This window comes from Centruroides vittatus, unplaced genomic scaffold, assembly GCF_030686945.1.
Source record: "Centruroides vittatus isolate TY-2023 unplaced genomic scaffold, ASM3068694v2 contig_193, whole genome shotgun sequence".
Lineage (NCBI taxonomy): Eukaryota > Metazoa > Arthropoda > Arachnida > Scorpiones > Buthidae > Centruroides > Centruroides vittatus.
Genome location: NW_027121185.1, coordinates 366,593 through 481,196, shown reverse-complemented (window position 1 = coordinate 481,196; position 114,604 = coordinate 366,593). Strand labels below are relative to the sequence as shown.

The window sequence follows — 114,604 nt, the reverse complement described above, 5'->3', positions numbered from 1 at the left end:
ATCCGAACAATAAGAATTCCCAATCGATTCGCATAATCGATGATCTACTGTATAGTCAAGTAGCTTTACGTGAAGGTGGTTCCACAAATTTGATATTTGCTGATTACTGAATAATTGCTTTTTGCCAAAGTGTTTGTGTTTGTTGTGGTAAGCATATATGTATATTTTTATTCTTAACAATTTCCACTCCTATTATCTAATTGATGCTTATAAATTTTGGAGTGGAAAAGAATATTCACAAGGCATACACACACTGCTTTTATTTTTGTGGCGATGCAAAGTTAACAACAGATACTCGGTACATATAATATGGTCGTTTGGCAAGTATCGGTTCGCCAGGAAAATTACAAACATTTGTCCGAGGTTCATTTCCTTCGATTTGGCATAACATACCAGCAAGCGGAAAACGGTGAATAATGAACATCTGTCAAGCAAAGTCACGAGTAAATCATCCAGACTTCTTGGCAGTAGCCAAATTATTTGCTCAATATTCTGCAAATATCAAACCTGCAGAGCCACCTTGAAATCTAAGTCCAATTAATTATACTTGACTGTAAAGCATAATTTTAAAATATTTTAACATGACTAAGGAAATTTTATAGGCTAACATGACTCTCAAAATCATAATCAAACAAGAAAAGGAAATAATTCCAACCGTTCACTGTATCACAAGTCTGAAGTTGTCGGAACTTTATACGAGACACAACAAGACAGATAAACAGCCTGCATCGTGATAAATTTGAAAGAGACAAACACCACACAAGCAAGCAGATGTGAGCAATAGCTATCAACAAGTTTCCTAGCAGATAATCTACACACTGATAAGTTATATTATTTCCACTCCAATAAATGCCTTAGAACTAACGAGTTTGGTCCATATCAAGAGTTGACGGTACATTCTAATTAGTTCGTGGAAAACTATTAAGTCAATTTTTGTATTTTCGGAAACAGAAAATCAATTTATAGTTTAATTTATGACAGCTTCCTTATTCAGTTTTCCAAAAATCAATTAAAGTTATAAAAATGATGATCCAATATATTACCATTCTTCCTACATACTATAAAGGAAATACATTAAAAAATGACAGAAAAACTATGACGTTTCTATGACTTGTTAATTCTATAATATAGAATTGAATATAATTCTAGAAATAAAATTGATGTTAACATTATATGAAAGTGATTTAGATTTAGATTTCGGAAAATGTAAATATTTTAAGCAGTGATAATCCTTGAATGGTAATTGCTTATCTTATGGGTTGGAATTCTAATTAAGCCCCACTTAGCCTGGACGTAAGGAGTGAAAGAATTTCAGGGGGCACAAAATTTCAAAATAATAACAACAACAATAAAATAATTTTATGCAGAAACAATTCATAAGCTTTTAATTTACACTAATTCCTTTAAGTAGGACAAAATAAGACATATCAGTTTACTAGTTTTAATAAATGAATATATTTAGCACTTAATGGCAGTACTGATGACGGGTTTTCAACAGCAATGCCCATTGCCTCCTTTTTGGGCTACAGTTTCAAAAAATTGCAGACCCATAAATTTTCACTGTCTGTCCTTCCTTAATCTCGAGAATGAAATTAGATAGACGAAAGCCGAAACCAGATACGAAAAGATTAGGAGAAGGAGGAGGAGGAGACCCAATTAACTATATACGAACTTCCGACGCAAACCAGAAGTCACCTTATTTCAATTCAAAAATTTCCCCCAGAAAGGTGTTAGATGACTGATACGACTCTATTGCTAACAGTAAAAGTATGATGTACAGGGGCAAGACACTACTAAGCTGCAATTTTTAATCATATTCTTAAAATTTATTTGATTTAAAATATATGCTCTCCACCTAATCAAATAAATTTTAAAAAGATGATTAAAAATTGCAGCCCGGCATTGCGACAATGTTGCAATAAACAATTGCTCATTGATATTTAAAAATCTGCAAAAACACAATTATTGTGTTATTAAAATAATAAAATAGAATAATTTGGTACAAACATGGGGCTGTTAGTTTGGAGAACTAATTATGCTTAACATCAATTTTAAGCAATTATAATTTTTTAAACTCTCTGAAAGTAAATTTACTTTTTCTGAAACAGAAACAAAGCATAATGTAATTAATACAAGCATCAAGCCACAATCGAGTTACCTTATGTTTCGCAGTAATATTGTTTTGAGGAAATAACATAATTTTTCATAATTTTTTTATGAGTTTCAAATTCTTGAATAAAGGTACAAATTAAATATATATTTAATCTCAAATTAAATACTGTACCTTTATTCAAAAATATATAAGAACCTGCTTAATGCTACCTCGATTAATGCTAATTCGATATAACACAGTCTATTCGAAGCCTAAAACGAAAGCTCAAAATTTATGCCGATTGAAATTATCGTGGCATTTTGTTGATTCGTATATAATACGATTACAGTAGGGCACTGATTATCCGAAACAATTCGGGACTGAGGTTGTTCGGATAACCAATTATGTACGAAAAAATATATTAACCTATCCCATGTTGAAATTCGTTCAAATCCTGGCGCGTCCTTAAGTACCCTCTCGTGGTCGTGCCAGTGCTGCTAGCTAAAACACACACACCAACAAAAATAATATTGGAGTAGCCCAAGACATAGCCAAATATTGCAGTGCCACAGCACTAGCAGAAATTTAAATTTGCCGACTGGAACGCTTTTGGTTAACCGATGTTTTGGTCGATCGAAATTCGGATAATCGATGCTCTACTGTATTTACAAACACCAACCAATCAGCAAAAGGTGACAATTCATCATAGTACTGTACTTTCCTTAAATCTATGTTTGTTTTGTGCAATTTTGGAAAAAATGTAACATTGTGGATGCCACAGAAATATCAACTTCGCTTGGCAAGAATTGACTGATAACTGCATGAACGAAGTGTGAAAGAAGTTATGGCCGAAGGTATCCAAGAATTCTCAATGAAAAGAGCCTATCGCTATATCGTTAGGTTGATCAAATTGTCAACCTAATCGATACAGCAGGACTAGATGTAGGCGAGCACGATATTGAGGAGTTACTGCAAATTTCTAGTGAGAGCCTTACCAACGACGACCTTCAAGAACTGGCAGTACCAGGAAATCATATAGAACTGGAAAACAGTGATTCTGAAAACAAAGAACCCAAAGAATTTTCTACAGATTTCCTTAGTAGAAGTTTGGTAACAATAACCGAAATCATTGATCAAACTGTAGCGAATGATCCAGATTTTGAAAGGCGTGCAAAAGCAAGACGAGGCATTTTTGATGCGATCTCCTGCTACCGAACATTTGCTTAAGGAAAGAAAGAAAAAAGCAACAAATGAAACTATACGACTTTATTGCAAAAAACAAGAATTTCAGAAAAGCCAGGACCTTCACCACAAAAAATGAACTTTACATTTCTGTGTTTAATATATATTATGATGAAAATTAATATAAAAATAACTTAAAATTAAAGTAAAATCTGTTTATATTTGGTCGCGCATTTCCCTTTTCCTATTTACTCTATGTTAAAATGGCCTCGTTTAATGCTGTTTTGTTTAGCACTTTGTCATCTAGGAACGCATCCCCTGTGTTAAGCAGGGTCTTACTGTATTTTGTTAAGTTGTTGCAAATGAAACGGGCAATTTTTACTCCTGACTTTGAACATTTATTATAATCTGTCTATAAAAAGAATCGATTTGGGTATTAACCAACAAGCATCGGCCATCAATTGCTTAATTGTGGCAAGTTACTTCCGGTTTTCTTCTTCATTCGTTAAATGCATCGCTGCCATTATGAACAATGAAAGCTTTATGTTCTGGTATTGGAATACGAGGAAGTTCACTATAGTAGTAGTTAAACACACAATTCTTTAGTTATGTTAATATTTTATAGCGTTCATTAATTAATGGAAAAGTCATTTTGCCATCTAGTGAGAGAAAATAAAATAAAATTTCACTTAATATGTCAGGCAAAATGTGTAAGTACTGACATTATTACAGAATGTGCTTACTGGTTTAACTGAATCATCATCATGCATGACGTTGCTCTCAAGTTGTTCTTTCCATAGACAGACTATAATTTAATTTAAAACTTACATATTCAATCAAAATTGTCTCCACTGACATTAATACACGTTTCCCAATGCAATGGAAATGCATTAATGCCTGGTAGCCTGCTCACTCACAGAACCCTTGCCAAAACTTTTATTTGTATTTTGGGTTGCTTTGCCTGCATTATGTCCCTGCTTATAATTAGAAAGGAAAATTATTTAATTTCCTTTTTTTCCATGCCGTCGGGAAAAGTACTCCTAAACATGTGGAACTCTGAATATAAATGAGATTACATTTTTAATTTGCATATTATATCTGCACTCTTCCAATTGCAAACATACAGCACTGTTTGGGAAAAAGTTGAACTACAAGACCAGAAAGTTTAATTTTAAAAAACGGCCATTTCATTCGCAACAACCGAACAGATTATATTCTCTGAAAAATACAAATTCTTAGTCAGATATGTAGTAAAAACATTAATAAATTATTTCTCAAGCAAAGGAAATGCTAGTTTATAAATATTTTCGAAGACTGATACCCTTGTTTTGAAGCATCAGACTGTATAAATATAACAGCGTGAAGAATAAATACGAGCTGTTCTCGGCTTTTGGGCTTTCATCTTTCAGCCAACGTGTTCATTTGTAGATAATTTGATACTTTTAGCTTGATTTTTCAATTCCAAATTAGCATTTTTATATATTTTCAGCCAGTAAATCTAGTTGTGTGGGTAGAAAGCATCAGTGCATGATACCTGCCTTAAAAGATTTTATCTTTTTAGTTCTGTAGAAACAGAAATGCCTATGGTAATATACAGGTTGATTGCTCCAGTTTTTGGACTTTCAACTTTCAAACAAATTAACCCGAAATGCATTTAATTATAATGAAAATTGATAAAGTTTCAGATAGTGAAATAAAAGCAATAGCTGGTGTATTCAAGAAGCGCTAGCTATTGCTTTTATCGGTGCGAGAATTAGCTCTTGCCAAATGCATTAGTTACTCGTATGATCACTAAATTCGAGTTGCATGGGACCTAGATATTATTCTAAGAAAATGCACAAAACATTAGCTGTCATTTATTTTCACATACACTCATTGTCTACTGCCACTCACAGATCAAATATTAGCAGTGGGAAGGCATCCAGTCATATAAACAAGACGTTTTCGGAATGTCTGGCCAAATTTCACAGGCTTAGAGAGGGAAAAGCCCAAATAAACAAGTTAAGGGCCTCTCTTTTTATCTGAAGCTTAATTTGCAAATTATTAAGCATCAAAGCGTAATGAAGTGATTTGTTTTTTAAGTCTAAGTATTAAATTGATTCATCAATCACAATTTTTTAATTAATCCCTTTTAATTAATGAATCCAATCAAGAATACCTTTGCAGCTGTTCATCAGTGTCTTAGATAAATGAGGAGACTTTCAATAATCACCACTGATAGAAGAAGAGCAAGACCATACAAAATTAATGAATACAGAGAAACAATTATTGCTAGAATTGATGAGGATAGTAGTAGAAACAAATGGCTAAAACAATAAGTGCCACTTCGTAAATGCAAGTTATGCAGAAAATTTTACAATTATTATTATTGAACTTCAAACAGATGAACTGTAAAGTCAGTTTTTCTTCCACACTTGCATATTTTGTGATCTACGTGTAAATCATAATAGGCAGGTAAACTAGCTCGTTTGCAAAGCCACCTACCTAGATATATAGTCTGTTTGCTGTAACTTTGTGCATGAAACAAAGAAGTAAAGTGCCAACCTAATCAACGTACGTTATAAAAATTACCTTCTTCGTTACCTGTCTCGTTGTAGAAGCAAATGCAGTGTCCTAATAAAAATGCAAACATCCGTTAATTATTATAAATTTAATCCCAGAGACAATTGTTAAGAGTACTGCTTTTTCAAACTATTTCTTACAGAAGAGGGCATGAAGTTATACAGCTAGTTCACTTTTGTACCCTCAGATGATGGGCTTAATTGCAACGAGAAAGAAGGAAGACAATTTAAAAGCCTCGTAAAATGTTTCAATTTTAAGTAAATTATTAAAACTGTTAATAATTCGGTGTATGACAGAGTAATAACTTGTGGAAAATGTATTGATTCACATATTTACTTTATCAATCTGTATTTATGTACACCAAATTACATCACTCTCATTGACTCAATGACCAACACAAAATGTGTGAATGGAAACAGACCTGTTATTGAAAAATTAAACAGTACAATTGAAAGAAAGAGCATTTTGCCTGGTAAAGCAGCTTTAATACAGCTGGTTAAGCAAACCAATGATATATATTGTTTTATTTGAAATGATGTCATTGGATTGCTTATCCAGTTGTATTAAAGATGCTTTACCACACAATTCATCCAAAATGTCATATACTTCACCAGATAAATTTAAAATCTCAACTAAATATTCACACCCCAAAAGATGTAAACATTTCACAAGGTATTGAGTGAATGCCTCGTGGAATGTTGCAATAAATACCTTTTTGTTTTTAATCTTTTACATCTTATGGAAAAAATTTATGTATAAACATGAGAATTTAGCCACAAATTTTCCAAAATTTACTGCAAAATGGGCATGAAAGAAAACATTTTTGGACCTGGGACAATGAAAAATCTAGCCACCCTCAGTCTTATTTATAAATATGTACCAGTGCTGTATTTTGTAACAGTTGTAATATATTTCAACTTGTAATATCGTACAACGTACACAACAAATGTGTTTTCAAAACTGACTGATATGACTCGTGGTTTACTTAAGTTGACTCACATTTACAAACCCAGACTCAAAATTTTTAGGTTAGCGTATGCTCTGTATTCATTATTGCTACTTAGAACCTGAACATTTTTACTTATTTTGCCCAATTTTACAGAAAACATGTTCAAGAATGTAAAATAAATGAGTAATTTACCTTCGTAAAGTAATCTAACTTCAGAATTAATATAGGCTATTGTGTTTTTGTAATAAAATGAAGTTAAACTGTGCAGAGACAATTAAAATGACAAATATTTGTGTATACGTAATGCTCGTATCTCGTAAATAAAATATACACCAAAGGATACACAAAGAACCATGCCATAAAAAATATTCCTATGCCAAGCAGGACCAAGGTCAGGTGCGGATACACGGCCGGATTGACCGGACTCACGTATCTATTCATCATCTCGATATCCATCTGAAATGACAAAAAAAATAATTTAATGTCATAAAATTGGGATCAAACAAAAATTTTTTAAATAAATTGACACAAATTAATATTTCCATATCTTTTGCAGATAACTTCAGCCAAAACTCGAATGATTATCCTATAAACAGGCTGAAAACAGCTGAATTAGTGTTATAAAAATGAATATGTATAGCATGTTTATGTATATTTTTAAACTGAATGCCAATCTTATTATTAAAAGGAATATATTCAATATTGCTAATCTCCTTTAGCAAATGAATTTGGATTAGTACCACTCCTTTACTTTAAGTCAACAAAAAAAAATTCTAGTACAATTTGTCTACACTTTACTCAATAAAATACTAAACAAATGGAGTTGTTGAACATAAGAATTTATGACAAAATTAAAGATATTATAAAATATAAAATTTGCTAGAAAATAAATGAAGTTACATCCTTTAATAGACTGTAGATGACAAATTTTTTCTGTTTTGGCCAGCTGTACGCAGTTCTGGCCAGAAAAGCAAATTCTAACTTAAAAATATAATAACCACATATTCAAATCTGTCCAATGAAACAAACTTTTATTGTTAACTGTTCACATAGTTAACAATAAAAGTTTGTTTCATTTGTGATTATATTTTTAAGTTAAATTTGTTTTCTGGCCAGAACTGGTACTACACTGGCCAAAACTGGTACATCTACCCTACATGACAAATTTTTTCTCTTTCCATCTGTCTTTCTTACGAATGCTTTTGATGCTGTAAAAGGCGTCGTCCTCGGATAGAATCAGAATTGTACCGATTTTGAACAAAATTTTAAATTGAAATGAGAACGGTATTGGCCATTTGGAACTTTATAACATTTAGAACAAGAAACATTTTAAAACTAAAATTTGAAAAACGCGTAATGAGGCTAATATGGATGTTTTAATCGCTTCTATTAATCCAGACTCCGGGCAAATTCAGAATAGCAGGGTTGCAAGGCGACAGCAACTCGGTGAAAAGGGCTTCCTAAACGTACACTAGGTCCTCTTCATCATAGCGCCTGAACATCACCATGCGGTCCCAAACCAGAGTGTGTTGGTGTTGCAATACCATCCTGGATAGCTTGGTGTCACACCTTCCAACCGCAACAGAATGTTGGTGCTCAGCGATGCGGCTAGAGAGCACTCTAGTGGTCGCCTCTATATAATGGGTGTGTACACCAGACACTGGGTTTTTCAATGGAACGGAGTAAACGCCCAACTTTTCCAAGATCAAAAATGCATCCCTATCATTACATAAAAGTCTCCTCTTGGGCGTGGGAAATGAGTAAAAGCAATGCATTTTGCCTAAATATGTGCCAAATGTGGGCTGTGAGGCGGCCACAAAATGGTACGGAAGGACGAACTACTGTCCAGTCCTTTGAGTTGTATAAGGTAGTTGCGGGATAAAGGGACCTTTTAACTTAGGTTAGGATGTGATTATACTTGGAAGGGCCATAACCTGCCACACATACTGCCGAGCAGATGGTGTCAAGCTCAGATTTGGTAAAGGCCTGCCTGGAAGGTAATAGAAAGGCCCTTCTAATTGACGAGGCTATGGCCTCATTAATGTACTGTTGTGGCTGGAAGGACATGGCAGGGATTATAAGGGGATGTTATCAAACTTGTGGAACATGGAGAATACCAAGTCTCTCTGGGATTTGGAGATGTCCAGATCTATAAATGTGATTTTTCCCCTAATTTCTTTCTCCAAGGTGAAGTTGCTAGATGGGTATAGGTTCACAAGGAAATGCGCTAATACTAGAAAAGAATCCTCCGTGTCCTGCCACGCCAAAAGAACATTGTCTACGTACCTCAAATACACCAATGGGTAAGTTATTGTGAGGGGGAAGCTAAAGAAATTTGCATGTGGAACACAGGCTCTTTAGATTCCCCTATACAATAACTTATCCATTGGTGTATTTGAAGTATGTGGACAATATTCTTTTGATGTGGCAGGACACAGAGGATTCTTTTCTAGTATTAGTGCATTTCCTTGCAAACGTATACCCATCTAGCAACTTCACCTTGGAGAAAGAAATTAGGGGAAAAATCACATTTATAGATCTGGACATCTCCAAATCCCAGGGAGACTTGGTATTCTCCATGTTCCACAAGTTTGGTAACATCCCCCCCTATAATCCCTGCCAAGTACTTCCAGCCACAACAGTACATATAGAGCAAATGAAAAGTAATGCCTTTTTGTGTGAATTTTCTCTCCAACCGGTAATTGGTGATTAATTAATTACTTCTCTCTGCTAGGTAGGTTTTGATTGTAAGGGATTTCTGTATATTGTTTACTTATATCTATTTGGAATTTATAATTAATTGAGTATTTTGCATATTTCTTAGGTTACATCCTACATAGTAGCGTCTGGTGCCTGCAGGCACAAATGCACCACCAAGCAAAGCAGACAAACCAATAAAAGCGAATGTGCATGTTCAGAGTAACTGTATTTAACATGCAGCAACCATCCGTCGACACTTCTACATGTGCATCAAGAAGCAGCTACCACGCAAGTGTGATCACCACTTCCACTGCTTGCACTTCCAAACAAGATGGCCGACTTTGTTGAGTCAATAATATCATAATAATTCCAAAGACCAATTTTATGAAATTCAAAAATCAAGAGATACCACAACAGACACCTCGTCAATAAGGAGTGGAATAATGTTGCGACGAGGCTATATATATAAGCAGTAAATACTGTATTTTATTACTATATAAATTTGATAATTAAAACCCATGGGATCAGTATATTCAATAACCACAAAAAATAAAAAATTATTCTCAGTTAAAAACATGTAAAAAAATAGAAGCTGAAAACATGTAAAAGATACCGTATCAACTAAATAAAAGTGGAAAAGAAGCCATGTGATTGGTTAATAACACAATCTCGTGTTCAACACTTCTAAAGAAAATCTAGTACAACACGGTTTCACAACAAATGAAGTAAAAAATACTCGATATACTTCGGTCGAGGACGATACAAGTCAAAAAAGGCAAACAAATGACAAGAAACAAATTAAACTTTCATTATTACCAACGCTTTTATTCTATAAATGATACACTCCAAATGCATTTCGCCTCTCTAGTAGGCCTCATCAGTGGATACATCAAGTTAGTAATCGCTGTTCTTGTTTTACATCCAGCAACTTTTCATGAGGCATCTATCATATTAAGAAGGATGAAATTGGTGTGGTTCTTGCATTGTAGTGAATTTGATTGTAGCATAAATAGGAAAAATACTAAAATATTATATAAAATAGAAAATTGTATTGAAAGAAGAATCATTGAACATTTTTGTATCACCGCGTATACAAATGTACTTAATTCAAATACCGGGATGAACGCTGATGCATCCAAAAGTTGCTGGATATAAAACAAGAACAGCAATTGCTAACTTGATGTATCCACTGATGAGGCCTACTAGTAAGGCGAAATGCATTTGGAGTATATCATTTATAGAATAAAAGCATTGGTAATAATGAAAATTTAATTTGTTTCTTGTCATTTGTTTGCCTTTTTTGGCTTGTATCATCTTCGAAGTCGGAAGTAGATCGAGTATTTTTTACTTGTTTTAAACTGAGAATAATTTTTTATTTTTAGTGTATTTTATTACTTTTATATAACCACTTTGTAAACAATACAAGCCCACTCTGGACAGAGGTTGCTGGCAAACTGGAAGCAGATACAAAGATTCTTTCTCGGTAGCTGGATGCTGCCACGTAGGATGCACCTTCAGCAATTATTTATTATACATCTATTGCATTGTCTAGAACAATATAAAGTCTGTAAGCACAATAACAATTAATCATATTCTCGACAAGAACATGCTTGAACTAAATTGTAAACATGCATAAAATAAAAGTGAAAATTCAAATACAGCACATTAAATTTTTATATAATTCAAAAATATGTCTGACTGAAGTGGAGCGTTAATGGGTAGCTTTCATTTGTTGTACAAGTGCCTCTCTACTTATGCCATTTGGGCTTCAGAGATTAGTTGATTTGGTCAAATACTTTATTTTAAAATAAAATATAACTATAACAGGAATCAGCACTTCCATTATTGTTATGCCACGTTTCAAACATTAGAATGCATCATTAAATATACAATTTTCATTTATATCAGAACTAACTCTAGAATATTATGTCTAAAAAAGTTACATAAGTTCAGAATATTTAATAATTTATCCAAATACATTCTCTTTGATAACAGAAAACAACTCTGTGATTTTCATAAAACATGTAAATCATGAAAAATAGATATTTATAGAAGTTTAAATCATTACTTATTCCAGAAGAAACATTTCAAACTTAATAATTTATGTTAAGTACAGACTGTATAGATGAAAGCAATATAGTGTATTTACCTACATTTCAAGTAGCTAAAACAAAAATATCTGAGCTTATAAATGACTATCTTTACTTATTTAAATTGTTTATTTATCATTTTTTAAATAGGTATCTACTAAATGACAAGATTTTATCTCTACAGATAGGACACAATTATTTGTAAATTTGTATGTTTTATTATAGATGACAGTTACTTATAAATGCACTAGAGTGAAGTTGGCTCCACACATTTGATATTCATCAATTGCCGAACAATTGCCTTTCACCGAAGTGTTTGCTACGTAAGCACGTATATTTATGCACGATCATTTGCTGAGCAGCAGTTCATCGTAGGAATTGTCCGAGATTTGTTTCCTTTCATTCGGTACAAATATACCAACAAGAAATGGGAATAGAAACATAACCAAATGATTGCCTTCAATAATCGGGCTATAACTCCGTTAATTTAATAATTGATACTAGGTAATTTGCTACTAGAGGTAGATGTTAGGTGCCACCTCTTAACTAAATTAATAAGTTATTAAATAATTTAGAACCATCCGGAATAAGTAAGACAAAACCTTTCACACTTTGTTTCTAGCAGTTTTAATCCATAAGAACAAACGTTTTTGGCCATTTGTGAAAAATTTGAAGGTGTGAAAAATTTTGTCTTACTTACTTTAAGTAGTTCTAGCTTTTCGAGCATGAAGCCATCCAGAAGAAAAGAACCAACCCAGGCGGGTTGGTTCTTTTCTTCTGGATTGGCCGGGGTTTGAACACTTGACCTCCACTTGCCATGCAATTATTTAGTATTAATCATTAAATTGATGAACCTATAGCCTGATTATTTAATGCAATCATTTGGTTACATTTCTACATACATATCAGGTTTTGCGATGTTTAATATACCGTACATTCCCACAGATAAGATGAGGTATAAATTTTCATCAAAGTTTTATAGTTTTAGCATATATCTCTCCAATAAGACGACCCCCAAACTATCAATGGCCTATGAATTTAGTTTAGATCATCTGGATAATAATACTGTACACATATACAGAATTATGTCCTATTCGTAATTTTTTGAATGAAGAAATTTTATTTTCTTGCATCTGGCAGCACTGCCCTGTGATTGTTGCAAACATTTGCACTGATAAATATAAATATAGGGGATACTATAGATTACCACCTATGGAATTTCGGGTCTTTAAGTATATATCTGAACTCAGGAGACCGAGACGAGTTCAACGATACCCTACTTTTGGACTGGAGACGAAAAATAATAAAGTTATCATACTTTTTTCCAGCAATCGCGTGATGATAGGGAGTCGCGTCGCTCTCTCCGCTAAGTCGGCCTCGCTATTGCGATCAGGAGTTGCGTTGCTTGCCGTTAAAATTGCCTTTAGTAGACATTTCCCCCTTTTTTACTTTGTTCAAGAACTACCGTGAATCAATAACTAGTCACGTTTAGCACGTGGCGGCCTGCCGGCGGCGCCCCTCCGGGAGGTCAGTCGGGAGCACGAAGAGTGGGAACAGCCGCCATGTTCGCTGCCATAAGTAACATTAACCGAAATGGCGATCACGCGATGATCGGAAGTCGCGTCGCTCTCTCCGCTCTCATATCGCGTGTTAACCCTACTGGAGACGACTGTAGTCCAACGTCATGGTTTGCAGACTTTACCACAAGATGGCAGTACTAGCAACTATGGTGCCGTCTTCATGAAAGCATTAAAAAAGTATGGTAACTTAAAAAGTATGATAACTTTTTTATTTTTCATCTCCGGTCCAAAAATAGGGTACCGTTGAACTTGTCTCGGTCCCGAGTTCAAATATATAATCAAAGTCCTAAAATTCCATAGGTGGTAATCTATAGTACACCCTAAATATATAAATATTTATATAAATTGAATGTTTCTCTTAATAACCAAGAGAAAACATTAGAAATTATCGTATATTTTTGAGTGCTTTTGGCCTGTCCTGTAAGGTATATGGGAAACTTTAGTAAATATATATCATAGGGATTACTCCTGGCCTATGATCTGTTTTGCTTGTATAGGAATGGTCTATAACCCTCCCAAGATACAGTGAGTGGTAAAATCATAAAAATTATAAATTTACAATCTTAACATTTCAAAATTACATACAAAAATCATCGCAAATTAAATAAATTAGTTTAATTATGACGACGAGATGCATGAGTTTAATCAAAATGATGATGAAGTTTAAATATAATCAATTTCATGGCATCTAGTGATGAGATGATGCCACGTGTACTTATACAAAAATTTGAATTTTTCGTTCGGTTAATGACTTTTACATATTTTATGCTTAAAAATGATTAATATATCAAATATCTCGATTAAATTCGCACGCTTACCATCAATGGTGAAGCCATTTTTTCTTTAATTTTGCAAAAACCTCCTTCTAGTCAGCTTCCTCGACTTCTACTTCCACATCCGCTACTAGATGGCGGTTTTAAATATTTTAAATTCATAAATTTCTTATCAGTTATAATTAATTTTAATATTAATCTAATTTTATTAACTTCTATAACCAGCGTAATAATAAAATAATACTATTATTACAATTCGTTTCAATCTTTTGTTTCCCGGTCCGATAATGACATAACGCATTTTCCCCATCGATAATCTTGAATTCTTAAAAACTGACTTTGATAATTGATAAAAATAATATTAATATTAATAACTTTAATAAAATTAATATTTATCGATTAGTAATTAATTTTTGTAAATCACAAATTAAACCATTTCGTGTTTCATTACTGTTCGTCAGATGGCAGGAGTAACCTGAATAAGGTCTTCAAAGTAAAATAAAAATAATTAAAAAAAAAAAAAAACAGTTTGAACTGAATCAAATTTATTTTTTCCTTTATAAATATTTTTAAAGCATAAATGAATAATATTCATAAATAAAACTTCAATCTAAAATAAATGTAATAATTAATAAATTTTAAAAATCTTATGTGACGTCATATTACCTTAGCAATAGCTTAGTTTTAATAAATTACTTAGTTGCTACGGAAAATCAAAATGGCCACTTTTGAGATTTGAAAAAATTTAATTGAAATTTGTATATAAAATGTTACTGTATTAAAAATTTTGTTATTAAATTAGAATATATTACTTTTTGAATTAATTTCTAATTAAATTTAAACGAAAAACGTTATTTTTCTTTTATATATTTTTGTTTTACTATATTCCTGTTAGGCCTAACCATAATTTCATGAATTTTTTTTTAAATTACAGATTAATGAAACATCAAAAAGAAGTGATGAATGATCTTCAAGTAAGCATATTTTATTTTCATATAAACAAAGAACATGACATTTGACAGATCAAAATTTAAAAATATGGTATAAACATTTTCATATTTCTCAAAAAGTATTAAGACTTTTAAATAGCAACTAATCTGATTACATATATCTATAAAAATTAATAACTGTTTTAGTTTCCATTACTAAGAGAACACAGACAAACTATATATTTGTAGACATATATAGAAGACAGATATACAATAGACTCTCAATATAGTGAATGATGTAGATCAGTTCACTATATCAAGAGTACACTATAGCCTACATACAGGATGTTACAAATACAGTGAATCTGTCCCATAACTTGGGAACGACTAAAGATAGGATGATCAGACTAATTATGGCCAAACGTGGGGCAAGGAAATTATGGGGATTCTAAAATTCAAAATCTAAAGTAGGGTCAAAACGATGCCATCGGAAAGTATTTGAAAACCTAAACAATGTTTACGTTGGGGTTACAAACAATAGTAAATTTCGATAATTTGTGCCATTGTAAAGTAAACATAAATATGTAAGTCATGAAAGGTGGAGAAGCAAGCATTGTAAACACGGTGCAACAGTGCTATACTGTTAAAGATGGCCATACTGACAACACATGCACATGGCTGTAATATGCCGTTATGGAAGGTAACAGTGGTAACATGTCATGGTGTAACATACACGTTTAAAATAATGTCCACCCTCCCGAACCTTCTAATGAAGTATTGAGTGTCTGCTTGCACATATCGTAATTTCGGAAATTGATGCTGTGTCTATAACTAATTAAACCAATATTGAGATCAAAATTTTAGTTTAGTACAGCCCGACTGGGAGTAATTTGAGCAAAGAGCTATAAGCACATGTACTGGCAACAGTTGGTCTTGTTTATACGTTGCTTGCCTGCTTGTCGGCTTTTCCTGACTTACACGTTTATATTATCTTTTCTCATATTTTCCGGTAGCACCATTTTTGACCTAAGGATTTTGGCGATAAATCTCCCCATAGAACCCAATAATAAGGGGATCCCAAAACATACACTCACCAACTTTTGGACATATATAGCTCGATTGCACTTTGTTTATCCGTAATTAGTCCGATCCTCCTAACTTCGGTTATTTCAAAGTTATAGGAGTGGCTCGCTTATTTGTAACACGTTTATATACAGGAAATATATAGATATAGATTGGCTATGTATCAATGTAAGTTCTGTACATAAAGGTAGAATTTTGTACACCAGAGTTCATTATGTACAAAATTCTAATCATTAAGTACGTTATGTGAAGTTTTTCTTCCAATTTTTCATACGGAAAGTACAGAAAAATTCATAAAATTAGAAAAAAAATGTAGAGTATTGATAGGAATATGCTATTATATATTCAAACCTATAAGCCGAATAGATAAATCATGCTTAATAATAAATTTGATAAGCACGTCTATCTGTTGAGGGAGCAAAATAAATGTTGATAGTAGCAAAACATAATTGTCTGAAAGTAAAAAAGATAGTAAATTTGAAACTTCATATCATTATTTTTGTTTTTGTTAGTTATTTAATGTGGAATTTGTTAAAAACGTCCATAACACGTACCAAAAATAAAAATAAAAATCCATTTAAAAACTCGATATTTTTCACTTCTAATTGATATTCTCACTAATTACAATGAACAATCACATTATATATCCACTTTCATGCTTAATTTGTAATTATTTATGCTAAAGAAATAGATAAATGTTAATATAGAGCCTATATACACACTTCAGTTTATAAATTCTACCGTATTTATATGCTTATACATAAAAATTATCGAGAAAATTGCGTATTTCTTTCATATAAAATAAATTTAGAAGAGGTGAGGTTCAATAATATTAAATTATTGATATATTATTGTTGAATATTATTATTCTAATTGTCAAGATTTAATTCTTAATTATCTTTGCACAGATTTTTAACTTTAACTTTAATCTTAGTTAATTAAAACATGTTTAATTAGGAATTTTTGACATTGCTCAATAGACTTAGTGCCTTATCTACAGTTATTTTTTAAAATATTAACAGTTTTTATTGTTCCAATAGTAGTATTTCAGATTGAAACACTATTAGGTTATTGGTTACTCTGTATAGAAACAATGAATCAGGCAATCACGTGGGAAATTTAGATATAATTAAAATCGAAATCGTCTGTTGTAGAATACATTAGACAACTTCAAAAGGAAATTGTAACATGTCGACTATATACGAGAAAGTACTAGAAAGTGAACGTGTAGGGAATACCCTAAATAATGAAGATATAGAAGAAGCAGTACAAAACATTAGGGATATTTACAAGAACATTCGTAATACAAGATGTCTACCTGCCATCAATTACAATGAATCACGATTCAGATGCGCTTACGTCTATTACTTTGCAGGTTGTCACACTTCGTCCCTCGTAAGTGAGTTGTCCAAATTCAGTTACCAACATAATAATAAATACCAAGAGATGATGCTATATTGTAGATCTTCTCTGAACGTTTGCAGTTTGGGTGGAGGACCCGGTTGTGATTTGGTTGGTTTGCTGTACGCTAGATATTTTAGTGGTGGTATCGTCTACACCAGCGAGATACGTTGTACAGTGGTAGATTTGTTCGGTGGTTGGGGGGAATCACTGGAACACGTACGTCAGAGCTTCTTGAATACCATAGGAAGTGTGTATCAGAAAATGAAGGTCTTCGAATTCAATCTTCTTGAATCTAACCTATGCAATCCGCAGGTTGAACCGGGTGTAAAGAAAGCTATAAGAGAGGCACACATCATAACTATGGTTAAATTCGTGTCCATAATCCCCTCCAAGAAGTACGAAAATATGAAATGTCTAAAGGTAAATTGCCTGATTTTTAATTTAATTAGATTTATTCCTCTGTAGTAATTAATTATTATTATTATTATTCCGTAGAGAATCTTTACTTTTATGAAGAGAAGATCATTTATAATTTACTTGGATAATCTTCAAGGTGATTTATATGATAAAGTTGTGGAGGAAGCTGAAAATTGTGGACTGAATATGATATGGAGATCGCAGAGTTACAGAAGTCCTGAGGAGGAAAAAATAGTGTTTAGCAGCAACACCCTGAAGGTGAAAGCTTTGAAGCAAACGGCAATCGACGTAGTTGTGTGGCAGAAGACATGATTGACACTTTTATTATTTTCATATAAACACAATTTACTGTTTAATGTACCCTTCGTAACCATGATTATACGTCAGCCTTTTACGATTGGAAGCACTATCGCTTTGTACACGGGACATGCAATCAGTGTTGCCAAGTCCTTAACAAGTTTTCCCCTATTTTCCCACTGGATTAAGCCAACGTCCCCAAGATTTTCCGTTATTTGATAATATAATCTTATGAGACGTAGGTTATATGCAACGCGCGACTGTATTTTTCTAGAATGTTTTAATTTTGGTTACAATGTAGAAACACATAATTTTTTTATGAATTTTAACATTTATTATTCATTGTTTTAACATTAACATGGCTCCGAATTTAATAAAATATTAATAATATTGTTCTGTTTTATTTTTTTCTAATTACACAACACTGAACACTGTGCTCCCCCTAAGAAATATGCGATTCCTGGCCAAAACCTTTTGGTCACTGAAATCCCTGCCATCTATGATCTAATGGTGGATCTATCATATCACGTGCTCCCAGACACGCCCTTCTGTCATATTTGTTTCTGACATCCAAACAAAATAAAAAAACAAAACTGAAAAAATACAAATAACTAAAATCAAAAAAAGTAAATCCTAAACAGAACAATCAACAACTGCAGATAAAATGGGAACAATAAATAATTAATCATTATTAAAACACAGGCACGTGCTTTTACGTACAGTACATTCGAATATAAAATAATCCACATTCGATTACACTCATAGTGAGCGCCAGAGAAATGAGATGGACTGAGGCCAAATAAAAAAATATACATGTCTCCACCCTCGCCGAAAGTCGTAAAAATATAAATAAAATCGATAAAACAAAGAAAACACTTTTTTTGCCATTTTTTTTAACATAAAAGTCTTAAATTTTTGGACCCTTTATATTCAAAGCCAGAGTAAAATTGCCCTACTGTCCTGTTAGGTCCGCTTTCTTATATCTACATTCAAACCTCGATGTACCGTTCATCGAAATATGGCGCTAGACCGAAGTAATTCAAATAGCAAGGCCTTTACATAAGTTTGAGATATGAGTTTTCAAAGCCTCACAATCTCGTTTATAATATATCTCATAAAGCACTCGTGCTTTACGAGATGGCGCTATATAGAGGTTTGACTGTAGGTTAAATATATATATTCGAATACACCCATAGACATTCGTAAGCACTCATAGGTATGTACTGTACAGAAATAAGATGTATTTATACACGTACAGAGGAGCCTTAATATAGTGATCGCCGAATATAGTTAATAATTGGTCGGTGTTTATTTATTATTTTTGCTTTAGCTCAGTTCTTTGAGAGTTCATTGTACTGTACTGTACCTCTACTTGTATATTCAGGAGTCTCACGATTATTTATAATAAATTACCAAAAATTTAATTATACGGAAGCATGATCTATGATATTATTAATTGATAGTGATTATACCAATTATCAATCATTCTATTCTTTCTCAAATACACAAAAACACACGAAGAGGGTCTTCCAATAACAATAAAACCGGGAATAATGGCGCCCAGAAGAATTAGAATAACATCGTGAGTAATTAAGCACCCCGACGCAAATATTCATGCCTTATAAGTGTTTCTATTATGGACGATGAATGGCGTATGAAATCACGTCTCCACTCGTTACAAAAGGGTGTGCCATAAGGCCAGGCGTAGGAAGCGATGTAACATATAGGCCTAACACTCTCCCTATTGTGAAAATTAACTATTAATTTATAATTATGTTGATTTAATAAATTAAATCCAAAAAAATTTTGAAATTTACTGTATTTATAAGTAAAATTTCATTTTTTTTTTTCTTTCTTTATTTAGAAAGTGCATCACCCAAAACCTGATGAAGATTAATTAATGGATTATTTAAAGCAAGAGTAAAAGTAACTTTTTAAATATCCTTGAAGGGTGTCCCAAAAGTCAGTTCACCGTTAAAAAACCCGAATTTTTTAATCTTTATCAAATATACACCTTAAGTAGTACAAGCTCAGTAGGTTTTGTTACTAAGCTCAAAGTTGAACACGCTTAACTGACTTTCGGGCACCTGTATAAGCTGAACACCAATTAACTTTAAACTAGCAAACTTAACACTTTACGAAGAAATAAAGGCCAAACTTTGTAATTATATGTGAATATTTCGTGTTAGAAAGTAGACAGACACTTGATTTATCGACATAAAACTAGAACAACAAACTACAACGTCATTCTCCACCCCACAACAGAGAATTTATTGCATACTTATCAGTTTTGCATGCTCACTTATGAGCTTCGACATGAAAATTTTCATGGTATAAGCCGGTTTTTTTTCCTCTTTTAATTAAGGGGTACTTTCCTCTTGTAAATGAAACCTAACACGTCAAACACCCACCTTCTCTTCCATTTTATAAATCCACACTCAAGTAGAGGGTTATTTACTACCTGACATTATGAATGTTTTATATACCTGTCACTGCAAATTTATAAGGATAAAATAATGTTGTCCATGTCTGTTGCGTTAATGTTAATGTGTATATATAAAGATATATATATAATATTATATATATATATATATAATTAATCTACGATCTATAATTCAAGTAACACGGAAAAGATGAAAGCACTGGCATTAATTACTCTCCGTGACTCGTAAAATGTGCATTGTTCGAAGTGTTAACTGCCTGAAAAGCTGGGTTTAGTGCTGGATAACACTTAATTTACGAGGCAATTACATCAGGGGTATAAATTTTCAACATGGATCTGTATCTAGAGAGACTGATCGTTACAAGAAGGTAGAATTTTTCCCCCCGCTTTGATAATTGTAAATTTGTCAAAAAATCAGTGTAATTTGATTAGATTCTCGTGTCATCTTCAATGTAATCTAATTGAAGCGTTGTTGTTTCCAAGAAAAATGCTTTTCTTTCTGGTTCTTTTCTTTACGGAAGCTAGAATTCCTAAGGGGTTTTGTCTTAAATTTTTAAAATTTCAGATAAATTATCTGTACTGTACATATCACTAGTTTACTTAGCTCCTTTCATCTAATAGAAGATTCTCTTGTAACAATTGACAATACTTTCTCTTCCCGTGCCACAGAATTATCCTTTTCATGAATACAATGAGCTTATTTTGTGTAGATAAACAATAATAGGCATGGTCATTCCCTCCACTTTCTGGAAAAATCACCAGCCAGCTGCACTCGAGAGAAAAAGTCAACAACAGAACTGTCATCTCCCCTCGAGCTCCTAAAAAGTGAGCAAAATAACTGTCATCTCTCTCATTTCTCGGAGTAGAAATCAACAGGATAAATGCATTCCTGCTAATACTCTCACACATAAAAAAGATGTACGATACAATACTATACCACGAGCAGGAGACGGACGTATCGTCGTGTGAACATCCTATTGAATTATTATTCGGAAATATAAGCTTGAAACTTTAACTAACGATAATGAATCGCATATCAACTGCTGTTTCAAACAGAAAAGCATCATTAATGTCTGTGGATTCAAACCAACACAGTTTATCCGCAGAGTATAGAAGATTTTTAAGAAGACGCTATTTAAAACTAACTTTATTGATGATTTCACAGAGATAACTGCAGAATTTAGTGTAAATTAATGATTAAAAAAATACAAAACAAATTATAAATCCAGTACAGTTTATCATATCTGTTGTGTTAAAAAGGTTCAAATGTGGACTAACAGGTAAACTCACTTTTATATACACTCTCGATATAACGAATACGATAAACCGAAGATGATATTAGACAACTACAGGACGAATAGAAAGTTTGATAAGTGATACAAAGATTCCACAATGTGTTTAAATATGAGGAAAACAAACACCATACTTCCCATCATAACACTTGAGTAACACGTGTTGAGGTTATCACGTGGTAGGAAGTGGAGTTTGTACACGTGACAACCTGAACACATTTAAAAACGTGTTTCAGACTAACGAAACCCTTAACAAGCAATGAAATTGTTTATATATTTAATTATACTGTATATTTGTGTTCATTAACGTTACAGCAATGCTGAATAGGAGTACAGTTAAGATCAGTCTGTCAGTATCAAATGAAAGTGCAGTTTTAACGAAAATATTTTCATTGGGTAAACATTTTTTTTTTTTTTTTTTTTTTTTTGAGCGAACAGACCTATGGAAGTGGGGTTTTGGTGGCGGTAAAACTGATCATGCCCAGACGGTAAAATTTGGAAGTTAACACCCTATCTCGGAAACCATGAAAGAAACAGAAAAAGTAAATTATAAGTTTCAGATCTTGGTTGCTTGTTGTTCTCTATTATATGTATTTTCTTAGCATAATGTTGCCGTTGAGAACATATCACACAGGGAACACTTTCAGAGGAAAAGGTTAGTTTATTGGTGTGAATTGGCGGATATGCATTTCGGGCGTAACGCCCCTCTTCAGTCCTGAGATAGTGACTGTTAAACCGACATGACTCGTAGGAAGGTATACACGTAGTTAAAAAAGAAAAAATGAGAGCCAAAACTCTTTTGCTCCACTTATATAACATATCAGGATAGTATAACATGTTCTGTAGGGTTTGCTGTGAAATAATTCTGATGAGATGTACAGAGAACACAGATACGATCTGAGAGGTTAAAATGAAGTGAGTCAATAACCAACCACCAATAAACCAACCTTTTCCTCTGAAAGTGTTCCCTGTGTAATATGTTCTCAACGGCAACATTGTGCTAAGAAAATAAATAGAAGTTTCAGAGTTTCATCGAATTAGTAAAGAACATGACATTTCATAGAAACGAATGATGCAAAGGTTGGAAATTAACACAGAATGTTATAAACAGCTGAGCATATATAAAGCATAGAGTTTTATTATGTGGGCACGATACCGTTGCTCTTCCTGTCTTGGTGGAAGGTCTCCGGAAAGAAGAATTTGTGATGGCCTCGAGCTTAGTAAAGAGGGACAAACGACTACTCTTCTTAACGAACCAATTTGTCGACTCGATGTAAAGATGTTACCCTATGCCAGGGATGGCGAACCTTTTTGAAGTCCATGTGCCATATTGTAAGCATACTTAGCTTTAAAGATGTTAATGCGTGCCAAAGTCGTAGACTTCGAAAATGATATTTAAAGAAATTAACGAATACGCTTTAATTCGAATAAATGTAAAAAATCTGATTGAAAAAAGGATGATCAGGTGATAAACAAAAAAGATGATTGAAAAGGACAGAAATCATATGATACATTACTTGCCAGATGATTTCTCTGACGTGCCACTTTGGGCACGCGTGCCATAGGTTTGCCACCCCCTGCCCTATGCAATTGACGATTTACATTTTCTACTGTAACTGGAAAAATGGTTTTGGTTTTTCTTCTGTGTTACGACCTATTTCTGACACGAGTCCTGGATTTTTCTCTATTATATCGCTAACAGTTCATTGGAGCATTCTTACTAGTTTCACAAAGGTAACACCCATCAGCAGAGTACGTTGTATTCGGAATGCTTCAAGTGGATGAGTCAAGTGGATGCTTCAAGGACGAGTGGCACTGCTAATGGCATTCTTCGTAGAACGAGCAATTATTTATTGTGATATGGTCAGAATGCCGAGATGCAATTTTTAATCATATTTTAAAAATTTATTTAATTTAAAATATATGCTCTCCACCTCAAATTAGTATTACCTTGCCCCTGTGCATCGTACTTCTCTTGTTAAATTACGGCGCCAAAACTATAACAGCGCCATTCTCTCTCTCCAAAAGTACCCGCCGAAACTCTCAGTGCCTCCTGCCAAAAACGTCCTTTTTAGAGACAACAGAATGAATGAAGCCGAACAAGTAGACTTCTAATGGTATAATAATACAGTAGAGTGTCTGTAATCCGACATAAATGGGACCGGTGGTGTCGGATTACCGGATTTTGTGTGTACTTACGTACTGTACAATAAAAAATTCACTTGGTTCACGATTGTGACTGTTTTGCCCATCGCAAGTGCAACAACAACTAGCGACTGACAATACACATGTACTGTAAAGGTAAAGAAGTTTCACAAAGTACAAATAATTTTGAATAAATGCAAGGTGATATTTCAATAGATTATGGTGTTACAAAGTAAGGCTTTTTATCCTCGTCAAACAGAACCTTAAAAAATTGGTATTGGTTGGTATACGGAACACGTAGGCGATCTGCAGAGGGGGACGCATTCCATGAGGACTTTTCAGGGGTAACTGGCTCCTATTCAAGACGTTACAGACGTGGAGAAAACCCGAAAATCTCCACGTGGCCAGTAGGCGCGAACCCACGACTGAACTCTCAGTGTTCAGGGAACGAAACCGCTTGGCCACTGGTGGACAAAATTATTTGATAACTCAACATTTCTGTATTTTTAGGTCATTTTTGATTTGGTTTGTGTATGAGCGAGGAAAGAATATAATCCACGTCTTTCACAGCTTTTACCTTCAGTGAAAATTGTACCGGTGGATTTATCGAAATGGTTTCAAGAGAAGCAGAAAACCACGGTTTAGCACCGGTTTTTCTACGTAAATCATGTCAGCATGTAGAAGAGAACTTCAATTTTTCTAAATACGAAGTACCCGAAGAATCATTGGAAGTGACTTCAGTAATTATGGTCGTCTGGAAGAATTATTAAAATTTTATTTCTAATTTCTCTCTAGCTTCAAACGTAAAAACAAATAATTAATTTGGGCATTCGCAAATTAAACTGAAATTGTTCAATTGAAATTAGTTAAAAATGGAATCAGATTTAAAAACAAAAATGCGAAATTTATACCAAAAATGAAATCTTCGAAAGCTATACCGAAAATGTACAGTAAAATTCAAGTTTAACTTTTTATATAAGAGATTTAATGTTTTTATTTAAAAAGTATTTAGAATATTTCAAATAGTACTTATACAGGGTAAAGTTCAAAAGAATAACGTACAGTACTTCAATATGTGAAGTAGCCTTTACAATAAGTAGTCTGTTGAAGCTTTCGGCGTAATACTCACCCTATGAGTATAACCTTTATCCCCTGGCTCTCAAATGTAACACGAATCCACCAGTGTCTGAGTGGATAAAACCATTGAACATGGGTCGTGGGTTTGCTTCTGGTTAACGGGTTGGCCAAGTGGAGTTTTCCGGGTTTTTCTTCGCGTTTGTAACACCTAAATAGGGGCCAGTGTCCTTCCTGGAGGCACCGCTAGGCAGATCGTAACCAAATAAACCAAACCGAACGAAAAGTAACACTTGCAAATAAATGAAAATTACAAATTTCTTTGTTGCTTTCTAGTGGTTCTGAGTTCGATTACCTTTCTATTCTCTATGAGAGAAAAAAAAAAAAACATCATGAGATATGGCTGCACATGACATAGTTAAGATGCGTACGATTAACATTCGGGACAAATGAATATTAATTTTTCGGTGACAAAATTCTTAATTTCCACTTGGCAATTTTGAATACTGACAAAAACAATAGCATGTGGCCATAAAAATTGTTGACAGAAATTGCTTTATTTTTCATTTTCACTCTCCCTTCCTAAGAAGGGCCTTTTTAATCATACCCATAATGGATTCGGCCAGACCCACAATGGAGGCAGTTGGGCCTCTACACGTCCGGGACAGACTACCCAAAAAAATTCATAAGGTTGCTCTCCCGGAATAGATCCTGGATCACTCAGAGCGATGGGAATCCTACAAGAATTACTAATTTGCATTATAATGGATACATATGATTTACGAGTGCATACAGCTCTAGTCTATTGTACCACGACTTGTCTTGCAAATATAGTACAGTACAAGTTGATGGACTTCCACTAAATTTAGTGGGAACTGAAGTTTGAACTAGTGAAAAGCGTGTCTATGAATCGGCAACAGTTCTGGTAATGCCCGAGAATTGACTGGTGTGGGATAACTGGACGTGTCTTAAATAGCGAACGGCCGGATTACCGAGATTGCACTGTATTCGCATCTTTGTCGATGCATTAAACATTTTTGTTAAGTGTTAAACTGTCACTTAACAGAAGAAAACTTAGCAATTACAAAAAAATCAAACATACAAACTCATTGTTAAACTAAGCCGTGAATTAATTCATTCAATAAATAAGCTTGCGTGAAAAATAATTTCGCGAGTTACGGGTTTCAAAACCGAATCAACGTACTGTACGTATCAGAATAAATTTTATCGAAACCAAACCGAAAACGGTTTAAATTCCGCTTATTTTTTTAATCGAATTCAATAATCTCAAAATCGCACATGATAACATTGTTTACGGTCGATTGTGACTTATAAATCACGTGATGAAATTAAGAATAAATTGGATACGGTTTTGATTTTGTAAATACTTTAGACGCTAATAGACAGTGGATGCTATCAAAATGTACGAAGAGGTACTGGACAAAGAGAAAGAAGAGTTCAACGTGAGTAAAGCTGAAATAGAGAGGGCTTTGTTTGAAATTAGAAATGTTTACAGAATAATACCCTGCAAGAAATACCTACCTGGTATCGATTACAATCGATCATCGTACAGATGTGCCTATATATATTATTTTGGTTATTACCACACCGCCATGGTAGAATACCTGTTGCTCAAGTTCAAGAATGAGAAAAGAATCCAAGTTTAACGAGATGATGGCGTACAAGAACTTCACCATGAACATTTGTAGTTTGGGCGGAGGTCCGGGATTCGATTTAATTGGGCTTCTAAAAGCCAGATCGTACTTTGTACGGATGTGCATGATAAAACTGAAATGTACTGTGATTGATCTGTGTAGTGGTTGGGAAATCTCCCTACGCCACGTGCGTCAGCAGCTTTTTAAGTGGCTTAGGAAGTACTAACAACAGTTTTCGGGTTTTCGACTTTGATCTGGTGGAGGCTAATCTGTGTAAGCCTCTAGGATCAAACGTGAAGCAAATCATCGCTGAGGCTGACGTCGTCAACATGGTCAAGTTTGTATCGGCAGTACCCTTTGATGGCAAGCGTAATATGGAATATTTACACGTAAGTCATCGTATCGAAACTGTAGAGTTACTTTAATTAAGTAAGAACTTATCTTTGCGCATTCTTATTGCAGAGAATATTTGCTTTGATGAAGAAAAAAGCGTATGTATTCTATGTAGATAATATCAACGGTGAATTTTACAAGAGGGTGACTAAAGTAGCGGAAAAATGTTCTTTGAAACTCGTGTGGAACTCTGAACATAGGAAATTGGCAGTGCAAAGACCCACTTTTATCCATCACAATTTTAAAAGCAAAACTATGAAAGGTACTTCAGTAGTTGCAGCAGTATGGCAGAAGATTGACAATTCTTTATGATGGTTGGTTTATTGAGGGTACGTTTCTGATCTTAAATTATTTCTGTTGATAATGCTTATGTAAATAATCATCTTTCTCCTACGGCTGCTTCATTCTATCGCTCTGGGGACCCAGAATTTAATCCTGGCAAGCAAAACCAGGACTTTTTCATATGTGGTATGTCTCGGGTACGTTAATCCTGTTCTTTCAACATTTAACTGTCACAGTTTTGGGCCTGCCCGAACCTATGAGAGATGGAAAAATGTCCTTGTGATGCCAGAGAGCGGAAACAATCTAAAATAAACTTGCTACATAAGATTATGTTCAAACTGAAGCTACTTTTTTATCATTATTTTTATTGTAATAGAAATAAGATTGCCTCATATTTACCACTTTGCTAAATCTGTACGTTATATAGTTAAATAAAATATTTTGAGGTATTAATAATTACCATGTTATATCTGGGAGAATAACAATGAAGATTAAATATGCTTTCATCCAATTATAATAACTGATTGAGCATTAAAAATTATGTAAATTAAAATTGTACAGTATATATAACAATAATGAAATACCATATACGGTGGTCTAATTCAATTCGTTCCTAAAGGGCATTCAAGTTCCAAAGCAATTCTTTCCATAAGGAATAAGGTAAAGTGAATTAATATATTCCCAAACCCGAAAAATGCCCATTTTAATTCTAAAAATATCATAGTATACGCTAAATTAACACAAGTAAATGCCCTAATTAATGCATAAAAACAACGAGCAATTATTTATTGTGACATCGTAAAAATGCTGGCCTGAAATTTTTAATCATATTTTTAATTCATTTCATTTAAAATATATGCTCTCCACCTCAAATTAGTAGTGGTTTGCCACTGTGCATCATACTTCTCCTGTTAAATTTTTAAAAAAACCAATAAGACAGAATAGCATAAAGTTAAAATTGTGTGGGACGCCATCCGTTGCGGGTTTTTAAAAGAATTTTTAAAGTCAAAAGGCTTAAGTTTGCACATACACGCAAAATTAAGCCTTTTGACTTTTATAAAGTATTTAAAAAAAACCTAAGCTAATATGAAATTTTTTAAAAGTTGTAAAAGCAATAAAAATAAAAGTTTCATTACCCGAGATATGACATACACGATCCCTTTATATCTCCACCTCGACTTAGTCTGCAAAATTTAATACTATCAATGCTGCATATATAGAAATAACCCTGCCAAGTTTCAAAACTTTTGGTTCATCCAGTCATCCAGCCTCGAGATAGATGCAAAGTAGACACAGTGGCGTAGCGAGGGGGGGTGAAGGGGGTCCATCATGCACCGGGCGCCACTCGCTCAAATGGTCTCCAAGACAAACTATATGTGTTTCTGGGGGGAGGGGCTCTAATAAAGTGTCGTGCCCCGGGCGCCAGTTATGTTCGCTACGCCACTGAGTAGACGTACAAATTTAATAAATGGTTTAATTTTCCAATTTCCCCGTTGGATGGAGCCATAATCGTAATATATGTCGATGAATGACTCTCCCAAAAAATGGAAATATTTTTAAAATTAATTTGCACGTTTGGCATTACAATTTGCTCCTTTTCTCATGACCGGTCAGTGGGGCCGAGTTGATAAAAACCTCTTAACACTGGTAGTGGTCGTGGGTTCGGGCCCCACCAACGTGGAGTTTTCCGGGTTTTTTCACGTTTCTAACACTTAATATGAGCCAGTTTCCTTCCGGAATTGGCCTCCCCGGAGGACTTTCTATGTATGTAGATCTAGGTCTATTTTTCAGACAAAAAAAGGCTCAGTTGCTTAAATCATATCAAATTAATTTTGGGCCTATATTAATTAGTGGCATACTGTGGTCTTTACTGTGATCGCTTGTATGTGTGCTCTCTTATATCCATATTAATTACATTTATGCCCAATTTATGCTCACTACTCACGATATACTATTAGCGAATATCTGGTATCATATGACCCATGACGTCACAGACGACAATTACTTTATAAATCTTAAATGTTACGCTACTGTTTTCGTACTAAAGGTGTTCCTGTTTTAATTACTTATTTATTTAATTTTTCATTTCTTGTTTCCAGAAGTTACGCGTTATAATTCTAGAAACGAAAACATAGTTATAAACAATTTTATCGAGAAGATAAATCGTAGTAAATGCAAATAATTAATCCTATATGTAAGTTAGGGGATGTCCATTAATGGGCATTAATGGGCGGTTTCAAAAGTGCATCACTGTACACGTAATTAAACGAGGGTTTGCATGAAGTACGTCATTATAAACGTAAACGAGGTTTACAAGAAGTATATCATTGTACACATCAAAGATGGCAACGTAGACGATTAACAAACAGAATTTTAATTCAGTTAGACGTAACAAAAACGGAACTTAGTTTACAGTTTTTATTCCCTTTTGCATCCTGCGTTATCAGCAACTACAATTGATGAGTCATATTAAACGACGTAACATTTTCCTCTTGTTTTTAACGATTTTGCTATATTTTAATACTTTAAAAAATATACAGTCTGGTAGCGTAACATATTTTATACACGTCACGAGCTTTTCCTAAATTTCTGTATGCGTAACTTCACTAAAATGGACTCTTCAATAATCATAAGTGACCTCGAAGCTTAACTGGATGTATTGAACTTTATAACACGCTTGTTTCGGTTTCAGTTTGTTTATAGACGTATTGATAAGCGGATAAAGTTGTTACTCATATAGCACTTGAAGTCAGTTTCGACAACACATAACATGGAGGAACAGTCTCTAGTGAATTTGTACGAATCCGTGATGAACAAAGAATATGCAGGCTTGAACTGGGTGGATATTGTCTTGTCTATGAACGAAATACGTACTGCTTACAGGAAAATAGACAGCAGCGCTCCTATATCGACTATCGACTACAATTCGAACAGCTACCGCTTCGCGTATATATACTTGTACGCCGTGTGCCATACCGCAACCATGCAAGAAATGATGAAGATGCTGGAATCTAACCAAATGTCACGTTCTTGCAGATGATGGAATTTGGCAAGGATCTAAATGTGTGCTGTTTGGGTGGAGGGCCAGGCTGCGAAATGATCGGATTTCTATGCGGTTTAAATAGAAGTTTATGCTCTACGCTGTTTTCTAAACAGCGAAACATCTGTTTCACCATATTAGATACCTGTTCCGGATGGAGCATTTCCTTGAAACACGTGCTGGAAGCCTTTCTGAAAAGTGACCTGGGCCAGAATTACACCTCCAATTTCACTTGCAACTTCGAACAGGCAAATCTATGCTCCTTCTTGCATGCGGACGCGTTATATCCCATAATGAATGCCAATATTGTTACTATGGTTAAGTTCGTTTCTGTAGTGTCACACTACTATAAGAATAACAATTATTACTTGCAGGTAGGTAGCCGTTTCACACTAAACTTATTAAGTGCCATGATATACAGTACATTTAGAGATATTGATCCGTTTCAGGTGATACTGAAGCTAATGAAACCGGGTTCGTTTCTACTATTTTTGGATAACAGAACGGGTGGGTTCTTCGAGATAGTTTCAGAAATAGCAAGTGAGAATGATCTAGTGTTGCTGTATAGATGTAATGCCGTATATCAGCATAACGGAGATATTCAATTCCAAAAATATATATTCACGCCCGATCCTTTAAGGATATCAAAAGTCACATTTGCGGTCTGGAAGAAGAAGGAAATTAATACATGCGTTTGCCTATAAGTCACAGCTGATTTTTTTAATTTGAAAATTTAAATTTTAAAAAGCTTGCCTGTAATTGGATAGCTTTAAATAATTTTTTTTTATTGTCCAATCAAATGCGACTATTTCTCTTTTCGTTTTTTAAACTGTTCGATTATTGGCGTAATTTAAAAATCCTTTTCAGTTTATTAGTTGAATTTGAAATTTAACACGTTAAGATAACGATTATTGATACGTTTGTAAAATTTTAACTTTTTTATTTGATTATTATAATTGTAAATAAAGGAAAAATTAGTGTTATTCAAATTTAAACTTTGTTATATCCGTGAAATTTTTCTTAAATATTCATAAATAGATATTTTTATTTCTTATCTTAGCATTCTCTCAGAACCTCAGCGTGACAGTCAGACAAACAGATAACCAAAGATTTAAACGTTCTTATCTATATGAAATGTCAAATATTATCTAAACTATCTAATCTTATTATCTATCGGGAGTTATTGCATGAAACTTGAACAATATTAACAAAATAAAAGTTACAACATTGTTAACGAGAGATATTTAAAAATACAACTGGAATCAAAATTGTTTGCTGTTTTGTTTTCAGTGTCGACAATACTCTTAAAAACACTTCTTTCCTCTTAGTTTTATGTTTCTGAGATAATAAATTGCTTCAAAATGCATCCATTTTCCCTCCGAACAAGCAGTGTAACAACACTCCCAACTTAATTAATTAATTAATTAATATAATTAGTACATATTTATGTACAGTACAATATGTGTATATATTTATAAATCACTATCATAAATTCTTAGAGGGAATGCGAGAGGCAAGAGCCCATCAGAGATCGAGTGGATAAAACTACTGAAGACTGGTCGCGGGTTTGAGCCTCAGTAACTGACTAGATTTTCATGTTTTCCATAGAAAGTCCTCCCGAAAGGCACTCCTCTTGGCAAGTTTCCCACAGAAAGGTCTCCCAAATACACTTCTCCTTGGCAAGTTTCCTATAGAAAGTCTTCCCGAGAGGCACTCTCCTCTTGGCAAGTTTCCCATAGAAAGTCCTCCCGAATATACTCCTTGGCAAGTTGCCCATAGAAAATCCTCCCGAGAGGCACTCCCCTGGAAGATCGCCCATGTTGCATTACCTTATTCCATCAATTCTGAATGAGGTTTGATGAGAGCCAGACCATACAAAAACGTAGAGCCCATTCTTCATCGAAAATCAATACATATACATTTACCTACATTTTTTACCTCTTATACGACTTTCCTATCGTAATTCTTTCACATAAAAGTTTTGGGGCCCGACCTTAAATGGTCCTGTCATTTCCTTCAATCTGCGCTTAGTCCTGTATATTTTATATCGTTAATTAGTGCCCTGGAAAAAAATATACATATACGTGAAGGAATTTGTGAAGGCTGAATTCCATTCACGAAATTACTGTGTTTAAGCGTTTCGTTCGTATAAACAACACCCAAAAACAATTTTCAATAAATCGCGTGTTAACAAACGTGTTTGGTTCTGTTATTAGTTTTTTGGCGGGCATTGATAACACATATCACGATTTACATTCTCGTGTTATCATACGTTACAAGTTATTAATAAAAATGCAAATAGAAATTAAATTTTATCTATCTTACTACCTTCATATAAGGATAAATTATACAGTAAACCTGTTTAAAACGGCCGTCTACAAAACGGAAACCTGCGAAAACGGACAATTGTAGCCAGTACCGTTACATTGACTGTAATAGGTTCATTTCTGTATTTCTTCTTTGAATTTTAATATATATATATATATATATATATATATATATTATCAATGTTTACCGCATATGCAGGTAATTTACTTAGAAAGGTTACTGAATCTAAAAAATTATTCAATGAAAATTTAAGTACTTGTAATGAGCAAGTATATGAACAGTTCAATGCATAAAAATAATAATAAAGGAAAAGGAATGAAGAATTAATAGATGTTTGTTCTAGTGCATTTTGTTACAGATTTATTTAGTTTGATATTTTTTTAATGAATTGAAAGTATATGAACATCCGAAACAATCGAAAATGAGACGAAATTTTTAAGAAATCGCAAAGGTGAAAGGTGATTGGTTACTCAAAATTTAAAAATTCAAATTTAAAAATAACGGTCGTTTAACATTAAATACGTTATAATATGCTTTCACGTAGTGAAACTGTGCCCATAAACATAATTAATCAACGCGAGTGCCTAGTTCCTAGTTACCTGAGTAACTCGTTCGGTGACAGCATTCACTAAACGAGTTGATACCACGTGATATTCTCAACACTGCTGATGTAACTCGAGACTAAAACACTACAAAGAGACTAAGCACATAAAGATGAGAATTCGAATTGATTATGTAGAAAGAAAAACAATCGTAACACAATTTAAACGTAGATGCTCTTTCATAAAAGTGGTCTACATATTACACAGTAGCGTAACCAGATGACCAAGGGGCCTGAAGTACAGAAAGGAGCTGATAAGTACAGAACATACACATGAACAGTAAATTCTTACGTATTGAGTACAACCATTGTTATACAGGGATGAATGTAGGTTTGCAAGGTCTAATTCAGACCCGCAAATATCAGTTCTAGTTAGGCTGCTGGCCTACAGACTAAACATTTAATAAATCAGATAAAAAGTTTAAGTGTCTTATTTAATTATGCAAAAAATTATTAATTCTTTTCTACAAATTAAATTTATAATCATTTTGGCATAAAATTTAATGTTATGCTAATTTATGCTAACGAGAAGAAAGTTTCCGTTTAACATAACTTTATATAATTAAAGTCTATATATAAATCTTAATAGTGGGCGAACTACTCACGATTTGGCAAGTGGAATATTTAATTTGCATTAAAAAAAATATAGTAATAATTTATATTGATATTCATGTTTCATTGTTAATCACGAAAGTAGCCTTCAAGTAATTTTGAACATAAAGATTAGGCAAAAATGGACTAATTTTTGTAAATTTCAGAAATTAACAATTAATAAAATTAAAATTTTAACTTATTAATTGATAATCCGAAACATAAAAGTAAACGCCAAATATATGAAAACAAAATAAATTTTTTTTGGCGTATCATTTTGTCATTACTTAATTACTAAATTAAGTAATGACATAAAATAAATTAAAAAAATCAAAAATAGAAGCCCATTGGAGAATTCAAAATACGTCAGAAGACTCTTGAAGCTAATTTGACAGTTCAAAATACGTCACGAAAAAGCTGAAAGCTCATTGGAGAGTTCAAAATGCGTTACGAAAACAATGATTATAAGAGAATTCAGATGTCAGAAAACGTGGAAGCTCGTTAATTAAAAACTTTAAAATACAGTACAATCTACACCAGATTGTCAAATTGAGATTTTCCCACAAATAGGGATTTTATGTAAATTAGGAAGGAGATGATAATGAAATTTTGTGGAAAATTTGTATTTTGAAGGGAAATTGGAAAATGCATAATTTTTTATTGTCTGTTTTGTTATAACGGAGAAAGTCTTCAGACGCTACTATGGCGGTTTTGGCGCTGCAAGCAAACACTTCATTTGTACTCGTGCTATATAGAGATCTTAACGATGCAGGGGATCCTGCTCAATGTAGTCCTTATTCCAAGGATATACAACCTGAAAGAGGCGAACAGTGTGCTCAACGATCATGATTGCTGTGATGCTTCTCAAGTAGTGTGATACTTATCCTTCGAGGCTTCGTAACTTTCCACGTGTTCAAGATAAACCATACTATTTAAGTGTTGCCACAAAACTGTGTTTCGTTGCTTGCAGCGCCAAAAGGTAGCAACTTTCGATACTAATTTGTGTACGTACGTGTACGTGTCGGAAATTTAAAACACGTCACGAACGTATTTTCAATTTTCCCATATTTTTCCAACTTTTGTGACATAATTTGAAATTATTTACAATTTAAATTTTTAAAAAAAATTTTGTTATTAATAATTCAAAACACGTCACAGGAGTCAATTCGATAGTAGAATAATAAAAGTTAAACGAACATATAGGGTCAAAAAACCAATTAATCGCCTTCACGTGACAATAAAAGGAAGTAAACATCCCACTTTAATTACATCCCCCTTTATTTATTAGATAAAATCTTATCAAGTTTTTGTCGTTTAAGATCGAACACACTTTCTCGTGACGACGTTCACTAGCCAGTGTTTAATCTAAACAAAGGTAACGTCGAAGAGAATCGAGGTTAATGTATACGAGATCAGTGTACTGGAAATTGAAATTCGATTATGGTTTTTGTGTTGTCGTGTTATTTTATACAACTCAATAACGTCACAATACAACTACGTACAAAGTGGTGACATTAAACACATAAATTTCGTGTATTGCCATATAGCGACAGTTGAATACACAGGAAATATTTTAATATTGTGACTAATATGGCATCATTTTCTAACGTCTCATCATGGTTTTCCGTATTGGAAACATATTTTAGAGAAGAATTTCGATACATATATAGGATTACACCTATTCTATTTATTTTTTCATAAACAATATGCCTTAGTCATAACCATAAAAATAACAATAGAATAATTACTTGTTTTAAGAAACCCCGACGTCACATTTCTAATACAATATATTACGATTAAATTGTACTTTAATGTCGCTACGTATTATTCATCTGTTAAATAAGCGGAAAGACAATTTTGTGCCTCGTTACCTCACAATTGTCAAACATCTATAGTACAGGAGATTGTACAACAGATCAATTTCTTTGACATCCAAACAACAATAGGCATATAAATAATGGCAAGCATTTAATAAGTGTTCAACAATTACGAAAACCGTGCCATGTATCCAAATGTCGTCAGGAAGAATGGCATGGAAAAATCTGCAGAAAATCGTACAGAAAAATAACGTCATATCCGGTACGGTTTCAGATGGATTTGGGTTAGAATATGACTCAAAAGCTCGAATTTCTTGGGGATATTTTTTGTAGATTCATTCAATTTACATATGAAATACCCACAGTAAATCTATTCTTATTCCGTACTCACTTCATAGTGTTGCTGATAGTATGACGTGATACAAATTCGTCCAGTGGGACAATTTACTAAACGATACGCTCCCAAAACATTCAACCCGCCATAGTCTGGCACGCACGCAATGAAAGTTGAGTATATAATCCTATAATTGCCGACGCTTCTAAAAAATCCAATTCGTGACTATGAGATTAATGTCACTATGTGATTATTTATTTATTTATTTATTTCTGTATCTTCGTGAATATAATTATAAATGCTACAAACTTACGAGAATAAAATCATAATTCGCAAAGAGTAGTGATTTGATGAAAATTCGCAAAGCAACAATCGAGTTTGACAATTCAGGAAAACAATATAATATATGACTTAATGATGCATTTTAATTAGGCTGTTTATGATGTGTTAGAATTATAAAGGAAAAAATCAAAATATCTTCCTTAAGAGAAAATAATGAGATTTCTCTTAAATATATTTTTAATGAAAATGTGTGTTAAATTAATTAGATTTAATTAAATTTCACTTTACTATTCCATTTAGCAAAACGTAACTTTGACGTAGCCACCAGAGGGCCAAACTTTCTAATCTTGGCCATCTGGTGGTGGGTCGTTGTATAAAAAACTGCGATGAAGATTAATATTATTATTATTTACCCATATAATTTATTCAAAATGGTGGAAGTTTTCCCGTTGTAAACAATACACCAAATCATAAAACAGAATATATGATTTGAAAGGAAATACAGTATATACAGTTTGCAACACTCAGAATGATGCACTCTCTTTAAACACGAAATTATATTACATGAAAGAACTAAGAAATCAAGTGTCCACCATCGTATTACCAGTGTTTAGTGGTAGCGGTTTTATCCACTCGGCCACTGGCGGCACAAATGCGAAACAGTAGAAGAATCCTTTCGTATAAAGAATGCCACTATGTTCAATATTTCACTTGTAGTTTTTTCCCAATTTAAGTATTTTCTAATCAAGACATAAGCTTTGCAAAATTATTCACCCTCCTACTAAATAACAGCGACACATTGTTATTGGATAAGACGCTATGTTAATTAAACCAGGAACTGCATCATTTTACTCGTTGCATAATTTGCATAATACCAACAGAAACTTTTTTGGTTGAGGGTCGGGTTTCCTTCACGTAATTAGAGGCAGTTTCTCGTAGAAAGTCTTCCCACGAGGCACTCCTATTGGCAGATCGCTTACGTGTTGCGTTGTACGAAGCCAAACTTAACGAATTTAAGTGTATTGATCGTTCTCAGTGTTGCCAATTGTATAAATTATGCAAATTTTAAATTAGTAACGGCAACTTTTTTGCCCATTTTTATTGACAATTTAGTTCCATAAAGTTTATAACTTACCTTAAACTTTACGTCGTTCTGTTCCCTCTTAAATAGCTGCAAGTATAACATATTTATTGTATATACCAGTGTTTCCCAAACTTTTTGGTCCGCGACCCCCTTTTGCACTTAAAAATTTCAAAGACCCCCGAAGAATGAGTATATGTAGAAAAACATCCCGGAGGGAGGGGAGTTAATTTAAATTCAGGAGGAGATCATTTCTTTTGTTTAATTAATCTATGTTGAAATTTCTTTCCGTTGCGTGTCGCTTTGCGTTGAATTTTTGTCAATGTTAAGACTAACGAAATTTTTTTAAAAATTATTTCTTTATTTTCCACAAACAAAATAAATATATTGAAAAATATAAAAACAAAAAACATTATATTTCGGAAGTTAATCTAGTCTCAAAACGATATGTCGGGCCCCGTCCCTCACCACCCGGTCGCCCCATTGTGGGCCTGGCCGAACCCTAATGGGCCTACTAAAAGAGGCCCTCTTAGTGCCCACAGGGCGGAAAGAGCTAAAAAAAAAAAGTCTCAAAACGTTCTGATTCAGCACAACACAGTCCTCAGAAAAACAAGCAAAACTTACCACTCACGATGGGAAAAAGGTCTCGTTCAAATACTGGCGCGTCCTTAAGTCCCTCTCATGGTCGCGCCAGTGTTGCCAGCTAAAAACGCATATCAACTAAAATAATATCGGAGTATCCCAAGACATAGCCAAATATTGTGGCGCCACAGCACTAGCGGAAATTCGAATTTGCCGACTGAAACGCTTTCGGTTGATCGGTTTTCGGATACGACGCTCTACTGTATTTCTAACTCGACTTGCCTACAGACGCAACGCTGCTAGCGAACACCGTTCCAAATGACAACGCTGTTCTATCATAGTTTAGGCGGAGAGTGGAACTCGGGGATTCCCCAATAGCGCACAAATTTATGAATATTATATTTAGGCTCGTATTTAAATATTTATATTGTTTTTATTATTTATATATGCAATTTATTTAAGTAAAAATTATTTTATATATTTTTTTATTTCTATTATTTCTAAACATGAATCCATAGTAAATTTATAAAATATTTGAAAAATATTGATCTGGCATCAATTTTTCAGCGACCCCCAAATATTTTTCACGACCCCCTTGGGGGTCGCGATCCCCACTTTGAGAATCACTGGTATATACAGTAATGCTTGTAAATTTTTACAGTATCTTACGAGAAAAATGTCTACCCAAACGATCGGTTCGCCCTCTTGTGGTGAAAAACGAAAGTTTAATAAAATTATGGAAATTTCAATAAAACTTTTCTTTTCGCCACAAGAGGGCGAAGCAATCATTTTGGTAGCGATTCTCTTGTGGATATTACGTTTTATTTTATACGCCATATTTGAAATTGAATTACAGTATTTTTGTCTTTGTTTCTCTCGAATTTTCTTGTTGGTTTTTTAAATTTTATTGTAAACTTTATCTTTCTATCTCTTCATTTCGTATTTCTTTGTTTTATCTCCACAAGATTTGTAATTTTTAAACATGGCCGCAATTTATATATCGTTGACTCTCAATACAACGGGCTAATAGGGGAGAAGCGGTGGTCCCCATAATGATAATTATCTATTGTATTCGACGATGTCACGGTCAACTATTAAACGAACTTTATACGAGATATGACAAGAGATACAAATAATTTGTATTGTGGTAAACACAAGGAAACAAGCGCCACAAGCAGAGAGATAAAAACAATAGTCTACGCGCTACTTTCTTATGGCCATTTCTTATGAAATCCTTATATCGAGGTCGGTAAAATCGAGTCAACAGCGAAACAACTTGTTGGCATATAAACAAATTTTATCAATATCTTAGTATCTTGATACAAAACCCTCTGCTTTGTTCTGTAATACATAAAAAAAGTATAGTGTCATTATATTACTTTATATACGAAATTAATCACACAGACATCCAGGAAAATATACAAGCTTATGTTTTGACAATAGATTTTAAGTACGATGAGCAAAGTTTAGGCGTTACAATCCACGTGTTACATCCACAAACCTATCAAATTTTCAAAATACAGGTATCGTGCTGTGCCTTGAAATGCAACAACTGTCATATTTGCTATTTGGAAAAAGAAGGAATTCAGTTTGTGGGTCTGTCTGTAAATTCGTCACCGTTTATTCAGCCGGCAGTGTGCATGAGGTATTAATTTGAATTTTTATACAGCTACAGTATGTAAACGGCCTGTTGGAGTGAAGGTTTTTTTCAAGCTTTTAATTTTGCACACTCATGATTGATAAATTGCTTAAAGGACATCATTATTTCTTTATTAAAAGTTAGAAACGAATTAAAGCATGTTTTCTTCATTGCATTAATTTTTAAATATCAGAGTTTTTTGAAATATAAGCATACATTCCTGTTTGCATCGAAAAAAGGCAATAAAAGATAAGGTGATCTGTGGTATCTTCTACCAAAGAAAGGAAAAAGAGGATGGAGGTGCTCGATATCTTATATCAGAGTAAGGAAAAAGGTGATGAACTCAGTATTTGTATTAAGTAAGGCAATAAAACGTAAATCAAGTGCTCAGTACACTTTAATAAAGTAAATCAATAAAAAGATGAAGTGCTCAGTGTCAAAGTATGGCAAAAGAAGGTAAACGACAAATCTAGCAAAATAGCCTTATATTTAATATAAACTATTTATGCGATATAAGGTAAATCTACGTTCAAACAAAGAACCTTCTCAAAAATTTGGTTATGTAACTAAGAAAGTGTCATATCCTTCATGCCTTAGCAGATTCATGAGATATTGTTGTAGATATATAAAGTTTCTATCTTATCCTCTGTGATAATACATCGAAGATCTAAATAAGTAAGAGCAAAGATCGATTAAACACCAAAAAAAAAAAACAAAAAAAAACTGTTAAAGATCGCGTGACTCCATAAAAACTTTGGGAACAGGATACACACCCATTCAACATCTATATTTGTATCAAACACATTGGTTATTCTTAGAAAAATTGTAAATAAAACTTATATCCGGTCATAAAATTAATGGGCAATAAGGTTGTTTTAAGGTTAATATAAGGTATTGTTTCTTTTCGTTTTTTATATTTAATAAAATTTATTTTCTTCTAAAAATACTCGATAAAAAATTTAAATTCGAAAATTCAAAATACGTCATCGAATATCGTAAAACTGATTGGCCGATTAATTCGGAAATTCAAATTTCAAATTAACCGTCGATTGTGTAATACATTGTTAGAAATATTACTCAGTTACTTTTAAATTATCTGACGTCAGATTAGCCTGATACATTAATTGGATAAACTCTTTTTTTTTTTAAATTTAAATGAGCTTGAGGGGTGGTTTTATATAAATCCCAATTGTTAAATTAGTTATTTCCTGTGACGTAACCAGGAATTATGTGGCAATAAAATGTCCAGAAAACGGTGTTTGTGCCAGGTTCATTACCTATCAGGATATCAAATCTTGACTTGTGAAGAGGAACGATTATTGGCACGGCAACCCTCTAAATCTCATTATTTGTGTTTCCCAATTTAGAGGAAACTGATAACCATCGCAGAAATACCCCCGGTGTTTCCGTTGATTACGTATAGAAATACAGTACAACCTATCCAAAACGGAACCTGAGTAAAACGGAAAAAATATTTGGTATTAAAATATTCTGTGATTCCGGTTTACGCAGGTTTCACCTAATCTTAAAACTTCTGGCTGAAAAAAGTGATCGTTTGACGTAACGTTACGTCAGAAATATCTGTTTGCACAGACTTCGATTGTCATACATCATCTGTTCTAAAAATGGCACCGGTGTATCGAATGGTAACTAAGAAGTGTTCGTCCGGCCCCTGGTATGACTCACAATATTTTCCGAGCAAACAGCTGTTGATCCCTAATGTTAGATAGCGACGTTATTGAAAATCGATCTGCACCACGTTTCAACTGGTTACAATTGTGCTAACTTGTTACTCTCTCACAATTCATCGCAGAGTAGTGTCAAAACTATTGTTTTCTGCGTTATCGCTCGAATGCGTGTGTACTTTAGTATCACACCAACTGTTAGTTTGTGAAATAGTAAGGCAAAGTCACTGAGTGACGTACAAAACAAGTCTCTAACACTGGAAACTTTTAAGGTTCTGTACAGTTGAATTGATAGGCATTCATAATAATGTACTGTACAGTACAGTACATCTATATTGTCTTATAATTACGGATTTTTCTCGTATAATTTATATCTATTGCTACGTTAAAAGCATTAAAGTTAAACAATTTCAAGTGTACATTCTTACTGAAGTAGATTATTGAATTAATATAAAATGTACTTACAATACTTTTTACATTTTAATATTATATAATTGCACAGTATACAATTGTTTAATGTTATATAATTCAGTATTGTACTGTACTGTACATTACACAAAAAACAATAGACACATGTTCGAACGAGGATGAGCTCCTTAAATGTACAAATGTACATCGAAACACACTGAAAATATGATTTGATACTATGCAACTATTGGGACACACGCATAATACATATCTGAATAACACGATTTGATGCTCAAGCTTAACTCGTACATAAAAGTTATGTACTGTACACACGAATTCACACTCCCTGGTGTAAAGCAAGTTCTTTTTATTTATTTTTTAAATAATAAGAAACACTTTTAGCTAATATTGTCACACGATATCGTCTAACCAATGAGTTTTAAACGGCCATAAGTCAGCTTCAAGGACAAAAAAAAAATGACAAATAATCCATCTTCCATTAAGTCAGTATGCAATGTAAACATTTTGCAGCCTTATAAAACACTAATTTAGTTTCATTCTGGGTCGGTCTGTTTGTCTGTAAGTACAGTGAATCAATGTATATAAGGATTCTTTTTGATGACATTAACTTAAATAATGCTTAATTTTACGTTCTGGATGAGGGATAATGATTAAATTGTCGTGTAAATCATGCTGATAATCGACAGTAAATCACTTAATATAAAATAATAATTTTTACGTCATTGTTAAATATTATATTAATAAATTGTTATATTTATCAAGTAACTTCCCTGTAGGTAGCGAATGTCTTGTCGATAGCGAGTTAATAAGCATAACTTATGCTAATTTATGCTAATTATCACTTATTTCTTAATATAAATTATCATCTGGAGTAGATGTTAACGTAATTAACTTGGATGATAATTAAGATAACGATTGTCGTTAACGCCAAATTTTCCTGGTTTTCAGGAAATTTATTCATTTATGCGCATTATGCTAATTTATGCTAATTATATTTGACGTAATAGAGTAATTATCTCGTCTTTGGCACGAAAGTAGTAACTGGCACAAGTGGTGATCTACCTACTCTTCCCAGTGTTAAAGTACACTAGAAGTGGGCCCACAATGACGAATTCATTGTCAGATGATTTGCATAAATATTAAATGAATACATTTTAATTTTAATTAAATATAATTAGACACTATAAATAACTTAAATGTATTCACTTACTTGTGTAGGCCACACATTTCTACACACAGCGTTACGGACAGACATTCTATCCATGACCTAAACAAAAACTACACAGAACCTTGCACCTGACGTCTTACAATAATAAAATGTTATAATTTGTGAAGTTTCTTGTCCGTCTATAGGTCTGCACGTTTGGATTTATCTGTTGATAGAATTTATAGCCCGAAGTAACCTTAAATTGCATTAATTTATGCAGATAATTTCATTAGGCGAGCAAGAAAAATGCAGATACACGAAGGGGGCGAGGGGGGAAGAAATTGGAAGTAACAGCAGATCGAAGACCCGGAAAACGTTAAACGTGAGCAGCATTTTAATTAGCGGAATATGTTTGGTGTTGTTTTTTTTTTTATAGGGACGAGCTATCGATTCACCTGTTTACAATCTATGAAACTTGTTTTATAGGAAGATGGAAATTTGCCAAGTAAATGGAGAAAAGGAAATCGATGTTCTGTAGATGACGAGCGTTACAACTAGGTTAAATTCTGTATTATTTTTTGAACAGGGGCCAACTACTATGTTGAGAGAATTGCAGAAATGCCAGAACACACAGCGGTCTGCAAACTAATACTGATATGTAGCACAGTGAATGCACGATGATTGAAAGGTAGGAGCTTCTAGAACTGTAGCAACAGAAGTGCTGCATATTTTGCATGAAAATACACTAATTCCGGTGTTTTTATAACGCTAAACACAAAAGACAAACAATAAGTTCAATATAATTCAATAAACACAACGCACGCCCCTTAAACTGCATCAAAGTGAAGAGAATTTTATAAAGAATCCTTTTTAAAATTGTAAAATACGGTAAAACCTGCGTAAGCCGGAATCGAACGGTGCCGAATATTGTTTCCGTTTTAAACAGGTTTCTTTTCAACGTAGAAAGTACACTATTTCGAAGAATTTTTCCCGTTTAGGCAGGTTTCCGTTTTATACAGGTTCCGTTTTGGACAGATTTTTACAGTATTCATTTTTTAAAAATTATTTAAGTGTTTTATAAGAAAACACAAGAAAACAATCGATTTGAAATAAAAAAAACTTATTGGATAATTCAAAATACGTCACCTTAATTTGAATTTAAAACTAACGGAAAAAAATCCGTTGAGGAATTCAAATTACGTCATTATAAAATTTAACGGTTTAATTGGATAATTTCATTTACGTAACGTTAATCGATTAATTTATTCATTTCAAACTTTCCACGTGGTTATAAAAAAGAACATGCATTTTTTTGCTTGTGTTTCGGTTTCGAATGACGAAAGTATTTTCCCGTGACTCGAGTGTGTGTGTGTTTCGGTTTTGTTTCCGTATTTTAGTGTTGCTAAAGATGACGTCACAGAAATCGAGGCCAGTCGCTGTGGATGTAAACAGCATATTTTATATATAGAGAGAAGTTTTTGACGTATATAGCAATTTATATGGAAACCATTATTTTTACGTATGTTCAAGCAACAATGAACACGTGAACACTTTATAAACACCATAAAACATTGATTTTTGATTTTGCTGTTCGTATCGTTTCGTCAAACCGGAAACAACAATTTCCATTATTTTGTCAGCATCTTGGTCTTCCACTAGCATCCCTCGTTTATTTTGTTTCCCCGTTTCCTTTTTAAAAAACGCAGGTGTTTATTTAGACCTAGAAACAATATAACTCACTAAATTAAAAAAAAAATCGAAGTGTTAAATATAGGCCTACCAACTGGGAATTTCGTGTGACTCATCGCAAACATTTGTTCATCCTCCCAACTTTGTGATGTCACAACGTAATCTGTTTCCCCCTAAACACAGGTGGTGATACCGAAGGCATGTTTATCCTTATCTAATCAGCTGACTGCTGTAAACACCAATGAATTCTGGTATGTTAATTGGTTTCCAGTTCAGACCGGTTTGCATGCGAGAGCATTTTCGGTTTCGATTTCGGTTTAAGTTTAAATCTGATAACACAGGAAACTCGTCATCACTTGGTGTTATATTTGCTCGCGCGCGTGTGTGTTGCAGCAAATAGAACAACATGAAGGAAGACATGCAGATGTTAGTTCCCGTGTACGAGTCCGTGCTACGCAAGGAGCAACAGAACTTTAACAACGAAGAGATATCGCGTGCCATTAAGGATATTGTAAAGACATACAAGAAAATACACAGCAATGCACCGATATCGACTGTGGATTACAATATTGGCACCTATCGATTCGCTTATATCTACCTGTATGCTCTATGCCACACTGCAACCGTTATAAAACACCTGAAAATACTAAAAGAAGAGAGATTCGAGAACTTTCGAGAGATGTTGAAGTTGGGGGAGAGTAATTTAAATGTGTGCAACTTGGGAGGAGGGCCCGGTTGCGAGGTGGTGGGCGTACTGAGCAGAATCGGGGAGAGTGACGTGCCTGGAAGAGTGAAGTGCGCCGTTTTGGATATGTGTCTCGGATGGAAGAAGTCTCTTGTTTACGTTATGAATGCCTTCGTCAAGAGCGATTTAGGGAAATACTACCAATCCAGGTTGAAGTGCAAGTTTCTAGAAGCTGACTTGTGCAATAATTTGAGCTCTGCCGCTACTACTACAATAGAAGGTGCTGATTTAGTAACAATGGTTAAATTCGTATCAGTTGTGTCCTATTATTATCGAGATAATTCGTACTACTTAAAGGTGAGTAACTGATTTTTTCATGTATAGGGTATCTTTAAAAAGGTATACATACTTGTAAACTGATATATAATGCAGACTTGTAGGTGTTTTTAGCAAAATAACTGGCCCGTGTGACTAGTGTGTAAATATAACTCATTATGTGCTTAGATTATATCTTTGGGACGTGTGATAGTTTAAAATTGCTCATTATTAGTATACCAAGTATGAATTGTTGATATCCTTCATATCAACAATGCATCCTTTAACAGCTGATATCAAATACTTCCTAAAAAGTGTGCATATAACTCTTGTGTTGAAGGTCTCGTAATTATCTGTGTATGCATTTTATTGATGCCCTAGTTTCAGTTCTGTCATGGGGTGGAGTATGCAAATTAATTTCGTTATTATTTTTCAGAGGATTTTCCAGTTAATGAAACCCGGTTCTTATTTATTCTTCCTGGACAATTCTACTGGTGGATTTTTCGAGATGGTTTCGGAAGTAGCCGAAGAAAACCAATTTGTTTTAGTGTTTCAATGTAAAACTTACCATAGACAGAAGCAACAAATGAGGTTTCCCACGTACAAATTCGGTACAAAATCTCTACAAGCATCCTCTGTTATATTTGCCGTGTGGAAGAAGAAAGAATTAAGCATGTGTACGTGCCTCTGATCGTGCGGTGCGAACAGTTAGAAGTGAAACTGAAACAAAAAATGTGCCATATATTTATTATTCGCAGTAGTACATAAATTCAAATGAACCAATTACGACTGCTGTTTTGTATCCACGTGACAAATTCTAATCGATTTCAAACGTCCTTTTTTATTTGTCGGTTAGAAATTTTGTAATTGATCGACTATTTGTCACGTCATCGACTGATTATTCGTCTATACAAATATTAGCGTAAAACGAATACAAATGATTCAACGATGAGTGTTGTAACAAAGTTTAATCAATTATGCGTTATTATTTGTCCGTTAGAAATTTTGTAATCGATTACTCCTTGTCACGTGACAGATATCGTTGTATAACGCGCATTTACATACTTTTATTAATAAAATATATTGTTTTTGATAAAATAAAGTGCGTTGTTATTGAAGAAAGTCGACCAAACACTACGAAAATTTGAATTTACAATACACAAGTAGTGTTTAAATTTAATGTGTTACGTGTACTCTTACAAAGTGCAAGTTTAAAGTGAAACTATTGTAAATTCCCCGCGAACTTGAGTCATTTCACATGCTCGTTTCCGACGCGTGTGACTAGAAAACATAAACACTCACGAGAAGGGACAGTTTCGGTTTCGTTTTCGATTATGTACAGGAAGTGATGTGGAGCGACGATTCACAAGCCTACGTCACACGGTTTTGTCCTGCTAGCCAATAAGTGTTTGCGATAATTATTTGCGAATATCAGTAATAAAGAGCTGGCCGATTCTGATCTGGTTTACCAGTGTTTAGTTGGTGAGACACAACGACGCAAAGCACTTATATAAAACAGACGTCATAACGTGTATCGGCCAACAATGTGTGCCTTGATGACAGTGGGAATGTACTTGAATGCCGTAGAAGAATCGGAACACATTTTCGCAACGTTCGAACGTGCCCTGCATAAAGAGATATCGCAAGCGGGTCTGAGGGTGGAGGACATTAATCATGCCATCCGACAGTTGCAGAGTGCATACAGGAGGATATCCCCTAACAGACAAATAAGCAGCATCAACTACGACTGTGCATCCTATCGTGCTGCCTATCTATACTTGTATGCGGGGTGCCACGCCGCAGCAGTCTACTCCGAGCTGACATGTCTGATGTACAAATACCCTACAGAATTCACTAAACTGATGCGTTACGAAATGCCCGATCTGCACATTTGCAGTTTGGGCGGAGGACCCGGTTGCGATGTTTTGGGATTGCTTCACTGTAGACGAATCAACAATAAGATGAACGTCACCAGGTCCATTAGGTGCACCGTTGTAGATTTGTGTATGGGTTGGGGTGTGGCCCTACAGCACGTGCAGGAAGCTTACACGGCTGGCTTAGGAAGCTTTCGAGAGATGGTAAACTTCGATTTTCGTCAGGTCAACCTTTGCACCGGCTCGCCACAACTGCAGGAAATTTCCACAGCAAACATCGTGTCCCTTGTCAAATATGTGTCGGTGGTATCCTACTACTATACAAAATCCCCCAGTTTGTTGGAGGTAAGTCGTAATTTTTTTATAATATCATTACGCACTTCGTAACCGAATTCGCCCCATACCTTAAAATTTCAAATGGTTAGGACTAAAATACATATTTGTTTCCCTGCGATATAATAGAAGCCCGTCTATATTGCATTTTGTCACGAGAGCATAAATCGATTTCGACCTTGATACCCGTACACCACGGGAATGAAGCATCTAAAACAACCCAAGTGTCGTGTTTAAACAATGACATTTGGACCCTAAACGTCTGCATACTCTCGTATGCAACACGACGCTGCTATTCAGGTTGTAATGATTGACATTTCGGAGTGACAATCGAGATAAGGGGGCAAAAATGTGACAAGTGTTATCTTTTTTATTCTAGACAATCTTCTGGCGAATGAAACCTGGATCTTACGTCTTCTTCTTAGATAATTCTGCGGGTGGATTTTACGAAATGACCAGCAGAGCGGCTGCAAGAGCGGGTCTGCTGCTAGTAGCTCAGCCCATTTTTCATCGATGGAACTTTCCATCTAAGTACGAGTTCAATTCCAAATACGTCAGCCGTTCGCTTAGAACCACATCCGTTATCTGTGCCATATGGATAAAGAGCGGGGCGGAGCCACTACTACGTTTGCCAACCATTTATGCAATATAACAAAAAATGATTGCACTAGATTTAAATGCTCGTTTCACATTCCATTCACTCAAAATTATCTAGAAGTCTCCAAACCTGGAAGTTTCAGAGCAATAACTCCGCCTAAGTAAAGGTTCTAGATTCCTCCAATTAACTTACATTGCTCGTGCATGTTGTAATCTCCCGTACGCCTTTTTTATGTTACCAATGCCAAACGATTGAGTTTTTGTAGCAAAACAATCGCTTCTAGTGTACTTTAAATTGCTTTAACACGTAATAGTACGCCCAATTTAACCTTAGTTCTTCTCGTAAACTTAGTTTCATTAAAGCAGCAACGAATTGGCTACTATTACGATGTCAATTTAATAAATATTAAATAGTTGGGCGGAGTTTAAATATCAACAATAGACACACTCTCTTACGCTAACAGAGAGGGGTTAGCATATAAATTTAAGTGGTACAGATTATGTAAATTCGGTGGGAGGATCCGAGGGACGTGCAGACAAATCGATACAGCACAGAACAGTTCGCGTTATAACCTTCTACTCCGCCCAATTCGCAGCAGGAGACTTCCAGATTTGAATTCGATGGGTGGACAGTGCTTTAGAACAGCGCGAGATTTTCAAATGGTATCATCGACACCAGTCTGTAACTCCGCCCAATCATTATTTGAATTACGTCACACCTGTATTAACGATCAATAAAAAAAATCACGTGTTTCCTTTTATATAAAAACTGTTTATTTACAATCATCTGTACATATTAAAGGAGGGAGATTATACGGAGCGAAACTATGATTTTTGGACCGCCCCGAATTAGAGTCAAAAAAGAAAAACAATGCGTGTCCAAAAAATTCTCTATTATTGTTTTCTCTTTACTTTTTAACAATTAACCTGCAGAATTACATCTTAATAAATTACAATGTTCATATACACAACATTATGTGCTCTAAACATGGCTAGAACTTTTGTTTCTTTGTAGTAAAGGGGAAACTATGACTGACTATATATATATATGTATATATATAGACTTTATACCAGATTTACATCTGGAAGGGGGCCCCTTGATTAGGAGGGCACCGGCACGTAGGGCCCCACTAATTAAGTTATTACAATTTCTGGCCGGAGAGGGCGCTCTATACGCGACACCTGGCCCCCTACCTTTTGTTTTCGTTCTGGTATTACGAAATAACCATTCTATATCTAAAAATATCTATATATATATAATATATATTTATATATATTATTTTTTTCCTTTGGTAAACTAGGAAAACTCGAGGATAGTTTTCATTTTTAAGTGTTCAAAAAGACACGACGACAGTATAAAAATGACATTATATCAAATTTTCTTTTTTTTGCATTATTTAGATATAGAAAATTCTACATGCAATTCCTTTGCCTATTCAATAAAGGTGCAACAATTGTATCGCTTGTAAAAAAAACAAAGAAAAACGAGTTTATAAAAAAGAAAAAACAGAACTGGAAAGGGGAACAAGTCATTCTTGGAACGTGTTTACAACCGAAAAAAAAGAGGAGAGAGAGAATGAAAAGTGCATCATATCACAATGGCGTGTGGCACACAATCAGACGGGGCAACCACGTCACGAATTTCATTTCGACACCAGAAATTGGGCCGTAAATATACATTTACGTGTTACAGGAGAATAAAATGATGATAACAATTCGGGCACGTGTAATACCCCCAACCAACGCTGTGTAATATTGGTAAAAACCGTGTAAAAAGTATTAGCACCACGTACCTACATCACAACACCTGTGTGAATATTTAACTCTTCACGAATTAGAAAAAATGGATGTAGTCTTGCGTTAATTGGCTAAATGTACACTGTACAAAAGTAGTGTTGTTGTTGCTGTTGTTTTTTACAGTGTGGACTCTAATCCGGAACTGATCAGGTCCTCTGCCTGCAGACGACTGCTTCCGTCCAGACTAGTGGAGTCACTATCGTTGCTATGCGGGCTAGAATAGCTGGCAGCCTCCTGAAGGCGCATCAGCATGTTCAACTGTAACACCAGTTAAATTTTTATGTAACGCACCCCTTCAGTGTGACTAAAATTGATATGAGGAGGAATACTCACCAGTGGATCGGCATCCACGTCGGTAACGGGAGGGATGACGCTTTTGGTGGGGCCGGGATGACCCTCGTAGCCTACATCTTCCGGTCTCAAGCACAAAAGCTGAGAACTATCACCGTCTAGCGTTATGGGCCATGGGTAAGTCTGTTTGGCCCATTCGGCGGGGTCTTCCCACGGTGCTCTGCGCCCGTACAGCTAAATAGAAGAGGAGGAACGCGTTAGTATACCCAGTTTGTAATCTTGGAGTGTTTTAAGTGTAAGGGGCTCACCTGCAACCCTTCTCGAACCGCCTCGAGCAGGTAGGGAATTATGCTGTAGTTCCAGAGATCTGTGAACCACACCTGAGAGTTAGCGACGTCAATGGGGCACGACAGGAACAGTCGGGGTCCTGAGAGGAAAATGATTCTCAGCGGGTTGCCAAGGAGTAGAAAATAGTAGAGGAAACGTACTCACCAATAGTTACGTCGGAAGAGCTGTGTGTCTCTAGAAATTTATTCAAGTGTTGCCACACTTTAGGCATCCAGTCGATGATTCTCGTCAAATCCGAATTGCGCGTCCCGTTTTGCACTTCGTATTCTATTAGTTTCCTTTTCAGGTATCTCCCCAAGAAGCCTTTAACCGGTTCCATGTGATTAGCACAAAGCACCCACCTGTGGAGGGCATTAAAAACAAAGTCATTCACGTTTCCCCTTACCACTTCTCTTAAAATAAACCTTTTAAACCGATACCCACCTGAAATTGTGGTGCAGTTGTAGGTTAGTCGTAGAACACGTGGCTTGATTCATTGTTCCTATGATGTACGGGCTGTAAAAGTGAAAGTAAAAACTAATTAGCAAGAGACTAGGAGTTAAAGGCAATTGTTATAATGGAATGGCACTAACCATTTTTGGTACTTGGCACTAAGGAATCCGTTAAAAACTTCTCCCAGCGATCCCACGTGATGTAAATTATCCAGAATGATCACAGAAGGGAGATCTGACGCATCACTAGGACAAAGAAACGTAGTGGTTAGTCTCACGTAACAGGAAGATGGATCGATATGCGTGCAACTCACCTGTTCTCGCATTGTTCCGCCACGTTCGACAAGTACTGACGCAGCTCTTTAGCCGATTTGTGGTCCACATTGAAAGTTGCCACCGAACCCGACGTTAATTCTTTGCCGTTCCTGTATGTTAAGGTGTATTTATTTCACAAATTACACACTATAGACAAGCGTTTTGCTTAGAATAAAATTAAATACACTTACCGTAACACTAGAAACTCTGCTAGTTTCTGCGCTAGGTACGTCTTCCCCGTCCCACTGGGTCCACACAAAATGATCCTTCTGTGTTCGGTCAATAAAGAAATGTAGCGCTGCACGATCGATTTGGGGATGAGAGTCTCGAAAGCCACAGCATCGACCGAATTGTGTTTAATGCCTGAAGGTAAGGGGGAAGAGAGAGAATATAAAAGAAACCTTGCATGAATAAACCAGTTTAAGGGAAAGGTATTATTCGAAAGTCACGTGATCGTGACTGCAGAGGGACGCGAAACGAATGAGAAACCACACCGTATAATCAGCGATGCCCCCCGAGTGATTTATCGCTCATAAATTGAACTTACCTTTCAGGATTATTTTTATTTCTGTATTTTCTCCAACAAGATAACCGTATGGCAGCAATTCAGGTAATTCGGCTTCTGCGGGGGGTGGAAAAAAGAAAGTCATTCAGAAAGTCACTCTGCGAATAAAGATGCAAAAGAGCAACACGAGTTTTATTACCTTTCGATCTGCAAACGTCTCCTATGCTGTAACTTAACACACTTTCTGCATTCAATCCCAGATTGGATACGGGATCGATGCGAAGTACGTGTTCCTGTGTGAATAAATACAGCAAATAAATAAACAGATCTGTGCGTGAAACGAAACAAAAAAAATCGCCTCGTAAATGGTAATTAAAAGAGTTATATCGATTAATTTCGCGAGATTCCTTCCTCTTGTGTGGAGGGGTGAAAACAGGAAGCACCAGCCATAAAAATTACTTCATACCAGAAGTAAAAAACGACGCCATAAAAGTATCGAAAACGTGCAACACAGTTCGTGAGTTACAGAAAAGATTTTTACGGTAGCCTCAATAATTATCTTTTATCGTTGGTGCAACCTGTTCAAAAACACAACTTTGTGGTGTGTTTGTGTGTACGTATGCATATAAATATATTTGGCGTGTTACTCACCTTGAATAGTTTCTTCACCACGTTGTCTAGCAGGTCCCATTTCGTCTTTCCACCCACCGATAAAGTACCTATATGGACTTTCTGTTGCAATAAAAAGAAAAAAAAAAACACGTTTAAACACACGAAAATCTTTCAGAATCACGTGCAAAACACTACTCACCTGAGTGCAATTGTTCAATTTAGTTATGTCACTCCGACAGCACAGATAAACCGATACGGGAACACGTTTACCATCCTGATCATTTATACTTTCGCTCAAATATATATCTGAAAATTGTAAATTTTATTGTAAAAAAAAGTGCATTTTTTAATGATATAAACAAGAAGAAGAGACTTGAAAGATAAACCACCCACACCCCGTTTAAGTATTGCTGCACCCATTTTAATAGTTTCAACACTTAGATCATTTATGAAAATTGCTGGACCGTGTGGGATCGGAAGATAACTCAAAATTACAGTTTTTTTTTTTTTTGTTACTAGACGAGTTTCCAGAAGTTTCCTTGATGTTTACTAGTGTTCTTGCCTTCTCTATTAAACTATTATTTATTCTTTTTTACTTCTAACATCTATTGTTTTTCTTTTGTGTGCCGTTTCCGCATTTCTACAATTTCTGTTCAAGCACGCATTAAACGAAATTCTTAGAAACTGTGTGGTTTTTTTAGATGATTAAAGACTAAATACACTTAAAATTTGTGTTTTAAACCGAATTCCTCCTCAAAATTACTCACTTTTTAGGTCATCTGACGTCTTTACCTCCTCCAAACTCAATGTTTTATCCAGTTTTTATGTATGTACTGTACACCTAACAAGATTTCCTGATTATACAAGTTTACTTATCTACTTAATGGTATCTTTCTTTTCTTTGTGTACACTCTACTTTCTTTCTGTACTACTTTTAACTTCTTAAATATATTTCTTACCCCTCCTAATTAAGTTTTAAATTCCTGCGGTTTGTAGAATTTACATAAATTCGCCTTTAAATCGTTTACAGAATATGTTAATCGAGTCTCCTGTGTGTTAACAGTAACACTTCTTATCCTATCTCTCCTCCCCTGCTACTAGTGTAACGTATTTTTCCGTCCTTGAGAAGTCCAGAAATAGTAAATTCGGTATCATTTGATTAATTTTGATTTATGATTCGTGTCGTGATCTATCAGAAATTCGAATAAACGATGATTCATAAATTTACAATACAATGAACTTGTCCCATCTGTTCGTTCTCGTGGGGTGTGCCAAGTGTTCTTTTTTACAGAAAATAAGCTGCAGATTGTGTTTAATTTATTAATTTCTACATTTATCTTAGTGGATTTAATGAAAAAACACTTGAAGATGCAACAGATGAGAGCTTCCAGGATAATACTAATGTGTTTATTTACCATGAGATCTGTGTCATGAGTGATGAACCATTAAATCATTAATCCAGAAATGCATTACGTTGCTGACAATTGACAAATGACTGTAACTTCATCTAAGTTGGTGTCGTGTGTCTAACCTATATGTCACACCAAAAAAAAAAAAAAAAAAAAAAAACCTCGTTGCTAATGTGCAGGATTTAAAACACTTGTTTACGTCCATGTTATACTAAAATTGAGAGCTTAATTTAATGGAAATGTCACTTTATCTTCCCATAGATGCTTCTAAAATTTCCTGTACTAACTCTAATACTGATACATATGAAGTTTTGATGCTTACTTCCCTGTCGTAGGAGGCGATTTGTTTATTTTAACTGTTTTTTTGCTCCCCAACAGATGTGCTAACGTGTTGTTTACCATACTTAACTTGTGTAGACAAACTATGCTGCCTATCAAATATGCAAACGTGTTGTTTATTATACTTAACTTGCATAGACAGACTAATATGTGCTCTCTAACAGATGTGCTAACGTATTGTTTAGTATAGTTAACTTGTTTAGACGGACAAGCACGTAATTTAAAAACGGTAAACAAGTGACTAAAACGTGCAAATTTTAGCATTAAATCTCCACTAAAGCTCGAAAGATTTTGTGTAAAGGTAAATAGAACTTTATGAAACAATTTATGCCACATAAAATGGAAATTTACTTATAAATTTTAGAAACGAGCCCCTTAATTTACGTCACGCGGCCACAAATTTTAATAATTATTTAAAGTATAATACATACCTATACTAGAAGGACCAGAGAAATCCGAAGCACTTAATCTTTTATCTAAACTGTCTAGACTGTTTCTTAAGGGTAGGGAACTTTGGGATGAATTAAGAGATTTATTAGAGACTAGTTTCTGTAATCTGTCGTTATCCTGTTTCAGGTTCATCATCTCCATCTAGGAAACAAAAAAGGGGGGAAATTTGAGTGTTTGCGAAAGATTAGACAATAAATTCCGCTTAGGAGGAACAATAATCATTTTTATGTTAGAGATAAAACCGTTTCTCTCCCTTCTTTGGACGAAGTGTTTATCCAGAGTAATGTAAGATATAGAATCAAACTCACTCTCATTTTATTTACAGTCTCCTTTAGGTTTTCCAGTTGGTGAACCGAAGTTAGTGCTTCCAAGCGTATATCTGTCAACACAAGATCCTTCTCCCTCAACTGTTTCTTTAACTCTTTAACTATTTCTGGTACTGATTCGTCGTCCTTATCGTATATCCTAACACAAGAAAGGTCGAAATTTTAAGTCTGCCAGCCCTACATGTGTTAAATATGATGTTTTCTATCATCTTACGCCGAAGAAGAATGGGATGACTTCATCCCCTGTCCGTTACAGTTGCCATTAATATGGTGAGACCCGAGTAGGGGTGAATTAGGCGTGGAGGAATCGGACTGGAAGTTGTGTATGTCTTCCACGTCGGAAACAGAACCATTCTTGTTCTTTTTACTCCTGGTGAATGCCTTGCTGAATGAGCTCCTCAGCTGTAATGGAACATTATATACATTAACGTCACCCCTGACACTGGAACCCATAAATTGCGGCAGTGTGGACGATTATGTTAAGACAAGCATGAAAAACCCTTAAAGGGGTATACCTACCCAACCTTTCTTCTTCTTTTTCTTGTTTTCTTCTATCTCATTTTTAGCAGAATTATTGCTAGCTGCGCTGCAAGCACTGGATGCTGAATTAACACTCGACATGGAATCTGTGGACAGCTGTCTCGATATTCGTTGTTCTTGCAGAGCTGTGGGTGGGGTATACGTTCAGAAAATTAAACCATTGTCTTAAAATTACAATAAATAAACGCCTGTGTTGTGTGTTAGTTCGTGTTATAGGAGACTAAGTTTAAGAAGGAGTAGGTTCTTCTAGAGACTAGAGCTTGTAAGAAGGGTACAAAGATGTGAGAATGTGTCAGGATTTTTGTTAGTCTCACCAGTGTCTTTAGTAGTGTTAAAAGTATGACGGCGTGCTAAATTAGGAGGAACACCCATACTTCTTTGTACAGCTTGCATGGACTGGAGTGCTACTTTAGTCAGGCCGGCTTCAGCACTTTGTTGCTTCAAGGCTTCTATGGTGTTTCTTAATTCATTCAGCTCCGAATCCTGGAAGATGTGCAAATCGAAATTAATATATGCAAATTACGCCAATAAATAATTAATGTATGTAACAGTAATTTGAATATCTGCATGTGTATTTGTGTGCTATTACGTTTTAATTATTTAAGAACTCCTCTGTGGGTTACACACTTGTCTAGTGAGATGTTTTGGATAAGTTAGTAAATTTAGCAGTTAAATTGGGGGAAAAAATGCAAAATACATGAAGTATAACGATACAAAAAATGCATTGTAAGCTTATTCTTTACGCATCCCACAAGCTGAATTTCGGAAAGAATCGATAATAATGCAAATTAGTTGCAAAAAAAATCATATAAATTCCCATCATTTACATTAAAATAAGCAAAATTACATAGATTTAAGAGAAATTTATTTCTTTTTACGTGCTATAAAGTAAAATAATCCCTGTTTTATGCGTTTATTCTCACATATGGCCACTTTAAAGAAGGGAGTAGCAACGTTACATGAATGACTTAGAGCGTGTTTTGTTAGACTACCCTTTGAATTTTTGTTTGTCATCCACACTCACGTCTCAACGTTATTGTATTTCATATCTTCTACTTGCTGTATCTAATTACTGAAGTTAAAAGTAGCCTTTTCTACGTTGTGGAAGCGCCATTTTGAAAGTTTTCGTGTGTAAACTAAGTTAGTCGTTGGCGATTGCCACACGCCATGCGATGATTACGTCAAAGATGACAAAATTTAATCGTTTAGCCAATAATACTTCGACATATGCGTCACAGTGACGCAAGCAGGACATCATCTTTCTGATTTGTGTTCAGTGTGAACCGGTTTTTTTAGTGGCAACCGGTGGGAAAAAACTTGCCGTTTAAGTGTATAAAATTATGCAGTAAAGTCTTGCATTTTATGCACTACCGAGCGCAGAAATATGTTAAAAATTCTAAATTTTGCCCCCCAAAATTTACAATTTTTATATATTTCCAATGAGTTGTAACAAATATGGAGCCTAAATCAAGATAATAAACTTTATTAGCATATATATCAGGTGACTCACTAATACGTCTGTTTATCTGTTCTTGAAAGGTAACATGATATGCTTAAATTACAAGATTAAAATACAGTAAAAGCCAGAAAGAACCTAACTAAAGAATGCTAAATTCAGCAGAATTTATACTTTTTTGCTGAGTGTTTATTTACATTTACTTATATAATGATACTGCATATTCCTAAAATGACACGAGTTATTTGAATTCTAACGGACCGACACACGTACTCGCGAATACATTAAGCATATTTTATATAAAAAATATTAATTCAGTTAGTGATTCGGACATAATTTATCCCTGGAAGCAATGTAAAACCAAAGAATTATAATGGAAAATATTGTATTTTTCTTTAATTTTCGATTATAAAATACAATTTAAAGCGATTCGGTGTGACGAGGAGCGATTCGGTGTGACGGCAAATCATATATTTTGCGAGGAATTAAAGCAATTTATCAATAAGAAGTGAGCGAATGCGAGTAAATATTAAAGGGTTCAATTTAGTGAAGAGTTACAGACACTAAACACTTATAACAATTGACACTGTTAGATAACAATCAGTTACATCACTAAATTACCAGTAAAAAAAAGGAAGCAGATGGTAAGTTTTATGTGTCTAGATAGAAATAACAGAGAAGGAATGGGATTTCTGATTTATTTCGGCGAAAAATCGTCGTGTCTAACGATCGATTCCTAATTATCTACTCGCAATTTTGTGCTCTACCAGCTGAAATTCTGCAAAGGTTAAGTACTCGAGTGATTAATCTTGGACAGAGTAAACACAGCAATGACATTTGAAACCGATAGATCAACGTTTCGTAACTAAAACGCGAGTTTGTTAGCTGTTTCCCCCGTTCTACCCTCGTAAAAGTGTATGAAAATGTAGGAAAATCAAGTAAAATGTTCATTTTTTTCTTTTTTTAGATATAAAAAACAATGATCAAACCTTCTGTTCCGCACTGGCTGTTAAGTGTTGCAGTCTGCTGGTCATATTGGATAGACTCTGTTCGAATGCAGCAACCATGTGTGCCTGCAAGATAATAACGGATTAATTTTTAAATTTGAATTTTTTTTTTCATATAAAATAAAATAATTATCTGTGTCTTTGTCGATGTAGATAGGAAAAGAATGAAAAGGAAGTAAAGTAATCATTTTAAGAAACTGATATGATTGATAGAGTGATAGAGCTGCAGCCCCCCTTGTTGTTTACATCAATTAGTATCGCTCGAACTGTGATAGCGTTATCTAAACAATTTTTGCTGCCTTCTTGCACAACCGCAGCAAGTCTTGCAAGTGAATGTTACACTTGATAGAAAAAATATACAATAATTGATATATTTGTTGTATATTTAAGCTTTATATACAGATATTTAGTGCATTTATAACGACTTTTACGCGGTTATATACTTGTCTAGACTGATTTCTTTTTAACTTCTTAACAGGTTGAAAATTTTTAAAAAATCTGAGTTTTTCTATCGATAATTTAATTTTTTATGCGCTTAAGTACAAGAAAGGATGTATTTTACATAGTGTAATGGATGGCAGTACCGTCTATTGCTTCGAAGCGGGTTATAGAAAATACAATGAACACTTTCAAAACCGGAGCTACAGGAAATACAATAATCACCCTCCAGAATGGGCTACAGAACATGCAATTAACATCCCCAAAAATGCTGTAGAAAATGCACTAAACACACTCAAAATACACGCTAGGAAAATAGCAACAATAAACAAACACGAACGACAGAAAATGGTAAACTTTTTCACGCGAATGCAAATTTGACATTCCAAACTTTATTGTTTCAATTCCAAATATATATTTATGCACACTACCAAATTAAAAACGAAAAAAAAAATCACCTTAAGAAGAGTCAATTTACAGGGCATTATACCAACATATTTAAAAAAATTCTTACAGGAATACCACAAATACTAGAATTACATAAATTATATTTACTTCGGCATGTCATTAGTAATATTTAAAAAAAAACAGTCGGGATGACTAATCATTATAAATAACAGTCAGTAATACTGTATAATAATAATCATTATACAATTGTTACCCCTGTAGAAAACCTAGTTGACCTTGTAAAGATATAATAATTTTTATTATGGAAGTATCGAGTTGGTTAATACCTCTTAACAGTACAAAGGGGTAGATAAATTTCCAAATTTCTGAAGGAAATTTGCTCTGTAACGTGGTATACGAGAGCAAAACACGGTAGGATTTGGTGAAGGTGAAAGAAGCCATGAATTAGCGCAAAAAACTACACCTCTAGACTATTGCATGGATGATACTAACTGCATAGTTCCAATGCAACCTGTTATTTTGACTCTAATCTGGTTGCAACCTGTAATTTGGCTCCAGGTAGCGAATGTGCTCTACTAGCATTTTACGTATCACACTACGAAAAAAAGAAATAAAAAACAATTTCTGAAACAATGACAACGTGTAAAATGTAGTTAGTAAGTACTTTATAAATTGCAATTTTGGATGCTTCAAAGTTTGCCTGCAAAGAATGCCCATCAAAATCTTCCTCCTGAAGTACACGTGACAAAAGATAAAATTCCTACAACAAGAATCGTGTTGTTAATCCTAGATTCTACGTGTGTAGCGAGATGGAATTTGCATGTAAAGATGTAATCTTTTATGCTTATTATCCGCTACTGTGCAATATAATAAAAAGGAGCCATCGTAAATTAAATTCTTCTTTTTTATTTTTTATTTTTCCTTTGATGATTTCAACAAACGAGAGACTCTTTCACTTTTATAAACCATTTAGATGCCAACTAAATGCACTCCTTTCTTCATAACATTATTGTGCAACCTGTTTTTTTTCTCTGCACGTGATGAGTCACTTGCCTCGCAAGAAAAATATTCCCACAGGCAAGTTCCTCGAACAGCTCCTGTACAGGGGTGTACAGTATAAACGAGTTAAGAATTAAGTTTCATGGGGGTTAAAGAAAAACGAAAAAAAGCTAAGCTACAGTAGCATTTTTTGGCGCTTTTTGCCTGTCCCTGCACGTTTCACACCCTCACACACACACACACACACCAGAAACTTACCATATAGGTCATGGACGATTTATATTACGGAATAAACAAACATTCCCCCCTCCGGCTTTAGGATAATTAAATTAAACGAAGCTAAATCGACGTACATTAACTTTATTCTTGGCGAGTTTTTGTGTAAAGTCCTTTCTTATTGCGCGTGTAACTGCTGAGGGAGTTGTAAATACAGTACTTCAGACGGTGACGTCATGACGTGTATGGGTGCATCACGTGACGACTCGCATGGCTGATTCAAGACAGAGCATCGGGTGTCTATTTGTGGTGCGGGGCATGCACCAGATGGCTATTCCCTATCGAGTATGTTGACAAATACTAGAAGCAGCAGCTCCACGCTCTTTTTTCCCCACTCCCTCTGCTTGGTGAAGTAAAAAATAGTAATGACGCCGTGATGTGAAGTAATTATTGCAGTGACAAAACTTCGGACAGCTTTCATCTCTTCGCAATATCCGTATTTACTTTTAATCATTCTCGGGGAACCGTCCGTGAGTGATTAAAATACAAGGATCTTTATATAATAAACCCACAGGGAATTTTCCCCATAACAAACAGGAACTTTTCGTGTTCAGGGATGTTTCGCTTGAGAAAATAGGGAATTTTCCCCAGCCGGGTTTCAAGGTTATTTTTCACCGAAACGAGTTTTTCGTCCAGCTTTCCTTTTCTCTATTTCGTCGAGAGAAATCCCTATTTGCCTATCCCGAAAATTCCCTATCTCGAAAAATCTTTAAAATGGACACTTTCAGGCTCATAATACTCATATAATATAAACTACAAAAAATCCCTATTTATAACATTTTCCCCACAGCGATATTTTTATCCCTAAACATTTTATCGGTATATTTCGCAAAGTCACTCGATTTACACACCATAAACCGAAATATCCTTTTAATTTTACTTTCAATAAATAGTAAACTTTAACCTTCAAATAATCTTACACCATTCCCTTCTATAAAAACCCTATTCGTACACGAAAACATCTAAAAAATTACCAAAAAAAAAACTAAAAATATTCTTAGAAATTTTTTTAATGATCAAATAAAACAGTTAAGTAATTAAAACTCAATTATTTTCTCTCTTTTGCCAAGACTTAGGAAGATGTTACGAAATAACTTTTAATAATCCAATTAGGAAACAAAAAAAGAGAATAATAGAAAGAACAATCGGGAAATTTCCCCTACTGTTAGCTCTTTCAATTAAGGAAATAGGTTTTGGATATTAAATTATCCTCTTACAACATCTTCAAAGGTTAAGTGCTACTACCAACATTTAGCATAACCCTCAGAGGGTAAAAAAATGTCCCTACCCCGAGTTATTGTTTGTTCCTTTTATAAGTTAACATATTTATTCTAGAGAGCTGCATATTTCCGGCATGGTTATTTTCAAGGGGGAGGGAGAAAACTTGGCACCATTTCAAGGTGGTGCACCGTGGAGTGTGTTATTAAACGGACCTCCTACAGAAATTTTGACACTTATCATATTACTGAGTGTCATAAATACAACATAGAATGGCTCCACGCTTACCAGAGCAACTTGTATTTCTTCCCCCTCCTTCGTTAAAGAGGATGACGATTCTCTCCTTTATAATAGATACTCCACTTATTTATATATGTAATTGTAAGAGCAACAAGTCTTATTTAATGTCATTAAAAAAATTTTAAGCAAAGTTATTGCTTGTAGGAGCATGGGGAATTTACTTAAAATATCCCTACAGACAAAATAATTTTTCTGTATAGCTATAAACTGCATTTTACTTCAATTGCCAAAAGTTCCCTACCGATAAATTTAATTAGTAGAAAGGACAATTTCCCTACACGAAAGTATCTAATACAGATTTTCTAATTTCTCTACGAAATAGAAAAATTTCCAACCATATGATACGTTCAGTAAGTAGGTAGGGAAATTTCCCTTTTTACTAATTAAATTCATTTGCTGATAGGAAAATTTCCCTTTTTAGTAATTAAATTTATTTACTGATAGAGAAATTTCCCGTCAATAAATAAATTTAGTTAGTAAACAGAATAATTTCTCACTCGTATGAAATTAAAAATGAAGTAAATTTGGTAGAAGTGTTATTTTCTAAATTTCCTCGAAATAAATTGAATTAACTAGCAGCAAAAATAATCCGTTTAAAAATTACTTTCTATAGCCTTTACATTCCTACATTAACAGAATAATTGAGGCTAATTCCCTATTACATGCAAAAAGTTTCTGGTGGCAAAATTGCTGTGACAATATCCCTTTTTCTGATGGAAAAGCAAGGTATTTTGTAAATTAAAAAAAAAATTACCTATTAACAGAGGATGTCCTCTTTTAATGAGTAAATTCAGAAATATTTCTTTTTAACGAGTAAATTCAAGAACATTCCTGCTAATAAGTATATTCAGGAATATCCCTGTTAATGGGTATATTCGAGAATATCCCTTTTTAATATGTAATAGATTCAGGGACATTTTTTATGAGTAAGTTCACAAATGCCAGATTTTACGGTTGAATTCACACACACGAATGTACCCACAAAAAGGTCAAAATTTTATTTAAAAAAAACTAAAACATAAAGAAGGGGAGGGAACTGATCCGTAATCATTAAAAAAACAAATTAAATAATTAAGCAGACCAAGTGAACTATTTATAGTTACGAAAAAGTTTAATGTTGGAATTTGCTGTTGTCATAACCTTGCAAGTTCATCGTCCTTTCGACCAGAGAGTAACGGTATGTGGTCTGCCATCCGACGAATAATATTTAGAAAAATTAGTTGATTGGAGCAGCAGAAAACCCCTTGACGCTGGCCAAACACAAGACTGCAACCATCAAGGAGGGGAAGAACATCTGGAAGAACTTAATTATTAAATTAACGTCTTAGCTCGTAATCTTGCAAATGTTAATACTTAATGAGCTTCTCCCTCTGGATTTAAAATTCCTCAGAGAGCACGAGTGGGGATATTTTTAAAGAAATTAAATACTTCGTCGTAAACAAATTAATAATCTAGGGAATTGGGCAATAAGTATATGTTTTAAAGTATTTATTTACAGTTTTTTAAATTCTTAGGAATGGTTCCAGAAATTCTCTGAAGTTAAATAAAGTTTAGTTTTGCTTCTGATTTGGGGATTATTCTGGTGCATTTTAGGGAAAAATTTGGGAAATTTTTGACCCTCGAAATATTCGTCCGTAGTATAAAAAGGGTAAAAACTTTCTCTGAATTTAAAAATATCGTAAGTCATCCAAAAAAAAAAAAAAATTACGAAATTTTCCCTACATCTTTATAGGGGAAAAAATGGGAAAAAAGGAAAAAGTAGGAAATTTTTAGAGCGTCGGCATAATTTGTATATCATAAAAATGGTGAAAGTTAGTTGGATTTTAGGAGACAAAAATTTCCCAATTTTATGCAAATGCAGGGAAAATTTCCAATTTTTCCCCATAAAATACTAAGCTATTTTATCGAGTATATTCGAAAATAGCAAATTCCCCAAACTGTAGGGATTTTTTTTTTTAATATAATAAGTCCGAGCCAAATTACATTTAAAAATTTTAAATTTCAAGAATTTCCTTCTTATTTTTATTTTCGGAAAGATCACAAGTTTGAAGATTTTATTGCCACCTAATTAACCCTCTATTTAGTGTTCCAAAACTAAATTTAGACAGCTTTAAGTTAACAAGAGCCAATTTAGATATTTTCTTACAATCAGGCAATAAATTACCTAAGTAAAGCCCTCATCGTTAAGGGAAACAGTCGCAAACTTTGAAGCCTTAAATTAGTTCAGGTGGAAGATAAATTTCGTAGGGGCCAAATATCGTCAGAACACTGCCAAATTATTACAATATTTCTACTGTTAATGGTAAGGACAGACAAAGTACCACGCTCTTAATGGAGTACTAGAAAGTAAATTCGAGCCATAGAAACCCTATTTATTGCTGCAGGATTAATACAAGAGTGTGTTGCAGACGGCAACATAATTCCCATATCTATTTAAAGCTTCCTCCCTCTGTTATTTTTTTCTTCTACAACCCCTGCAGAGGAAAGACGAGAGAGAGAGAGCGAGGGAGAGGGGAAAAAATATTCGGGACAAATGTACCATCTGCAGTTTCCTAGAAATTAAGAGCGAGATCTATCTGGCACGATCAGACATCTACTGTGATGCTTTCCATTCATGAAAGGGAACCAGATTGAAACGGGGGGGTCAATAGGGAAACGTGACCAGGGTCAAGGCGCTCGTGATACGACGTCATGGCGGCCATCTGTCATGGCTGACTGATGCGAGTAGCAGCCAAACATAGTCGCACTCCAGTCGTTGTCCCCTTAAAGGCTATATTTACTTCTTGGAACTGCAACGGGCTTTATTCGAGTGATGGAGAGGGTCCAAGACTCATTGCCATTGTTCGAGAGGGTGTGTGTGCGTGTGTATGTCTGTGTGCGAAATTTCACTCCGAGGGTCCTCGCTAAGTTAAATCCTAACCCCGGCCGGGTGGCGAACTTCAAACAAAGGCAAAATTGTAATGGGAAAGAAAGGTTACGAGTTCCTGCACCCATCTTAAAAATTTAATCAGGAAGTCGATCGGGTGGTCTTTTCTTTTTTTTCTTCTTCTTCCCGAAGACTGCCTCCTCCTCGTCACATGACACAATCGTTTATACCGACACGACGCGGCGGGTCCAGTTTTCGACCGCGTCCTTGACGGGCTATTGTGCGCGCGTAAGGTCGGAGGCACAATTACTCTCTTAGGGAAAGTGGGGCACAGTCCGATCCGGGGAGGGTACTTTTTGAAAAGAGAGAGAAACCTGCCACTCCCCGCCGGTCACGTGACTGAGCTTTATCCGTAGCCTTAGCTACCGAGATGGAAAACAAGCCGTCGACCGGCTTTAAAACTTACTTGAAAAGAAGGGCACGATCGATGACGTAACTTGCGATCGTACCAATTGACGGTGCCGTTGGTCGGACGGAAGTTAACAGACGTTTCCGCTTCCCACAGAGGTTCCATCTGGTGACAACAGTGCAGGTTGACGCGGTAAACACCCCCGTTTCCGCAACAACAGTGGACGGGACTTTTGACCAGAGGTGCCTCACGTTGCACGGGGGGAGTAGGAGGAGGAGGAGAGGAAGGAGGAGGGTGGACGGGTTGGCGGCGCAGGTAAGACCCGTCGCTCTTCTTCCTGTTGAGGGTCTGGCACATTCGCTGAACGGCCACGGCACCCCGACGACGGACGGGTATGCCGCTGCCTTTCGGGCGACACGTGACTTCGGGCACTTGAGGCTTGTCGGGCAGAGGATATCCTCCGTAGAAATCGGGCTGGACGTACCTGCTGGGTGCATCTTCCAGCCTGTCAATGCCATAATACTCAGCTCCCGTTTTCTCGGCCCGGTACAGCACCAACTCCGAACGAGACGACGTCAGCTGGGGGGCGGCCCTTTCCGGGACTTTCTCCTTCTTGCGATGCGGCAACGTGAAGCTGTGCCGCAGGTAAGACATTATCGTCTATCCATTGTCCGCTCCGGGTGACTCATCTCGACCAGGTGACTAAGGCCGAGGAGTGGAGAGCGACGCCGCAGCCACCATCTTGCCCGTCGTGCCGTCTAGGAATAAACACTCCCGGGCTCAAGCGGTCACGTGGTCCGTGCGCCGCCGCCACCTCGCGTCATCTGGTGTGCGACGCGCGCACTACACCGCGCCGTCCGGTCGGTCGGATCGGGGACGACTGAACGGCGCGTCACGCCATGCGGCGCGCGGAAGAGGCCCACGTGTTCGAGCGGAGGAGTGAAGATGAGGGCGGGGCGCACTGTAAACAAAACCGTGGAAAAACCGACCGCGACGAGTCAAGGACGTGTGAAGAGATGCTCGGGGAATTAACTAAAAGGTGAAGATGGAGGCAGGAAGTAAGCAATTACCGGGACCCTCGTACCTAGAGCGTGGCGAAGTAACGGCCGACGGAGCGGATATCCTCCTGCGTTCCCCCGAAAAAAGCAATCTCGGATAAGTAATTAAGGTATATCTGTCCCGTGACCTGTACGCAAAACCTTTAATTCGATTCACGTGACCGGACGGTGCCGACCGAGCGAATCGGGCCCCCCGACAAACAGGTGCGTGGACGTCGACCTTCGACGCGCAGGCATCGACGCAAGCGCGCAGCGTGCTTACGAATGGATAAGACGATGGACCAGATGCTTAATTATGCCGATATGCGCGCACCCCGTGCTTCACTTTATTTCGGAACCCCACCCTCGTACATGTTTCGATCGCCCCCCTGTGGTTCGTCCCGGGCTGCCACTCGCGTACGGTCGTAATTTGTCATCCGGAAGACACGGGGGTATTGTTGCCGTCACTAACGTGGTGGGAAAGAGGGCGAAACTCTTCCAACTTAAAACTCTCGCGGGGGAGAAGAGGACGACTTACACAAAATTCGTCTTACTCGACTGGATCGCATTAATAGGATTAGCCGACGCCTCATAAATAAAAAAGAGAGGAGGAAACCGTCACGTGATTTTAACATAGGGTTCCTTGGCCTTAACGCTTGGTCTTCTACACACCCGCAGCTCACTCTACACATCTAATCTTTTAAACTGCTATAATTTCTATAAATTCCTAAAACGAAAAGAAGGGCCCGACCCAATCACGTGACTTTCGAGTGACTGCTGATAACGAAACATGCGAAAAAGCGAGACACAACTAAGCAAGATTTAGTGATTTTTACAGCGAGAATTAAATGAGATGAGATTTTTTCATAAAAGCATTTGTATAGCGACAGACAGAAGAGTTTAACAGTTTCATTCTAAGAACGTCTCTCTGTGACGTCATCATTCGGCACTTCCTGTCTTCGTGAATAACAGCGGTTTTTTTTTGTCATAAGTACTGTACTTGTTTATATAACGCTTCCGCATAATAACATAAGACAAATATAAGACAGGCGGTAATTTATATTAAAGGTGAGTATAAAACTGCTTGTAGGCAACAGGCCTAATTTTATTTATGTTAGTATCTTAGATACACAACAGAGGACGCCACTTTGTGCCAGACATATATATTTGTTTATTTACTTTCCCTATTAAGAAATGTTTTAAATATAGTAGAAAATTTGTGTGAAATAAAAATAATGTATATTTTTTTTAAATAATAGGGATAAGAACGAATATTATAATGTTCACGTGGCGCCATCTATCGTTATTAAAATTGACAAATTTAAATCATTATTATGTGGCAGGTAATTTAACTTTTATTTCGAAGAATATTTTTTTTATATAAATAAAAGGCTCAAAAGTATTTGTATTAAGTTTCTTTATATTTAAAAAATTCCATTAGTAATATATTTAAAGAATATAAAATTTATTAATTAAGGTTGGATTCAAAGTCGACAGATGGAGCCACTGAATAAAGGAAAAATACATCCAATAGCGAATTAAAATATATCGTCGATGACGTCACGACACCAAAATATTTTCGACCGCAAGGCGACGCCACAGGGGAATTATTCACCAGGTTACCGTGGCGACGCCGATAAATCTGAGGGGATTAACTGGCTTTTAAACCTCTAGGATTAGTTTTAAAGCCGGGATAATAAATTATTTAAGCGTAGCGATGGGATTTTTAATTAATTTTTAAAGGAGACCAAGGTTAAAAATATCGGATATTAAAAGACTCACGTTAGTAGTCAGCTGGCAGGTCAGAGTGGCCACTTTATCGTTAGCGTGGTCCAGTTCCTTCCTCAGTTTCCGGATTTCGTGAGCTTGCTTCTCTTCCGCCTGGGAAATAGCAGGAATTTTTTTAAATTTGATCTGCTTTCCCATAAATGACGTCGTCGCGTGACGTTTACGAATTGACGTTTTTCGTACGTCACGCCAAAATTCGTAAAAATCTTCGAATTTGGTGCTATGGTTTCCAAACGCAACTTTGCTATACTTTCTGAGGGTAACTTTTCTACAGTTTAAGGGCACTACAGTTTTCAAAGGCAACCTCACCACAATTTCTGAGGTCGCTACAGTTTTCAAGGGCAGCCTCACTATAGTTTCTAAAAATGAACGCGCTGCAGTTTATAAATTCAACCGCCCCGCTACAGAATCAGAGGGTAACTTTGCTATAATTTACGAATTCAATTATCACTGCAGTTTCTGAGAGAAACTTAGTTAAAGTTTCTGAAGGCAACTGTAGTTTCTGAAGGCCATTATCATTCATTTTTACAAACTTTCAGCTGCAGAAATCTTAGGTTTTTTTTTTCTAAAAACTTTATCTACAATCCGTATTAAAATTAATGAAGTAGCCCACATAAAATTTCAAAATGGCTACAAACAAAAATGAATTCTATAACTTAATACTTCTATCTTATTAATTCTCATGTATAATTAGTGAATAAATTATCATTAAAGAAGAAAGTGCAATGTATGACCTATTCAAAATGGCGGCCATTATCATAAATGCAATCCTTATTGTAGTGTAGTTTACTCCACTTTTTATTATTATTATTATTATATTAACGAGTGTAGATGTGTATTATTCAATAACATGGCGGAACGACATAATTTCGGTTAAGTTCTCAGTTTAATTATTAATATTATTGTCAAATTTGTCACCTGTTAAATCCTGTTTATAGACTTTATTTTGTGTGTTAATTACCGAGTAAATAAAGATTAAAATGTTATTTCCCGCGACGTAACGATCTGTTTATCTTGATGAAGGTGCTCATCTTCAATTCTTTTCTGATTAGAAGAATTTCTCCTTCTAGTCTTTAGTGGCAAACTCCTTAACATGTGCTTGTGTTATTCTACTGTCTAGAGTCCGTACTTCAGGTACGTACGTATAAGTGTCAATTATTACAAAACCTATTGTAATCTAATCATTTTTGTTTTCTTTCGGTTAATTAATATAATATACACCATAAAAATGCTTAATTGGTGAAATTTTCAACCACGCTCGATTTTCTTGCTAATTTCTTGCGTGATCCCACCAATAACAATAGTTCGATACGTTTTACTCTCTAGGTATTCTTTCTTTTTCTATCCTCCTTGATGAGGATAGAGAAGGAAGAATACCCAAGGTGGCTTTAGAGTTAGAACTATGGGGAAATAGATTTAGGGGTGGATAGAAAGATCAAATCAAGAAAGTGGGACGAGATTGAATGGGAAGAGTTATAGAAGAACAGAAATAGATGTTAGATTCGACCCTCCGTTATTTACGTCTTGATCTTACGTCATTATTGCTACAATCTTCATTGTTAGCTGGTATGAAGATGAAGATGAAGAGTTAACGATGTGTTCAATAAAATAATAGTGATTAGAAATAATACATTTAAACACGAGTGTGGCTGAGAATGAGGGATAAAAACTTAAGCAAATAAAACTAGAATTTTAAATCAAACCTCTATCAACACCCGTAATTTGTAAGCATTTTATGTGTGAGTTAACACATAATTTTACAACGTAATTAAAGTATGAAACGTAAGATAAGAGATGGTCGATTCAAGATGGCAGCCGTTCGAGGAAGAAATCAATTTCGGCAAACATTTTTTTGTGTGTTTCATTTATTTTGTGGATAGAAATCATTAAGCAGTTTACTTTGGTGTCTCGCGTGGGTGTTTGTATGTTGGGGCGTGTGTTGTGTGTGTTTTACCTACTTAAACACCTATAGTATATGTTTTAACAATGTAAACACTAAAAATACAGTAAGAAAACACTCAGAATTTTCTCTATTGCTCGAAACTTTCTATTGAGTTGTTACAGAAGAATGTAAATTTTTATAAATTACATTACTTTGTTAATTAAATAGCCGTGTGTAAACACGTGTGACTAGTAATTAATGACACACTAGCTTATATATGGATACGTTATGAATACAGACATATAAGTTAAATATGTAAACAAATTAATCTTACAGAGGAGGGAACAGATTATTGTTGCCTTTAGAAACCATTGCGAAGTGTAGCGTACAAAATACATACGTGCAGTGTTATACGTCAAAGCAGCGTAAATATAAAAGCAATGTTTTGTTAAGAGTAGCGAATTTAATGTATGAAACACTGAAAATTCACTAAGAATTTAAAGAAAGGAGAAAAAAATTAAGCTTTAAAAAAATGCAGATGTTTCTACTTGTACAGTACAGATGATAGCAATCCGTTTCTCACATAATTGCATTGCTTATAACTTTTCTAGTAATCAATCATTTCCTCGAGATGATATTGCAGGAAACGTTACACGCGATGTACTATTTGTTTGTAGAGTGATTTCGATATTGAGAGGGAACAGTTTTTAATGAATAAATTTCGAATATCTTTTTTAGAAATTGTAATTTATATCGCGCTTAAAACAAGGTTCCTTCGCTCTGTAATTCGAAGCAAAATCTCAATTGAGTAAACAATATTTTATGGTATTAATACCGGCGTTATAAGCGGAAATTGTTTATTATTCTACACGTTAAAACGAGTGTTAAGATAGCATTTACTTTGTCCAATAACGTAATTTATCCTTCAGTCACGACGTCGATTAAAATCGCGATATAGCGTAAGGTAAACTAATTATATCCGACTATGTCAAATGTATTTATGTTTTTCGTGTTTGGTAGCAAGAAAATCTTCGAAAATTTTGTATATTTTAGCAATAAACCAGTAAATAAATAAAATACATACCGAAGAGTAAATAGATGAAGTGGTGGAGACGAGTGAAAGGGCAGAACCATGAACTACAAGGAAAAAAAGGGGTATTGATCAATATCAATACTTCTGTTGTACACCGCCATTTCTTTTTCTAATTTTCGTACTTACTCTCATCTTCCTTATTGCCCATTTTATTCAGTAGACCACCCATATAGTGTGAGAATGACCCACCAGAACTCCTGCCACTGGCGTGAGAAACGGACGAATTAGACGACGGAAGTGACGTATTCACAGGTGAAAGAGGATAGTAATACGACGATGACCCCTGTTGAATAGATAAGTATATAATAAAAGCCTCAGTAACATTAAATTACAGTATAAACGCCAGTTAACGCATTGTTATTGCTTTTGAATATTGTTTAACTGGGGCGAAGTTAGTAAACTTGGGTGTAGATGTAGTTTAGTACGTAGAGGAGGGAGGAAGATAAATTTCTGTACCTTTCTCCTAAAGGTTTTTTGTGTGTAATTTAAACGTAAAGCATACGAATCTACTCTTGGTAATAGAAACAGAATAACGATTAAAGCACGAAACTTAAGCTTTTATTATCGGACAATGATAACAAAGCCATAAAATGGTGTGCAGGTATAATTAAAACAGATATTTGGTCCCTCTTTAAGCGCTTCTTTAATGCATTTTTCCAATCCCAAGCGGAGTAACTATGCAAAAGTATGCGGCACCGTCGACGTGACACCCAATCACGTGATTCATCCGAGCGTAGAAGTTTCTGGAAATTAAATAACAATGCCCCGAACCGCGAACCTCATTCTGGAGGTATGTTTTTAAAGTTGGAGAGTGGTTCATTGCTGGAGACAACACCAAATGGCGTGATTAATGACCGAAAGAGGAGGGGTTTTAAGAAGTTAATACAGAGTTTTATATGGCTTAGGTAGAGGGGAGGAAAGAGGAAAAAAAAATGTAATAATAAAGGTGAGAGTAGTGAAGCAGGTATGGCAGAAAGCCAAAGTGGTGTTAGGTCATCGACACGAGTTGGTTGTTTTAATAAGTTCTAAACTGAACAGCTGATAATACAGGAACTGCCCTTTTTTTTATTGATTGTGCACGTCACTATGATCAGCACCGAAAGATCGTCTATTTTCTTTTTCCTCTACCTGTTTTTTTTTATTTATAATGTCTAACTCTATGCAGTTTATCACACGAGGAAAGTTTTAAAAAAATCACGTGTTTACACTTAATTGATGGTTCCAGCTGTGTTTTAATATAAGCTGATTTAATATGTTACGCTTATCTTCTGGTATACATGTTAATTTGCAAAACTAACGAGACTGTAAAGCTCATCGTAAAGTAATTTGTGTACGTATAGAGGTTGTAATGTGTTTATCTGTAGATTATCATCATCAATCATGTATGTAAAATAGTCTGTCTAACAGTAAAAACCTTGCAGGAAATAAGGACAAACAAAACTTGTACACGTGTAGAATTTATGTTTTAACGTATTTATCTATACGTGAAGACGTTATCTATTGTTACAATATAAAATTTCTGCGAAAAATTAAGTGTTTATCAGAAATGTACCGCATCTGTTTGCTGTATAATCTATGTAATGGTAATATAACTTATCTATCAAACAGGGAAAGGGGTCTAACTGCCGTATAACATGTTTATCTAAGCTCCTACTGCGTCGTAAAATGTATAGTTACGGTGTAATACGTATATTGCGTAACGTCTCTAGATGTTATTTATATCATCTCTCTGATACCCATTAAAAAGTGGGGAAGAATATAGATATAAATGGCGAATAATGGGTAATTTAATGTAGTGTATCAATTGAGAAATGTGGTATACACCTACCTGACCATGCATTCCAACAGGAGCAGAAGAAATTGAATCCAAACTTTCCGTTTCCGGAAGACTGTTATAGTTCCTCTGACTAGGAGCCGACACGGAGGTACCGGGGCTGTGACGTATCCAGGCATAGGAATGAGAACCGGTCGATGTCAACGGTTCAATGTTGACATAATTATCATTGTCCAACGTGGTCTTGTAAATGCGGGGATTTCTGTCGCGTGAAAGGATAACATAATCCGAATTTTGAGGAGACTGATTGATAGAGAGACGATCTCTTAAACTGAGAGTGGGGGATGTCATGGAGAACGGTTTGTGCTTCTTGTCTAAAGTACAATACTCGCTATCCGAGTGCGCTCCAATCCCATGCAACTCTTGGGTAGTCTGAGTGTTAGCGCATACTTTAACTTTACCTTTTCTTTCTAGTGTTTTCGAGGGTGAGCCGTTACCCATCCTGGGGATGGAACTCAAAACGGGGCGGATGAAATCCACGCTATCGTAGTGCGGTTCTTCTTTCTTGGAAAGCTTACTACTCTTAATGCTGCCGTTGGAGTTCATGCTGCACGCGCTAGTGGGTCGTTTAGTCAAATTAGAGGAGATCACGCTAGGTCTCAGACCTTGCACCTTCTTCTCAGTTCTGAAACTCTGCGGGAGAGACTCGCAGCTCCCTCTTACAATTCTAGGGCTCCCACCGTCGCTTAGGTTATCACCCTCGGCTGAAGTACCCCAATTCGGATGACTTGACGCTCAGAACTTTGTGTTTCTTGTCCACTTCCGCGGGTACTTTACGACCGGATGTGCTCCCCATACAGCTTTTATTCCTGTTAATGTCACCATCTTTTCCTCTTTCGTAACGCAACTCGGGACTTCTAGATTCACGCGGGGTGTGCCGCTCGTGCTGCTGCAAATACTTCTTCCAAGAGGAGGAGGACATGTGATGAAAGGCGCTGGACTCCGTCTGCATGGAGCTGTCCGTTTTCTTAACATTTCCGCTCCTGCTCAGCTTGCTGGATCCCCTTTGAGTGTCTGCGCGGCTGGTTTGAGACTTCTTGGAGCCTTCTTTGATGGAAGTGATGGAGGATGCCTTTTCTTCTTCTCGATTCGGCCTTTTCAAGCTTCCATACGGGTTATTATCCGAGCTGACGGAAGAACCAGTCAGATTGTCGTCTGTGCTGAGTTCTGCAATTGTATCGCTGATGCCACTGCTGAGAGAACTGCTGTCGTCAAAGCTGAAACAGAAAAAAAGGCAGCAAAAACAGCATTAAAAAGAATAAAAAACAGCGCGCGATCAATGCCACTGTCTATTGCGAAATTATTAATTTGTATGAGTTTCCAAACCCAAGCATATCAGAATAAAGAATTTATTGTTAAAAATAGCAAACAAGACAAGAAGCAGCGTGCAGAATGCGTTTACTAATTATTTATTACAGCTTTATTAATAAACATTAACAGCCTCTTCTCTCTTAATTGCCTGAACAACTTCAAAAATAGCGCAATACTGTTGTAGGAATAAAAATTCTGCTGGAGTGGGAGCGTATACACACTTCAAAAGCACGTTAATAAGAAAACGAGATCATTTTATTGCTGTTAAATTAGACATCTTTACGACTGAATCCTCTTCCAGTCCTTCAAACCAACTGGAAGCGATTGAAGTGGATCCGTTTTGATAAAACCAGGCCACTTATAGGAGCTTACTACATATGGTTAGCGTAGCTGCACGGGGAAGGTGACTATAAAACACACTTCTAACATAGTTTATCTTTCACTTTAGTATGTTTACCCTGTGAGAGTCAGGCCCCCTTCGTAATTAACTTATGCCTCCCTTTCGATCAACAAACCGAGTGGGTCAAAAACCGCATTGCCTAATCGATTTACCATGTAGCCGGTACATCACCCCTTTGTACACGCTGAGTCACTTTTATCTTCAATCAGGTAAGCTACTCTATCGAAAAATTCTATTAGTCATCGTTCATACAGGTGACAGTCGATATGTGTGTGTGTGCCTGTGTATAGTGGGTGGAGGTGAGTCAACTGTCTATTAATAATCGTCAGTACGCACGACCGGTCACGTGACTGGAGTGCGCTATGAGCGAACGTGACATGTAAACAATCCAGAGAGTGGCGGATCCTCACGTCGACCAACAATGTCTGCCTATAATCTGCGGATTATCATTGTCTAGCAAAGTGTAACCGAGCAAATACGCATAGAAAAAGGAACAATACCGTAGGATCGATGCTGATAAATTCTCGGGCATTATCTTAGGATACTGTGAAGTATAATTATCTAGAAATTTCAGCTTTAACCGCGCCTATCGATTAACTATAACATATACCGGAGTGAATTGTCTATAAATAAATAATTTCTAGATAAATCTTAGCTTACAGGAGCTTCTACGTAGCATATAAGATTATCAAGCGTAGGTGAGAGTAATTAGATGATTTGTATTGGCATAATGCAAGTAAGATCCGATTATCCGTGTTTAACCGACTAGTTTGAATGAGTTAGCACACATCTTAAGTACGAACATGCTAATTAAGTAACTTATCTTCATTAGGATAACGATAAAAACGTTGTTCTTACCATCCCAAGCGAGCGAGATAGCTGCAAACGTTGCCAGATAGTGCATTATCTTAAGAGAAGCTTAGCTGAAGTGGCTGATAAATCCTTTACTCGCTTTATCAAGTGTAGCTTTTAGCCTTTTATGTGGTTAAATATTTACTCACTACCAATTAATTCGCTTTTCTTGTAGCATTAACCCCCGGTAACGCCATCTGTAGATAATAAAGTCGAACCGTCCTGTCATAGGAGCGATAAACAATGCACAAATCTATGAATAGCCGAATGTAAGGAATTGACGTCACGGCCGCACTTCTTCCCATCCGGTAGCCATGGCAACCCATGCCAGGGATCCTTGACAAGTAAGCAAAGACCAAAACCGATCAAACTGTCCCTTGCCTTGTATATGGGTTACACTCGGTTAATCCGTTGTAGTAAATTCGTAGATTAAGCACCCTAAACCCGAGAGGAGGGTTGGTGGACGTATCCGGGCGCAGTGCGGATGGGGGTGAACGTTTATGTACATCGTACGGGTCACGATGACGCGTAACTCACCTGCTGTGGCATCCGTACCAGTCGTAGTAGTACCTATCGTGATACATCCTCTAAAAAACGTGCGGCATAGAGGTGTTTCTACGTCTCTACCAGGTAAGGACGAACGGCACAGACTGTGCACTTACTGACGACATGTTAGCCAGGAATCGATGCCAGTTGCAGAATGGATTCAACCAAACGCGGCAGAAGGGGGTAATGGAAGTGAAGTCGGATGACGACTGACCAATGGCTGCCCGTGACGTCACCCGGCCAGCGAAACTTTGCCAGAAACATCCCAACCCCGTCTGAACTTTGACCCCCCCGAGTGCAGCTTCCCGGTTGTAATAGATAACTAGAGGTGAAGTGACATTTACAGAAAGGGGATGGAAACACGTCACCCATGCAGTTTTAAGGTTGTTGAACTCCGCTCTTAGCAGAAACAAGAAGAGAAAAGATACACCCCGCATAGGGCATGCAGCAATTGGTTAGATGTTAGTGCGGCTCCAGTAACAATTTAAGGACTTACCCCGGGCGAGCAGCTTCCGTTTCTGCGTTTTTATTCCTGGCGGAAGAAAAAGGAAGCTTAAATGACAATCCTGCAACACATACCATAATTCTATATAGGTGTGGTGTACGGAGGATACTGTACTGTATACGGGCGTATACAACGCCATTAACTCGACTTTAAAGCGCACGTGGCACCTACACGGTAACCATTTCTTTATCTGTTGCGGTAATAAACTATTAACGACCCGTAAACAACTACATATTTTTTTTTTAAATTAGTATATAGTAAGAAAACTGTTTAGGTGGAGGAATGCAATCGATGCAATACATCAGCAGCAGCAGCAGCAGCTAAGAATGATGTTCCATCAAGTTAATGGTAGAAAGAAAGATGGAAAGAGCTCGTCGATCGCTATAGCTCTCGTTCTGTTTCTCTTTCCATCCTTGTTCATAAAAAAAACTTAACGTTATGTATGTGAAGATGTGTTAAAGTCTAAGTTGCAATTATACATAATATATACAGATGTATGAGTTACGTATTTGCATGATTGTAAAGTACTTTGCAAGTGTATTTTTTTGGTAAAACATTGTTCTGTATGTAAATTACGCATTATCATCTTGTACAGAGAATGAGATGATGGATGAGAGAATCTGTAAGACATTACACTTGTGGTTTTCATAGGCAAAAAAAAATATTACATCTTTATACAGTAAAATTTGATGTGTCATCCTTTGTTAGGCATGTGTAACGTAATGTCTCAATATACTCACTGTTTTACATAGATGCGCATTATACATCATTAATAACATACTTCAAAAATTAAATATTAAGGATGCTCTTCTGAACGAATTAACGCTTGAATCTAGAATTTTATGAATAAATCTGGTAAGATGATGCCTATCGATGGCACTCCTCTCTCTCTCTCTTGGCAACCTAAATAGGATCACGTGACAGCAGCGAATCGACCAAAATTGGAAATTAGGGAAGCGATAAAGCGAGTAGAATCAAAGTCGGTCATCATGGCGCCCGATGTAGTAATTGATTGCAGCTACGTCACCAAATCACACACCGCTAATCGTTGCCGATACTCTAAAAATCCCTTATGACAAATGGTCAGACTGAGAGTGGCGCCATTTAAAAAAGTGGTAGCTCGAAAGAAAAAAATTGGCAGAGACGGTTGCACGCGTGAAAGAACCCTAGAAAAATGAGTGAAGAGCATCTATCATCAGTCGAGTTTCTTTTACTTTTTGTTTAGTGAAGCATGGAAACAACTCTCCTACATAACACACACAGAGAAAAAAGAAAACTAACGTTGTGTTAGCGACAACCCTCTCCTATTATAGCAATTTAATCCTCGATTGCCGAAAGGAAAGTGCTAATGTAAGTGATGTTTCTGTATAAAACAGCAGTTAAGTGTACTGTGCGTTTCTTCGGATACTTACGATGGTTATCGATGGTCTTAATGTACAAACAGAAAGGGAACCGTAGCGTGACTCACGAAAACTATTATTAATGAACGTCGTGGCAGGTGATCAATCGCCGCAATTAATAGCTCGGGCCGTAAAATGCAATTTGAGTTGCGCTGCAATGATCATAAGTAGCCGATTACTCAAAGATAAACAGGAGTCTGTCAGACTGTCTATACGTCGATTGGCTTATAACTCGACAAGTTCATGCCGCAACGTTTTAGTGACGTGAAATGTCACGAATTTAATGGGCTACATGCGGGGATCGACATGCCGCATCAATTTTTGTAAAGGTAAACAGAGCGAATACAGTGTTACTGCATTAGACATCCGCATAAACTTATCACTGATGTTTTTTCTAAGTGACAAAGTCGATCGGGTGAAAGTTGCTGTTCTGTTCCTTCGGGCGGAACTAAACTGATTTATATCTCTTGAATTTTTAATATTTCCGCCTGTTCCAGAAAGTTATCCAAGTATAAGAACCTAGTTTCGAGTTTATAATTAATGCAGTGGTGTGTATTGCGTAGTATTCGAACTGTGTAATTTCTACTGTTCGACGCATGATTATGTTTGTAAATTATGGGAGTATAATGTTTTATATTCGTCGGGTGCACAAAAAAACAGTCGAGCGATATTCATTATGCAAATCAAAACGCACTCACCTATCGTCCTGAAGCACATTAATGGTCTTGACCACGTTTTCCTTGCTGCTCCTTCCTCCGCTCTTCCTAGCATACAGAGAAGCCCCACCTTCGCTCATATAACCACTAGCTATATCGTCGGGCCTCCACCCGTTTCCGGTCCTTAACATGTCACCGTCACTCATATAACCGGCAGAGATATCGAGCAATTCTATATCTGTAACGTAATCCTGCTCCAGTTTCTCTAGAGGTGTCCTCTTAACTGGAACACCGTAGATCCTAGAAGAATCCTGCGCGATCAGCCTATTCACTGCCAGCCTCGTACAAGGGCTGACGTCAGTCTGAACTCGACCCGCCGATGTCATCTTCCTGGCGCTCCACCCTAACCTGGTGTAGCCGTAGGGCGAGGCCCTAGTCAAGGGCTGCATGGGCTTGATGTTAACCATTATATCTTCGGCTTCGTCGGCTAAACTATCGGATTCTTTCACTTCCTCTTCCTTGCTTTCCTCTTTCTCCTTTTCTGCGGATGATTGGTTATCCGCAATCTCCGTCTTGCTGCACACTATAGGAGAAACCATAGCTATCGCTTGCGTAACTTCCGTCTGTTTGTCTTTACTCCGGTCAGGTTTGGGTAGGGAAGAGGACTGGTATTGATTCGAGTGTTCCACCCGTGTGCTGACGTAATTGTCGTCACGTGATCCCTTTCCGTAACCCGCATCCTGGTTCCTAACCACTTTTGTTTTTGTAGTGCCCTTGACCGCCGCCGTAGGTTTGGGAATACCGGTATTGTTAACCAAACTTTCTTCCTGGGAGCCACTTCTAGACGACTTCTCACTACTTTTCGTTGCTAGTGTGGAAATTTTCGATTGCCTCACGGGGTTGTCCGGTTGGATAGTAGTGTAGTTCTCATCTTCAGCATCCTTTGCCTTCCTCTCCTTTCCCTCGCCGCTTCTGATCTTGTTCTGCTTAGTAGTGGGTCTGGTAGAGAACTTACCATCTTTACCTGCGTATAAATCACAATAAGTACTCTCGACCAACTCGAATTTCGACATACACATTTACTCTACTCACCCGTGTACTTCTGTGGAGCTTCTTTGATGTTGGACGCCGTTTTGTTGGGTACTTTCTTTCCTAAACTTCGAACAGACTTGTCCTGGTGTGTGGAGATGGCAGGAAAGACTGGATTTTCTGGTGTGTCCGGTGTTGAGGTTAGTTTTGATTCGCTGCATAGGCTTGTGGAAGAATCACTTTTTTCACTCCTAGCCGAACTAAACCCGCTGCTGCTACTGGTACGCTTGGAGACCACACCTTTGACGTAGTAAAAAATAATAAATTTAAATATTCATATAAACTCCCCGAAACTTAATTCTAGACTTTAAAACAAATAAAAGCTTTTAAAAAAAAATAACGAAAGAATTTCGGTACGTGTAAACGTTAAAACTCTAGAACATTAGTTAATATGTAATCGCGCTCTCCTCACTAGTGACGTCATTTTATTCTACCCCGTCGTGTTTTATAGCTTCAAGAACTCAGGTAATTTCTTTCCGTCTATTCAAACAATTTACCGTAAAAACTGAGATTAGAGTTGTGAAATTAGAGCTCTTTCTGATACGGTAGAGTAGTTTTGTAATACGATTCGTGGCAAACTGCCTAAAATTTTTGCAGTAAATCCGTTAATTAGGTTATTAAAATGCTCGAAAATTCGATAGAATTACCTTTTCCACCCTCGTTCGGTCTCTCCTTCGAATTAAATAATTTGAACTTGTCCAACATGGAATGATTAGCGTTTTTCCCGACAGTAACTGTTTGATTCCTGGTTACACCAGCAGATGGCGCCTTGACTGGAAGATGAGATAGAGAAGACGAGGACGACGTCGAAGATGGCCTGCCAAAAAAGATAATTATCATTCGATAAGACTTGTTGTTAATGACTAAATTACACGATACCGCGTGTGGTCAGGGCCGTCGAGATGGGGTAGCTGGAGATTTTTTCCGGGCTCGTGTAGTTCCTATGTCTGTAAAATTAACGTTATTTCTACTAACAGAAAGTAAAACCGTTAACACTGCCTTTTATTAATAAAGAAACATTCTACGTATTTCATTTGTTCAAAAATAAATGGCTAAAGGGGCCATTCTACGCGCGGGCCCCATACAAGTTTTCGACGGCTCTGCATGTGGCATTCTCAGAGAGTAGTTGAACTCTTCTACTTGTATACCCCCTTTTAATATTGTTGTGTATCCATCTTTATATACGTGTATTCTTATTATACCGATTATATTTCCATTCTTATTGTATACACTCAGCCCAACGATAAAAAAAAGGAATCTTAATCATACCTGGATTGTGATTTTTCTATATTGGTCCGATCACGTGTCAAAACGGCCGATTTCGGCTGAGGTATAAAAGTGGATCCATGAGGTGAACCAGACCTCGAACTGTTGGTGGAAGGCGTTTTCGATGTCAAACCGGTTGAACCTTCAAAATTAAAAGAAAAAATACATAATAAATATTTACTATTAAAGTAACAACATGGTGAATATATCATTAACACAGTCGTTAAAAAGGCGCGCACGACCCACTTTTCCCCATCTGGTCCCATCAATTAATTTAATCTACATTCCTCGTTTTGTCACATGACTAACCGGCAGACATAGGGGAAACTCGTAAAAGAGCAACAGCCAGTTAATGCGGCATAAACCACTTGTACGAAGGTCAGTAGTGTATAATTAACATAAAGAAAACAACAGTGATAAAGCGGGTAACGATCAGACAGCCGTACAGCCTTCGCTGGTAACCTTGTCCCAAGGATAGTGGTAAAAAAATTTCACCAACTTACCTGAGATTACTACGGTCTCACTCATATTTAGGTATGTACAGTACAGTACGTTGGTGGGTGTTAACGCCCCGAGGCAAACTCGCGTGTTAGGAAGCATCGTACAGTAATGTCAACAAAGTTTCCCAAGCGTACAGGTACCTTTTTAGACCAGTTATCTAACTGGTCGGGTCATTTTCCGTGACGTAACCGGCCGAAACAGTTAGGAACACAATGGGCAATGGGTGGAAATTCGTGGAATTTAGACACAGGATGTCGGTTGTTCGCATGCGGGTTAACACACTGACATCTTTATGATTATTGGTATATATTTCTGTAACTGGATAGCTTTGTAAAGCGACATGTTTCTTGGCATGAGGGAAAAGGTGGTTAAGTCGTGAGTTATGGAAGAAAGAATTCTTATTCTTCTCATTTTGTTCCCTTGCTAACCGTTTCGCATCCCTGATAATGTTGTTTTGGGTGTAAGACATTATACATCGATTTGGAAACTAATTATACTTTTAGTAACGAGTTACAATCTTGTTTTCCTTATGAGCAATTTAAAACACCGCTTTCCTTCTTTAGAGGAAGCTATTATGTTAAAGTTTCTATCGATTTTCCTATAATTTCCACTTTGTTCTCAGATTTCTGTAATTTTAATGGACATTTTTATTGTCCAGACAAGTTTTCTTCTTTTTTTTGTGCGTGTGTGTTAAGTTCGTGTTTTAATCAAAACAAATTGAGTTAAATAGAAACAGTACACGTTTTGAATGCAGTTTAATAGAGAAACTTTTTAATTTAAAGAACAACAACGCAAAAACTGGAGATAAAAATTTTCAAAATGCAGATTTTTCTTTTAAAAAAAATTCCTAATTTCATGCATCGGAGAAAAATCCCAGTTAATTGCAATTTCAGGGATTTTTCTTTTAAAATTCCCTCGTTCGTCGTCTCAGAAGAAAAATCCCTATCTTATTTTAAACTTTGTGGATTTTTCTTTAAAATTATTCTTTATTAATTTCGTATTCAAAGAAAGTTTTCTATCGTAAATTAAGGATACTTCTTAAAAAAAAAAAAAAAATACTAATTGGTGCATCTGAGAAAAATCTCTGGGTTAATTTCATTTTGGGGATTTTTGAAGAAAATCCCCGAAATGAAATTAAAAAATTTAAAGTAAGATAGGAAAAATTCCTATCTTACTTTAAATTTCATAAATTTTCTTTTAAAAATATCTTTCATTATATTCGTATTCAAAAAAAATTTCTGCCTTAAATTATATTTCAAGGATATTTCATTTAAAAAATTCCTAATTTGGCATATTCGAGGAAAACTCCCGCTTTACTCTAAATTTCGAGGATTTTTCCCTAAATGTATCAAAATATGGCATTTTTTTAAAATTAGAATCATTATCTATCGCTCAAATGGCTCGCTGACATCTGTTTAAATTTTAATTTAACGATAATGAGTTCAGAAAATTCAAATCTGAGAGTCTGGATAACATTAAAAAAAATCGAACAACAACGACTCAAAAATCTCTTCAATTTAACTTTAATTTTTGGATGATTTTTACATTGCGACTTACACAAATATTCGTGAAAAAAGTCGGAAAATTTTTATTATTTATTCTTTAAAAAATTCTACATAAAAACATATTTTAAACACAAATTAGAACCGAAAAAATATATTTTAGTAGTAGTCAAAAAATTCAATTTTTTAAACGCAATTTTATCGCATTTCGAGATGCAAATTCGAATTTAATATTTTTTAAAATCCAGCAACAATCAATGCAGCTTTTTTATGTGTTGAAAAATAAAAATTCCAATAATAAAACGTTTACTTTTATCCCCGTCAGATGGCAGAACAATTCTCTCACCTTTTATCGTTTTTATCGATCAGTTTTCTCAAGAAGAAAACAAAAGAGGAAGAAGAATAAGAAAGAAAGAAAGAAAAAAAAAATATCCTGAAAAATCTACAACACAAAATTGATCGCTACGGACAACAATTCAACTCGCACCATTACCAATTTTTAATTAATTAAACGTACAAAAACCGTATATTCTAAAGCATCCATCACTATGGCATCCATTAATTCTTTAGAGAAATTCATAAATTCGTGGAAAATTATACGTCCTCTCGCTCAATCTCTCTTCCAGCAATTTTTTACAATTTTTTCTTGATGATAGGAAATTAAAATAACTACAATTATAAGCAAGTTTGGAAGATTATTAGATGTTTTTTTTAAGAGGGTACTAGTAAAATATGAATGTATTACATGTCATTACTCACTGTTCATCGTTATTCTGTCTGGAAAAAAATTTATATATAAATTTCTTCTGTGAAAAGGGTTTCTTTTTATTTCCCAGTTCAAAGATCATTCGTTTCCTGTTTGATAAACTAAAACCGCAAACCGTTTCTGAGACCTTATATGAGCACAAAGCACAGAAAGATGTCGACAATATGTATCTTGTATCCCCTTCTCGAGTTATCAGTAGTTTAAACTGAATGATTTTGCTGCGTTGAAACGTCATTTGTAGGAATATTTCCCTTTTCCAATAGCCCTTCTTTCTCCTTGTTTTTTTTTTATCATATAAATGAAAATATAAATGAAATCATTGGGATATCAGTATATATCTTAAAAATGTATTTCTTGTGTTTTCCATACATAATTAATACTGTCTTTTGTTGGAATTATAGAACTATGTATATTATTTAAGATATATTTAATAAATTTCTTAAAATATTTCCTTAACGACGATTGTTTCCTCTGTTGTGTAATTTAACCCTTATTTTGTATCTTGTTACTTGTATAATAGGGAATTTTTAGTTAAAGTTTCTCTTCATTGTATTAATTTTCAAATTATTTCTATAGTTAGGATGCATTTAACGATATTTCCCCATCTAATGAGGAAATATCGTTAAATGCATCCCCATCTAATGGGGAAATATATCCTACATGTAGAAATATTTCGAAAATTGATACAAGAAAATATCAGTTAGATTTAGGGATATTTTCTTGCTTAAATTTTCTCAACTCTCCTAAATTTTTCAGGGAATAATCTCTAAGATTTGGGGATATTCGGATAATTTATGAAAATATAAATTAGAAAATATCCTTAATAGCTTGAGGAATCTTCTTTTATATATATTTTTTATGGGATAATTTCTGAAGTTTGGAATATTCTAAAAACGTTTGAAGACATACACTTCCTAAAAAAATATTATTGAAGTAACACGAATAATAAACTACTAAATACAATTTTAAACGTATCCACAATATCCCTAAATTTCAGAGAATACCCCTCGAAAAATTTTTAAAATATCCTAAATTAACCGGGAATATTTTCTTATTTATATTTTCCGAAATTCTTAATAATTAAATATTTGAATAACAACATATTTTGTTGATAAAAAATTCCAAAAATACAATAAATTTTTAACAGCTAAACATATACAGAATGTTTAAAATTCTCTAAATTTCCCTAAATTTCAGGGATAATTTCCCGAAATCTTAAAAAAATCCCTGTATATGTTCAGCTATTAAAAATTTCGTATTTTTAGTTATAATTCAAATATCTAATTAATATATATTAATTATACCAACGAATTTCTGAATTTTTCTTCTAAAAGGCATAAAATATTTTAAAAATTAATTAATTAATGCACTTACTAAAATCGTTCATTCAGTCTTCTTTTTTTGTCGTGAAATCGTTTGATATTTGCTTTAATTTTTATTTAATATAAAGAGATTTTTATCGAATTAATTCGGAAGATGTTTAAAGAAGGAAACCAACTCCGTGACTCACTCCAACGTCGTCTGACTCGGTCACGTGCATCTACACAATTATCGTCTGCTTTCTCTTAATTAATATTAAGAATTTTAACTATTTCCTCCAAGACAGAAGCCATTGACTATTTTTTCCACGATTTATTTCCAACTCGGCGTATTTTTAACGCAAAACTATCGAATTTTAAACCAAATTAAAAATCATGACGTTCGATCACGTGATGAGAGCCAATACCGATTACAGTCTGTTCGCGTTATTTTTAAACTGGCGTTTGTCAAATTATTTCGGTTATATTAATGTTAATAATAAAAATAGGAATATAGTTATATGTTAAAATTTCTGTAGAGTACGAAAAGAATGGCGTATCACGTGACTAAGTAACAAAGCCCTTAGTAATTATTATAAGGAAACTTTTAAAATTTTTAATAAACGATAATTCCCTAGTGAATATCAATTTTGGGCATTTTTAAAGTTAAATTATTAAATTTTAAATCAAATTTTAAAACCGTGACGTCAGATTACGTAACGAGAGCCAATAACGATTGCTGTCCGTTCGGTTATTTTTAAACTAATTTCTACCGTCAAATTTCAATAATATTAATATGATAATTAAGAATGTTATTAAAGTTAAAATTACTGATAATTTTTTAAACAATAGCGTGTCATTTTGATTCCAGAAATAAACTCAAGTTTTAATTAATATGAAACATTTTAACAATTTCCTATCATATAAAAGCATCAGGCTATTTGTTTTCCTCAAATTTCTTTTAATTTTATGCATTACTAACGTAAAAAACGAATTTTACATCAAATTTAAATTTTGACGTAAAGTCACGTGACTACTATAACGCGTCACATGAATAATATCGTCTGCTCGTGTTATTTTTTCTACCACTTTATTAATAGTAATTTTGATAAAATTAGTATTAGTAATACAATTAAAGTATTAATTAAAGCTAAAATTGCTTTAAATTCTTAAGTTAGTAAAATTCTACTTGAATCTACGAATGAATTCCGTCCGTCTTCTTTCTAATTAATTTAAATTGATATAAATGTTGCTTCTTTCCTTGTTTAAATATTGCCAGACTCGTTAGCAGTATTATTAAAGTAAATTAAATCGAATCCTAAACAGATAGTCCACGGTCACGTGACTCTGGGTAAACAAACTCGCTCGCAACTCTGCTAAATACGATGGTCGCCTTCTAAAATTATTTTCTGCTTTAGACATGTTTGTGTTTGTTATATGTATATGTATTTCCTACTATAAAAAGGTTCTGAACATCATATGTGATGTATTTCCTGGTAAACATTGCTTTACGATGCAGTTTATAATTTAACAAACATTTTTCCTTTGTGAAATGTCCTTAAATTGCATTCCCTTCAAAGCTACAAGACTAAACGTGTAACAAAATGCATCCTCTTTTAATTAAAATTACAACAGCTTAAAATAATTAAACCAAAAAAAAAAAAAAAAAAAAACACTTGAATAAATTTAAATTTTAAAAATCTTGACGTTATAACGGACTTCAACACTTTTTACATTTAAATTTATATTATAATTAAACAAGTCTTTTAATTAAAATCAAAAACATCTTAAAACAATTTACTAAACAAAAATTACTGCATACGTTTAAAATTCAAATTTCAAATATTCTAACGTCACAACAGACTTCACGATTTTTTAAAAAATTTAAATTTAAATTGCAATTAAACGATGTTTTTATATAATTTTAATCCAAATTATAAAATTTTGAGTAATTTTAAAATGCAAATAATAATAATAATAATAATAACAACAACAACTCTCCCATGGTCACCACCTGGTCGTGGTGGGAGAGCCCAGTAATTTTACTGATCCATAGGGCAATGCAGGCTGGAGCACAAGCTCCTGGTAGGGACACCCATGCCAGTAAGGTCTATGGGGAGAAATGAAGCTAAGAGTGACCACACACCCACATTCTGTGGAGATACGTATCATAGTAGTAACCAGATCTAAATGTGATACCGGCTCGGACGTCGCCCGGGTTAACAAGGTCAGCGTTCGTGAGTTAGGCAGAGGCTCACGTTCGAAAAATAGGCCACAGTCTCCCTTGGTTACCGGTGGCGAAAGCAGCACCGGCCCAAGCATGGCTACTGCAATGCCCTCAACAAATGTGAGGAACCAACCCAGCCTTGGTGTTTCTGTGGCAATGCATCCACAGACCACAAAGGCTGGAAAACCACGCCAACGGATGAAATGGACAGTAGAAATGAACGAGTTTATCATCCGTACTTATTACACGATCACAAAACTTGAAACAAACATGACAGCGTACAGACAACAACTACACCATAAATTCACACAACAATATCCTCACCTCACTGTCACTGAACAAAGGGTTGTTGATCAAAAAAGAACAATTATACACAACAACCTTATTCCACAAACAATACTTGAACTTATCAAACAACAGGTTGCTAATCAAATATATCAACAGACAGAAACATCTAACATTAATGAAGATCATGTAACCTGTCAGGATAATCCAGCAACAAGCATTGATAATAACACACATACAACAATTACCACTAATGATACTACAGATACTTCCTCGTCCATCACTGATAACATAGACATAGATTTAGTTAATACGCTCTCACTTATATTTCAGGAAACACTCACTAAATATACAGACACAGATCCCACACAAAGACCACGAATACCAAAAATCAACACGTCGAAGGAAGTAGAAAAAACACTAAATTATGTAAACACTCACTTACTACCACACTACATTCATTCAATTTCTACACTCTCAGACATTCATACATTAGTTTATGCTGGGGCAGTCACAGTAGTGACACATCACGGACTGAAAGTACAATCACAGACAAATACACAGAAAACACAATTCTATCACAAGCCTGCCTGGCAGAGAAGAATAGAAACACAAATAAATGACATTAGACAGCAATTAGGCAGGCTGACACAATACACTAAAAACAACATAACACCCAAATTAAGGAAACAGCTCAAAAACATTTTCAAGAAAATAAAAACACACACAAAACATGAACATCACAACACACGCATTACAGAATACATTGATACACTAAAACAAAAACTTGCTGCCAAAGCACGTAGACTCAAACGATACAAAACATGTACACTACGAAAACAACAAAATAAATTATTTACAAACAATGAAAAACTCTTTTACAGACAAATTAATAACAAAGCAAACACTGATACACAGCACAGTGGCACACCAACAGAAGAAGAACTCGCAACATATTGGTCTTCTCTTTGGTCCAGTGCTGTCACGCACAATGCTGATGCAGGCTGGATCGAGGAGGAGAACAGAAACTTGCACAACATACCAACTATGCCCTGTGTTGAAATAAACATACATGATTTCCAATACACTGTTAACAGAACACACAACTGGAAGACACCTGGTGTAGACAACATTCACAATTTCTGGTACAAAAAGTTTACATCACTGCACCAGGAACTAGCTAAACACCTAACACACATCATCATCAATCCACAAGACATGCCAAATTTTCTTACTCAGGGCATCACCTACATGAAACCTAAAAACAACAATACCACAGACCCCACACAATACAGACCAATTACATGTCTTCCAACACTCTACAAATTATTGACATCCTGTATTGCAAACAAAATATACAAACATATTGAAAAACACGACATTCTAACGGAACAACAAAAAGGTTGCCGTAAAAATCACAAGGGATGCAAAGAACAGTTACTCATAGATTCAGTCATTCTACGGCAAGCACACAAACAACACAGAAACATACACATGGCATATATAGACTACAGAAAAGCATTCGACAGCGTTCCACACAGTTGGCTGCTACATATTTTACACATGTACAAAATACATCTATCACTCATTGCATTCTTTCAAAACACTATGCAGCACTGGAGAACAACACTACATCTCAGGATTAGTAACACTTCCATACAAACAAAGCAAATTTTTATTAGGCGAGGAATTTTTCAAGGAGATTCCTTGAGTCCTCTCTGGTTCTGCTTAGCCCTGAACCCATTATCCAACATGTTAAACAACACGCAATATGGTTACAATATCAGACATGAAAAAACAACACAGTTTACACTGTCACATCTCATGTACATGGATGACATAAAACTTTATGCATCCACACAAAAACAACTTCATCAACTCCTACAAATCACACATTCATACACCAAGGACATACAAATGGAATTTGGCTTAGATAAATGCAAATCACTTCACATAGAAAAAGGAATCCTGAAGAAAGAAGATTTTGCGCTTGGAAATGGAGACGTAATTGAATCCATGGAAGAGGGCGAGTTCTACAAGTATTTAGGATTCCAACAGGCCAACCTAACAGAACATACACAAATAAAGCAAAGATTAATTAAAGAATACCAAAGTAGGTTAAATGCTATTCTCAGAACACAGTTAAATGCAAAACATACAGTCAAAGCAATAAACACATATGTCATTCCAGTACTTACATATTCTTTTGGAGTTATACATTGGACTCACACAGATCTCGAGCAACTCCAAAGGAAAACAAGAACTACACTTACTAAGCATAAACAACATCATCCTAAATCCGCCACAGAAAGATTAACCCTTCCACGTAAAGATGGCGGACGTGGCCTGATTGACATAGTTAACCTTCACTACAAACAAATACAGTCACTGTGAGAGTTTTTCTACAAAAAACAAGAAACATCACAATTACATAAAGCAGTAACTCTAGCAGACTCAAATAACACACCATTAAACTTACACTCATATCATATGGACACAACGCAACATATAAAAAGCACAGACACCATTAAGCAATCGTGGGCTTAAAAGGCACTCCATGGCAGGCATCCTTACGATCTGGCCCAGGATTTTGTTGACAAAACTGCGTCAAACAGCTGGTTAGCTCGGGGATGCCTCTTTGGGGAGACGGAAGGATTCATGATCGCCATACAGGATCGGGTCATAAATACTAAAAACTACAGAAAACAGATACTCAAAGATACAACACTCACAAATGACACATGCAGAAAATGTCACGTCATGCCAGAAACTATACAACACATCACCTCTGGTTGCAAGCTCTTGGCACAAACAGATTATTTACACAGACATAATCAAGTAGCAAATATAATACACCAAGAGCTTGCAAGGAAACACAAATTAGTAGACATCCACGAACCGTACTACAAATACATTCCACAGACAGTATTGGAAAACAACACGCACAAAATGTACTACGACAGAGCCATAATCACAGATAAAACAATTTACCACAACAGACCAGACATCACACTCATTGACAAACACAATAAAATCACATACATTATAGACATATCCATTCCAAACACTCACAATATACAAAACGCATGCACTGAAAAAATTAGCAAGTACACAGAACTCGCCCAGGAAATAAGGCATCTGTGGAGGATGGATAGGGTGCTTATTTTACCTGTTGTTCTCTCCTCTACAGGTGTCATACCACACACACTACACAAAAGCCTGGGCACATTACAATTGAATAGAAACACATACATCACACTACAGAAGGCCACTATATTGAATACATGTCATATTGTGAGAAAATTCCTGAATACAGACACATACACTGATACACTTCTTTAATTTCTGTTTTGGTTACTATGCCTTGACTTTGGTCCGGCATAGTACACAGCCACCGGTGTTAACTGAGTATATCTCACTTAACCCAACATAATAATAATAATAATTTGTGAATAATACAAACTTAAAAAAGAAAATGACGTCATTAACATATGAGTAAATCGTGTTGCCACAGCAACCGCTTTTTTTTCGTCTGCTTTTAGAAACTTTCATTTAACAATGAAACTTCTAGCTGATAGAAATTACAAAAAATTCTCACCGGAATAATTATAATAATAAAGCCAATAATCAATCATGATTAAAAAACTTTTGGACAAATACAGGATATGACGTCAGGTAAGGACGACATAGCAGACAAATGACTCAGTGTGGAATGTCACAAAAACACTTCCCACTTCTCAAAAGAGAAAATTTCGTAAATTTTAATATTTATAGCGATTAAGTGCAAAATATAATATAAAAAAATACGCCGAAGTAATGACAAATCTGATCATGTGACGTCAAATGTTGATAAACAATCCGGCTGGCAACACTTATCGTCCCGGCTGGCAGATGTTTCAAATTGTTTCCCTGTTTTATCTCTTATTATCGGTGTTTAAACTATTTCAACCGTTAAAACAAAGCTTTTTTAATCGACCCTGCAGAGAAAATTCAAGGCTATCCGAAAATGAAATTTCTTAGCTTCATACACAAATCTAGTGTGTTATAACACTAAAATGTTGTATTTAGCGGACGTGTTTAAGAAACACAACGGCACAGCAGTGTGTGTTTCTAGTAAGGCATAGCATAAGAATCAGCAATACTTGGAGGAGGAGAGAAATGGCATTTGCTGGAGCGAAGTCTCCAAATTTGCCAACGTAACAAGCTAAAAACCGGTCTGACGCGTGCCACGCGCATAATACTCTATTAATTTACATTCCGTGAAAATAAAACAGACAATGAAACGAAAGTAAAAGGGAAAAAAGCGCTACTAACCATGATAGTAGAAGACAGGGTTCACAGGTCGACATCTCTGACCTCGTGACATGAAACTACATGGATTCGGGGTATATACTATGTACTTACCATAGACAAGGTGAGTACTTTCGTCAACCGCATGAGGACCTATAGGTTACCTAGGCGACAGGGGGTAATAAATTGGAGACAGACAGTCCGGAGACACGAAAGGGTAGGGAGCGGAGCGCTACACCCAGGCGCTACAGACGGCATGACGGAACGGAAAACGTAACATGGTTGCCTAGCGACCGAGTTCAAGATCGGTCATTACGACCGTGGGGGAGGGAAGCTGGGTGATTGAGGTGGGACCTGAGAAAGATCATAAAAATGTTAGGTGGAGATTGGGATGGGGAATAATAGACGGTGAGAACAAACGTTTGCTCTCGTTCTCAAAACAACCCCAAATATCGGATATTTACACAAGTATTTAAGCGTGTTTCCACTAGGATTATGTCTCCGGGATGTAAACTCAGTTTGGTTTATTGGGATTCTCGAAATAAATTCCTAGCGATATCCGAAATTAAAATCGTATCTGCTTTCTTTGCCCCCTCTCCTCAGCGCAATTCCTTTCATAGCAGAAAATCGGGAACAGAAATAAAAAAAGTGGGGGAAAAATTCGCCCGAGGCTTATGACGACTCATAATCCTGTCATTCATCTTGAAGATAAATGATGGAAATCAACACAACGTAGAATAATAAGTAATCTTGCTGTTCATGCACTTTCACCATTATACCCTACTCTCGCTATAAAGGACAAGTGCCATTGGGGGAAGGACACAATTTAGCAGCATCAACTTCACGCATAATTAATGTTGTTACAGCATTTTCAAGGAATAATTTAAATTTAAACTCCGAAACTCCACTTTGCAACTTAACAGGAAGGCGTTGGTATCGAAGTCCGAATGCCACTGTTATATTTTAAATCCTCATCTTGCAATCTTTACTGGAGTGTTCTCGTGTATACAACCTACAAGCAACATATATTTTAACATAAAAATTGATGTTAAAAATACACCCTTAAATTTTATTGATGCTCTTGTCCAGAATATAAATTTATTTCTTGCTTCCTGTTTAATATTGAAATATTAAGCAAAATGTAGCCATTATTAAAATCATTTTTTCGAGTTGGAGCAAGGGGGGAAAGGGAAAGAAAAGGGAAAAAAAGAAATGCATCTAAAAATCTGCAAGTTCCTCCGTGTCTTTAGATAGATTTATCCATCTTTTCAGAAATTTATGAGATTCGTTGGAAGAGAGTTATCCGAGCAGAAGATGGAAAAGTCTATTCAACAAAGTCACCAGAAAATCCTTCCCTAAATTTATGATACTATAACCTTAGCTTCCTACTGATACTTACGACTTACTGATTTAAAACCGTGTGATAAGTTTAAAAAATCGAATATTTTTTTCTTTTTTAACTCGACAACAACTATGCAGCAGGAGTTGCAAAGCACGAGAGCCAACTTTTGGGAGAATCCATTTCGCGAATAATGCAGGTGAGTAAATTGAACAAATTTAGTTTGTTCAGCTGTCCGGTATTATTTTACAGTGTATTCCTTAAAAGTTTATGTGTGCGTATTAAAATTTTGGAGCTAGAGCCCGAAATAGAAAATTTCTGCATTACACGCATGAATGCATCTGAAAGGCTAATTTGTATATTGTCAGCGGGAAGGATATTAATCTAAGCTATTTATATCCAGATGTTTCAGCGCATGACTGTATACCAGCAGATGTTTGTATACGTGAAACGGCAACGGCCATCTGTGCTAATGGTCGAAACCGATAAAATAAAATTTGTGTTTAAAATATAAACTCGAGATGACGTGGCATTAAACTTGAGAATATAAATAAAATATGTCTCGCTGGTCGTGTGACCCGAGCAAACGAATCTAAACAGCCATGCCGTACTACGATTATCGGTTGTCACTCGAGTATAAAGGAAAAGAAGTAAAAAAAAAAAATTGGTAAAAAATACATGTAAAATTACTTTAACGGAAAATTCGTTTCGAATTTCATGGGATAGCTTTCTGTGTTATCTTAGCGAAGTGAGTTAAAAGAGGATTTTTCCGATAAGGAAATGGTATAGTCCAATAGTTTGGTAAATGCAACGTGTGTCTAACACACCCCTTGCAAGAATAGGCAAGCCTAGTATTGACAAGAGAGATTTATAAGTCTTTGCTGCGTGAGATCCATGCATGAATCGCTTTGGGATGTTACAATGGATTTACTTGTAGTAGTAAAACACTTCCCGGCCTTACGACAAACACTAAATATTTTTTTCCCCTTCACTAACAAACACTAGAAGTGTGTGACCTTGTATAAACGGGGGTCGAGTGACAGTACTGTACATGAAACTTCTATGGCGTAAAATTGCGCGTGGAAAAATCGTGAACCTTTCTTCTTATGTAGACAGTTTAGATTCCTAACTGACGTAATAAATTTCCACCCCTGATTAGTGTTTCGTGCTTTGTAAGGTTTCTGACTCGTTCGGGTTTCACTATCAATATTAAAGAGAAACGGCAAAAAAAAAAGAATTTAATCGACCCAAAACTACCGTAGAGGGAATCTTAATTAAACTACTTAAAATTATAAACTTGATTATTCCAAAATCCCACTTAAATTTTATAATTTTTATAATTTCATTCGATCATTCAAATTTTCTCAATTGAACAAATATGCTTAAAACTTTACCTGTTATGCTGATTGTCGCCGCAGGTGGCGCTAATGTTCTCTCTGTTTGGTTCACCCGTCGACTCATAGATGGCACTGGTATGCTACTGTCCTTTCCGGATTGAGATAGTGCGTTTCGATTGGCTGATTGTTTAAAAGGGGACGGTAATCTAGCAAAAAGAAGGGGGACGAGTTATTTTATAAATAAAAAGAATCAATAGAAACCCTTCTATAACAAGACTTAATTTAATTTCTATCAATTTCCGTTCTGGTGACGTCATTCGGTCGCGTCCTTCCTTCGTGACGTCTGGTAATGTTATCCTTCCTGGATGACGTAATTTTGTCCCCCGTCCTTGGAATCCGAAAAAAAATAACCGGTTAACTGGTCTACACTAAACCACTTGCTCCCATATGATCTGCAAACCTGTCTCGGAAGATTAAAAAGAAATATTCCACTTTCCCCGTGGGTGAATATAAAAATTAAAAGAAATTTCCCTTTCGTGAAGTTTTTTCAGGGAAATAGGTTATTTATTGAGATATTAACACACGTTTTAGTGTCGTTTACTTAGGGAAATTGATCGAATTTGGAAGAATTGAATTATTGCTGAAACTGATTTATTTTAAATAAAGTTTGTCGTTAAACATAAAACAGGAAATTTAGGGAAATTATTTTTCAGGATTTTCAGGGAATTTAGGGAATAATTTCCCTATTTTCAGAAAAGTAGTAGCAGTAATTTTTCTAGTATATATTTTTCACATTTTGCATAATTAAAGAAATCATAATATCGGATTATTCTCGTTTATTATAATTTTTTAAAAAAATAAATAAAAATAAAACGATTTAATAGCATAAATGAGAGAATTTTTTAATTTAGAAAAAGAATTTTCTTAGCCTCATAAGCAGTAAAACACTACAACTTCTTTTTCGTGTAGGATAGATTTACTGCTTCAATTAATTTATCTTCTTTTTAAATTGTGTTTTTAAAAATTTATAGTTTAAATAATTATTTAAATTAAAAATTAACAGTTAAAATGCATTTCTATATTAAAATAACAAGAAATATTAAGAAAGAAATATTTAAAAATTTATTCTTACTTGGACATTTCTGTGACACCAGATGGAGCTAACATGGGTTTGGTAGTATTTCCGTTTCTGATGTGATTGTGCGTTGTATTGGCAGCCTTCTGGGCTTGTTTGTACCTCGAAAGACTAAAAAAGAGGCTCAGAATGTCCTTCAAACTTCCATCCTTGATATCTATACGGCATCAAACACCAGAATCAGTAATGTATTCAGCCCACTACATCCTCAATTGAACTCGAAGAGGTCGTCTAACAAACCAATTATCTCTTCGAGAGATACGTGAACAGAGCCTGACCAAACTCGTTTAATTTCTAAATTAATAAGGCTCTTATACGCTGAACAGAACGAATAATTATCCTTCATTAAACCATTTTGAAATTTTGTTATTAGATTTTCTAACTGTAATCACCTCTTTCATTCGTTTAATCCTTTTATAATTAAAAATATAAAGAGTTGGAATTAGTTAATCTTTTATTTTGGCACATTTTTCAGATTAAATATTCAGTTTAATAATGGGGATTATTAGGGAAAAGAGATGATGTAAATTCCCTAAAACGAAATTCAAATATCCCTTTCATGAATCTATTTTGAAATTTACACGATTAAATACGTTAAAATTTACATTATTTGACTACAGGAAAAGTGTATATTTCACGAGAAATATACAAATTTTCGGATTTTACGGAAAATTTTTTAAAAATTTTCTTTAAAACCAGAATTTTCAGTAGAAAATGGTAGGATTTTTCTCTACATCAAAATATAGTTTTTATTTTTATTTATTTTTTAATAGTTTGCCACGTTATAAATTAAATTAAATAATTATTCTTAAACCAAATATTTACAAAAAAAGTATATTAATTTAATTAAAATGTATTTTTTTAATACATTTAGATATAAACAGTAATTTTATAGTTTTGCATCTCATAACAAATAAAAATGGAGAAATTTTGTTTAAAAAAACACAAAACAATGATTTAAAAAATGTTTATGTGGATTTAAAACGTGAAAATCGTGCTGAAAATTAAAAATTACATTTTTTCGCAACTTTTTTGTAGGAAAGCAAGAATGAATGTTTGCAAAAGACTTTTTTAAATCTCATATAGATGCTTTACAGTTAAAACAAATATGTAATCTGCAGGAAAACTGTGGCGTACAGGAAATAACTCAGGGAAAGCAAACAGCATGAGTGAAGCAAAGTTGAGGAGACTTTTAGGATGATTAGCTTGACTTTTTCTCCTTTTTTTGAGGAATGCGTCAATTTTTTTCCTGTTTTGTCAATAAAAACTGCAAGATTTCTCCGTTTTTTTTAATCTTCGAATGTAAACTTTAACGTTCCCACGCGCCCCTTTAAATTCTCTTTCATTAAAAGCTATCATTAAAAGATATTAAAAAAAATAACTGCACTTACCTTTGGCAGTGATACCTTCCAGATGAACACCGAGATTACCGAGGAAGGACAAACAGGCATTGATGTTATCAATCTGCAAATAAAGATATATCCAGAAAGTAATTTGCAATTCTGTCGTCTATCAAGTAGCTAATTAAAGGCGGATGATTAGCAATGACCTGAACTGTCGTTACGAAGCGGCAGTTCATTTTTATCATCGATCATATCGCTCCTGCTCGATGCAGTTGTCGACACGTATACTACTTCGATCATTTACGATAATATATCGCTTCATTTATGATTATTAACTGTACAACCGAACTCATTAATTACTAAATTCCACTTGTGTACCATGTAAAAACTAATAGAACACCAGTGAATTCTCCGCAGGAATAGCCATACTTACCTCTCGAAATGTGCAGTTATTATAGGATTATAGGGTCTTAGCTGCCTCGAGTTGCTGGCTAACGTTACGGCGCAGTTAAAACTGATATTTTACTTCACGATGCAGGGAATACTATCCAGCTCTTAACTATATTGCGCATTATACAACAATATAGCGAAAAATATTTCCTACAAATTATTACAAGTAAACGAACCTAAACTATCCTCAGAGAAAACCGGTAAAGACCACGATAAGTCGCAAAATATCGCGTAATCCTACTGAAATTTTTAACAGTGAGAAAATTGCGACAAAATAGGATTAACCCATCGCAATTTAACAGATTAAAGAGCTTAACAGAAACCCTTCCTTTCAAACGTGAATATTTTCAGTGGCGCCGCCATTGAGGGTCTTCTAAACTAATCGCTCATCAATCTAATAAAATGTCTAGCTTATCCTAGAAAAAATATATTAATTTATAAATTGTATTATAAAATCATTTTTATAGTTAAATATATATTTATGTTTGACTGAATCAGGAGCTCGTTTAATTTTACTGCACGTTGGACCTTGAAATCGCGTGCAATAAAAATTTAGATAAGTACTTCCGCTCCTGAAATATTTCAACTGAAAAATAAACTGATACTCTTATCTCCGACACGATACCACAACCAAATTTCGTGGATAATTTTCAATATTTACACAAAAATCACACCATTTTCATATATTTCTGTGTATTAAATACAGCTGAAAACTTGCAGAAATTTTAACAATCCTAAAATATTTATACATAATTGTAAATTCAGTTAATATAAACTTATAATAAGGCATGAACATTAAAATATATATAAATTTTATAATTATTTTAGTAATAAATAGTACAAAATAACGGAAATTTCATGCGAAAATTCTATGAATTTGAATTATTTCCTCCATAATTTTGTTGAAAATTTTTATAATAAGCTTCTAAACAAATGTTTCATTTATTAAAAGTTATTCCATAAAAATACCAAGAGAGGGGAGAAATAATCCTATTAAATAATTTTACTCTTGCTGAAAACAATAGAATTCTACAAAAGAATTTTTCGAAAGTGGATACATCAAAGGAAACGAGGCGAAAAGTAAATAACTAGAAAACAAAATGGAGAAGGAATCTTGTAATTCCTGTATCAATTAGAAGTGTCCAATGAAGTTAGGGAAGTGTATACGGCTGCACCGCATCATATCGATACAGTTGACAAGTGTCAGCAGGCAAGAATCTTCTGACGTCAGGTGTCAAACGCCTGTGGAAGACGGATGTCCGTTGCTGCGAAAGGTCATGTTGCTACAAAGTTGCCTGCATCATCCGTCTTCTTCCCATGCTAACCCCTGCTGTGTTTTTTCAACCGGAAAATTATTTTACGAACACTCAAATTATTGACACCTTTTCCACTCTCTTCAATCTATTTTCGTGTTATTTTGCTAAAGAAGAGTGTCAAGTATGTCTCATGTCTTTTGCAAGGTGCCGATAAGTTGATAGGCCTATTTATTTTCTACAAATTAGAACGTAAATTTTGCCCCAGAATCCACTCCATTTTTATATAATTTTAAGGCGATTTACACAAGTCACTAACATTAGGCGAATTAATTCGAACTTTCTACGACAGATGGCTCTGCGCGTTATGCACGAATTTCGAGTCTTGAAACTGGATTTTTCGAGTGAAATTATTGCTGAAATAATAAATTTTCCTCACATATCTTTGGTTCGTGTCGTATTTTAGCGCAGAAAAAAGTTCGCCTTGTTAGAGGCAAGTATAACACCCCTTAAGTGGGTATCCTTCGAAAGATTATTAAGCACTACAATACATAATTTTTAAGTGGGGAACCATTATACAAACTCCCTTAACTGCACGGGACCATAACCCACTTAAGAATTGACTACCACGGTAATAATTCTAGTCATTAAAGTGACAAATTACAGAGCCAAGTCTCGAAATGATGGATATTTTCATTAAAAAGTATCTCTTACTTCTTTATATCCACGACTAACCTTGACAGGTTCGTTGGTATTAAAAAAAATGGATGATTAGAAAAGGAACGTGATGCAGAAAGAAAGGGGTCGTGAGATGAAATCACGATTTCTATCTTCCAACAAAAGAATTTTTCAACGTGGCAAGAAAAGGGATAAAGGAAACCGAAAAGTAATAGCACACATAGAAATCATTCATTTTAAAATTTCAGATATTTGTAATGCTAAATCTCTCCTCTCTCTCTCTCTCTCGCTGCGCTAGTGTGTCATCGGTACTTTACTTTAGTAATCTTAGATTTTTTCCGAGTGAATATCGTCTATTGTAGCCACGAAATGACTTTTTTCCCCCTTAAAAAGAAATACAATTCACACTTACGCTATTAGCAACACCCTCAGAATGTTGCTCTAGTAATAATCACTTTAAGTTTTATGGAGTCGTTCACGCTATTGTTATGTTATTGTGTTGATAAGATGAGCACGTTGTCGAGTTTATCATAAAGGGTAAAAATAAATAAATAAATAAAATAAATCTTTACGTGTAGAATAGAGCAATAAAATTTCAGCTAGCTACTATTTAATGCCTTTTAAATTTAGCTAAAGTGATTTTTAAGTAGGAATTCCTTTCAGAAATAGGGGAAAATTCCCCATCCGCCTCTTCCCACCTATCTGTTCTCGTTTTTTTCTGAAACACCTTTCCGTTCACAACTTTTCTGTTACCCACCTTTCTACCCACAAACTACAATTTTGCCAGGTAAATAACTTCAAATTCTCAAGAATCTAGTACTGTATCTCCCTTCGAACAATTATTAAATGGCATGGGAACGAAAACATAGAAAATTCTTTATTCCATCTTACCAGATAAAGGAAAAAAAAGTTATAAGACTGGCAACTACATCGGGAATCGAAACTAGTAGCAAAATCGATACGACATGATATAGGAAAACGGGGAAGTAATGCTTTCCCCTTTAGTTAAGTTCAATTCTTCTGTCTAAGTACCCCAAACAGGTTTGGAGAAGAAGCCTTATAAACTACAGAGAACATTCAAAAAATAAAAGAAAATATACCTTAATGCATAATATAACTAAGTCTATTCATATAGAAATAGTATCATCTATCATATTCACAAAAAAGTGTTTTCATATTCAGAAAATCGATTTAGAATAACGTTATTGTTAGCAGCTGATGCCTCAAAAAAGGAACCAGATACATATTATAATTTATAATTTGAGAACCTGATCGCAATATCTTCTTATATAAACTCCGTTGGATTCGGTAGATTTATAGAGCACGTGCTTTATTCTCCCAGTTTTATTTATCGCCAGCAAAAAATCCATATTCTCCATAAGTCAAAATGGAGATAAATTGCTAAATAATGCTACAGACTTCGTAGCTGTTTCTTTTTACAGCGTGATGTAACGATACTCTATAGTGCGTGTTTAAATTTGTAAAAATATATAAAATTAAATTATAAAATAAAAAATTTTTGAAATAAATAACGTATTGATATTCCACTTACTAAAATCAACAGTAAATACCGCTTGCCAATATAAATTTTAATTTCATACATTCTTCGAAATCGAGAATATTTCTCTCACAAACATTTAAATTTAAATCATACGCGCTTGATAAAAATAAATTATTTCGCACGTGACTGAAATACAAATCATTTTTTTTTTAATTGTTGAAATCGACTATATTTTGCACGTGCAGTGAAATCGAAAGAATTTTTTTCATTGTTGAAATCGACTATATTTCGCACGTGTACTGAAATTGGCAATAATTTTTTTCATTGTTGAAATCGACTATATTTTGCACGTGCAGTGAAATCGAAAGAATTTTTTTCATTGTTGAAATCGACTATATTTCGCACGTGTACTGAAATTGGCAATAATTTGCACGTGCATCGAAATCGAAATCGAAATAATTTAAATGTGATCGTAATTGACAAATAGACAGACACGTGACTCGAAATAATTCAGCGCAAGTGTTTGAGTCGTTTTTAAAATGCCACGAACAGCTCATTAATTCAACGAAAACTATAACATAGAAATTTATATAAATGTATGCTCTAAGCTCAAGAGTATCAAAATATAGAAAATACAATTGTAATACAAAATGACAAGTGTTAAAATATAACCTAGCCACAAGTGCATTATAACATATCACGAAAACTTTTAAATTTATCGACACGCGCAAACCACATGATTCTACAGAAAACAATGAACACATTCACAGATAATATCTAAAATGTTGGTAATAAAAGTGGGTGAATACATCCATTAAGTTTTAACATTCGCACAACCTACGTACAAACGACAAGTAACTCATAGTGTGAGGCATATTACTGCTAAATAAGTAAAACATTAATGCACGTTTGATTAAAAATGCTTCTAAAAAATGCGATTAAGAGCAATCTGGAAGGGAAAGAAAAATTGATGCACATGGGGATAGTAAGTTACATTAGCACTAAACAGAAGTATCGGCTATTAAGTAAAGAATTTACATAAATTAATCTTTCGAGTAGAGTAATTTCAAAATAATATCTGACGAGAATACGGGAGGGAAAAAAGAAAGGAAATTTACTTCTAGCTCATAATAAAGAGGGAAAAAGAAGCACAAAAACTTCCAATTAAAGAAAGTAATCAACCCCCCACCACGTGTGGAAGAGAATCTAAAAGCCATAACTTCTGCTAAGAATTCCTGCGGTGAAGCAAAGTCTGGAATTTTCAATTGATACATCTTTCGGTTGGTTACCTTTAAAGAAGGATTTCCACCATTTTTCAATATCATATTTAATAAAATTTTTAATAAAAAAAAAAATAGTAGTAGTACACAAGTTCATCAATATACTTCTGTAAAAAGTCGGGGGTAGCAGCTATAATTTATTGTACTAAGCAGCTCGAAGGTCTGTTTTTTTTTGGTAGTGTTGTATATAAAACGATCCATTAACTAAATTTATGTGAAAATTTATGCTCGGTTGCAGATTACAGTACATAGATTAAAAAGGTTAAAAGAGGGAGAAACCTACCTCTCTCTTTCTCCTTTTGTAGTGTCAGAAAGACGTAACGGCTTTGTTTGGGTCGAGTGTTTTAGAACTGGACATGAGTGTGACTTCTTCCACCCACAACTAAGAGGAAGGTAATGATAAATAGGGTACGGACTGGCCCGCTCTTACGAAAGACCCCGTGTGTGGGCTAACACCTTACACTCCCACCCTAACACCTACCATAACGTGTGTGTGTGTGTTTTCTACGGGTCTAGAGTTTCGATCCATTTATTAAATAAATATTGCTGGCTAAACATTAATGTTTTAAAGATGTAGGAGGATGATTTATGATATAAAAAACGAAATCAAAGTACAGTATATGATTCCTATTTACAAATTTGTTATAACCGAATTGATTTATGTAAAACGGGAACATAAAAATGACAAATTATTGTTTTCCGTCGTTTAAATATGTAATGTATCGTACGCGTACGAGTCGTCCACTTAGGGTATTGTGCATGTTTACATGAAAACATACAGATGTGAAACAAGAAATAAATTATAAAAAAAAAAGACGCACACACACACACACACACACACAGACAGGCAGATAAACACACACAAGGCAACTTCACTCGGCTCGATTCTATAAATACAAATTTAATACGTCACAATCATTACTATTTTTATTCAAAAAAAGTAATGATTATTACGTCACAGTTGATTTGAATTGCGATTATTACGTCACGACTGGAAAGTTTTTAACCATTCTAATTGTGACGTAATAATGATCTAGCGCTAAACAATTGACTTTTTTGTGGTAGTTTAATTGTTCCGGAACCGTTAACGTTTCGTAAAATTAATTGTTGCGTAACAATTAATAAAAATTTAAAAATTCAGCAAAATTTTGACGGTTTTTTTTTTACATTTTAAAGTGTAATTAAGTTATTAAAAGAAGAAAAAACACGAGTAAATGATGCGTGTGTATTAATAGGTCGATAAATTTAGAAATAAACTATATTTTAAGTGTATATAAATAATGTTTCGTGTTAAATTTTAAAATTTTGTGCGTGACAAAACGTATTATTTTCTGATGATTAAGCTAGATTCATTTCATATATTTTTCAGTGTTTCCAATTTTTTCCACTCTGTTCTCTAAGCTTATAATTACTTCCAGATAAGGGATTTATCTGATAGAAAACGTTAGACATTACGCTAAGGTGCAGGACCTCCCTCCTTTTTAGATTTAGGTGTATCTCCCCAGCGATCTAGCATTCTTAACAGACATTTATTAGTATATTACCACAATATATATGCTAATTGAGTACTGATACGTTTGGGAGATAGTCTTAAAATAACTTTTATAACCTTTTTATATAAAGAAGCTACATAAAAAAGAGGTTATTAGGGGGTTATAATGGACGAAACGCATTTGGTGGGGGTAGACAATGCCACAGCTAAGTAACTCGACCATATTGGATCCCTATAAATACAGTTTCAACATTTAAAAAACATTCCGCGCCCTTGTGGAGCCTACATTCTCTTAAAGTTATTTCTGACAAAAACTAAACTCATACGAGAAACTCGTGCACAAAAAACGGGGGGGTAAACACTGACGCCACCTTAAACAGTGCGATAAACTCTCGAACTTGTTTCTCGCTTCAACTATCGAAAACAATAACAACTCGTTAACAAACCATAAAACTAAAGTTTAGGCCAGACAATAACACTAAAAAAACAATAGTACAGTGCGCTCGGTGTGGAGTTAAGTCTTTATAATCACGTGAAATAACGAGAAGTTCCCCTGAAGTTTTTAATTTACATCGATCACAATCGGGCATATCGTAGCATAGACTCGAAAGATTGCATCTAACTGAATTATTTAAAGCACATTTGTCTTCTTTCGATTTATATCTAATCCATTGCTCCTGTCTCTCATAGATCATCCCCCTAATGCGCAGTTTTGAGACAGCTGAAGAAGATACATACAGGTGCACGCGAATATAGGGATCGTGTCTCTCTAATCACGTGTTAAATATGGTAATAGGCGGATGAAAAACCGAAATTATAATCAGTTAATAGCATTTATGTATGTTAAGTCATCGCAAAATTCATTTTCCGAGGTGGAAAGCGTTACGTGACAACATCTATCGCGCGTCAAACCAGTCAGGTGACCCTACTACGAAACACTCGTGCTTCCAGGCACGTTCACCTGATCCAGCTAAATCATCCTTAAGAATCATCCTTATCGTACCGGATGCTGCGCAAGATCCGGTGTAAGTTATAAAACCTTATTTTTTCCCCTTTTAGTGAATCACCAGATCCGAGGAATCACTGGCAGGGTCGCCGATCACCACCAAGACACGTGATTCAACGCCATATCCGATTACTACAAGCAATGAATCACCGATAAAAGAGTTTTTTCAGTCCTAGTCACGTGATCGGAGCAACATCCTGATACTATAGCAACCGGATATTACACACGCTCTAGATAAAGGCAAGGATAATAAAGGAGAACGGTACACTTTAGCATAGAAAGAGTAAAATTTTTAAATAATTTTCATTTATTTTACGTTATAGACCTATAATACGGTAATTATTTTTAGTATCGTCAGAGGGTGTTGACTTCTAGACACAGGGAAAAAAATACAGGATTCTTGTCCTTCAAATAACTAGCACAAACTGACATTTGAAGTCACAGCTGAAAATAAATTTGTGTTTATTTTCTGCTCTATTTATCTTGTAAATTTTTTTCCTTCATGTTAAATTTTTTTCTTAAATTGTACATTTAAGTGTCCATGTTTACCAAAACAATCGGGGGGTATAAATATATTAATATGCTGCCATAACAAATTCAATATCCTAATACCACTTCCGTGTTCGAATCAAGATCAATCAAAATTGCTTTGTTTTTTATTTTCTTTAATCAAAAATGCCTTTTTACGGTCGTTCTATTGTTAAATTTCCTTTAAAAACACCATTAATTGACTATACGTTACGTTTCAATAAACATTATTACGTCACGATCGAAAAACCTATGTTTAAACCGAGATCAATTGTTACGTAGACGAAAAAAACGGTCGTTGAAAAAATGTATTGTTGCGTCATTAATTAAAAATCGCAATCACGTGAGATGCGGCGGATTTATTTTTAAGATGGAAATAAACATTTTTCAATTTCAAAAATACAATTTTACGGTCGTTCTATTGTTAAATTCTTCTTAAAAATCACCATTAATTGACTATACGTTACGTTTCAATAAACATTATTACGTCACGATCGAAAAAATTCAAATTTAAACCGATACGTATTGTTTCGTAGGCAGAAAAAACGGTCATAGAAGAAGTGCATTGTTGCGTCTCAACTTAAATGAAAAATTGCAATCACGCGACACTCGGCGGATATTTTTGAAATTGAAATGAACATTTTTCGATCACGAATAATTTCGAGTGTCATCAATCATTTTCTTATTGTTACGTGACAGAGAAAGTACTCAAAGGCGCTCTCGCATATAAACTAAAATATCGTGTGATTCACTTAGCCATTTATTTTTTTTAATTTACATGAATTATAATAAAAATAAAGCGGTCAAATCGTTTTCTTAAGAAGAATCTCCAAGTTCTAAACAATTACGTCACACAAATCGATACTGGAAAATCGGTTAGACGCGATCGAAATCGTCTACCGCGCCATTAACGTGACGTCACGTTCCACGACCCCCCACCTTTCAATCGGGATTAGATTATACATATAACTATTCAGTATTTTAATTAATTAATTATAGGTGCGTTTTAGCGCGTGGAATGAGTTACGCCGCATCACGTGCCGAGTACGTAACCAAATTTCGGTATTAAACAAACTCTCAATGAACGAACCCTTGCCTCCGGGGTAGGGAGAGGGGGGACGAAAGTGGAATACTACCACAATGTATCGGAACTCACAAAGTCTCATTATCAAGCGTGATTGGAGAGAGCATTACGTCACCGCAGAAGGAATAAAATAGGGGGTACGTAATGACTAACTCATCCCCTGATTGGTTTAGCTGTCACTTCTGCACAACAAGTAGGCAAAAGCCTGGGGCCAGTAATTTCGGGTGGTTGACTCATGGTTTTCCTTTTTCTTGTGGAAAGTTTTGTGTCGACATTCCTGGAATTTCCGACCAAACAATAAAGATAAGAAAATAGAAAAAAAGGCAAAAGTTTTCTGCCTTTTTTTTCCTATTTAGATGCCATGGAAGCATCATCTTTGTCTTCTCTGCTACACCGGAAAAGATTCAATTACATAAAACTATGTGAGGTAATAATCATTTTATTTTTAAAATTAAACGTGACGTCATAATAGCTTGAGACACGTAACGATTAGTCCTATAGTTATGGCCTTGTATGACGTAACAATCGCTTTTTAACCTGGAGTGACGTCATAATTGCTTAAACACGTAACAATAGGATCTATTATCTCGACAAATAGACTACGTATCGATTGGATCTATAAATGTAATTAGTATGCTAACAATAGTTTAATAACAATAAAATCAACGAAATAATAAAACTGCATTGTTACGTCATGAATTTTTGAATATATTTTAATATCCTTAAATGAACAATAATTTTAAATAAAAGCAAAAAATATTGTTTTATCGTAACACTTGATTGTAGTGTAAATAAGCCTAAGTGACGTAATAGATATACTGTATCTTCTGTGAATTATTACGTAACGGATTTTTCGGCGAATTTCAAATTTACTCGTCTTCCATTACCAACAAATCTAGAACATGACGTAATAAAGGCCACGAACTACCAAAATAGCATTGTTACGTCATGGAATTTTAGAATTTATTCGTCTTCGGTGGCCAATAAATGTAATCAATGCCACTATGACGTAACAACGGTGGCTTAAATTATCAATAATGTTCATTTCGGTTCGTTTATGTAAATTATTCGATTGTGACGTCACAGAGAGTCGGCAGAACGATGGCTAAGACACGCGAACAGCATACCAGACGGGATTTAAGAGAATTCCTCGAGGATTTTACATTTAAGTAACGATTTTTGCTACTTTAAAACAAAAATTTTTAAACGTGGGGCGCCAATTTCGAGTTTCTTTTAATGCGATTTATTAATTAAAAACGAGGGAAAGTAACTTTTTTGCATCACAAAAGCCCTGAGTAACTATGTTTAGGATTAATGAAAGTGCACGATAACAAAGCCATTTGGCCTCATTTCGGCAGCGTGCAGCGAACAAAGAAAAGATAATTTTATAACATCACGTCTACCCAACAACCACATATTGATTGATGAGGCAAATAATGTAACGGTATTCACTCGACTGCGATATTGTTGATGATTCAGCGTGAATCACCTCTTGACCTTTAACCTTCTCTCGGAACCGTCTAGTGTTACGGCACTTCTATACTTACAGGAGCATTTTAAAAAACAAGAAAGAAGTGAAAAAAAATCAGCTGCACACTCACCATTTGGCAAGACACTTTGGGTTTTCTGATTATGTCAGGCACTTTGTTTCCGGCTGAAATTAATAAAAAAAATAACATAGAATTATTGATTATTCTCTTCGATAAACACTATACGTAACAATAGAATTAGGTCAACTTCCTAGTTACGTAAACCATTACGTCACGCGCTTACGTTATAGTAATTTAAATCGCATCGTAAACACATAATTTTACCATTATAATGCTATTGGAATTCTCCAGCATGAGTCGTTCGGATGTCTGTTCACAGTTATGCTCGATAAAACAGCAGCAATAGAGTGCGAACCATTAAACGCTTGAATAGAACGACCCTATAGGGATGTTGGCTAGAAGTCCCCCTATATCTGTGGCCAACACCAGCTTTTATAATCCTTGTCAGACCACCATAAGTACAAATCAAAGCTTGGACAGCTTTAGCCACTTACGCACCGAATGTACATTCTAATATTGGCATTTAGAAGCAGTGAAAACAAATATTAACTATCCCTTCTCTAAATTACATACAGACTGAGTCATACTTAATTCCTCCCTTGTGTTTCTCTCTCTCTCTCTCGGATGCAGGAGGATCAGACGAGACGAAATGAACGGGTCGTCTGATTCAGTCCCATATTAATCAGGCGATTTTCGACTTGTTGAAAGGGGGATAGATTGCTGCAAAGGTAAACACACCAGATCCTATCTTAAGAGACAGATTTCACAATATAAAATGGAGCTTTAAAGTATTTGCATATTTTACAATACGTAAGAGAAAACGTAGGATTAATAAAATATAAATAAATAGAAAACTGCAATTCTTAATCACGTCTTAATTTTAAAAAATCACGTGACTGGTCCAGATAATGGATCTGGACTCGATTTTCGTCTATCTAATTCCGTTCTCGAGGTTAGGGAAGGACTGACGGACAGCAGCCTATAGGTTTGAGATTTGAAAATTGCAGCCTAATAATAAGATAAAAAAATACAAATTAAACAGGGAAACAATTACAGAAAGAAAAACAAGACATTTCTGGAAAATATTTTTATTTATTTATTTTTAGTTTTTTCGGAAATAAAAATATAATTTTTGTTTCCGAAAAGGATCACATTTCTATTTCTGTAAATGATTGCTTTTTTTTATTTTTGAAAAAGATTTCTTTGTGTTTTTCTTTTGTTTCTGTTTAAAAATTAATATTTCTATTTCAGAAATAGATCAAAATCCTGTATTATTGAAAACTTTTCCTGTATTTTATTATTGAAACTGATTATATTTTCATTTTCTGTAATCGATTCTTTTCGTTTCCTGAAATTGATGCCATTTCTGTTTCCATAAATAGATCATTTTAATCGTCATTTTCACTTCTGAAATGGATTTTTTTTAGTTTCTAAAAATAGAACAATAGAAACTGATGATTAAAATAATCTATTTATAAAAACAGAAATATCGTCATTTTCACTTCTAAAATTTATTTGTTTTTTAAATTTCTGAAAATAGAGCGATTTTTTACAGGTTTATACTGTATATTCTGTATGCAAAACACAGCTTACAAATAAGAAAAAAATAATATTCTACTTCAGAAACAGAAGAGGAGAAATCTGTTCTTTCGTTAACAGATGCTCAACTCCTTTTATCAGGAGCTTCTCTACGCGTTCCCCCTCCTAAAGAGACTCGAAGAAAGACATATCCTATGAAACACATCAATTAGGAACGGTCTTACGAAAGACGTGCCTTTCATATGATACACGAATACCTTCAAATAAGGGAAATATTAAAAATTAAATTATTCAATACCTTAAACACTTATCTATAACTTCGTATACCCTAAAGAAAGAAAAAAGGAAAAGATTATTCTTTAAAAATTTATAGATTTGCAACAAGATTCTCGACTCTCCCAGGCATCTACAGTGCCTTTTCCAGAGCTTTAAAGACGTTTTTATGTCTTCAGATTTCAAAGAGAGTCTAAGGAAGGGAGGTAAAATCTGGCAGTTTATAAATTTCGAACAGTAAAATACCCCTGAATAGGGGAGGAAAATATTTAAAAGGGGGCTCTTTCAGTTAGAGTTATGGAGAAATTTTGATTTACGTCTTTAAATCTATAAAAGGAAAAAAAAAATTCTGACATAATGAAAGGGGGGAGAAGATCCAAACATTCCCTTTTTTTACGTTTCAGAAATCTTATAAACAGAAAGGAATCCGCACAACTAACAATTATAAATCTTTTTTACTCGGGGATTCTTTGAATTCTTTCTTCAGGAATTCAGAAAAATGCCAAACAAAGCATTTAGGAAAGTTGTAAAAAAACAATAAGAACGTATTCTTTCTATAATCTACGGTTGTAAATCTATTTTAAAACTATTAATTTGTATATAATTTATACGGGTTATAAATTTCATCTCTGTGACCTTGAGACTAAAGGAGAATACAAGGATATTTGGGTTGTGCTCTTACCTTGATTGTACACGTATTGTTAGATTTACAATTTGAAAAAGAAAATGAAATTTCTGACTTACTGACAGCTTCGATGACGTCAGCGAGTAAAATTCCATCGCAAACGTCCGTCTGGAGGTCTTGAATGTAGCGCTTGAATCGACCCCTTTCCAAATAATGGTTGGCCCAATCTGTATATATCTGTAAAATAAATCAATCAATTAGTGTTTATATACAATTTAACTAGCGTTAAGTGTAAAATACACATGTGTAAGGAAATAACTGAACGTAGACAACACCAGAAATGGCTACGCTTTTATACACTGGAGTTATAGTTTATATTATTATTATCTATGTTTTGTTTCTGTATTTGTATTGTTAAATCGTAATTGCTGTTGTAGTGTGTGTGTGGCGTTTTGTTGGCAACAATACAGTTGCGGTGTCGTAAAGTTGCGAAATAAATAAATATGGGTGTATCAGATATAATTCTCGGTAGAGCTGTTAAGGAAACAGTACAACACAGCAATACAGAACACGCAGAAGACAGTAAAACAATACAAAAGTATAAAATAAAGTGGCTACAAACTTTTAAAGTTTAAAAACTCAAGTAGATGTGAAAGAAGTAACATGAAAGATCATAAACAAAAGTATTGTACTGTACAGTACTTTCTGAAAGTATACACAATCAAACCTGTGAACAACGGTCACTATCGGATACATTAAAAAATAACCGTTGTTTGGTTTTTCTATGGATTTTTGTTTAAAAATAAACAAGAGAAGTGTGTGAAAACGTGACCGCTTTTTAGAGGTAGCCGTTATTGCAGGTTTGACTGTATTTATTAGAGGTGCAAGGTTCTGGAGTATTTAAATTCATAAACACTTTCTAGTGTCTCGATTAATGATGTTACTAAAATTTAAATGTGTATTTTCATCATATTATTATCTTTCTTCTTCAAATAAACTAATAATAATAATTTTTCTGTCATGTAAGTGAGTACAACACCAGAAAAGTATTGTGTAAAACAGAACCAATAGATGTAGAAAATGAGGTGTTGAGGACCGGTTTGTTAATAACAGCAAAATATAATTTTTTTGGGCCCTATAAATAATTTTTGGAAGACCACGTGACACTTTTATTCTATTAGATACGCCAGGACAGTTCTGTAAAAAACAGTAAAATACTAGGAATTCTATACAAAACAGAAAACACACAGTTGTATATAAGAATAATTAGAATGCACCTCTTTAATGAATGCAGTGGAACCTCTAATAACGGCCACCTCTAAACAACGGCCACGTTTTCACAAAGTTTTTATCTTTTTGTTTTTGTTTATGTTGCATCAAAATAACCTCCAAACAATGGCCATCTTTTAAAGACCTCGTCAGAGACCGTTGTTCAGAGGTTTGATTGCGTCTAATTTTCAAAGTACAGTACTCTTAATATTAAGAAAATATAACATAGATTATATTAGAACACGAAATATACAAATTAGCATTAGAAAACACAACACGAAACACTAGAAAAAGTGTACTAAATGAGTAAGTTGTAATCAATATGATTTATGGGCCTACTAAGTATGAATTTTAATTAAAAAAAGAAGCAATAGTACGTTGGTATCAGTAGTCGAAATCTAGTAAAATTGTAGCGCACAACCTCTCAACTTCGAGATAAACACGCGTATAAAACTCGGATAGATTCACGCTTTACAGAACGAGAAGATAAAGCCAGCAGTTAAAATCAGTCCGGCGACATCATCCATCTTAAAAACCAACAGATGCTAAGAGGACACGTGATCGCAGCTGACACAGCGCGTGACCACGCGAATAACTAGAACATTAGTCGCTTAATTACATACGCGTGACCCAATGGGTCAATTATTGCCAGTATCGTAAACAAAGACGGAGGGAGGAGAAAATAAAACGAAAAAAAAAAGAAAAAGTAGGAAGGAGATTTCCTCTAAAGCCGTCACTTCCGGTCGGAGAAACAGAAAAATCAAAAAGGGCCGTCACGTGACTGGGGAGGCGAGCGCGTCACGTGACCTGTCGCCACGTGCTACCTCCATTACTTATCTCTCCACTCCTGACCTTTATTCCTCTAGTAGTCTCTCGAAGAAAATGCTTTTTATTATCATTATTTTTTTTTATTCGCGCGCTAGTGTTAGATATACACACACAAAAAAGAGAAACGGAATTAGGTCAAGATTTAAAACAGAATGAGAAGAAAAAATAAAAAAAAAAGTAGTATTTCGCCCCTTCTTCCACTTTTCATTTAGAGTTTGTAACCCAGAAGTGTGTTGGCAACACTCCAATTCTTTAAATAACTGATAGAGAAGGGCCTTAATACAAATAATGAGAATTTTCCACCAGTTTTACATGTCTGTATACGTTAAAAGAAGGAAACAGTAAACACTGATACTACCTGTACAATCGATTTTTCCTGTTTGGTGGGTTGTATCGATACATTTTCGCAGGATCCTCCGCTCTTATCGTTGCCTCTTATACAAGCCATGACAAACCATCTCAAACACAAACAGGGTACAGAAAGAGCCCAGCATGCTCCGCTCCTTACTTCTATTTGTAGCATGTGCACGCTTCTCTCTCCAAGTGATTCATGGGATACTAGTGGTTATTGACTAAAAACAAAATATCCGAGAGAAGCAATTAATATTTTCTGGTGTTTTATAACCACACACGCTAAAAGTACTTCCCCAATGAGTTCCGTTTTCGGCCTATCGATGACACTAAAGAGTAATTTTTCACCTACGAGTAAACACGGTTCGAATTCCATGTGATTTCGCGCAATTGGTTAGTTATCGATGACGTTTTTTAAATTTTGACGATCCTCGTAACTCTATTGGTCTTTTCTCTCTTCATTCTTGACGTTTTACGCAAATAATCGATTATGTATTTCATATTTTTAAATTGTTTAACGATCTGATTGGTTCTTTATATTAAAACGTATTTTGAATTTTAAACCATTTCATTGGTCAATTACAATAATGGATCTAGAATTTTGATATTTTAAATTTTAATTTAATGTGATTGGTCTAATTTAATTACGGTTTAAAATTTAAAAATTAATTATGAAATGGCGCGATCTGGCTTCAGAATTGGTTAGTTTAATATTTTAATTTAACTGGAACGGTACTATTATAGTAATAAACTGTATTTGTGTAGGGAATATTCAGTAGCATCAGCTGAGGTGCGTTATATCCGTTACTATACTATTAATAATAATTTAGATATGCAATATTAAAATATAAGCCAAGTTTAATGTTACTATAATAGCATTTATGCATTAAATATTAAAGCTGATTTTGATTCACTCATTCTCTATTATCGATTATTTGGTAGTTTGTGCTACTATTGAAATAATTAGGATGCGAATCACTGGACCATATTGCAGTATGGCAAGCTGCTACAAGTAATAGTAAAAATAGTACTTGTACTGGCTTACTGTGGCGACATCTGGTATATATTATATTAATTATCACAGTAGTACGAGGGGTGAATCAAACTTTTAGACATAAAGCAGTTTTACAATAGTCGAAGCGAAATCTCTGTTATCTTCCTCCAAGTCATTATAAGTAAAGAAGAAATGCTTGTAAGACTGGAATTCGAGATAAAGGAAGTAAAGTAGAGCACCAATTATTGGCTGATCACACCGACCATTGCACATATAACGGCAGGCGAAGGTTTGTCAGGAAGGGGAACTTGACAGTCGTGTCCCTTGATAAATTGTTGCCCTTCTATTTCTCTCCAGTTTACCTGATTTCCCTTCCAGTAACAAGGGACTCCGTCCAATTTATCATCCTGTATTCCGTCCTGGAACGGAGGACAGATTGGATTAATGTTGCAACTGTCCACTTTGGGTAAATTGATATTCTCGCTAGCTGAATATGGTGTTGACAAGTAGTGTTTCGAATTCAAAATTTGAAATCCTCCAGCCTATCAGAAAAGTTCTAAAAAAAAGAAAGGTCGAAGTTTAATGTAATTGGCTAACTTTCTTAATCGATAAATTCGTTTATTTCGATTCGCTCATCTATTGGTCGATTTTAGGTAACGTCACGTGTCTTCAAAAACTGTAATAAATATTAACGCCCACCAAATTCAAATCGACAAATGAGATCGTTAAATATAGAAAACGTTTCGAAAATTTAAATTTCGTCATCGTTTTAAAACACTCTCATTGGCTTATTCGAATTTATCTTTAATGAAATAAAATAATTTATATTTTGACGTCATAATTATGTATGTAAATGAGTAATTTAGAAGTTAATTATATTTTAAACTAACCAATAATAGAGTGTCGGGATTTAAAACGAGAAATGGAGGTCGAATAGTGAAAATAGAATAGCAGAAACTCTTTCGCCCACTCTAAAACTATAAAGAGGAATGAATAATACGTAAAATGGCTGATGACAAAATTATTCAAGGCTGGTTAGATAAGATAAAAAAAAGAAATGCTTAAACTACATGCGATAATGTTTAATATA

General features: G+C 35.0%; 4 protein-coding genes and 1 pseudogene across 5 annotated transcripts; 4 read left to right on the top strand and 1 right to left on the bottom strand.

Annotated features, from left to right (window-relative positions):
• Positions 1 to 16,936: 16,936 nt before the first annotated feature.
• Positions 16,937 to 18,224, top strand: LOC136970393 (uncharacterized). Of its 2 annotated transcripts, XM_067264833.1 has the most exons (3): positions 16,937 to 17,560; positions 17,657 to 17,764; positions 17,840 to 18,224. In XM_067264833.1, exons 1-3 carry the CDS (start codon positions 17,129 to 17,131, stop codon positions 18,071 to 18,073), a joined length of 774 nt encoding a protein of 257 aa, XP_067120934.1. In that variant the 5' UTR covers positions 16,937 to 17,128; the 3' UTR covers positions 18,074 to 18,224. The 2 variants fall into 2 exon arrangements, with proteins under 2 accessions (XP_067120934.1, XP_067120932.1); XM_067264831.1 differs by having other exon boundaries at positions 16,941 to 17,764.
• An 8,319-nt stretch (positions 18,225 to 26,543) lies between these two features.
• Positions 26,544 to 27,792, top strand: LOC136970392 (uncharacterized; annotated as a pseudogene).
• A 16,287-nt stretch (positions 27,793 to 44,079) lies between these two features.
• LOC136970383 (uncharacterized) lies at positions 44,080 to 46,496 on the top strand. The gene is made up of 2 exons (XM_067264820.1): positions 44,080 to 45,629; positions 46,024 to 46,496. The coding sequence occupies exons 1-2, from the start codon at positions 44,994 to 44,996 to the stop codon at positions 46,276 to 46,278; spliced, it is 891 nt and encodes a 296-aa protein (XP_067120921.1). The 5' UTR covers positions 44,080 to 44,993; the 3' UTR covers positions 46,279 to 46,496.
• A 433-nt stretch (positions 46,497 to 46,929) lies between these two features.
• Positions 46,930 to 49,149, top strand: LOC136970382 (uncharacterized). Its single transcript, XM_067264819.1, has 2 exons — positions 46,930 to 47,806; positions 48,174 to 49,149. The coding sequence occupies exons 1-2, from the start codon at positions 47,132 to 47,134 to the stop codon at positions 48,444 to 48,446; spliced, it is 948 nt and encodes a 315-aa protein (XP_067120920.1). The 5' UTR covers positions 46,930 to 47,131; the 3' UTR covers positions 48,447 to 49,149.
• Positions 49,143 to 112,759, bottom strand: LOC136970384 (neuron navigator 2-like). The gene is given in 34 exon segments (XM_067264821.1): positions 49,143 to 50,446; positions 50,522 to 50,713; positions 50,788 to 50,906; positions 50,972 to 51,168; positions 51,251 to 51,322; positions 51,400 to 51,504; positions 51,573 to 51,683; positions 51,765 to 51,936; positions 52,121 to 52,195; positions 52,278 to 52,371; positions 52,730 to 52,810; positions 52,890 to 52,996; positions 54,870 to 55,029; positions 55,197 to 55,353; positions 55,429 to 55,616; positions 55,734 to 55,879; positions 56,069 to 56,237; positions 58,200 to 58,283; positions 67,951 to 68,049; positions 70,923 to 70,975; positions 71,058 to 71,214; positions 72,760 to 73,466; positions 73,468 to 73,982; positions 76,371 to 76,406; positions 78,478 to 79,459; positions 79,528 to 79,764; positions 80,172 to 80,341; positions 80,794 to 80,932; positions 94,393 to 94,541; positions 95,468 to 95,627; positions 96,862 to 96,934; positions 107,687 to 107,739; positions 110,192 to 110,309; positions 112,528 to 112,759. Coding segments are annotated over 34 exon segments (6,108 nt in total). The 5' UTR covers positions 112,618 to 112,759; the 3' UTR covers positions 49,143 to 50,305.
• Positions 112,760 to 114,604: the final 1,845 nt, after the last annotated feature.

Coding starts and splice junctions, on each gene's coding strand:
- LOC136970383 (XM_067264820.1), top strand. CDS start 44,994: ATGAAGGAAGACATGCAGATGTTAGTTCCCGTGTACGAGTCCGTGCTA. Junction 45,630..46,023: donor ATAATTCGTACTACTTAAAG/GTGAGTAACTGA, acceptor ATTATTTTTCAG/AGGATTTTCCAGTTAATGAA.
- LOC136970382 (XM_067264819.1), top strand. CDS start 47,132: ATGTGTGCCTTGATGACAGTGGGAATGTACTTGAATGCCGTAGAAGAA. Junction 47,807..48,173: donor AATCCCCCAGTTTGTTGGAG/GTAAGTCGTAAT, acceptor TTTTTATTCTAG/ACAATCTTCTGGCGAATGAA.
- LOC136970393 (XM_067264831.1), top strand. CDS start 17,129: ATGTCGACTATATACGAGAAAGTACTAGAAAGTGAACGTGTAGGGAAT. Junction 17,765..17,839: donor AAAATATGAAATGTCTAAAG/GTAAATTGCCTG, acceptor ATTATTCCGTAG/AGAATCTTTACTTTTATGAA.